Genomic DNA, 140,141 nt, shown 5'->3' with positions numbered 1-140,141 from the left:
TTATACCCTGATTTCCCATTTTTAATGGGATCAGGGTATAATAAAAATATCATTGCACGCTTCTACTTTACCAAACAATAGAGGCACAGCCATCGCAGCCGAGAGCGCGGAGCACAGACCACGCGATTTCGCTTCCGCCACGAGCCAAAGACCTTGACAATCACCGAATGCAAGGTGAGATCTGGATGCTGCAACTGCCACTGGCACTGGCAGTAACAGTGGCAGTGCCAGTGCCACTCATTGTGCGTGTGCAACAATTATGAGAATTAAAACTGTATCAATAGAAAAAAAGCCCCGTTACTTTCACTGGCTTACCTTACGCGAGTACTTGTAATACAATATAACTGCTATAAAGTTGCATTTCCTATTCATGTTTATTTATTGTTATTGTAATTGTTATTGTTTTTCGCTGATGTGTTTCTTTGGTTTATCAATAAATGTTTTGCAGCCTGCTGAACGGCGATAGCGAAGAATCAGTACGCTGCTCATACTGCTCCGTATTGAATGTGAATGAGAACGACTTGCGAATTTCATTCGAGAACACCTGCACCGACTCGCTGGTCACCGCTTTCGATGATGAGGCGCTGCTAATATGCGACCAAGGAACCGAAATGGCAAGAGCTAAGGTTTTTCCTATACAGCTAGAGCAGGCATTAGCTAGCTAACTACTCACACACACACACACACATACACATCTAACTCCTCACAATATCAAACATTACAAGAGAACAGTGAAAGGGATATAGACTCTAATGATATGACTTCAGCTATTTTGTGCATCGTTGAGAATTAATCGACTCGTATCTTGCAGGTGCACTTTGATGATGTGTCGTTGTACGGCACTCCGAAAGAGGAGCCAATGCCCAACATACCGATAGTGTCGGAAAAAGTCTCGGCCAATTTCCTAAAAAGTCAATTGCAATCATGGTTCCAGCCGACCGACAATCGTCTGGCCATGAAATTATTTGGCAGCCGCAAGGCTTTGGTCAAAGAACGCATACGTCAGAAAACTTCCGGGCATTGGGTAATACACCCGTGCAGTTCATTCAGGTGAGTTACCCAAATAAGGGCTCTCTCTCTCACTCTGTCTTATTTCTAATCAATTTCCTTTCTAGGTTTTACTGGGACCTTTGCATGCTTTTATTATTAGTAGCAAATCTTATTATCCTGCCAGTCGCAATATCATTCTTCAACGATGATCTGAGCACACGATGGATTGCCTTCAACTGCCTAAGTGATACTATTTTTTTAATAGATATTGTAGTCAATTTTAGAACAGGTAATGTGCACACGTCAATTATATGGAGCGGAATTATTAGCCGATGAGTCGTCACTTAATCGTTTTGCACTTGCAGGAATTATGCAACAAGACAACGCTGAACAAGTAATATTGGATCCAAAGCTTATAGCTAAACACTATTTAAGAACCTGGTTTTTTCTCGATTTGATTTCGTCGATACCCCTAGATTATATATTTTTAATTTTCAATCAAGTAAGTTAATGTATTTGAAGAAACAGTACGCAACATTTTGATTAAGATTATGAAATTGCAGGATTTCTCTGATTCTTTTCAAATCTTGCATGCCGGACGCGCTCTGCGCATCCTTCGTCTAGCTAAATTACTTTCTCTAGTTCGCCTGCTCCGTCTCTCCCGCCTCGTCCGCTACGTCTCGCAATGGGAGGAGGTCTATGTAAGTAAACAATTTCGAACTTTCTCAATTATTGTTTCTGCAATTTGTTTGACTTTTGGTTTGCATAACAATAAAAAAATATGTATAAATATATATATATATATTTGTTTAAGTCATACTTAATGATATATTATATATATATATATTTCGATTTCGATTTCGTTTCCGAATTCGACCTCGACTTGATTTGTTTAGTTAATCAAATTAGTTTTTCAGTTCGCAACACAGTTTTTCTTTACCGACCCTCAAAATATATATTCAAACTACACAAAAAAAAAAAAAAAAAAAAGAAATGAAAAGAAAGTGAAAACCTAGCTCTGGGTTTTTAGGCTTTAGTACAGTCAATTGCAAGTCAAACAGTTAACAGTGATCAAAGTTGTCTATATATGTAGTCCAAAGTGCTCAGTCTTCTCTGATTCTGTTTTAGGCTTAAACATTCTATATATTCCCTAGGAGTTATTCGAACAATACATTTTCAGTTGTTAAATGTCTTAGAATATACTCGATGTCTTTGATTTCAGTTGATTTCAGTTCTTTCCTTACCTTAAGTATATATATATATGTCCAAACTTTCCCAAAAAATTCTGTGCCTTAAAAAAACCAACGCTGTACAAAAGCCCAAAAAAAAAACAAAAAAATAAATAAAAAACTTAATCTAAAGTTTTGTAATCTTAAAATGTATTTAACTGCCAATACTTGTGCTCCAAGCCCAGTTAGTCCAAGTCCAAGTCCAAGTCCATGTCCAAGTCCAATACTCCCCATCAAGTTCTGCAACAACAACAACAGCAACTACAACTACTACTCACAACAACAACCAGCTCGCGAGCCGTCTCTCTCTTTCTCTCTAACGCTCTCTCTCTCTCTCCACAACATTCTCACCAAAGACGCTTTAAACTTCGCTCTGTCGCAGGGGGAAATTTAATTTTTTTGTTTATTTTTTCTGTTTTTCAATATGTTTTTTTCTCTTTCATTTTGTTGTTGGCTTCAATTCATATTTATTGTGACTTTTCTTCATTTTGATGTTTCATTTCTTGCTGACTTTTTAAAGCACTGAAAATTCAACAAATTCTTCATTGCACAATGTACAAAGAAAAAGAAGAAGACGTCGAAGAAAATATATGAAAATCTTCGAAGACTTTTTTCGGAGTCGCAACTGAGAAACATTTCAAATAATTTTCAAGTGTTGAAAAATGCTTTTTTATTTCCTCAACACTTACTTTGCGCAACGTCACCAAAAAAAAGAGAAAGAACAACAGAAACTTGAACTCAATTTATTGTTTTATGATTATATATACATATGTATTTATTTAAAAAAAATAACTGTCAACTTTAGACAAATCAAATAAATATATATATCTGTAATAATATATATATATATATAAGTTTCCAAGAAATTCTCAAAAAAAAAAACAATTTGCTTATCGAAATCAGACAAAACTATTTAAAAACCCCAGCCAATCCAGGGCCTATAATACCTGTGTATATATATGGTTTTAGATTCTGCAGAATCTACAGAAAAAAAGTGCTGATCGCAGAGGGAGAATGCATAGAAAAGACAAAGATGGCTTGACTAAAAGCAACCTAATTCTCAAGGTAACAACCAAAAACAAAACAAAACAAAAAACAAAACAAAAAAAAAACAACTTTAAGATTTTTTATCAAATAAAAATCAAACACTATCAAACAAACAAAAAAAGATTAATTTTGGTAAACAAAAAAAAAAAAAACAAAAAGCCTTGATTGATTGACATTATAATTACGTATTATTGGTGCAACATAGATCACATTTTTTTGAGATATGATTGAACCAAAATTGAGTTTTAGTGCATATTTCGTTCGTTCGTTCGTTCGTTCGATTGTTCGATTGTTCGTTGATCATGTTTGCTTGAATTTTAATGTTCGTTCGTACATTCTGTAAATTTACTAAGACTGCCTTTTTATATACATATAACTAAATATTGATTGATTGATTGATATACATATATTTTCTTGATTTGATGCATAAAAAAACAAAAACAAAAATAATAATAATAATTGAATAGAACTTTGCGCCATATTCAATGTATTGAAACTTCGGTTAAATCGAGGTTTGTTTTTATGCACTTCACGAAAAGACGATAGCAATGAGCCGAGCTGCCGAAAAAGCTGTCCGATTTGCTTATAGACAAAGCTAAACTCTCTTTAGTTCAGTTCTAACTAGTTTTCCTTTCCGATTCAACTATCTAGTCTAGCAGTAGACTCCATGCATGAGCATGTCTTTAGCCACAGATTAAGCTTAAGACTTACGCTTTAGTTTCCTCACTCTTCTTTTTCAACATTATTTCCTTTCTTAGTTAGTACAGTGTAAATATAGTAGCTACAGAACGCCTGTGAATTGCATCTAGACACAATACTTGCGAAAGGTAATCGAATACCTCAGATGTTGAATCAATGCGAATTTCAATGTAAAACGGAAGAAGAAGAAAAGAGTTTCTATATATATGATTTGTTCAATGCTTTTTGCTTTAACACTTCGGCAAATACTTACGGTAAACAAAAACAAAGATATATAATACTCTCGTAGTCATTTGATGATTTGTATATATCGCAGCAGCAACAGCAGCAGCAGCAACAACAAAGTTTCAAGTTTGTTGCCTACACACACACACACATATATAGAAACACGCTCAGTAACAGCCAGCAATATTTATAATAAAAATAATAATAATAATGAAATGAAACAGCAGCTGCAGACGTTTTGCTCTCCGATTGCTGTCGAACAGCTGTTGAACAACGAACACGAACACTGTACTACAATACATATGTACATATCTCTAGTAGTTACTTGCATACATATATACACATATATACACACATAAAGTCTTATACGTATTGTGTAGCATACATTTGTGGGCAAACAAACGCTTTCTATCGCAAAAACTTACACTCTCTAGTGCATAATCTAATATACTATGAGTAAGAATAACGCTACAACAACAATGAACAAGATAAAACAAACAGCAACAGCAACAACAACAACACTAAAACACGTTTTGATATCGTAATCAATGCTTTTGCTTTTGTTTGGCGCCCAATTGCGACGCGCGCTTTATTGCTGCAACTCTACGCTCTTATGCTCTTATACTCTGTACTTCTACTCTACTACTACAGCTACAACTCTACTACTACTACTACTAATCAAACTCTGCAACTGTTGCCAATTACAAATATGTTTACCGTTACGTTTGTTTCTATTTTTGTTCTTGTTTTTGTTTTCTCTTGTTTTCTGTTTTTTTTTTTTTTGCAATTGGTTTTGGTTATGGGCTTACGTTGCGTTACGTTTTTTCTGTTCTCTCTCTCTCTATCTCTCTCTTGTGTTTTTCTGTTGTACAAAAGATTTCAGCAAAAGACTCGCGTGGCGACTCCTCGTTCCGTAAGTCTGTGTAAATAAAATCGAAGAAGATTGCTAAAGCCTGGCATAATGAATACCCTGTAATATTTAATACAAATAATACACGAAACAACAATAACAACAACAACAACAACCAGAAAAAAAAACTTGAATGCAACACACTTTTTTTGCTACTCTGTCCATGGGTTAAATATGTTATTTAGTTTATGTTTCTGTTACTGGTTTACGTTAATTTTCTTGTTGATTTTCGTTCTAAACTTCTGTACAGAAAACGTAGCACTAACAAATGAGATAAGAAAACGCTTTTGATTGTAAAATACTGTTGGAATAGTGAGCATAACTAAATATATATATATATATAGATGCCATTTATATATCTATATATAATTAGTTATTCTTCATATATATATATATACATATATATAATACTCGTTTTTACTTAAGCATCAATTTATTTTTGAAACTCTGAGCAAAAGTTAAGATGAGCACTTGTACCATAATAGCAGCTGAATTGCACTAAAAACAAAACTACGTAGAAATGGTTTGATTCATTGCGCTCAGGATGTATTACACTTGCCTAATATTAGCCTCACAATTACTTAATAATTTATTGGTTAATTATGCCTAATTTGTATTTGGATTGATAGCGCTCTTCCACTGTCTGCATCTACTACTACTACTACTACTACAACTAGAGCCAGCTGTGTGTGTGTGTCTATTGTGAATGGCCAAGCGCCGCGCAGCACACAAAATTCTGTTCGAATCTTGAGTTTATCTTCAGTTTCTCTTCTGGCTGTGGCTTGGTCTATTTATTATTTTGCTTTGGCTCAAAGTAATTGGCAGCTGGAAGTCCGAAAAGCCTACTAAAAAAACGTTCAAAAATTTCATTTTATTATTTTACTTGGAGTATTTGATTTGGTTTGTTGTAATTTTAAATGTGGAACTCACAATTGTAACACACACACACATACATATATACACTCGACACACACACACTCAAAACACACACACACACACATACATGTATAGACAAAGCGGTGCTGGGCTTAAGTTGATGTGCACTCTTATTGATAAATCTGGTTGCAGTTCCTCAATATGGCCTCGGTTTTTATGAGGATCTTCAATTTAATTTGCATGATGCTCTTGATCGGACACTGGAGCGGCTGCTTGCAGTTCTTGGTGCCAATGTTACAGGGTTTTCCATCTAATTCCTGGGTATCCATCAACGAGTTACAGGTATGACAAACACCTGTAAATGCATTTCTATTCAGCGAGAAGCCAGCGGAATTAACTCTTGACTCACTTTTCTCAACTGCAGGAATCATATTGGCTGGAGCAGTACTCATGGGCATTATTCAAAGCCATGTCACATATGCTGTGCATAGGATACGGCAGGTAAGCAAGCATTAAGGGCTAGAATAAAGAAAACTGGAATTGAAGTCTTTGAGCTTCGTCTTTGTTGCTTCAATTATTATAAAATAATATTAGTTTTTATACGCTTGAATGGGAGTTCTGAAAATGTATGTAGCAGATAGCAGAAGGCGTGGCAAAACCCATAAAGTATATACATTCTTTGTCAGTATGACGAGCTAAGTCGAGCTAGCCTCCGTCCGTCTGTCCTTCCGTTCGTCCGCCTCTTCTGCTATCCGTTTGTCTGCTAACTAAACTTCAAATATTAAGCTTAAAGCTGCGCACTTTATAGCTTTGAACAGCTTGAATATATAATTCATAAAAACTGAAAAAGTATTTTAATGATGGAAATTCTAGTTTGATCCGCACCAAATGTGATCAATGAAGTAGGCCTACCTAAAACTCGATGAGCTCAATGCTTAAAGAAGACGTTAGAAGAACAAGTTGTAGCAGAGTAGTTGAGCTTATATATAAGGTAGAGTAGCTGACTTGAGCTGTATAAGAAATAAATTATATAACTGAAATATTATAAGAGATAGAAGTCAGATTGCATTAAGGCAACTTGAATAAGTTTGCCCTTATTTATATAGTTCAATATTGTATTTATTGTTAATTGGACTTTGCAGATTTCCACCACAATCACTGACGGACATGTGGCTGACGATGCTATCGATGATATCGGGCGCCACGTGTTATGCATTGTTCCTTGGTCATGCGACCAATCTAATACAGAGCTTGGACTCCAGCAGGCGGCAGTATCGCGAGAAGGTCAAACAGGTGGAGGAGTATATGGCCTATCGCAAGTTGCCGCGCGATATGCGACAGCGTATAACGGAATATTTCGAGCATCGGTACCAGGGTAAATTCTTCGATGAAGAGTTAATACTGGGCGAGTTGAGCGAGAAGCTGCGCGAGGATGTTATCAACTATAATTGCAGGTGGGCGATCTATGAACACCAACAAATAACTGGCTGAGTGTGTGACTGAAGAAAACAAAATTGACATATATATATATATATTTATCCATATGCTGATCTATCTATGTTTGCTTCACAGATCCCTCGTGGCGTCAGTGCCTTTTTTTGCTAATGCCGATTCGAATTTTGTTTCCGATGTAGTTACCAAACTGAAATACGAAGTTTTCCAACCAGGTAAGCCTCTGAAGACTTGCCAGCTTAGAGCCAACTGTAACTGCTTCTCCAATTCAGGTGATATTATCATAAAGGAGGGCACGATCGGTACAAAGATGTACTTCATACAGGAGGGCGTTGTGGACATTGTCATGGCCAACGGCGAGGTATGCATCGAGTATGGCATGCTTCAGCATGCACATGTTTACAGGGTATCTATGTGTTCAACAGGTTGCCACCTCACTATCGGATGGATCTTATTTCGGTGAGATCTGTTTGCTGACCAATGCGCGTCGTGTGGCCAGCGTGCGAGCCGAAACCTATTGCAATCTATTCTCGTTGAGCGTGGATCATTTCAACTGCGTTCTGGATCAATATCCGCTAATGCGCAAGACCATGGAGACCGTGGCTGCCGAGCGGCTAAACAAGATTGGCAAAAATCCAAACATAATGCAACAAAAGGATGAGCAACTAAGCAATCCAGAATCGAATCAAATTACGGCGGTGGTCAATGCATTGGCCGCCGAAGCCGATGACTGCAAAGATGAGTAAGCAGTGCAGAAATTCTCTTATACAAGACTTATACACTACAGTATTATATTAGACTCTTATTTAAATATACTTATATGATGCTCTTATACACTTTATACTTAAATAAGACTCACATATAAATACTGTTATATTCTTACACTGTTATACACCATAATCATATATAAGAGTCTTACATAATACTCTTATACAACAGTCTTATACAATCTTATAGTGATATCTTATATCTCTTATAGTGATATAATATTAGTTTTTAGAGTAAATATTATTTACTCTTATACATCACTCTTATACAATTAATCTTATACAATATACTCTTATATCTCTTACAGTGACATGGATCTCAAGGAGAATTTACTGCATGGGTCAGAGTCGAGCATTGCTGAGCCGGTGCAAACAATACGCGAGGGTCTGCCCAGACCACGTAGCGGCGAGTTTCGAGCTCTATTCGAGGGCAATACTCCATGACACTGAGGCATCACGATTAGCCCAACCGGCACGCAACGAGCAACCATCTGAGTAGCGGTTCGCAAAACCCAAACAACAAAGCAAACAACAACAACAAGAACAACAACAAATAGTAATACACCCATAGACACAACAAACTTCACACACACACAGACAGACACACACACACATGCGTATATAATAATTAGTAAAAAAATGAAAAAACCCAAAAAAAAAACTACACAAAAATGATGAATCAATTTACAGTAGTCTACATATATATGCAATTGCGATTTAGTAGAAGAAAAAATGAAGACAACAACAACAACAAAAGAAAACAAAATGAGATAGAGAAAACGTATTACACAACAATGTCCTCAATAATTATTCATAATTTCAGCTCCGCTAACTGTGATGAACTTTAATATAAGAATCGAAAAAAATGAAAAACTAAAAAAAAAGATGAGTACATAAATAACTTATACGATAAAAAGAAAAGAAAAACAACAAACAAACAAAATTCAGCAGCCAGTTAAAGCATTCACACAGATATGAAACACGGCCATAGAGAAAAACACACACACAAACACACACACCTACACCTACAGTTACAGTTACATACATATAAGTATATAAGTTTTATGCCCACGATATTGTAACGATAACGAAGTGAATAGACTTTTGAATTTGCTACATAGGTGTTAGTCCTATGGACCTACTACTAACACACAGACAAACACACACACTCACACACACACACCTGTAGTTAAACATACACCCACATCCACACCCACACAGATACACGTGCATAAACTTATGATATAATGAAAACTTGTTACGTTATGCATACAACACCAAAAAAGAGAAGAAAAAGTAAATTAAAAAATTATAAATGCGCGTAGCTATTATGTACTCAAGAGCAACCAACAAACAAACAACAATTATGTATTATTGCGATTATATAGCATATTTAAATACGCATTGCAAAAATGAAAAAAGAAAACACTCAGCAATACGAGTAAACACGACAACAATATTATGATAAAGATAAAAAGAAGCAAAAAGCAAATTTAACGAAATGCATTAGTAGTTGACTATTAGTTTTTCACTCACTACAAAACAAAAATAAAGAGGAAGATAAAACACTGACACAACGTAGTAGAGCAGCCTCAAACAAAACAAAAAATTAATTAAATTAAAAAAACACACAAAAAAAGAAGAAAACCTCAGGTTGCCGTCAACGACAACAGCAGCAGCAGCAACAACAACAAGCAACATACATAAGCATTGACTATATACACAACATACAAACATACAAAACATACAAAACATACATACATACATATATATACAAAAGAAAATGAACTACATTAATAGATAATGTTGTCTTTTATAGGGAATTGTTATGACGATTCAGTTAAACAAACAAAAACAAATAATGTATTTATTGCAAAACTATAATTTAAATTGAGCATTATGTTTCAACAAATACTATTTAGTTGCGAGCGAGATCTTTTTGCGTAGTTTGTGCGTCTTTGTTTGTCTTATTTTCAAGCATAAATCAAGCGATAAGACAACAACTTGTTTCAAGATTTATGTAACTTAGTATTTTATTATACGTAAACTAATAAATGAAAAGCAGAAGGACAGCGTTTGCCTTAACATAAAACTTAAGCAAAGTCTTTCATTCAACACTACTCTACACTAAGTCTAAGGTCTTTTGTCTTAAAACTAATCAAAAACAAAATGTGAAACAGTTCCAATAACAGTTTCATAACTTCATCTGCAGTTATAAAATTTTCTTTAAGGCTTGTAACAGCGACGCACCCAACCAGCCTCGATGAGTGCCATGTAAATGCTCTTTGTGTGCAAGGCAATATTTGGATCTACCAGCATCATAGTGCAGGTATTATCCTAAAATATAAAGAATATCAATTTAGTTTCTAATCGACTACATCATTGTTAGCGCAAGTCCTACTGCATCGTTTATCTTCTCAATTTTCGCATAGAGTCTACGATAGCACACAATATCGTAGAAGTAGTTGCTTGCCTCCATAGAAAAGCATGTACCCTGCCTGGGCGTAATGTAGGCCAGTCTGCCGGGCCAGCATTGTGGCGGCAATGTGGCAAAGTCTTTGCACAAATACTTCAGCTCGGTATGACATATCCACATTCGATCGCCCGTATCGATAAGTACCACCTGTTAAGCAAAATCAATGGATTTTATATAAGTATCAGAAGGACTTCAAGTACTTGCCTCTATATTCTTTCTGCTACCAGCTTTGATATTTAAGACTTGTGCGCGCTGCCAACCTGCGCCCCTTAGTTGAACAGCGCCCAAGTGGCCTACCATTATTAAAAATAATGGCATTGTATAGTTTATCTCATTAATATTGCAGTAAAACCGCCTGAAAGGGGCAAGTTGATTTTATGATTTAAACATGGAAAATATACGTACTGCATGTTATAGGACATGTTTCTGTACTGCTCGTATTCCTCGTCATATAGCCAAAAATTGAAGCTATGCGGACTTGCTACCTATTTATAGATAGTATTTATTATATTAAGTATATATGGCATAACCCGAATTAGCTACCGTCACAAGCTGCACTTCGATGCGTTGCTCCAATTTAAATTTCTTGTGCACGTCTTGCGCAGGCAATTGAAAATCAAAGCGAACTGCATCTTTGGGATATTCCACACTCAAGACCCTTGCGTCCTGCAATAAATAATTACAATTTGTGAAGAATATGAAATATATATGAAACTATAATAGGTAGGCTACTTCAGCTAGGCGCGCCTAAATTAATAAGCAATTTAATTTGCGACAATAAATATTTACCACTGCAAAAACGGGAATGGCATCCGATTCACTGCCTTCATCTGAGGAGCTACAATCAATATGTGGCTCTCTCCACTTTGTTTGAATATTGGTTTCAACATTATCTAAATGGGAACATGAGGCATCCTCAGTATATTTGTAGTCCAGTATTTCTTTATCCTAAATAAATATATAATTTAATAAGTATGTAAATAAGCTAACATAAAGAACTTTTGGTACCATGGCATATGTCGGAATAGCATCTTCATCGCAACCCTCATCAGATGAAATATATTCCATGCGAGAATTCTGATTATTGATTATTTGATTGTTATTTGAACGAGATTGATTATCTAAATGTTTGGCCAACTGTGCCTCATCTGGATTCATATCAATTTCGTCTTTTGCAACATAAATTTCTAAATTGGTTTGTTCTGCCGAAGAGGAGCTCTTATCAAAATTGGCCATAGGAAATTTTGCAAACGATTTAATCAATGAATTGGTTTCTTTTGTTAATTTTTGTTGTGAAACAACTGAAGCTTGTTGTTTCTTGATATAATTGTCAGCAGATATATTGGAAGTCCAAACAGTTCGGTGACACCTATTATATTGATTATTATTATTCAGTCGCACATTGTTCGATCTGTGTTGCTCGTTGACAAACACGAGATCAGATTGTTCCGAGGGATAAATGAATTTAGGCTTAGCATGTTTTCTATTTCTGGACCTGTTGCTTGGTTTCTTCTGGCACTGCACCAAAGTTTGTATGTGGGCGGTCTTGGCGTGTCTCTTTGCCACGACATGGGCCATCGGTCCGCTGCCCAGTAACTATAAGATAAATAAAATATATCCCTTTAAGTACATAAGCAATTCATTGAATTACAAAGTTACCTTAACGGTGTCGGGAATTGAGAGCAAAAAGGTTTCGATGTCTTTGAAGCCGAGCTTACTGTAGGGCACTGGGCACCCTTCTTCGCTTGCATAGTCTCGCTTTAATCTTTCTATTGTAACACACTCTGGTGTCGACACTATTAATGAGTGAATTACTTTCTTAACGTCACTTAATAAGCCATGCTCGGTCATTTTTCCGATTTGATTTATACGAATTAACAAAATAAATTGGAATCTTAGCGCGTGATTGAAGTTGGCTGCGGCTAAAAGCATAGTTGAACTGTGGAACTAGTCTTAAAATAGTTCATTTGTAAATTTAAATTAAAATACATATTAAATAATGGTTTTATAAATAATTACAAATACTGGCAATAAGAATATTTAAATTTTAATATTATTTAAGTTTTGAAATAAATATTAATTAGAATCATAAAAAGTATATTATAATTAATGATATTATGCATTTATAAAAATATTTAAATAGTTTAACTACAATAACAATCATGACATTTATATCTATCACATGAATCGACCAATAATATATTTGCTTTCCATAAGGTGGCAACGCTTGCATTGTGGAACCTGTAGAACCAGTTTATTTATTCGCTTGTAGTGGCAGCGTTATCGATTCCGATTACGATTCCAGCTAAGTTGGCTGTGGTTCGGTAGCCGAACTAGCTCTTTCTTTTTACTTCCTTTTGGTTCCGAACAAGCAGCAAAATGTCGAAGAGAGGTATTTTCCAACAAAATAAATCCGAATAAATAGTGAAAAATATGACCAATCAATGCAAAATATCGGCGTTATAATGAAGTGTTTAATGCAATACGAGTGTTTAACTAATTATTTGTGTTTTTCGTCAAATAGGACGTGGTGGTACCGCGGGAGGCAAATTCCGCATCTCCCTAGGTTTGCCCGTAGGCGCTGTTATGAACTGCGCTGACAACACAGGTAATGTACAAAACAAGCAAACTATATGCAAATACAGTAAATTCAATAAAATGTATTGTGTTTCAGGTGCCAAGAACCTGTACGTTATTGCTGTGCACGGCATTCGCGGTCGCTTGAACCGTCTGCCCGCTGCTGGCGTCGGTGACATGTTTGTTGCCACCGTCAAGAAGGGCAAGCCTGAATTGAGAAAGAAGGTAAGTCTGCGAAGTCTATAAAAAATAAAGTGAAATGTGCAAAATATACTGCGTGTCGCATGCTGCAGCAGTAAAACTACATACTGAGTGTGTATGTGTGCGTGTGTGTTAGCATGCTCGAAAAGCGCTTATAATTTGCTCAGTTCACAATTTGAATTTATGGTTTATTAATGTTTGTTTGTTTCTTTTTCGCAACGCGTGTTTATTTTTAGGTTATGCCTGCCGTGGTCATTCGGCAGCGCAAGCCGTTCAGGAGGAGGGATGGTGTTTTTATATACTTTGAAGATAATGCGGGGGTCATTGTAAACAATAAAGGCGAAATGAAAGGCTCGGCTATAACCGGGCCGGTTGCCAAGGAATGCGCTGATCTGTGGCCCCGTATCGCATCGAACGCAAGCTCTATAGCATAAGCAGTTTCCAAACGTGAAATAAACCCAATAACGGAACACAATATGTTATTAAATTAGAACTGATTCTAGATTGTTTTATTTCATGGCACTAACGCATCTACAGTGGATGAATTTCGTTCGCTCGTCTTCTGTTTATGGCTTATGGTTTGGGTGCTTCCGTTCGCAGCGTGGGCTTTGGCCGTGTCACCTCCATCGATATCTTGCCGTTGGCGCCCTTGAACAACGCATAGCACACTTGGAATGGAAGACCCTCCAGCGCATCGCCGTTAAATTTGGTTATGATGTCGCCGCGTTGCAGCTTGTTATCGATTTCCGGATATTGTCCTTGTATCTGCAAACGAATCCTCTTATCAGGTGCAACGCACACGTGTTATCCCGGTTATACATACGATTTCGGAAATAGTGCAGCCGCGTTCATTGGGCGACAGCGATAGACCCAATTCTTTGCCGCTCTTCTTCATGAAGTCCACATTGAACTTCTCCAGTTCCGGCGGATCGGCGCGGTAAACTGTAAAGTTGACATTCTTCTCGTAGGTCATGTGAAACAGTTGATGCACCTTCAGCGTGGTCATGCTCTCGCAGTGCACCGGTCTGCCATTGATGTCGCAAATGTGATCAAAGATCTTCAGACGATTGTCAGCCGCCAAGGCGCCTTCCGGATAAATGTGTGTAATGACACAACCAGTCTGCAAAGGACATTCACGTACAGCAACATCGTGGGTGGGCCTGCGTGTGTACTTACCTTGACGAAGTTGTTCTTGCCACCAGATACTATGACGCCCAACGGTTTCTTTTCCACCTTCACCTCAATGAGTATCTTTTTGTTTGGCTTTATTTCAGCTGTAGCTGGCTCTTGTGGCTTTTCCGCCTCCTTCTTGGCCTCTGTCAATTGAAAGGCAATTTAATTAATCGCAATTCATAGTGGGAATAGATGAAAGTTAAGTTTTTTTTTAGCTAAATGGAGCACTTACCTTCTTTTTTCTTTTCCTCTGCCTCGCGTTCACTCTTGATGGACTCCTCGCTCTTGAGCGTAAGCAGAATCATGGTGACCACGCCTTCGGCGCGTTTTAATAATCCAGTCGCCTGGAGGGACAAATATTAGTGTTACCGTTAGCTGGAAAGTGTGGTTAACTGTAGGCACATACTTCATCGTAGTTGGACTCCAGTGTCACATCCTGATTGACAGCCAGCAGCATGTCACCAACTTTGACGCCCGCCTGGTGGGAACAGAGCATGACAATGAGCAGCTGAGCGTTTGGTGTCGAAGGTGACAGTTAGGACTTACCAACTCTGCATTGGAACCTTCACGCAAATCGGAGACAAATATGCCGTTGCCCACCTCGACGTGCTTGCCATAGATGACCATGATGCCCAGGAAGCCCTCCTTGCGCACCTGAACCGAGCGCGCCTTGGGGAACTGATCAAAGATGAATTTTGTCTGCAAATGTGGGAAAAGTTAAAAGCTGAACAGGCGCAGGAATGGCTTGCATTGGCTCGCCTCGTCTGTGGATGCTGGGAACTTCTTGATGGGCTTGACGCACATGCCCTCATCGTTGGGCTTGCGGCGTGAGGTAATCATCACGATCTTCTCGCCTTCGACGTTCTTAAACACGGCGCTGGCGTTCAAGTGACAGCGATTCTTCAGCACGTTGCCATTGACCTCGACGATCTCGTCGCCGGGCTTCACGTCCACATTCGCTAGCAGGCCATTCGGATCGACGCCAGCCACAAAGCAGGCCATTTTCTGTCTGTCCTTGTGGCCAGCAAGGGCAATGCCGAGCGGCACGTTGCCCTGGCGCTGAAACTCGACGCGACGCAGATCCTTCATCATGTTATAGCGCTTGTTGATCTTCGCCATGGTGTAGCCAAACTCATCCTCCTGCTCCTTGTCGCGATCTTTTTCCTGCTTGTTTAGCTTGCAGTTACCCGCAGAAGCGCGGTCGATCTGCGTAGAGGGAATCATTTGATGAGAGAGATGAAGTGGAATAGACAGTGAAATTTCCCAGCTGTCCGTTATCGGGGATTTTACTGTATACATACCTCGAAGCCCGCCTCGGTACGTATGCGTCCAGTCATATCGCGCGTATCCTCGTCGTCTTCATCATAGTTGAGCGGCACGTGCTTGACCCGACTGGATGCTGTGAAGTTTCCACTGCGTTTCGGATCGTTGCGCACTGTGGGCTGCCTGGCCATGCCCATGCCGCCCATATTATTGCTGGATGTTTGCTCTAGTGAGAAGGACCTAGAGTAACGACTTCATTATGAATAGAAGAGCTGCTCACCTTGATTGAATTTGTTCTTGGCCTGCATATAGCCATTGCTGCGCGGATCGTTGCTTTTGCTGGCCTCGTCGCTCTTGTCAAATGTTTGTATTTCCAGCTCGATCTTGAAGTCCGCATCCTTGATCAAGTCAATGACCGCCTGCTCCGTGGCATGCCGCACGTCCTTGCCATTGAGCGATAAAATGCGATCGCCCACCTGCAAATGGATCGCTCGAGTAATCCAACTATATCTTATGAGCTCATCTACAGACCTTTAGCTTGCCACAAAGATGCGCAGGACTATCGGGCACAATACCCTTTATGAATATGCCAGTCGTTTTCGTATTCGGCGAGTCCTTCACCTCGCCCCGCACTATACAAATGCCAAACGACTTTTTGCCCGTCTTGTCCAAAGTGACCATGTGAATGTGTTCTAGCAGACGGCGAGGTGGTTAGAAAGAGACGAAACGAGAGAGTATTAGTTTGAGACAGCCTGAGATATGGGGTCAGTTAGAGAGGGAGGTAGAGGCGAGGTGAGCGGAGGAGGAGAAACTATTAGACAAAGAGAGAGACAGAAAGTGAGAGTGATAAGGGAAGAAAGGGAAGAGGAGAGGAAGCAAAGGCAGACGTTTGTCTGGCGAAGAGAAAGAGAGAGGGAGACAGAAAGAAAGGTAAAAGAGAGAGAGAGAGAGAGATAAAGTGAGAAGTGAAGTGAGAATGATAGAGGAAGAAAAAAGAGACACAAACAAAGAAAGAAAAATATGTGAAGGAAGAGATGAGGTGAGTGAGGGAGGCAGGAAGAAGAACAGAGAAGGAATCAAACTGAAACGCAGATTTGTATAAATATAGACACATCTATAAAAGGAAGGAACGAGAAATCTATATGTATATCTATAGAAATATTGTCATACAAACTGTTATAAATCTATATACATTTTATAAGCACATAAATTGCAATCCTAACAATTGTAATATTTTTTAGAGAAATAAGTAAATTGGAAAGCAATTTTTCTTTTTCCCAATCAATCTAATCAGTCTTATATTCCTTTACATATATTTCCTTTTCTTTCTGCACTTCATGAGTATATACAACTCCTTCATTGCTTCTTGTTATTAGCGAATTTGTTAATACATTTAGAAACATATACTGCTAATACTATACTGAACAGAGTTTTAATTGTGAACCTTATGAATGCCTGACAACGGCTTTTGGCAAAGACATTTCTAGACCTGAGTCTAGAAGCTCTTGTGCTAGCTTCATTACTCTATGAGATTCTCAAGAATACTTTTAACATACTGATATACTACAAACAGTTAGCTCTGTACCCATTAAAGTGAGAGTATAAAGGTATGGGTAGCTTCTAGTCGTGCACTCCCGATTAACGCACTCTGACTTGCTTTGCTATACTTTTCAACTAATTATTGTGGCATATATTTTAAACTCTCTCTCGTTAAATTTTTTAGGCATTTTTTATTTATACAAATATTAGAAGATTTTTATTATATTAAAATTATATATATATTAATGTAGAATAACTTTTAAGTTAATTAAGTTAGAGTAGAAATAAGAGAGATTCACGTAATGCAAATATCAGCCATAAAAGTTGAATTTGATATATAGAAAAATATATTTAATGAATTTCACATGTATTAATTGATAGACACATTAACTTGTCAGCTCAGTTGGCTTCTCACTTGCAGTTCATGCAACCATTTTCAGCTGTTGTGTAACTGGTTTTGGACTAAATTAAATAAGTCAATGTCATGTTCGCAGCATTCGTTGCTTATATAAAAATGGAAATTAGATTTCATTGTTGATTGCTGGGGAATACTAACCACTGCCGCCGCCGGCACCGGAATTCCCTTGAAATTGAACCATATTCAATTAATTTATGTATATATATTTTATTTATTTACAGTGATGATTTGGTTTAGTTTTTTATTTATTTTTAGTTGTGAGCTTTTTGCAGTGAGCCCATTGAAAATCGCGCCTAAACTGATTTTACAATTAGCTGTCTGGCATTCTTGCTAACTGACTTAGTGGCCATTCTATTTTGAGTCTAAATTTCGTATCGATTACACTGCGCAACACGAGTGAGCCGTGCTGAGAGGTGTGTCAGCTAGCGAGTGTAAAACGAATGTGATTAAGAGCAGCAGTAATTTAAAGCATGAGCTTCACTTAACTTTATCTAAATTTTAATTAAATTCAGAAACTTGTAGCACAGTGTTATTGATTTGCCAGCGCATTTGCACATTGGCTTCAATTGCATTGAGTAACTTTCGCTGCTTTGCTGCGATAACTTTGCAGATATGACGCAAGACCCACACACACACACACACACAACCATCTCAGTCATAATATTTAGAACAAATCAAGGTGTGCGTCTTTATTGGCCATATTACAATATTAATTTGTAGTTGCCATTTGCAGAGTGGAAAAAGTCAACACTCCGCAAATGGAAGCCCATCAAATGCTTGCCATATGCCAAATGCCCATCGATTTTAGCTGCTTCAATGCACTCAACATGCGCTTAAGTACGTTGAAGACCAAAAGAAAATATTCACATGCAGCGCAGTGCGGAGCGACGGAGTTTCGGCATAGCTAATGGACTCGATTAATGAATGCTCGACGCAAATGAATTTAATTTGTCTGCAGAACTTAAATGCATAATCAAGATTTGCATTTTAATATCAAGAGCAGACGGAGAGTTGAGGTGGGCAACTGGGCTACAAAGCTACGCAAACATTTCCATTAAATGCTCCAAGGGAACAGAAATATGAATATTGTGTGTGCGAGGCAAGGCAAAGCGTTAAGTTGAGTCAACAGAGACGCACAAAGAGCGGGAATTACTTATATATATATATACATACATATGTATGTATGACGATATATATGTAGAAAAAGGGCCAGCAACGACGACGACGTCGACGACGAAACGATGTTGAAAATTAATTTCATAATAAAAAGCGTAAGGAAACCCATTTGATAAAACAATTTCCTTTTTGCCTCCCAACAGTCATGTTTTGTTAGTAAAGTAAATTGAAAAGAGAGAACAGCGCCCGACCAGAGCAGAAAACAGAAAGCAGAAAGCAGACAGCAAAAACAGTTAAAAAAGCAAAAATATGGCAATGAGCTTAACTTTCAGCGCTGCACGCATCTGCAGCGGCAAATGGCGGCCGCAGCCACTGCCTCTGCCTCAGCCTCTGGCTCTGTTTCTTTGCATTTGCCGTTGACTCTCCCTCTGCGCTCACACCAGTAGCTGCGCTGCTGGCGTCGCTGTTGCGTTGCGGCTGCTGTCGCTGCTGTCACATAGCGCTGCTGAGCGCTGATTGGCTATTGTATTGTAGCTGGCACGCCTTTCGCAATGGCCGCTATCAACAGTGTGCGTGTGTGTGTGTGAGAGCGCCTGTCCCTTTAATGCTGTTGCTGTCTCTCACTTTGGCAGCATCGTGCTGTGTGCGCTGCTGCGTCGCAGTCGGCGCATGGTTGTTGCGACGATTTAGTTAACTGAAGTGATTTTCTACTGTTTACTGTCACACACATACACACACACACACCTATAGAGACAACAGCATCGCGCTAAGCTCTTATGTAAGTAGCTACACGTGTACATACATATGCACGCTGTGTGTGTGTGTGTGTGAATTCGTTGTTGACTTGTTCTCGTGTTGTACTTACATGCAGTTATATCAAATTGCTAATAATCGTTTAGCAGGCACTTCTGAGTGCGTCCTGGAAATGAATAAAAATTACAGTTTTTGCGCAAAAACACTTCAGATGGTAGAAACTCGTTATGAGTTTGGTTTTTGGCACGGCATATAGCCACTTTAGCTTGGCTTTAACTAATCCGATTAATGCTGACAAATCATTAAAGACAAGTTATGTGTGCACTGTTTAACAACATATTTTCTATTTTATATTAAAAATTAGAGTATAATTTTGAAATAATAATTTTCTATAGCTAATATAATAAAAGCTGAAAGGAAGGAAGCTTTTTAACTTATGTATGGAATTCTATTCCATATAAAAATATATATAAAATCAGTAAGTGTATATTTAGAGATTATTATCTTTAAGTAGGAATACCTAACATTCCTAAGCGGAGCTTAAATACACTAAAGATAAGACAAGTTAAAATATTTGTCGTGCAAACTGCCTTGTTCATAAAAATAGTAGTGCGACAAACAGCACTACTATTTTTATGAACAATGCTGTTTATCGCACTACAATTTTATGAGCACAACTGTACATAAAGATTGGATGAATTGCAGATTGAATAGGCCCATGAATTAGTATATTCTGTCCATTTTATGTCTATTTAAAACTGTAGTTAGCTTATGCTTGAGTTTTCATTCCATGCCTAAATTATAACTAAAAGATATATCATATCTATACCAGCATCATGATATATAGCCATATGAATACTGCAATCTCTATCAATATGGACAGCTCAAACAGCTAACAGCTGCTGCGGAAGTGCTGCATCTGTGTCTAGCATTCCGTTTGAAGCGAGTGCCTCACGCAACAGGCGCTCGCCGTGCACATGAAACGCAGTAAAGCAAAACAAAGCGCATGGGGACTTGGCATGGGGCGGATAAGAGGCAAAAGTGAATATTCTCACGACAGTTGAGGACATCGACAAACAATTACGCGTACATGTGTCGCACGGGGGCATGGCATGCCCCGTGGTATGGATTATGGATATATGTGTTTACTACGAATATAATGGGCTCATAACTTTTAAATGTGAACGTGCCAGAGCAAATAATGGTGCCCACATAAATGCCACTGCCGCCCACTACGCAGCTCTATCTGTGCATGTGTGTATCTGTGTGCTTCTTTTGCTATAGCTGTATCGGCAACTGTAGCTGTAGCTGTATCTGTATCTGTATCTGTGCATTGTTTGTAAGCACAACGGCACACAAACAGTCGAGGCGGGCTCAATCGGTTTTTTTTTGGTCAATGTTGTATGTTGTCAACATTAAAACTCAATTTAAATGACAACGCATAAACAAATAATTGTCCTTTTGCGCACGGGAAGCACGGGCATAGCCGGACTCGCCGTAGCTGCTGTCGCTGCCCTAAGCCCTTGGCTCGAGTACGCCTCAAAGTTCACTCGCACGGTAGTAAGTTATTCAAATATTGAGTTTTTAACTCTCAACCACCACCACCACTGATGGCACTAGCAGCACCAAGGAGCAGCACCGCCCGCCACCCTGCAGCCAGGACGCTGGCTGTAGCATGTGCGCAGGGTCGCAGATGCAGATCCTGGTCCTTGGCCCGGGCCCATCGTTTATATCAAGTGCCGAAATAAAAGAAGTAAATTTCATTTGGCTGCCGACATCAGTCGAAGCTGCTGCTGCTGCTGCTGCTGCTGCGTCGCATCCCTTTGTTTGAGTTGCTGCTCCTAAATATATTTGATTTGTTTACCCTGCCCTGAAGCTCAAATCTTAAGCCGCATGTAAATGCGTTAAATTAAATTTCAAACGCTTGTACTCTTCACAGCAGCAGCGACAGGACAATTGAATGGCTGCGACCAGGACGAATAGATTCCATTTTATTTACTCTGCTCAAGGCAGAGTCTAAATACCTAATGCGATTATGGCACTGAAGCTTTCGATAGAGCCCAGCTGCATTTAGGCTGTATTTTAACTAATGCTGGAGTTCTCTCTCCTAACCCGGAGTCTTCTTCGATCCCTGCTTTATATTGCGCTCGATATTGTTGATTTTGGACATTGATAGCGAACGCACGTGTTCACACTTCAGAGCTCGCGGTTCGCGGCACGTGCTGCTGTTTTGTAATTTGCTCATCAATGGCGATGTCAAATATTTGCAGCACAAATTGATAATATCATCATCATTGTCAACGGGCTGCACATATTTTCTTTTCATTTCTCGGCTCGGTTCTCTGCTCTCTGCTCCCTTCACTTTGATCTAACAAATTGATTTACACTAACGATTATTTAATGAAATTCCAGCAACGCACAACATATCCGGCCGTTGTCCTGGCAGGAAGTGTGAATTACCTAACACCCGTTAAACGACGTCCGCCCGCCACGTGCCCCAGTACACGTTATTAGGTGTCTCCATAGCACTGCATAGCTCGACCAGATCCTTTGTTAACATTGTTTGCATTCAATTTTAACACTTTTTGCAGCCGTTGCATTTGAAGTGTGTAAACAAAAAGATTTTCGCTTTTTTTATATAGTTCTCTTTATATTAAAAATATATAATAATATATTAATTTCATTTTAAACATTCAACTATCATTTTTATACAATTTAAGCTTTTATTAAAAATTTAACAAAATTTAAAGAATATTAATATTGAAAAACAAATGAAACTGTAATTTTTTATTACAGTCTTGATTGATAAATATAAATATAAATTTCTATATATGCATTATATAATAATAAATAATAATAATGAATACACAAATAAATAAATAAAATAATAAATAGTATATAATAAATGTTAAATTATAAATAATAAATAATAAAAATAAATCTTAAACTTAATATTTGTATTCATTGTGCAAAGAGAGATGAAAGCGACATAATTAAAAAATAAACTTTCTCAATATCTATTTGCACAATGAATACAAATAATAATTTTACGATTTATTTGTATTATTTATTATTGATTGAGTATTATTATTATTAGTATTATAAGCATAATTACTAACTGCTCAGTATTTGCAGCCTCGTACCTAACAACCAGTCGGAACCTTCAAGTTGAAGTCGTTCTATGCCCTGTGCTCAGTGTTTCTCCCACTCTTTGCGTCGCAATATCTTTACTGCGAATTCAGTGACTATTTTCGAAGCATCATATATATATATATATATATATATATAAAATATCTATGCCCAGCGAAAATAGGACGTTTCCTCAGTAAACTGTTCTAGATCGGACATACTTTTTGCTGTGCATTTCCCGTACCTCTTCATTGACTTCTAGTAGGCTGTTGTCGCAAATCCTTTGAGTATTCCGCTTGCCCGCCTTTTCGTCTGTTTTATTCTTCATATTAGCATTAAAACTTACATTCACAGTCCACAGCCTGTCCATGCGAACTCAGTTCTTCTATGTGCAATTGCCCCAAGCAACTGAGCTCGATAGCTCAACTCAATAGATTTAGTTATATACGCCCAATGGACCATAATTGTTAATGGGTTGGCTTGTTGACTTTGGCTTTATTATCTCTGGCAGCAGTCAAAACAAATAGACGATTATCGGCGTCTGTTCTGTGTGCGTGCCGCAGTCAGCCAGGCAAAAGATCAGTGCCAACTATTAACAACTGGCCAAATAAGCACGCCCCACAAATTAGAGGCCAGAAATCGAAGCTGAAGACAAGACGAGCCGAGCAGTGCGAGTTGATGCCGGTTTTTATGGCATACGGACAAGTGACAATCATCCTACTTAATTGAATTCTTGGCTGCATAATAAATCAACTTAATGCGATCCAAGTGTGCCTGCGAGCATGCAAAGCAATCCAGAGCTCGAGCATGCTTACCCCATTCAGACGCGCAAATCCTTTGGCTTTTTGTAGGGCAGAGAGAGCGAGAGAGAGAGAGAGAGGAAATATGTGGTTTAGGCGGCGGCGGCAAATAAACAACAATAACACAGTGCAGTCGAACCCACCACGCCCACACATACACATACATCTGTGTGCGTGTGTGTGCGCGCCTCTCCAATCATGCCCATGCCCATCCATGGGAATGGTTGTAATTTCCACACTTGTGCTGACACATTCAAAGGGCTTTGGGTTTTATTTATGAATTGAGAAATTGACATCCTGCACGGGCGACGGCGGCGGGGGTTGGTCTTTGGCTCACGGCTCGATTTTTATTGCCGGCAAACAAGGAGGCTTAAGCGCACCAGAATCATCGTCATCAAATGAACAAATGAATGAAATGAGCCTCGAAACAGCGCCAGGCACTTGCCGCTGCATGTTGCCGCCCCTTCGATCCTGCCTGAAAAGCGAATAAATCGAGCGTAAAATATTTCAGCTCGGACTCCTTTGTTATACTTTGCCACTTGTTTGTGCCGTGCAGGCAGGTTGAAGCGATTTGTTTTGCCCAGAGCTGAGCTGAGTTGAGCCGAGCCGAGCACAGACCCGGGCCAGCTTTGCCCGCGCTTGCGGTTGAGATTGAGGTCCTGGCTGCTGTTGCTGCAGTTGTGCAATTTGCTCGCTGCTCGCTGCTCGCTGCTCGTATGCTGCCTGCTGTGATTTTTCCCATTGAGGGTTGATTCCTGATGCTTGTCCATCAAATTGAGCGTCACTCAAGTATTCAAGTGTGTGTTGCTGTTTTTTATCCTGCAGATACTTCAAAGATTTAATAATGACATAAGAAGAGCTGCCATTAAACCTGCCCAGCCGCAGCAGCCATTGAATTGTGTGTGTTTGCCTTTGCGATTCCGTGCCGCAGACAGGTGCAGCAGGTATCAATGGCTGAGGCAAAGCACTCCACTCACACAAATTAGTGGAGCCCAAGCAAAACCTCGTTTCATTGTCTCATATTGTGTCCTGCGCTCTGCGTCCTGTCAAAGCAATTCGAGTGTCAAATCTTTTATTTGCCTTTTGCAGATTTCGCAATAAAAATTGTGTGTGCGCCCATCCACGTCTATATATATATACGTATCCTTGGCACATCCTTTTGGGCGGCCTGTTTGTTTGCTAGCAATAAATTTGCTGACAAAAGAAGGATTATTGCTGGCTCATACCGCTGTCCCCTGCTCCCTGCCCCTGCCCCTGCCCGTGGCTGGTTCCTGTCAGCGTGCATTCTTCGGCGTTATTGTTTGCGCATAAGTTAATTGTTCCCCTTCAAAGCTTAAACGCATCGCATCCTTACGCTCAACTTGAGCACGCCCCGTACCCGGCCCAAGCCCATGCTGCGCTTAAGCGATGATTAACCGTGGATTGACAGGGGCTGCCGCAGCGGATTCGGCATGGATATGGGTCGGCATACTTAGCCCAAGCCCGGGCTGCCATCGCAAACTCTAAGGCAGAGTCGCTATGGCTACACTCGAAGTGTGGATCAAGCACTTACTCAACTGGAAATAGACTATGGGCAAATCCCTAACTAGTTACACTAATCACTGACTATCCTTAAATATTTATGTCTGTGTTGTTTATGTCAGCGAGTGGAAAGAAGTGAGTTTAGCCTAAGGCTTATATATATTTTCTTTAGTATATCATATCAAACTATCTAATAGATAAATAGTTAAACTAATGTGGCTTGAGTTGCTTGAGAATCCCAAGTTTGCCTAAGGAATACTATATTATTGGCTTAATGAATATATTGATATACAAATTATGTTTAATAATTAAATTTAGATTAAGCTGAAGTAATTATTACCATCCAGAATATTTGTCTCTGAATCTGAGTATTTCTCGCCATACACTTATTATTTTAAACTATATATAATATTTATATATATATATATATACATATATATATATATTTATATATTTTATTTTTATTCCAGTTCAGAGTCAGCTTAGCAGTTGCGAGTTTTGAAGCTTTGATCCTTGATCCATTGTACAGACAATTTTATATCTTATATCTAATATTATTATATATCTATATATTATTATTATTATTATTATATATATATATATATTTATTATATATATATATATATATATATATATATATATATATATATATATATATATATATATATATATATATATATATATATTATATATCGCATATAGTTTTCCATTGCGTTCTTTCCCCATTCTATTTATTTATCAATTTGTGTCAAATGGCAAATTATATTAAAATAGTCTCTTCTAATGAAATACGTCCATGGGAAATATTTTTACGTATTTATACTTTTAGTGTGAATAGTTCGTTCAGCTAAGAGCTACTAATACTTACAACTACTGGTTTAATTACTTAAGCATAATATTTATTGTAATTAATTGTGGCAAGTTTTAAGTCTTTCATTTCTTGTGCTCCATGCGCAATCTTCCCCTTTTCCTTCCTTCTCTTGCTCTCTATATGTCTCTCTCTCTACACCTCTCGCTCTGTCCCTATCCCTCTCGCTCTATCAAGAACTATTTTATTTTTTTCATATTAAGTTACAAATAATATTCAGAATATGATTAATGAATAAAATATTTCGTTCCCGATAGATGAATAAAAATTCCTGAATATAAAAAAAGTTATACATATATATATATATAGAGAAATCAGGAATATATAAACTTATGATTTTGTGTTCAGTTCAGAAGGAAATCATAAAAATATATTGTGCCTATAAAATAAAAATTTTACTTTTTTTTCATAGCAATTACGATATATTTCATCAGTTTCCTCATCAGTTTTAATTGACTTTTCCAAATAAAATGGAAATCTGATTTTTCTCAGATTCATTTATAGCGCGCGCATTCCTTGAATTCCGTTTAGTCATCGCATTGGCTTTAGAAAATCACATTTATAATAATTGCCATTAAGGATGCATCGAAATCAATGGCTTTCGAAAACGCTCGTTTATTACTTCTTTTGGAATTGAAGCGCTCCGTTTGCTTGGATGTCCATCTGAGCTCGTAAAAAGACAAAGGAAATCCGCAATAAATTTACCACAAATAAAATTGCACAACCAGAAGCAGCGCCACAGCCAGAGCCCCAAACCCCCAATAAAACCGAATACATATAGATATAGAGATATATATATAGAGGGTGGGCGTTACCACGCCCACAATGTTGACTAGAAATCAGTGATTTGTAAGTGTAGCCAAGTGATTTTTGTATAGCGATGATTGGAATGGGCTCCGGCTGGGATAAGCAACGAAAATAGAATAATGAAAATCATGCAAGGAGAAAGAAACGATATCAATATTGTCCTGCCAAGGGAGCTTCTATATATATATATGTGTGTGTGTGTGTGAGTGTGAGTGTGTGTGCTAGCAACTTCCGCAAAACTGAAAACTAATTTGAACGAAGTACAACAAATAAAACTGACTACTGAATGTTTAATTTGAAAAGGGAAGAAAGCGAACGACAACAGCAACAATAATGTCTAACAACTAGAGAACAAAAACAGCGAAAATGAAAAAGAGAAATAATACACACACACACACACACACACAGGCACACGCATACAGCCATACACACAATAGACATACATATGTATACCAAATATCCCCCCAATTGTGTTAAGGATGTTGCAAAAATGGCGCATTGGCTGTGAGAGAGAGAGAGAGAGTGAGAGGGAGAGGCAGAGGCGAAGGCAGAGTGAGGGAGTTAGCTAGGTGCTGTGGGCAGAGTAGGTAGCGGAACGAACTGAACTGAGCTGAAACGAGAACGAGAACGAGAATGCCCGACATACGGTTAGAAAAACATTCGCACATAAAAATGCTAACATTTGAACGAGAGCGCATACTAGCACAGCACACACACACACACACACACACACACAGCATAGCTCACTTTGTGTGCCTGTGTGTGTGTGTGTGTGCGTGCGGCTGACATAATGAAACATTATTAAGAGCCACGACGTCAACGCAGCAAAAGGTATCTAAATTTGAGAAAATGTTGCCCGCCAGCCCTGCGGCTGCTCGGAGCAGGGGGGATTGGGGGCGTTAGCGCGCCAAGAGTTTTGGCTTCTGCAGTCGCTGGCGTCGACGTCGCCTGCCAATTTGCGTCCGCGCCCGCGTTACACAATAGATGGAGAGGAAAACACAAATATCACATTTACAGCGAGCAGCACTCCACCATTTTATGTTATTACGTTGTCTCTGTGTGCGTGTGTGTGTGTGTGTGCGAGAGTGCGACGAGCGGCTGCTGCTGCCCCTTGCCCAGCCCCTGTCTCGTGATTGGGGGTGCACTTGGTCGTAGATTGGTTTACAATCTCAGTCATCCCCTGCTGAGAGCAGAGACGCAAAAGACTAGCTCCATCTCTTTCTGGCATAAACGGGGATGCTGATGCGCTGACGCTGACGTCGGCAGCGCTGCGCGACAACGACAACGGCAACGACAACGACAACGACGACGTCGACAGTAGAATCACAGTTATTCGAGATACGAAAACATAGCAGCGCCGACAAAAGCTCATGGAAGCGAGAGCGGCAGCGGTTTTGATAAATAAATGTTTGAGTTATGTAGAAAAACATTTCGGGCGAGAAGATTTTCGTTTTCGTTGCGATTCAGTTAACATTTGGCAAAAGGATTCCGCCTAAAACAGACAAGCCGACGGATGACGCATCAGAGCCAAGCCACAAGCTCGTAAGATCTAAGCAGTGTTCCACGTAGTTCAATAAAAACGGAAGCGGTAACGGTAAACGGTTAACGGTAAACGGCAACGGAATCGGAAATAACATTGCAAACTTGAAATTAGTGTTGAAAATATTGAAAAAAAATCGAGTGAAAAGCAAAAGCAAAAGAAGAAAGAATAAAACATAAATCAGTTCCTGAAAAATAGTCAAACAAGTGTTACGTCCTCTTCATAAGTTAAGCATTTGATTAGCATATAGACAGATCCTTACGATTAGAATAGTTAAGCGCTAAAGCAACAATAACAATGCACACCAGCACAGATCCTATGCACGCCCTGCACGACTGCTCCTCCCAGTCGCCGCCACTGCACAAGGTACAGCGCGGCGGCGGCCTCACATCCTCGCGAGCCTCCATTGCCGCCGCCGCCGCCGCTGCGGATGAAATGTCCCTGATCTGCGACGACAGCGACTTTGAGTCAACGGCCGCCGGCGGCAGCAGCAGCGGCGGCGGCGGCGGCGGCGGTGATAATAACAACGGCAACGCCAGCGGCACTATCAACGGCAACGGCAGCACCGGCGGGCCTCTGGTGAAGCCGCCCTACTCCTACATAGCTCTGATCACCATGGCCATATTGCAGTCGCCGCACAAGAAACTCACACTCAGTGGAATATGTGATTTCATAATGTCCCGGTAAGTGGCGCAGAGTCACATCTTTAGTTATTAATTAGAATAAGTTAGATAAGACTATTAGACTCTAGTTAAGGCTAATTTCAATGGATCTTAATATAAGTTCTTATTAAATTCTAAATTATTAAACAACTATTAAAGCACAGCAGTCAATAGTGTTTTTATATACTCAAACGAACTGTTAAACTAGTTCTTCATTCGACAAGGTAACGTCAGATAGTATTAATTTATTATATAATTAGACTGGCTAATAGAAAATTATATTTCTCTTGAATTCCTATTTGTAATTTTAATGTTATACTATTTTTATATGTTTAATTTTTTTTTGGTTTTTTTATTTCAATTTAATTATATATTTATCTTTATTTTATTTCATTTATTTGTTAAAATTTAATTTGTATATAAGTTTAATGCAATTTTTATTTCATTATTTTTTAGCTTAAATTATTTTTATTTTAATTTTTATATTTATTTTATTTGAAATTTTTTCTTATGTTCTTCTTTTGATGGAATTGAATTTTTTTATTGTAATTTTTTTATTCTTTCGTAATTTTTATTTATATTAATATTAATATTAAAAAGTTTCTTAAGTGAAAAATTATTCCATAAGATCTATATGGATTTATTTTAATTCTTAAGAAATTTTTTAATAATCTAAAACTAAAAAGTATTTAAAAATATTTTCTTTTCATTCAAAGAAATTTATATACCTTAGCTCAGAGAAACTCTATTGTTGAATAGAACAAAGAACGATCTTGAAGCAAATTGTTTTTCTATAGAGTATTCTTATAGATGACATATAAGATTTTATAGTAAAAGATTTGATATCCTTGCAGTTTCCCATATTATAAGGATAAGTTTCCCGCTTGGCAGAACTCGATTCGGCACAATCTGAGCCTGAACGATTGCTTCATTAAAGTTCCACGCGAGCCGGGCAATCCGGGCAAAGGCAATTTCTGGACACTGGATCCGCTGGCCGAGGACATGTTCGACAATGGCAGCTTCCTGCGCCGACGGAAGCGCTACAAGCGGGCGCCGGCCATGCAGCGTTTCTCGTTTCCGGCCGTCTTCGGCACCTTGTCGCCGTTCTGGATACGGAAGCCGGTGCCGCTGGTGCCGGTGCACTTCAATGTGCCCAACTTCAATGGGAGTCGCGACTTCGATGTGATGCACACGCCCAGCGATGTGTTCGACACGGCGCTGCGCGTCGACAAGAAATTCAACTTCTTTGCCAATGCCGAGGCTTCGTTCTATCAGAACAACAACGACAAGTTCGACCGGCTGTCGTTCATCAATCGCCGCATGGATGCAGTCGACGCACTGCCGCACAGCAGCAGCACCGGCGGCGATGCCAGCAGAGCCAACAAGTACAAAAATCCATATGCGTTCGATGTGTCCGCAGCTGCGGCCGGCCTCGGCGCAGCCGACTACGCGGACCGAGGCAGCAACTATACCGATCTCAATGTGTACAACGATGATGTGGATGCCGACGATACCTCGTGCGACAAGATCGACGTGGAGAGCGCCAACGAGCACGAGCAGGACTCGCACATATCGGACTCCGTCGACTCGGTGTGCACGAATCCAACACGATTAGAGGTCGCCTCAGAGGCCACCACACGCGACCCCGATCCCGAGCCGGAACGCAACTCGCCCTATGCGCTGCTCTTCGAGCAGACCGAGGCGTCCAACAGCTCACTCGCGATAACGTCCAGTCCCAAGACGCCCGCCAGGTCACTGACCAGATCCACTCTACTACACATCGACACGGAGCCCGCCAACCTGAGATGCGCCAGGCAGACAATAGCCAAAGACTTTCGCATAGAGACGCTGATTGGACACGGGCACAGCGATGGGGCGGCCAGTGATTAGAGAACTGAGATGGGATCTCCCTCTCCCTCTGTCTCTCTCTCCCTCTGTCTCACGCTCTCTGCATATGCTTGGGCATATTTTAACACTTCTGTACGTTGTAAACTTTAGCTGTAGTAGAACACGGACCCATTGACGTATCCCCAGCTCCGACAGCATCCCGTTTAGCACCCACGCATCTCCCAGTTACCTTTCTGCCAATGCACGAACATTTTAATGCGACCAAAGAAACGCGCCAGCTGCGAGTCCACATCAATTGTATAAAATATATAGAAGACGCACATAAATAAATATTTATGCCCGATTGTAAGCAGAATATACATATATAAAGAAATTACATATTTATAGCATACTTTTAAACGATTGCATATGGCATACGCGTGCACCTGTATGTGTGTGCGTCTACTACTACTGCATATGTAGATGCACGTCTGTCTCTCTATCTATGTGTGTGTGTTTGTGTGTATTTACATGCATGTATGCATATAGTGTATGTCGATGCGCCCAGCACATGCAAACACTATTAACTATAGACGTAGTCACTAAGAGATTTGCTGATGTTATTGAAAATTTAATAAAAACTATAATTAGAAGATGAGCATCCCTTGAATAATGCATACAAAACGTAAGTAGGACTGAGCAGGTGAGTTCGTGGGATAAGCTATTAAGAATTTGGAATAATATGGAATATATTCTATATGATTTACTATATTATATACTTATATATATTTTATATATTTATATTTTATATTTATATATTATTTATTAACTTTACTATATTATACTATTTACTATATTATTTATTTACTATATTATATACTTATATATATTTTATATATTTATATTTTATATTTATATATTATATATTAAATATTGCTTAGTTACATATTTCTGTTTTTAATGCAAAATTAGATTATATTTCTTATAATATTTTTTATTATTATATATAATATTTTATATTTATTTGTATTCTTTTTTAATTTATATAATATTTTCAAATTGTTTTTTATTATTATTTTATTATTTATTTATTGTATATACTATTTTGTATGTATTATTTTTATTATAATTTTTAATTATTTATTAATTTATTTAATACTTTATTTTTTATTTTTATTTGCTTACAATTTTACGCCTACAGCACGCTTAACTTAGATTAGTTTTTTGTTAATCTAATTGGAAATTTTACTTAGATTTATTAGCTAAGCTCTTCTATACAAATGTACAGTTGTGTTCATGAAAGTAGTAGCGGTGCTCCACACAAAACAGAAGCCAAATGAAATGGTATTATTTCTGTAGCAAAATTAAAATATGCCAATAGAATGCAAAGAAGACAGCTACGAAAAATACAGAATTCATATGATTTTGGCCATTTTATAGAAACGCATTGAATATTGGTTGTACATAGAAATAGTAGTGCTGAGTGTAAGCAGCTGAAAATTGAATGTCAAAAGAAACTAATTTTCCTGGCCTTCAAGTCACTTATTTCTATTCATCATAAAGATGACTTGGCAGCTAGAAACAATCTGTAATTATTTTATTATGTGTGCTACAGTTTCTTCATTAAGTTGGCAAATAAAATATCTATAAGATTTAAAGAATATTTAAATGATATATTTGCTGTTGAGCTTAAGATGGACTTTGAGCTACTTTTTAGTCCAACAAGTATATAGTTTTTGATTTCATTTATGTTAAGATAATATTTTTATTTAATTTAAGCTTAATTTCTTTCAGCATAGTATTTTATTTTATTTTACTAAAAGGCAGAAATAAAACTAACAAAATCAAATTTTCTTATCATTTCAATAAATTTCAGTTTATTTTATTTTTACAAATTATTTAGAAATTTTTATAATGATTATTATGCTTTACTATCAAGATGGCAATTTAAGAGTTAACATAAAAATAAAGATATTTGGCATTAACTATAATTTACTTTATTGACACGCTTAAAAATGTTAATGACCCCCAAAAGTAGGCAACACTTTTTCATAGTAAAGTTGTCTAATTGAAGAAAGTTGGAGTCTTAATTGAAGAAACAATTAACTGCCAACTGTATGGCTTGACACTTGCAACAAGTTCAATGCAAACACAACTCTCTCTCGCGCTCTCTCTCTTCCATACTCTCTCGATTGTCTGATAACTTTTTGCCAACTGTCAAACCGGAATTTCAGCTGTCAAAAGGCTGGAGCATGCGCCGTTGCAATGGCGCTCAGCTGTTCGTGAGGCTCGTGCAGGACGAAGAGTGAAACAGGGACGACGCGCGTTGAGTATGCGTCAGTGGAGGAAAGCTTTGCGGCTCTTGGCGAAAGCTCTGCGCGGACAGTGCTCTGAAGTATTTGTAGCGTGGTATTCCAGTGTTAAAACATTAAAAGCTAGGCTGGAAAAAGGACAACAGTTAAATAGAAGATACCAACACTATTGGTATCCAGCGGTACGGAGCTGCAAACTCCATTTGGCATAATTCCCCACACACTCACACACACACGCACACACAGGCACACACAGCAAAAAGTCGATTTTTCACCAACATAAAGTTGTATATGTGCAAAACTTTCGAATCGCTGGATATAGTCGCTGCAAACGCGAATTAATTTAGCTAAAAAAACTGCCATAAATACGCATAGGAATACATATATTAAGAATGTGTGTGATATAGAAGTGTAAAGCATTTAACTTTTCATACCAAAATGCTGAGCTCATCATAGAGCGTAGAAAAGTTCTGCCAGCAGCAGCAGCAGCAGCGAAAGGAGCCTTTGCCCCCCCCCACCAAACTGCGCCCGTGTCGAGTGTTGGCCTGTTGTTTGTGATGTTATGTTTATGGTAATGAGAAAGGTGATAATTTGTGTGACCAAGCGCCTTAAAGGCTGTTGAGCAATGCGCAGCGGCCGGAGGCAGACGACAACAGCCTTACCCTAAGCCAGAGCCAAAATTCAAATAGGAATTGCGACCGCAGGCAGCAGCAGCAGCAGCTGAAAGCACTTTACGTCCGGGTTAAGATAACGTTAAGCAAAAGCTACGGCTGCACAACGACAACAACAACGACGAGGACGACGACCAGGACCAGGTCGACGACTAGAAAGCGCACATGGCGAGCTGGAGCTGGAGCATCTTGTGCGCAACGCTGTTGGCCGGCCTCACGTTACTCACGGGTAAGTCGGGGCGTACAGACAGTGGTGGAGAGACGGACAGTGCGAGAGGGAGAGGCAGCTTATTCTAATCCTAATCCTATATATAGTGACCCATACGGTGCGCATTACCAATCTCCGGGTGCCGCACACTTACACACTCGAACGTGATAATGAGCCCGATCCTTTGGTGTTGGACTGCGAGTACGAGATGGGGCCAAGGGAGAAGGGCTTTGTGCTCAAGTGGCTGTTCAATAATCACTCCATCTATCAATGGATACCATCCGTAAAGGGTTTTGCCATGGTGAGTCATCGTCACCCCATTTCAGCTCAAAACGTCAAATACAAAGGGCGAAGACGAGAGAAAAAACAAAAAATTAATTAACATAAAATTTGCTTTCTTCTTGTTCTTCTCACATTTGTTGTCGTTGTTGTTGGGATTTGTAGGGCTTCATGAAGGCAAAGATAGACACCAAAATATTCACCATGGAGGGCAGTCCCGGTGTTATATCGATAAAGAATCCCGACTGGAACATGACGGGGGAATACACCTGTGCCGTGCAAACCTTTGAGTCCACGGATAAGCGAAGTGCCCGCTTACAAATAATCGGTATGTGAATGTGACTGCGACTGCCACTGTGGATGGGTTTGCAATTTACATATGTGTATATAAAGCTATTGTTTCCCTTCGGTTATCCCAATACACTATGAAGCGTACGGCTATATTGATGTGTGCTTCAGGATGAATCAATTTGTTGAGTAGGCCACGTTTTGTTAGGCATAGAGCGAGAGCTTAGTGCAGTTGCAGTTCTGATTAGAATTGTATTTATAGGAAGTGGGTGATATTATAGCAAAGCTAATTGTATGTTTGCTAATTTTCTTATTGGAATGTATATGGGCACCGTGTTGAGCTCTTGCTGTGTATTTGTTATTGGAATTAATCTTATAGGAATTTTAAATAGGTTTATGAATTCTTATTGAAATGCTATTGTGAGTAGCATATTGAATTAATTGGTTTTTATAGGAAATCAAATACGTGCACATATATGGTAGCTTATATTTCCAATTGGACGTGCTGCTATAAGAAATATATTTAGCTCTTGAGTGTGTATTTGTTATTGAAATTGGTTTAATAGGAAACTATTATGCATATATATGAATATACATATATATCAGATTTGTATGAGTTGGAGCTTAAGCTATATATCTTTAATTATTTGAATATATAATTCCATTTATTATTAAAATACATTAAATAAAAAAAAAATGTATACATAAATATATGTTATTTTAGAATATTATGAAGTTAAAAAGTTAGCTTTGATAATTTTCCTGATTGAAGTATAATATATAGATATATATAGATAAACTATTATGAAAGTTAACAAATTTTTAATTTCTGTAATTTGATGAATTCAATATATGCCAAAATATCTTAAATCCTCTTCAAGCTGAACATCATTGAGCATCTATAGAGTACCGCAAAAGTCGGCTCTATTGAGCTCTATTTTACTCACCTGTTTATGGCGTGAACTTGTTTGCATAGGTGTTGGCTAGGTGTGTTGCCACATGTGGGTGTGCGACTGTGTGTGTGTGTGTGTTTGTGGCACGTGCGACTCATATTTGCATGCGTGTCATGTGGCAGTCGCTGCGGTTATAAAGCGCCCAGCCAGCAGCCAAGCGCCGCCTCTTGTTTTTGTTTGTTTTGTTTTCTTCTTTTTTTTTGTGTTTTATATCAAAAGTTTTTTGTTGGTTTTTTTGTGTTTTTTTGTTTAGTTTGACACTTGATTAATTCTCACGGACTTTTTTCGCTACATGTCCTGTGACCAATCTACCCACGCCCCCTTTGAACACCAACTCGATTGGCGAACAGTTCCTGAGTCGGATTTCATGCTGGAGGCACGCATGGGTGGCGAGCAGACAGACGTGGACATAATGTGTGCCGTGCAGAATGTTTTCCCCCAGCCGGTGCTATCCGTCATGTAAGTAAGGATCAGCTTTCGCCAGCGATATCTAAAGTCTGTTCCTATTCAGTTTTGATACACATATACTGGACTCGGTGCTGACGCAATTGGATCAGAATCCCAGTGGCCTGTACAGCATGACAGTGCGGACGCGCATTCCTAGAGATCAACTCGAATCACCCACACCGATCACATGTGCGTTTTTCCTGCTCGGCACTAACTATACCAAGCGCAGGGAAACTATTTTCTATGGTAAGTAGAGGTAAGCTGGCAGGCAGGCGGGCCCCCCATCCACTCAAGCAGATCTTAATTAAGTTTTCCTCTCGCTCTTCCTCAACTTCATCTTCGCCTGGACGCCCATTGCCATGCAGATAAAGCCACAAATATACAACGCAAATGGACAACAGTCGCCGTAGTTATGTCGATCGCATCTTTAGCTTTAAGCAGTTAGTTTGGTAGTGTTTTTTGTAGGCTATGTACGTATTTGTTTTTATGTTCGTATAGAATGTTTAAAAAGAATTTCATTTTTAAATAGAATTTTAAAACGATAAACGTAATTTTTTGCGGTATTTTTAAAAAAGCGCTTATTTTGTAAATGCATGTAAATGTAAGAGAAACGAATGATACACACACACGCATACAGTAATACACACATATACACACACATACACTCAAATACATACAAAAGTAAGAAAGAAAACTGAACACAAAAACATACATTAAACATTCAAAAACACAGAACAAAAAACAGTAAACAAGCAGAAACAAACAAACAACAAACAAGAACAAAAACTAAAACAAATTATTGTATTCATATATTTACCATATAAATTAAAAAAAAAATATATATATAAATAGTTATGTATGATGTATAGGTCTAATTGAGTACAGAAACGCTAATAAAAAACGAAAACATTAAAAGTGCATTAAAATAAATGTGTGGTCAAATGTTTTTATAACAAGTTAAATGAATAATATAAGTTGGTAATATTTTAAAACTTTTCAAATTTATGTAAATTCTAAATAACCATTCAAATGTAACGCTTATAAGCTATTTGGTATTTTTTGGTGCATTTCGCTTGTGGCACTGTACAATGCAGCCCTGCGCAAATGGTGTCTCTTTTTTATGCAGCCCTGGCGCGCATGTTCGTACCAGCGCTTCCAGTGTGCCTTCCCGTGCGCCTATGAGTATGCAGTGAAAATGACAGCACTGGCAGCAGCAGCAGCAGCAGAGAAATCAACATCATTGTGAACTTAAATAGCAAAAAGTTGACGCCATAGGCCAGACGATAGGCAGAGCCAAGGTTTCTGCTCCCTTGGCACATTGATTGGATAATCTGCGAGCCATATTAACAACACTTTAGCTGTCACAAAAGAGATATAACAATTTTTACTCAGCAGCATGTCCTAGTAATAGTAGCTGGAAGCGTGGAAACTCTCAACCAAATTGTTGGCAGAGCAACAGTAGCAACAGTAGTAGCAGCAGCAGGAGCAGCTAATGCGGAAGCATGGCGTCCGCCGATGGCGACACTATCAACACCATTGACCTGGACAGCTCCTCAACATCGCAGGCTAAACTAGCTGAGCCAAGTAATGGTAATTAATCAAAAAAAAAAAATTGCCATAAATAAAAGCATTTTTGCTATTGCAAAAAAGTTCACAACGAAATTGTGGAAAACAAAGACGAATTCGCTACGAGCGCAGACAAAAAATCAATGAATGGCAAATGGAAGTGGCCGTGGCGCATGTGTCTCGAAACTAGGTGGGTGGCAGGGGGCGCGCCCCATTTGACTGACTGGCTGACTGGCTGACTGCCTGACTGACAGAGATACTTGTGTGAGCCAATGCCAACACATTTCCAATTGATATTTATATTTCAAGAAGGACCTATATAAAAATCAAACGAAAACAAAAGAAACTTTCAAACGGGCAACAACCTGTCAACTATTTATGGATACTAAGCGTGTGTGTGTGCGTCTAAAAAGTTTGCGTGTGCGTATGTGTATGCGTGTGTGCTTGTGTGTGCGTGAATGTACCTAACACAAGTTCAAGCTCAAGTTGAATTGTTTCCCACTTGGGTCATTCGCTATTCATGTCCAGCACATTATAAATTATATATGCATTCAGCACGTTAAGTAGGCAACTAATAATATACTTTCTCAACTTGTAGTTTCCACCGACCATGTGGGCAACTCATCGCCCGACGTAAGTAAAGCCATTGGATACACACATGTTTAAGTTTATATATAGCATTGAGCTTCAATATTCTATATTACTCTCAGCTGGGCAGTCGGCCTTTGCGCTCGGCCAACAAAGCGGACAAGGAGCGAAAAATTGGACACAGGCGTGTTGGCGAGGGCGGCGAGATTACCTACAAGAAGATACAGACGTCGCAAATTATGGGCTCCATACAGCTGGGCATACAACACACAGTGAGTTGCAGCAATATAAAGATATTCATTCATATTGAAAACGTCTGTAATTTTTCGCACAGGTCGGCAGCCTGGCATCAAAGCCTAAACGTGATCTACTTATGATGGACTTCTGGGAAATCGAGAGCATTACGTTTCCGCCAGAGGGTTCTAGCCTTACACCTGCCCACCATTATAGCGAGTTCAGATATAAGATCTATGCGCCCATAGCATTTCGTTACTTTCGTGATCTGTTTGGCATACAGCCCGATGATTTTATGGTCCGTTGCTAAACCACATTCAATGATTGTTATAAAAATGTATCTTTTAGATGTCTATGTGCACTTCGCCGCTGCGCGAACTATCGAATCCAGGTGCTTCCGGCTCTATATTCTATTTAACGGACGATGATGAGTTCATTATCAAAACGGTGCAACACAAAGAGGGTGAATTTTTACAAAAACTACTGCCTGGGTAAGGGAAACACCTAGATGGATATATGTCTAAAGAAGAGAGGCAGAGAGAGTGAGGTTATTAATGGCTTCATTTCCAACAGTTATTATATGAATCTCAATCAAAATCCGCGCACTCTATTGCCGAAATTCTTCGGCCTCTACTGCCTGCAAACGAGCAATGCCAAAAATATTCGCCTGGTGGTGATGAACAATCTGCTGCCATCGTCGGTGCGAATGCATCTGAAATATGATCTCAAGGGTTCGACGTTTAAGCGTAAGGCATCGAAGGCGGAACGGGCCAAGAAATCGCCCACGTACAAGGATCTCGACTTCATGGAACAGCATCCGAATGGCATTTTTCTGGAGGCGGAAACCTATTCGGCTCTGATCAAGACCATTCAAAGGGATTGCACAGTGCTGGAGTCATTCAAGATTATGGACTACTCGCTGCTGCTGGGCGTTCACAACTTGGACGTGGCTCTCAAGGAGAAGCTGAGTGAACAGCGAAAGCCATTGAGAGCTCCGCTGGCCGAGGATTCCGATGTCGATGAGCCGCTGGAAGCTGCCGAGGGCGATGGCAAGGATCGTGATGCGGCCACGGGCATCAGCAGAAATAAGTGAGTATTCAAGGGGGCAAACGATGTGGAGAAGCCAATGATAAAATGCTAATCCAGTGTGGCATACAGATCGGTGAATAGGCAGCGTCTGGTGGCGCATTCCACGGCCATGGAGAGCATCCAGGCGGAGAGCGAACCCATCGACGATGAGGAGGATGTGCCGTAAGTGCAACAATTGCCAAACAATTTCTTGCTCTAAAATATATATATATATATATATCTTAAACAATCAGACCTGGCGGCATTCCGGCACGCAGCGAGAAGGGCGAACGCCTGTTGCTTTATATTGGCATCATCGATATACTGCAATCTTATAGGCTAAAGAAGAAGCTGGAGCACACATTCAAAAGCATTATACACGACGGGGTAAGCGCCTGAGATAAGTTGAGCTCGGATAGGAGAATCGAACTATATATATATATATTTTGCTTTGTAGGAGACCGTGTCTGTTTGTCGGCCCTCGTTCTATGCTCAAAGATTTCAAAACTTTATGGCTAAGACCGTATTCCGCAAGATACCATCGCGTAAGTCAGCTGGCTGCCGCAACTGGGCTAAGTACACGTACTATAAGGCATTTTTGTGCAATTGGCAAAAAGAAACTACTTAAACATGTCCGTGTTGACATTTGACCTTTTGGCGTCGTTTGTTGCGTAGCTGCCACCCACCCACACACACACACGAACACACACACACACACATATATATTGGTATATCTGACTAATTGATATACTTATTAAACACATTGTAAATCGCTAATTTAGTTTGATTCAGTTTTTGTGCAGCAAAAATGCAATATGGTACACACTTTGCCCCATTCGGTAGTCGGCTAATTATTATCTATTATCTCGAGTCGTTAATCCGTAATTTGAATTTGTGTATTCTTTCTTTCTGAAATCGCTGTTCTCTGCTTTCTTTTCGATATTACTTTGGCGCATTACTCTCACTTGTACGCATAGTGGATCTCCCAGAGATCAAAGGAAATCACAGAAAATTTCGTACCTTGGTAACCAGTTATATAGGTAAAGAACCAACAATAATCACAAGGTGTATCTGTTATGATTTGATTGCTAAGTAACTAACTAAGATATATACATATATTTATATACATCTATATATATTTATTAAGTTCTTACACTTTGGTTTTATTTTATATACTTAATGCACTTGGTTGGTTGATGAAACCGGACGCAAAGCATGCCTCTCGATCACACGTTAGTGTTCATCTCTCTAACCCACATATCTAACTAATCCAAATGCAATGAGCTTCTGCTTTAAGTGCTGCGCCTACTCGATCACACCTTTTCCACGTTTCCCGCTTGTCTCGTTTTTAAACTAATTCATCAACTTTGTGGAATCTTACAGCGCTAAAGCACTCGCCGTCGAAGAGAAAAAGCCTCTCCAAGGCCATACAGCGATCCATAGACAGCGACAATGAGCCCATACGAGGTGAGTGAGCATTGCTCAATTGAGCCGAGCCACTTTTCTAATCCTTTCCATCCATCTCAGCTGTGCACGCGTCGCACTCGCACAGCAGCGGCAAAATACATCAGCCATCCAAGCCGTCTAACTCAGAGCCCACGTCTGCAGCAGCAGGTGGCGATAGGGAGAGGGACAGAGATCGGGATAGGGATAGGGATAGGGATAGGGAAAGTGGGCGTCACTCCAGTGCAGCTGGCCAGAGCTCAAACTCAAGCAATGTGCCACCGCCCGTGCGACAGCGCGCGTCGACCTCGTCGACAGGCGGCGCTGCTGCTGGCAGCAATCTGAAGGCGCGTGTTCCTCCGCCAGTGCCACCGCGTGGCTCGCCACGTCGCAAGGATGCACAGGACAGTCGGGCGCACTCGACCACGCCAGGTACAGCAACACACGATATCAATTCACCCACAGACACAGCTCAAGTCAGCGCGAGCAACACGTTGCAGCTGCCCAGTGAGGCGAATCCTCGCTTTGGGGAGCGTCGCTCGCCCAGCAATGTGCAAGATTGGCTGGAGCTACATGATCTGTTCGATGTGGCGGACAACTTGAGTCCGGCTCCCGTGCCAGTGCAACGCAGTCGTTCGACGCGCCGTCGTGAGTCGATGCAGTCGGCCTACTCCACGGCGCGCTCAGAGAGCAGCCATCGGCGGCTGCAGCAGCAACAGCAGCAGTCGCGTCTGCTCAGCCATGTGGACATCTTTCAGCGCCAGAATAGCTTCATTGCGCGCAGCGAACGCTCCTCGGTGGGCTCGATAGTGCGCAACTTTCCGCCCATACGCGCCGAGAGCTATCGCACCGCCCAAACCACAGTTTCCGCCAGCACGGAGTGCTCTCCCAGACGGAGCAAGCAACAGCTGCAGCGCCAGCACAAACGCCAGCGCTATCTGCACTATGTGGACCTGGCGTTGGGCGACGACAATTGCGAATCGCAGGAGGAGAATCTGCTGCAGTCGGTGAGCACGTTTCTCGAGGTGAAGCGCGAGTTCGAAGGCGCTAACCGACGACCGAGAGCCTTGCCCGTGCTGCAGCTGTCGCCGGACACGGTGGATGAAGTCGATCCGGATGCGCAGCTGGCTGTGCCCGCACCACCAGAGCGCCCCAAGCGCAAAAGACGTGCACCCAAAGCGGCGCCTTCCACCATCCCGGAGAGCACGGACACCCTGTCCAATGGCGCAACGTTCCGGGACTCGCTTGAATTCAGACGCAACAGTTGTGCCTAGACTGCAGCATGCTTACATTTCGCTTGCCTCATACGCACCCAACCACATCTTACATATCTCTATTTGATTTGTTGACTCAACTTTGTCGCTCATTGCATCTTTGTTCTCATTGTATTGCTAGGCACAACTCCATCATGCAGTTCAACACCTCCCCCTGCCTTTGACGACATCTCCGAGGACAGTTCGAACAAGAACAGCACCTCCTCGATGGGGCGCAGGTCACATCATCATCATCACCATCACCAGCCGCAGCAGCAGTCACAGCAGCAGCCACAGCAGCAGCAGTCACAGCAGCAGCATTCCTATTATCAGCAACAGCCACAGTATTTGGAGCGTAAGATGAACATTGGCCCAGCATATCGAGGCTCCTACAAGGAGGACATTGTTAGGTATTGTTAGATATGGGTTTATCTGAATGCCCAACTGATAGCTTGATTTGTATCGCAGCGTCTCTGAGGTTCATCTGGATACATTTCTAGCGGTGGACACGTCATCGAGCAGTCACTATGGATCACGTGGTGGCCTGGCCTGGACGCCACCGGCTTCAGGTGAGGGCTCAACACCCACTTGGACAGAGGGCACACCCAGTTTTACGGACTCCAGTTCGAGTGGTGATCTCGGTAATTGGCACTTGACATTTCTTTTTGCAATCCGCCTTTTCTGTTCACTTGGTTTATATATTCACTCATTCGCTTACAATCGCAGACAACTTCTCGCCCATAAACTCATCTAAACTCGACCGACACAAGCCGACAGTGGAGGACGCCATCAACTCTCTGTCATCGGGAATGGTAAATATTTGTGCTGATGACAACTTGCAATAGACTTGCTTCGTACCCAGCTCGATTCTGAGTCACTATAGAAATACAATCCAATCCAAGTCAAGACACACAAAACCCGATCGACAAAACCATTCCAACTGCACACACACCAACACGCACACTCACACTCACACACATACACCTCTATATATATATTATAATGCTTATACGAATGTTACATACTTATAGATCAACTAACATAACATGTGATGATGGGATGATATACAACACACAACAACAGCCACAACAACAACAGCAACAACAACAACTACTTCTCGTATACATGGTGCAAACAGAATTGGAATAAAATTATAAAGAAACATTTGATAAAGGAAATGCTTGAGTGTTCAGGTGCAGAGGTGTGTGCACATGCCGTTATATATACATATACATATATTACCAGTATATACCGCTATATACTGTCGTATGTACATATGTACATATTTGTGTGTGCGTGCACTTGTATAGCTAGGATATAATCAAAAGGCGCCCTCGTAGAACTCCATTAGTAAACAAAAAGGAAAACAGAAACACAGCAATATCTAGATGCATTCGTATATACAGGATACCAGCAACAGATATCGTTCAAGTAATATATATATATATTCTATATATACAAAGTACATATATATATACATTATACGAATACAATAAATTTATCTAATTGCATAACAAGCTACAATAATTATAATTGATATTATATACATACATACAAACATCAAAAATACATAAGATCAAAGAAAGTTGAGAACATGAAAAAAAAATGCAATGCAATTACGTTTCCCGTTCCTTGATCCTCGTTCCATATATAAGATGATATTTGATGAGACGAATGAATATATCGAATTATACAATACCTTAAAATTAAAGTTACAAATTAAAAATTATAGTTATATTTAACAAACGTTTTTGCGATACTTTCGAATCTCCGATATATCCACGATACGTATTATGTACTTATGTATAATCAGCAATCGCGATATTACAATATTGTTGTAAAATATATTAAAATTTATGAACGGGACAGAGAAAACCAAAAAGCAAAATTCTATGCATATTATTCATTTGTATTTATTATAATATGGTAATTGTAAACATGTTTAGGTTTAAAGGACGCGCACGACACCACACGACACACGGCCACGACATGCGACACTTACGACAAACGGACTCTCACAGATCGGATAGGGCTAGGACTTGTACTCCAAAAGCAAATACGAATGAATTGATTATTTATTAATTAGTTGAATGTTATTTAACTTATATGCATTATTCTAAAGATTACTGAAATCCAATTGTAATTACATACAATAAATTAAATTGCAAGGTTGAAAATCCGGCTCTGGTCTCTCAGTTTGAAATGCACAATTTGCTAATAGTTTTAACACACTTAGATAACGGATAACTTTCGGGCTAGTACAACTTTTGCAGGTCCTTCAGTGACTGATTTAAGAACTGATTGGTCCAGTCGTTCTCGGGATTGTCCAGATGATTGTCGAAATCGATCACATCCCGCATGGCACCTCGCTTCAGCAGCAGCGACACTCCCTCCAGCGTTTGAGACGTGTGCACCAGTGAGTATTTGGCCTTTGACCAGCGGTTCGAATCGGTCGCATACCCGTACACCTGCAGCGCAGCTCGATTGTGCTCCAGTGACACCAGCTTGTTGTCGACGATGGCAAAGCAGGCGTTCTTGAAGTTCTCCTGTATCTTGTCCGCTATTTTGGCAGCTGGCGCCTTGTCGATTTGGTTGTCGTAAAAGTTCTCCGGCGCAGCATAGTAACCGGCGATTACCAGTCCCTCGCTATCGGCGTAAGCATCGATCTGCGAGTGCAACAATTTCCGATCACAGCTTTTAATTGTTTAGTGTATCGTTTATAGACTAACCTGCATTAGTGCTATTTCTGCCATAGGTGTAACACCCAGGCATTGATGGAAAAGAGGGATTGCATCTGTGATTTGGACTATAGAACCTTTTGCTTTTTTATCGGCCAGCAGCAAGCCGTTCACAGCTTGATGTGGGTATTTGGCCGCATGAAATATAATTTTTGTGTATGCGGTTTCAGAAAACTCATATTCGCACATTTTAACTTATTATTTTTGTGAATTTTCCTAGACGAAAAGTTGACTTGTAAGTTTTTTACAATTAATTAACTTTTGGTAAGACCGTAAACGCCCGATGCGAAAATACTTAAATGTTATCCCTAAAAATACTAAAATACGCCTACAAGCATAATGTACACCAGCATGATGATTACCTTTTGTGGCAGATTTCTTTGTTATGAGCACTTAGGCCGGATTTATTGAAGCAATATGCTCATTTTCCTAAATTATTTATTTTTTTCCTATATCATTTTAATTATTCTTCTCTAAAATGATAAATTGAAATCTGCACTAGTATTTTATCGATAACATAATTTTCCGCGCCGCTTACTAGCAGTGCAACTGCTGTTCGTTTTTAGCCATCGTATTTGAGGCTTACGTGTTGTTACCTGAGAAGCCAAAACAACAGAATATATGATTCGATTCAAATGCAAAGACGAACGAAGAACTTCGCGCGTTCAGTATTGTTATTCCGTTTATATGAATAAGAATACATAAAAAATATGTATAACATTTTATTACTTAACTGCTCGTCTGCGTCCCGATCTCTAATGGATTTCTGTTTAGAGTGTTTACGTTTATAATAATATTGTAACTAAAATATATGTAATTATATGTATATGCAGTGTACGCCCATCTGAAGCCAATCTGGAAAAATACTACTGGTTGTCATTCAAAATAGCTTTGATATCATCAGCATCCAGAGTTTCGTATTTTAGCAGCGCTTCCGCAAGCGCTTTGTGTTCCTTCGCATGCTTCTTGAGAATGGCCTTCGCACGTTCGTAACTATCACTCAGAATACGCTTGATCTCAGCATCTACGGCTTCAATAGTGTTCGGTCCTAGGGAATCACCGGTGCCTAAACCTTTGGGCGACTCAATTGTCCGAAGACCGACCTTTTCTGACATACCCCAATCCTTAACCATATGCGTGGCGATCGATGTTGCCTGCTTTAGATCACTGCTAGCTCCTGACGTAATTTTTTCTGCACCAAAGATTATCTCCTCCGCGGCACGTCCGCCCATCATTGTGTCCATCATTGCCAGCAATTGCGCCTTTGTCACATGATACCTTTCTTTCTCTGGTATATAGGCGGTATGGCCCAAAGAGGGACCACGTGGCATAATTGTTACCTTATGCAGAGGATGCGACTCTTTTGTATAGAAGGCCACAATAGCATGCCCTCCCTCATGATAGGCTGTTATTGTATTTGCCTCTTCGTCGGGTAGGCGGGCTTTACGCTCTGGCCCCATTAGTACTTTGTCTCTTGCTGTTTCCAAATGTTTCATATTTACAGTCTCGGCTCCGTCAATGGCAGCTCTGAAAGCGAATAAGATGATGACAATTAGATATTAGTCAATAACATTACTGGTAAACTCACCTCAGAGCCGCCTGATTGATCATATTCTCCAAATCTGCGCCCGTAAATCCTGAGGTGCCACGAGCCAACATATCTAGATCCACGTCATCGTGCAGAATCTTTTCCAAATACAGAGAAAGGATTTCTTTGCGACCCGTGAAATCGGGAGTGGAGACTACAACTTCAACATCAAAACGACCTGGACGGAGCAATGCTTGATCCAAGTCATCTCGACGATTCGTCGCACCCAGTACTATGACACCAGCGTTCTGATGGAAGCCATCCATTTCGGAGAGCAGCTGATTTATCGTCTGATTCGCATACGGATGGAGAACAGAATTCGTGCGCTTTGCGCCAACCGAATCAATTTCATCGATGAAGATAACGCAGGGAGCACGAGCCTTCGCAGCCTCTGTTGATGATTCATATAACAAATAATACAGTAATAATTAGTTGGGAAACAATCTCAAATACTTACTGAATAGATCTCGAACACGTCTGGCGCCCTGTCCTACCAGGACTTCGTCAAATTCAGGACCTGCAGCGTGGAAGAATGGAACATTTGCCTCGCCAGCAACAGCGCGAGCAAGCAAAGTCTTTCCAGTGCCCGGCGGGCCAACGAGGAGCACGCCCTTCGGCAGCTTACCACCTAAATTTGAGAATTTATCGGGATTCTTGAGAAATTCCACCACCTCTTTAAGCTCTTGTTTTGCCTCATCACAGCCTTTGACATCATCGAATGTGACGTGAATTTCCTCTGGATCAACTTCAACCTGATTCCCTAGTTGTATGCTGCTAAAAGACATGTTTTTATAATTATTTGGCACAGAGACAGGGAGAAGACGAGGCTTGAATACTCACCGGAATACAGATCCATTTGATGAGGTAAAGAAACTCATGAAGATCCCAATGAAAACAACGATAACAATGAGTGTCTGGAAAATCTGCGTGACAATTACTGAGCATTATTCACAACACTAAGGAGCGGATGGGCGACACAATATTACAAGCCAGAAGTAAAGCACTCTGTGGCGAAACCCACAGACAATTCGGTTTGAATTGTTCGCCCTTGCAGAGGCTTTCTTCGGCGCATAACAAACAAGGCTCATCACACAGGAAGCTAGGCTAAATATTTGGGTGTTGAACCTACCTTCAGGTACTTCATTGTTTTTCCTGATTTCTGCGAATCCTCCGCGTTCGATGCGGCTAAGTATCCTTCAGCAAAAGCAATTTTTATACTCTCCTGCAAGCAGAGTTATACAGGGTTAAGAAATAAATACAGGCATGAATTATATACCGCATTGTTTACATTGCCCTGTTCCTCTGATTTGGACAGCAATTTTTTAAGCTTCTCTGCTTGAATGTTAAGCTCGCCATCAGTTTTCTGTGGCGTTCCTTGTAGCGCTGACTTCAGTCTGGTTGTCATTGTGGGATTACGCTTCTGCTCCGCCTCAATGGAACGATCTGTCTTGAAGCCGCGGAACTGTCTACTGAGGACAAGATAAAAAGTCTTCAAAGCATTCCACTCCAGCAATTGACAATCCTACTTACAAATGATGGCTTCCAAACATGGGGCTCAACAGACCTTTCATCAACTTTGAATGAAAGTTACTGCAATTGAGACGTTTCAGTTAGTGAATGAGTAAGAGTTGATGCAGTTTATACGCACACAAGCTCAGCATTTTTCATGGCGTCCAGTGACAGTTTAAACTTGTAATTTACATGCTGCTTGCCAAGATCAGCTGTTTGTGCTGCTGGCTCCTCCAGTGTGACATGGACATTGCGCATCGAGGGCAACATGCTGGTAACCCTGATCAGAGCATTATTGACGAGCTCCTTGTCCAATATACCATTCAGACGCGCTGCCTTCTCTACAATGCTTTGTAAACTGATCCCCGACTTGATGAGCAGATTCTTGAAGTCCAACACGAGGTCGTAGCTTCTAGCTTGGGCCGGTATACTTCTGTTGCTGTTAATGCTGGAGCTGGAGGACCGTGATTTGTCAGCAAAGAAACGTGGAACACCACCATTTGTTTGCAGTTTGGTGCGCTTCACTGTGTAATAGTGCGGTTTTCGACTAAAATTACCCAGATAAAGGTAGGGCTGACATTGAATAAAAACCAAAAAATGTCAGTGGATGTTGGAGCGAAAGCAATTCAGAATCGGGATCGTAGTTGGCCTACACTTACCACTGAGTGTGTGTTGGCAGAAAACATTCTCAGAATATACAAAAATTTTATTAATTACAATAACAGGCTTAGATCGGGCGAGCGGACGACAAAAATTTTTGACAGGCGAAAATGTCATAATCTTGTTGCGTCCGTGTTGCATCCCTGTTTGTTTTGTGGTAGCCCTCGATTTTGGTAGCCCGCCTAGACAACTATTTAAAATACTGCAATTTTGGATTAGATTTTTTGTCCAAACTGTATTGATTATAAACACTTGGAGTGCTTTCGTTGCGTGTTGTTTAAGCCAAAATGTTATTACTAAAAGTCAACTTTGTTCTAAATCTGTTTTTGCCAACGCCATACTGTTGCGGTCACACTTTGTAGAGATATTTCCAAATTTTTTGAAAAAATGTATGGCAAACAAAAAGTTAGGTAATAAGTAATTATTTATGTTTTATATTATTTATTTCACAGCATGCTGTATTTCTTACGTTTTAATTGTGCATATTGGGTAAAATGTCGATAACTAATTTGTTGCCACGAAACCGTTTAGAACTGTCAGTAGACACATTGCATACTCTTACGTTTTACAAAAAGTATAAAATGAAGAACGCAGAAAATTATGCCATAAAATAAATATATCTTTTAGGTATAAGTGCTGATTTAACTTGAACTGGTTATTCGGTGCATACCAAATACTCAATAGATGGCGTCAGCTGGCGGGCTTCATAAAATCATCGACTTTTTGTGTTGTCATCGATATGCTTAACAGTGAATTCACAGCACAGAGCTGCAACAACAGATCTTCGGAATATTCAACTGCCGCAGCGCAACGATCAGTCGAGTTTGAACTTCAACAGGTGTTAAAACGCATTCGTTACGAGAGAAACGGTACTTCTACCGCACACGAGATATCGGTAACATAAGGAGCAACTGCTTCACTTAACTAACAAAAAGCCAAAGTATAATACACAAATTAGCCATATACTCAGCTTGTTGAGAACGTGACAAATAATTTAAATTATAATAAATAAGCAAAAAAATTTCCATTCACATTCATGCATACGTATTAATCTGCAGTGCTAGAAAAAACCTTCAGATAAAGTTTGTGTTTGTTTTCGTTTTTGGATAACGTTTGTGTGTTTATTTTAGAGATCATTATCAAAGTTTGGATTACTTCGCTTCATTCGAGAGCAACGTATTTTACGCAGCCCACAAACGCACGGTGAGTCTAAATTGTAACAAATTCATATGAATATTCATTTGTCCGACCAAGATGCAAAATTGCTGCTTGCAAGTGCAGTTCAAGCCAGAGCCAGAGCAAGAGCCACAGCCAGAGCCAGAGACATTGAATTTGAATGAAAATGAGGGATGAGATTTCGTCATTTGCGAGTAAGCATATGGAGCACAAGTGCGAGAGCAACAACATGTGAACAGAGATCAAACAACAAGAGTTTACTCGCTCTATCGCACATGTTTTCCCAAGTACGACGAGTCGCTCAAAGCGCTACGTGAACGCGAGTGCATTAGTGTGTGTGTGAGCGAGTGTGTGTATGAGTTTGTAGTTGTTTGTCGTCTACCTACCTGTGGCTTCATTACCTGCACGCTGCTGCCTTTGCTGTGCCATATCTAAAATACACTAAAACACATGCATGCAGTAGTGTTTATGTGTGTGTGCGTTCGAACTAGTGAACGTATTAATGACATAAATTTTCAGCTTAAGTCGGCATTATCTAATCATTCGCTGGCCCAATTCTCTTCGCCGATTCGGTAGCTTTACCAGAGCAAGAGGCCAACTGCAAACTCTCACAGCCAGCACTTACTTTCCTAAGCTCACCTACACAGACAAAATGGCATAAAAGAAGTGCAACAGTCGCACGTCGTGTCCAGGTGAGATATGCGATTTAGCTTGCTCTGGCGCTGAGTCCGGCGCTGGCTCTGGCTCTGACTCTTGCTAGCCGTAGTAGACAAACACTATTTAAAAAAAAATAACAAATTAATAGATTCCGTTTTTACTTATACGAATTTGACATACTCTATTCTATTTAATTTATTTTTTGTTGTCGAGGCATTTCAAATAATAAGAGTAAATAATTGAATTTACTTAAAATAAACAAAACTTAATGCTTACAGTCCCAAATAACAAATAGATATTATATATACACTCTATGAAAGGGTATGTAAAGGTAGATTACACCTGTGAGTGTGTTTGTGTTTGTGTTTTGTGCATATATTGCATTACTCTTTTCCTCAAGAGTGCGATCAGTTGCACAGACAGAGAGAGAGAGGGAGAGAGGGGGGAGAGAGAGGGAAGAAAAACCGGTAATGCATTCGAAAAGAAGTCACCTTCATATAAAACTCAACTCGTTGCCAAGTCTCGCCAGAAGCATTGTAAACTCGGCTAAAATCGTAAGACCCGAGTGTCTCGAGACTCGAGACTCGAGACCCGAGACTTGAGACCTGAGACTCGATGCCCTGAACCCCAAGTGAAGATTGTCTTTAGCATTTCGCTGACATTCACCGGGGAAGCGACAGTAGCTGCAGCTGTCCCAGTATCAGCCATGGAATGCTATCTATCTGATAGATGCGTACTTATCGGAGCAACTCTGAAAGCTTTCTTTGTTGATGTGAGGGAATGCATTGAGCACTGAAAGGAATGTGGATAATTTATTTGGTAGAAAAACCTCTATCGATCACAATATCAAATTCTGTCTACATCAATAATTCCAAACAAGTTTTATTTTCCTCGCCACAGCCACAACTACAACTATTACAAATGCGTCTAGAATTTTTTATCAATTTCATGGCTGAGTGAAATATAACAATAGTTTTGTTCATGCTCGTAAAGTAATGGGCTATATATCTTTAAATATGTATTAGTATGACGTGAAGAGATATGAATTTATGTGACTATAGCAATATACATAAATACGTCATTTGGACACTTAAATGCGGAGGTGCGACATGATTACGTTAGCTAGTTAACAAGGTTTACATAGGTGTGTTGCAATTCCACGAATAGTTCGAGTATTTCTTATGCAAATTGGCACGCTGCATGCGGCGGGCGGGCGCAGAAAGTCCTCGCTGATGGCGATATCTCTGTGAAATGCTTGGTCCCAAACTGAGGTCTTTCCATTACATGGAGCGAGAGATCGCCCAGGCTAGTGGCGAGCCTTATCTTATCGCGACGTATTGCCATTAGCCGGCCACAAATAAATGATAGCACAAGAGCTCCGTCTTCGAGTCTCGTGTGTGCCGAACTAATGGGGTCAGAGCACTCGGCTCTACGACGCTCGGGCTCCATGGCCTCTCAATTACAGCGGTAATTGAGTAGATGCCTGGGCTGTACTTGTGCCAACAGCTCTCATAAAGTAGTTAACAGCAAACATTGTGACTGGGGTGGGGGACCAGGCCAGTTGAACTCCGCTTTTTTGGAGATGGGCAACCAAATGGTGAGCACTCTGCCTCAGCTCCATGAGCAGCCTAACGAATTCGTCAAAGTGCCAGACAAACATTTGGCTAAAAATTAAATGTTGTTCAACGAGCTTTGCCACTAACAACAGCAATTACAACAACGGCAACAGCTGGCAGTTTGTGTGTAGGCAAACTCGGTTAGAGGTTTTCGCATTCAAGAAAAAAACAGGGAAAAAAAGCTGAAACTTAAGTGTCGGCACATGCGGCGTATGCGTAATGCCAACTACATATACCCTGTAGCAGCAACAGCAGCAGCTAAATCGTAGCTGAGCTGCTTATAAAAAACAAACGTCTTAACAGCTTTTATATTTTAACACGCAAATCACGACTTTTGGCCAAAGCGAGCAAAGAAAAATAAACGCTTTAAAAACATCTATTTGAAATGCAAACGAGCTGGACTTTAATTGAGTTATATTTAGAACTTTTGGGGTGCTGTGTATTATATAAGACTTTTTTACTTGTCTATTACATATGCAAGCTAAGATTTATTGAAGCTTAGCTTGTATATAGAATTTATATATATTTATATAGCTGCAGGGAATTGCTTTGAAATTTTAAAAAATGTATATTTTATGTAATTATAAATATATATTATAAATATATAAAAATTGGAATTACATATTATATCTTATGCAGTTGTGCCAACGTGCTCAGCTGCTGCTTCACTGCAGCCATTATATGTCCTCCTATCAAGGACCTCTTTCGTTGAGGATACAAGAAAAAAGACAGGAAACCAGGGACTTTAGTGTCTTGTTTATAGACCAAATTTTGTTAGAGATTATTTGCTGCTTATTTTTGGCATAGGCAAAAATCAAAGACGAGTCCAAGCAGAGTTTAACTGAGCTGTACAAATAATCAAACTTCTTGGCATAAGTGAGGCATCTGAGTGCCTACGCAATGCTAGAAAAAGATCGGTAAGTGCGCATACGTAATCCAAACAAAGCAATCAGCTCTGGAAGTAACTGCAGCTCAGAATATGGCTTCATTATTGTTTTAGTCCAGTTTATACAATTTATTATGGAAAAAACTCGAAGCATATCTCATAGTTGATCAGCCAAGTGTATATTATTAACCAATTTGCCTATTGTTGCTCTTGCCTAGTTAGCGAATCGTCAAGCCAAAAACAAACTGCGATTCTTTAAATAACGAACAAAACAAAATTTTCGAGTGTTTTTCGAGTGTTTGGCAAATGATGTCATGTTTCATGTCAGGAGCAGAGCGAAGTGTGTAAACGTATAAGAGCTAAATGCATTATAGAGATCAGTTTATTGGTCTAGCTATGCTTAAGCGTGTTGGTTTGTCAAATTGAGCGTGAAATTTCGTAGAGAACGCATTTTGCTGTGACATTTACCTTAACCCTGACTCGAATCAATCAAGCCTGACTGCCGCCTGACTGAAGAGAGCGCGTTCGACAGAGATCATTGATTGATCAGCTACAGCTATCTGGACTTGGCTCTCTCAAACCAGATGCCATTCTCCACTTCGCTGGCTACGGATCGGATCAAGGCAAGTGACAAAGTTTGACGCTGCATATTGCATGCCGAATGCCAAGTGCCGCACGCCACATGCCGCAGTCTTAACACACTTTAGAGCTGGCTATTGGTGCCAGCATAATTGAATTTCAATTGCAACGGATCTTAACTTTCACTGTCTAACTATGTACGCAGGGCAAGCAGACACACATACGCATCTCTTATAGGGTATAGAGGGTATGCCAGCACTCTGTGAGCTCACATTGGGTCCCTCGATCATAAGCTCGGCTTAAGCTCAAGCCACAGCCTCAATAAATCTTTACTCTATCAACTGTGTCTGCTCTATGATAGCGCTGCTCTTATATAAATGCATTTCTAATCTCTTCTACACCTTGCTTCAGCTAAGGTATGATACCTGGAAAGAGTTGTTTTACCTTGTTGAAGATCTGCTGCAGATGATAAAAAACAGTTCGAATTGAAATGTCAATTTATGTAAATGCTTTCACGGCACAGATCATGACAAATGCATAGGCCAATATATTTGATTTGGTGTGTGCGTGTGTGTATTAGTCGCAATCATAAATTACGTATTAGGCCCGGCCCGCTCTTATGGCCAAAAACAGAGGCGGCACGGCATATGGCTGGCTACGTTTGTGGTCTGTGTTTGCTGGCTGATGGCTAATGAAATGCAACGATTTTGATTTGCCCAGCGCAGATCCAGACTCAGCCCAAAAAGTGAGTCAGAGTGAAGCGAGCGAGGGGCCAGCAGCGGGCGCGGGCGTCAAGGGAAGCCACCTCCTCCGCCCCCCGGGCCTACGCTCGTCTGTCGAGCCGGCAAGCAGCTACGTGGTTGGTACGAGGAATGTGGACGTGGCTAGCGTTTTGTGTTGGCTTTTTTGTTGTTGTCGGAGTACGAATGTGGTTGGGGCTGTGGCTGTTGCCGTGGCTGTGGCTGTGGCTGTGGCTGTTGGTTCTGCCTCGATTTGTTTTGGCTGCGGCGCACGCCTGCGCTTGCAGCTACAAAATCACATTTCAGATTCCATTTTCTGCACTTAATTAATTCAGAGATCGACGAATTTGTGCCTCATGTTCGGCATTCAACTTCACAGCATGCCAATGCGGCCAAGATATGGCAATACGGCAAGGTAAGGTAAGGGCAGGGCCCATTTGAATTTCAAGACCGCACTGCGATAATGTCAGCAATTTGACAAGCGCAAAGTTAATGCTAGTCAATTGCTTCAACATTTTAAGATTTGTGGCCGATGGCGTCAATAGCCGTAAATATTGAGTGCACTGAGTGCGAGTATTAGCACGTTGACAGTTTCATGAACTCGACGGCGTTAAAGCCCCCCTGGAATCTCATAGAAACACTACGTGCCGACAGCTCAGTCAAGTGTTGTCAGCTGTCTGTCTGTCTCGCTGTCCCGTCTGTAGACAAAGGCAGTAACAATTTCATATGGAAAATCGGATATGAGTCGAGTCGAGTCAAGTCGAGTACAAAGTTGAATTTGTGTCACTGAAAATTCACACTCAGGTGTGGAAAAGCCAACAATAAAAACTATTTTTATGCAGGGCAAGCTGAGAAACTTCAAAGCCCAGCGCACTGCCAGAGAGTTCCAGGTGGGCGGCAAGAGGCGTGGCGCAATGCCAAGTACACGCTAATGAACCGCTGATCTGAGCCGTAAGGAACCGAGAGCCGGTTATTTTTTTGGCAGTGTCTTAATTTATGCTCTGCTTCCTGCCAATAATCGTTCTGGGCATTGCTATATACGCATAAGGCTGAAATGAAATTAAAAAACAAAGCACATTCGTGTCATATGGCTCGCTTAATATGGCTAAATGGATCGGTAACTCGTTGCCTGTCTTGTCGGCAATTAAGGCCCACGGCAGGGCAACAAACATAAATTGTGCATTAAGCTTACGAGCATTGGAATAAACTTTCTGATAACAAGCCAAATAAACACAAAAAATTAAAAACGTCAGATAAAATGTACACCTGAGTTGACCAGCTCCTGCGCAGCTCCGATAACAGAACCCAGCCAGAACAGAACAGAACAGAACACAACTCTCTTTATCAGCACAAAAAATAAAGAGTTTCCAAGCACAAAATGCTGGGCAATTGAAATTTTAAGCTCGATTAATCACATGTCTAGCGGGCCATGGCACGGGATCATTCAACGATAAGCAAAGCCTCTGTGTTGACAGCTGCCAGTGTCTTTGTCTCATAAGCAGATACTCGCGATACACACACATATATTTATTTACCTTACAATGCTCTCGTATATATATATATATATCCCCTTCTTCATAAGCAATGCACTCAAAGTTGTTTTGTCAACAAAAAAAAAAAATACGAAGCAATTTTCTTGTTCTTCGGTTGCAGTTCTTGCCTAAAGACAATGCAATTTATAAATATATATATATTTATATATATACACATATATATACATATACATATCCTGTTAAATTGCACAAGTTTCTTTAATTTCAACAACTGCATCCACTCGCTATGCCGCAACCCCCAAATTCCGTTTTAGCTTGACCTAAAAAAACATTTTTTAAGCAATTTTCCAGCTTTTATCCACGCAACGAGAAAGCGTATTCCGAAGTCTTATGAGTGTTATAATAGTTCCAGATAGCCAAGAATGTTTTTAAAGCAAAATAATGTAAAATTCACGTATTATTGAATTATAATTAACAGATTCCTATTGCATCATTCGTTTTATAACAATTTTATGCATAAAACGTAATTTTATTAAATTGATTTTTGTGTTTTATTTTTTTTCTTGAATTTTAATTGAATTTCATTTTTAATATATTTTATTTTGTATAGGAATTCGTATTTATATAATAAAATCCAATTCATATTCGTCTTCAGTAACTCCGAATTCTGCTGCCATAAAATAAATTACAAAATATATTTTTAAAAATATAAAAGTAATTTAAAAATAAGTTTATATTTTATTGCTCAAAGGGCTTTGAACTCGCGCTGCAAAAAAATTTTAATTATATTTTTCGACCTTGCCAGACTACTAAAGCTAAAGGGTTTTTATGTTTTATAAACATTTATTCTAAATTATAAATATTTTCATAACTATCAAGAATAATTGAATAAATTAAGATTTTATTTTATATAAATTTATAAAACTTGTTCAATGTTTTGTAAATGTTTCAGCTTCTGTTCAGAAGGAAGTGGAAGAGAATTAGAGAGAGAGAGATGGAGAGACTTAAAGAAAAAGAGACAGAGAGATAGAGTAACTGGGAGAGAGCGAGTCTAAAGAGAGACAGAGAGAGAGAGAGAGAGAGTGAAGGACAACAGGCAGACAGACAGAGAGAGCTGGTGTCTAAGACAGAGAGAGAGGGCGTCTCTAAAAGAGACAGTGATAGAGAATGAGAAAGGGTCTGAGAGCGAGAGAAACAGAGATTGAAATGCAATCACGCACGTGCGATTATTATTAAATAATTTTTGTTCATTAGCTTTGCTTAGCACTTTGCTAGCTCAGCTAGCTCTGGCATATGACTGTAAAATGTCGTTCCAACGAAATCCGATTGCGAAGCAACTTTTTATGGCACTTTTTAAATTCAGCACATGACTGCTAATCATGAAGATCATCAACAGAGTGCTGAGGGGAAGCCAGCAGCAAATGTCGCCAGCTCGCAGAGACGAGCTTAGAGTTCAGCTTCAAAGAAAAAAGCTGTGTCTGAGAGGAGTTTTTTGGTTCGGTGTTTCACTGTTTGCAAAGTAAATGGAAATTGTTTTACTCAGAATTTAAAAACTTGAAAAAATCATCTGTCTGGCTTGTTCTCTGGGCCTGGCTTCAGCTTGACTTCACTTCGCTTGACTTCGACGCTGGCTTGGAAGGTCTGTGACGTTTATTTTTTTTTGGCATCGACAGCAGCTGCCCGAGAGTTGACTGCGGTCATCGCTGCTGCTGCTGCTGCTGTTTGAAGTCGCAATTTCCAGTCGAAAACCAGTCTGGCCATCTCTTAAAGCCGCTTTTGTTGTTATTGCTGCGGCTACTTAACAGTTTCCCCCTTTTTCTCTGTGTGTACTCGCCATGTGTGTGTGTGTGAGTGTGTGTTTGCTCATGTGTGTGGTCAAATGTCGGCATTTTTTATGTGCACGCCTTGAGCAATTTTTCCATTGTACGCGCATGTTGTCGTTTTACGCTTCTGCAGCTCTCGTATAAAACATTTTTAGTGCAAAACTTAACGTCGCAGAAATGATGAGCAGCAGTCGAAATAATGCATAAACACACACACATAGCTATATAAGGTATCTATATACTAAGCATAATATCAGTCAAAAGTCATTCGGGTACATTCCCAATATCTGAAGGCATTGCATCTGGCATTACAAACAGAACTGATCTATATACCTAAGGTATCTATTGCTATTGCTCGCATTCAGCTTGATATTAAATTGCAATCAGCCCCGTTTTAATAACAAATAACCACTGAAATATCACGCAGCCTGCGGCTGCTAATGAACTGTCAATAAACGGGATTAAGTCGTGATCGAGGTGCGCCAAAAACCAGATAGCTAAGCTCCACAGTTGCGTATATAGAATAAAAACACTCGTTATATACCCTAATGTAATGTATAATGATTTTGTTACCAAATATGTACTACCTAACAGGGAGACTACGCTCTGAAAGCTGATGAACTGATTGATCACATAATGTGCTTAAAGTCTGATCAGTATGAATATATAATATTTGGGAGACTACTCTCTGACAGCTGATGAACTGATTGATCATATAATTTGCTTAAAGTCTGATCAGTATAAATATATAATTCCTGCATAGGAAACATCCCTCTGGCAGCTGAACAAGTGATCATGTGCTGTGCTTTAAGTCTGATCAGTTTTAATATATATTACATGGGAGACTACGTTCTTAAAGCTGATGAACTGATTGATCATATAATGTGCTTAAAGTCTGATCAGTATAAATATATAATATTTGGGAGACTACTCTCTGACAGCTGATGAACTGATTGATCATATAATGTGCTTAAAGTCTGATCAGTATTCTTTGGCAGTTACAGAAGCTGAAGCGATATCATTTTGGCTGTTGCTAAGCCAGATATATAAAGTAGATTGAAGCAATTCTCATGAAATGTTCTCTTTTTCAAGCAGTAAAGATCTGAAGATATGAAACTAATCAATCTTTACAAATAACTAGATTTTGCCCGACATTTAGCAGCTCTACTATGCTGCTTCTTTAGTCTGAACTGAATTTATTCAACATCAGCTTACATCACATATGATGCAGAAGTCGAAAATGGCTGATGAAAATAAAAAAGAAATAAAAATATTGATGAAAATTAATAATGAATTTCATATCATAAGCTAAACATTTCTTCTTCACCTCAATACATCACAATGATGTAGAGGCGATGTACTGATAAAAAGTTGGCATGGATTAGCTCACTCAAAAGTGTAATTAATTTTCGACAAAAATTTCAGTCTTGTTTCAATTAATTCTCGTGAGACGCTTGAAATTTGTGTCTTACATAAAATCACCCTCGGCTTAACAACATTTGCGAAATTACTTCCGCTGCTGTTTTTTCCTTGCTGTTTTTATTTTTTGTACAATCTCAAAGGAAGAACATAACATATTTTGTCCTTTGCAGTGTCTACCTGCTGTGTTCGCCGGGGCGCACACATGCTGCAAAAGGTGACTCGAATCTCATTTCACTTCCTGCTCGAAAGCAAATACAGTGCGTACCCTGGTTATTTTTAACGTGACAACAGCTCAATCGAGATCTCTACGCACACAAGGCACCCACGCACGCATGTGTGTGTGTGTGTGTTTTTCGACTGAATTTTGTTTGGGTTCAAATGCTAAAAGTTTTGAAATTTTAAGCCACTGTCAAGGTGAAACTACCTAGAGTTAAGCTGTTGGCTGCTGGCTCTGTTCACAGTTCGAGTCGCAGAGACCTTGTGAGTCATGCGCAGATCGCTGAACGCTGATCTCGTAGAGAGTCGACTGTGCAGCGGCAACTGTTACCAATTTCAAATTTTACCATTTCTTTAGCCATTTATCATATCGTCACTGGCTGGCTTCAGGGCGCACCCAGCGGCGACTGCGCCCAATGCTTATTTTGATAACTTTCATGGGGCAGTCACCAGCAGCTGGTGCTCCACATGCCAGCCGTCGCCAGATGACATTTTGTTATTGTCTCCGCTCGGCTGTTTGTAATATGAAACGGTTTTTTTACACGGCCACGAATGCGGGTGCCAGCCGTAGCCACATGGGAAAAGTCTATCGGTCAGAGCGATCGTCCGACCGCAGTCAGACGCCAAATGCCTGATCAAATAAATAACTGAAAATTCGAACCCATCGATTTTCTCTACACCAAAACCCGCCACGAACAAACTGCAGTTTTGTCAATAGCTTTCGGTAATGCGATACTTTTTGGCCATAGCTGTGATCTATGCATTTCCGGATACCCTTAAATGCTATATAAATATTTATGTACATGTTTAAAAGGTTCAAGCTGTGTTTTGGCCCAGTAAATAAACAAATATTCGAAGCTTCCAGAAGATATTAGAGAAACTGGGCTCAAAGAGATATAGAAAATCGACGATTATTAGCGTAGGAACGGCGCCGTTCTCAATATGGGAAATGTTGCCATTCAGGAAATATATATATCAAGTATTTGTTGTTCAGCTTGAGTGTTCCATATCTCTGAGTTAGAAGTGCTTCAATGAAAGAAAGTTAAAATAAAAAGCTTGTTTGCTTTGTTGACTTCCGTGCCTGGCGTTTGTTTGTCTATTAAATAAATATTAACCGGCTCGAAGTTAGCTAAATGTGTAGCAGGCCAAGTTAATTAGATGCGAAACACAAAAATCCACTCGGATCTATTTATGCATATCATCCATCCATATAACTCGCGAGTAAACAAATGCGACGGACGACAGCAACAGGTTCCACAGATAACATCGAACTGTGTAGAGTGATAGGGAGAGGGGATGGGGAGGGCGGTCAGGGTTCGTAGGTTGACAGATATCGGCGATGATGTAGCTAGACTACATAGCCACACAGCATGCTTTAATACAATCGAACACATATGGAGTAGATGATGAATTGGTTGACTCATGGTTTCCGACTCGCTGCTGATTTGCATACACGTACCTCGTCTGGCCAGCGGCCGTACCGGTTTTATTTTCTAAACTTGAACACAAACCAACAGCGACTTCATTGCAATGGCAAATGGAATTAATTATGGTATCGTGTCGACGTGTACGGCGCCTATGATCAACTACAGCTCCTCCAGCGGAAAGCCAGGCGCAGGCGCAGGCGCAGCTCGTGACTCGACGAAAAGCTGGCAATAGGCCCGCCTTAGACCTAAAAACCTAAACACGTTTACTGCCATTGCAGCCAGTCATATATGTATCTGTAACTGCATCTGCATCAGCATCTGCATCTGCATCTGCATCTGTATCTGTCAGTGTGTAACTGTATCTGTGACTGCACACAGCCGCTTTGACACCCACGCAGCCTCTCTCAGATAACTATCCGCAGCCAGAGCGAGGTGTGTGTCTAATTAAACGACTTACAGTCGAGTATACACACAGACATATCGCATAGCCACCCAGTATGGTCATGCATTATAGATAAATGCCATTTTTGTTTTGTTTAGCTTTTTCGCTAGCAATTTAACTGCGCATTTGCATTGCAACAACAGCAACAGAAAAAAAAGTAAAAATATTCTGTCTGCCCTAGTGAACAAAAAGTTTAACTTAAAAGCTGTTTGTTTACCACATTACTCGACTCTGATATATATATAAAAACTGTCCGAAAACAAACTCATACAAAGACCATTGGGAATTAGGTTCATGTGGCTTGTTGAAAGAGAGAGCGAGACAGAGAGAGAGAGGGAGCGAGAGAGAGAGAGTGAGAGGGCGCATGCTCACAAAATACGATCCCCACTTGGGTCGATTGTGCTTGGCTTAGTATTGGCTGGACTTACACATACATAGACACGCGCACACACACACACACACACACACACACACACATATGTGCACAAATGTCATTCGGAGTAATGTTTATGCATATTTATTCATATGTTTATGGCTCTGGTCTGCGTGCCAAGCGCCTTTTGCTATACGAGAAACTAGAAATCTAACACGAGTTTCCCAATAATCGTTAACAGTTTTTGGCCTGTGGCTGGAACACGTCTCGATAATTGACAATCTATATGCATACATCTCTCTCTATCCCTCCCTATATATATATATATATATAATGCTGTTGCCCTTTGGCTGCATTTTAATCTAGATAAGTTATCATTTATTTGTTTCGCCTTGAAGTTATATAACTGAGCTGAAAATAGAAAAAAGTAATGATTGAAACATTGCAAACACCTTTCATTGCTGACTTTCTTTAAACGAAATTTATGCATTATCGGACGACTGAGTCAAGGCGTAAAGCAGTCGAGTTGCAGTTGTGAAAGGAAAGTTATTGTTCGATAAATGTTCGGCAAGTGACTGAGTAACAAATTGAAAATATCTAAAGATTCATGCGTTGTTTATCAACAACAATTGCCATTCGCTGATAAGTAAATAGTTCCAAAAAATAAGCTCAGAAAAATTCCCCCGAAAACTGGTCGTCCAGGCGTGATCGTGGCAGTTGCTGAAGCATTCGCGTTTAACTGCCGTGATGTCAACGGTTTGCATCGGCGGATGCTAATTGAGTTTATCAACAGAAAACATACCAAGTACCTACCTCGCTCGCTGCACGTCATCAGTGCCATATTAGCCGGATGCCGAGATCAATATAGCTCATACAGAGATCGCCTGCCTGACTGTTAAGCAGATCGGTCCGTACTGCTCGTTGCCATCCATTTAACTGTGCGTACTCATATCGTACTTTAGAGTCGAGTTGTTGATTAAATAACGTACTCTTATCTCCTGGCGCAGCCTTAGATAAGATAAGCTTTCATATTTCTGGCATTCTTGGTATCAGAATGTGTTCGGCGCTTCACATTATGTGCAGCAACAGGAACACCAAAACACTTACCTGTTATTAAATTTGTCAACTCTTGAATTTTTCTTGCCTTGCAGTTAACGATCTATAAAAATGGGTCGCCAGTCGAGACTGGTGTTGCTGCTGGTCATCTCCCTGGGTGTACTGCATGTCAGTTACTCGAGCGAGTCGATTACGCCAGCTAAAGCAGCCAAGGTGCTGTCCGATGACCAGCTAAGCAATGAGCTGTTCTCCGAGGAGGAGTTGGACTCCAAAAAGGCTGCCATCAAAATATCCACGCCCAAGGTGAAGGAGGCGCCGCTGGATACGACCACAGCGAAGACACAGAAATCGGAGGTCAGCGAGGAGACTCTGAAAGACCTGATGGAGGCAGCCAAGCACAGTGTGGCCCTAGCTGAGGATCCGCGCTTCAACAAAATGCTGCCGGATCGCCTCAAGCCAGAAAATACCACAGTCAGCAAGAACAGCACCGAGGAGAGCTACGAGTATGATGACAACTATGAGTACGATGCGTATAGCTACGACAGCTCTGAGAACGAGCAGGACGATGAGGATGTCAAGGACACGACTAGCGCGCGGCCCAAAAAGCTCAAGCCGACCAAGACGACCACACCCAAGCTGCGTCCCATTGAAGAAAGCACCTCCAGCAAGCCCAAGGTACGATCTGGAATTGCCCTTTTCGAATGTTTCATAATTTGAATGCCCTTTCAGGCCAAGAGCAGCAAGGACCTTAAGGAAAATGCAAATGAGAACGCCATTGACAGCGAATATGATTATGATGAAGACGATGATGATGACGACGACGGCGACGACGATGAGTAAGTTAGAGATAGCAAATGAGCTCATGAGCTGCATTATCTATATGATAATGGCGACGAGCGGAGACTTTTCCATGTTCTGTACAAATTCAATTACGCTTCTAGTTCCGACGATGACGACGAGGTGGACAAGCTGACGGATGAGGAACAGGTCGTCTTCAGTGAGAACGTGCCCTGCCCCAGATATTGCGCCTGCTCGCGTAACATCAACAGCTACCTGGTGGCCACCTGCAGCAGGTGTGTAGATCCATTTCAAGCTTCATTTTCATATCGAGTGACTTTTTGATTTCTTAGACTGGACTTGGGTACACAAAAGTTCGGCTCGGACATCACCGATTTGGTGGTTACCAATGTGGGTCCGAAGTATCCAATCCTGCTGGGTCCCAAGTTCTTCCAGCAGCTGGGTCTGAAGTTCGTGGCCTCAATCAAGATCGCCAACTGCACCATTGAGTATGTGGACGCAGAGGCCTTCCATGGCTTGGACGATCTCTATGCCGTCAATATGACTGACGTTGGCCTCGGCATTATTAGCCCTGATACCTTCGCTCAGAATAAGAAGCTGCGCATGGTGACCATTTCTGGCAATGATCTGAGCCTCATGTCCACGTTCCATTACTTGCTGAAGGTATGTTGTGTAGAGTCCAAGGATCTTTATCTTTTTCACATTAACCATTCATTTTCCATGCTTTAGTCCTCCAGCATTGAGGAGCTGGACTTTTCGCGCAATAACCTAATGGAATTGAACCCGAGCGCCTTTTCGATGCTCTCCAACATTGTCTACATTAATCTGTCGCAGAACAATTTGCAGAAGATACCCGAGAAGGTGTTCGCCTCGGTTGAAACCATCGAGGAACTTGATCTGTCCTATAACTCGCTCAAGGAGCTCCCAGCCACCGTCTTTAACGGCACATCGCTATCGATTCTGCATCTGAAATACAACACATTCGCGGGCGATCTGCACTTCGGAGTGCCCGAGCTGCAGCAATTGGACCTGAGCTTCAATTCCATTGTCCATGTGCATCACAGCATGTTCGAAAAAATGCCTGGCCTGACGAACCTGAACCTTAAGGGCAATGGCATTACCAAGATCCAGCCAGATTCTTTCCTTACGCTGAGGAGTCTGCGCCACATTGATTTGTCCATGAACGAACTAGACCAGGTCTCCAGTATGCTGTTCTTTAAGAACTCCGAGCTGGATGTCATCCGCCTGAACGATAATCCCCAGCTGAGCCAATTGCCCACTGATGGCTTCATCAGCTCCAATGGCTACTTCACAGTCTACTATTTGGACCTTTCAAACTGCGCCATTGGTGCCATGGGCCACAAGACCTTCTCGACCATGCCGCATCTGACGACACTGAAGATGGCGTGGAACAATATCAACAACTTGCCCCGTGACACGTTCGCCAGCCTCACGAAGCTCATCGACTTGGACTTGAGCAACAATCTGATTTCGCACTTGGACGAGCTGGTCTTTATGGAAAACAATGAGCTAACGAAGCTGAACCTGGCCGGAAACCCTATTACCAAGCTGTCCGTGCGCCTCTTCCTGCCACTCCGCCAGCTGCGATCCTTGGACGTGAATGACTGTGAGCTGACATCGTTGCTCACAGACAAGGAGTTCGGCGTCGGCTATAAGTTCTTTGAGACGCTGCGTACCTTCAATGCATCTGGCAATTTGATTAAGCGCATTGCCACCTCCGACATCAAGAGCTTCAAGGATCTCCGCTCATTGGACATCACCCACAACCCACTGAAGTGCGATGGGGACTTCCAGGACTTCATCAGCTATGTTTCACTGCATACAGAGACGATGCCCAAGAAAATGCCCGTGCTGGCCAATCTGGAGGACATCGCCTCACTCATTGAAATCGAGACTCAAGTTGGCTGGGCGCAGCTGGCGCAGGAGGTGTGCAAGCATAGTAACAGCTCATCGAGCGATGGCGAAGAAGATCTTGAGAAGCGCATAGAGGAGAGCGAAAAGAGATTGGATGATGATGAAAAGAAACTGCTCAGTGTTTTGGACAAGAGTGTTCTGGATAAGACCAAGCTAAGTAACATGCAGAAAATCATGAAGGGCTCGGCCAACGCTGAAGATGACAAGGACAAGGACAAGGACTCGGACAGTGACGAGGAGGAAGACTTGAACAATGGCGGCGAGGAGAAGGAAGATGTAGACAAGGAATACGACGACGACAATGAAAGCGAATATGACGATGACAGCGACAGCGACGACGATGACGAGCCCATTGTCAAGAAGAGCGATAAGAAAAAGGCCGAGAATGCTGTCAAGAAATATATCGAAACCGAACTGAAGCCCAAGGTCAAGGATCATGGTCTGAAGGTCGAGGAAGTGGACATGTCCAAGGAAACCAAGGATAAATTCTTGATTGGTGAGTGCTAAGCTAGCATATTTGAGATTTATTTCTAATTTTGAGCAATTCCAGGTAAATTCGGCCTTGACAGCGATGAGCTCAACAGCGACGAGGAGGAGATCATTATTGAGCGCGGTCGCATCTACTACAACAGCTCCAACTTCCTAATACCAACCATATTGACGGTCACCTGCCTGTTGGTCATCGTGATGGGCCTGGTCAAGCTGGTCAGCTTGGTGCTGCGCAAGCGCGGCGAGCGCTATCGCATGGCAATAATGGCATCGAAGAACTCCTTCGTGTATCAGAAGCTCAGCGAGGATATTGTGAAGCCGACTACCAGCAAGGAGCCAAAGCAACCAAAGGTGCACCGATACGCGCCAATCAATCAGGTCTAAGTCCGTATCGCACAGCAAGCAGCTCCCAAGGCTTCGCTTCGATGGGCGGAGTAGAGTGGAGTGCGGTAGTCGAGTGTGTTGCGCTGTTTTTTTAATTTATAAGTTAATTCATAGTTGAACACGTGGAAAATTGCAAAAACAAAACAGAAGAAAAAAAAACAAAAACAAAAAGAAAACAACAACAGGACTTCAAATACAAATAACCAAAACCCATTTCAACTGCAGCTCAAATACCAACTCGAGTCAGGTTGAAACGTTTCGTCCAGGCAGCAGGCGAAACGCGTGAAAAGTATTAGCTAAAACGAAACAAACAAAACAAAACAAAGTTAAGAAAACTGAATGAAATACTGAGAAATTCCCCACTATAATATCTAACTATCTATTCGATATAGCAAATAGTTGTTGTTGCACTGCAGCCACCGATGGCAAAGGGCAAAGATCGAAAGGGGCGTTACCGAGAACCGTTTCCAGAACAACGGGCATTTAGCTGTTTGAGTCGCCGTATTCTATATATATATTTCCATAACTTGTTGACAGATGAATCAAGTCAGATTTTTCGCATACTTTTCTGGAACAGTTTTGAAGATTTAGTGCCATTTTGCCGAAATTCATATGCATAGTAAAGTCACCAAGAAAGAGAGACAGATAGAGAGGGAGAGAGAGATAAAATAAAAAGAAATTAAAATATTGGATACAGTTGGGCAAAATATGGATAGATATCTGTAGATCTGAACCTGTTACAACTCCTTAAAAATAACTTTTGATTTGAAATCTGGGCAAGATAAGTGAACGCAGAGAATATTAATTACTACGTTAAGTCTTTTATGATTATGATACAACAATCAAATCAATTTCAATGTTGAACTTGCAAACATATTTTGAAATCAATAAATTATTTTAACTAAAACGAACTTAATCTTTACATTATAGTAATACCCAAATACGACTAAATATAATACAAATATTTACTTATTTATGAATTGGACGTGGATTGAGCAATTGTATATCAAATAAACATTTTCTTCATTTAATAAATTTCAAATCAAATCTTCATTTTATTATTGTAAAAAAAAACTGAGCTCTCGTCTGATATTCATTCTGTATATAGGGTATACTGTGCAGACACTCACTGCATCGTGACTGTTTACATTTAAAATTTAACTTTTTTACTTTCGTAAATATGCTTGCATAACTAACAAATGCCAATCGTCAACTGCCGGTTCAAATACGAAGTCCAGTGAACCGAATTACATCTCCTTCATAAGCAGAAATTATGCTGCCTCGGCAAATGCTCAAGTGGAAGTTCAAGAGAAGTATGAGTGGATATGCTCTGCGCGGAGTTTGTTTACTCAAGGCTATTTCAAAATAATATGGAAAGAGTTTGCTGAGCTCAGACGAAATTATTCTTATGTAACAAATACTTGAGCTATCGCAAATACATCAAACTTTTACTTATATAATTAAGTCCTTAGGTGGATTTTCAGAAGTCTTACTCGAAGTCTAATGCCGAAAATGCTTTTAAAATTATGTCTGTCTCATATATTCAATATTCTATATTTTTAAATGCATCCTCAACTCCTTCGTCATGTAAAATTACGAAATTTAAATTTTGTAATAATTCAAATACATGGTGATATTAGTGTATATTTATAGTTGACATTAGGTCGAAAACATTATGCAATTTAATAATCGATATCCTTTGACGATTGTTCGTAAGCTAGTTCAGTTTCGATTCCATGTTAGCTCACAAGTTATCGAAATCCCTATGACAGTGCAGCTAACTTCATTAAAAAGATCCGTTAGTTCGTATTGCATTGGTGTCCAGTGAAAATTTTTGGAGGTATGTGAATATTGAAAATTAATACACCTGCATTGAGTTCTCAAAGAGTAGGGCTAAATCTTCTTGGGTTTGCGCACGTGGAGCCATTTTTGTAATGCGCTCCTGGGGCAGAGCGCCGTCGACAAGAGCTGGAATGTCGCTGCTGGAGAAGCCAAGCTCGTGGAGGCCATTTTCTATGCCCGCTCGCTGCATGTAGCCGCGCACTGTGTCTGCTAACAGGCGCCCAGCATCAGCAGCTTTTACGCCAGTTACGTCGGCTCCAAGTATCTGTGCTGCCTCCAAGTGACGTTCAGGACATGCGGAGGCGGTAAATTCAAAGACAGCTGGTGCACTGACCACAACCGAGAGACCGTGTGGAATTAGGGCATGGTCAGCAGAGTAGCCAGCGGGCTTGTAATCGCGCACATGCCCCGATATGGGGTAAGATAGACCGTGACAGAGATGAACTCCTGCGTTGCCAAAGCCAACGCCTGCCATAGTCGATGCCAGGTGCATGCTGGAACGGGCCTTCTGGTTATCGGGCTGGTATATGGCATCTATGAAGTTTGTGCGTATTATGTCCAGAGCAAATCGTGCCCACACATCTGAAATAGGATTTCTTCCCTGATACGTAGGGCGTAGACTCGGATCGGTAGGCGCTGGACCGCGCTCGCGGTAGTCGACTGCCGTAAAGCTCTCCAGGGCATGGCAAAATACATCGAATCCAGCAAAGGCCATAACCCGTTCCGGCTGCGAAAGAGTGTGCAGTGGATCAACAATAGCTGCAAACCAGAAACGAAAATTAGCTCAACAAATTGGCAAATCAAATGTGCAACTCTCACCCAATGTTGGCTTCAGGAGTTTGCTGGAGATACCCGTTTTAGCGTGCAGCCGTTTATAGTCGAATATTGCTACTCCAGTGGTCTCTGAGCCTGTTCCGGACGTAGTAGGCAGCGCAATGAGTGGCTTTAGCTTAACAGATATCTACCAGAAAACGGAAATCAAAGAAAATCTAGATGTAAACCAATGTCACTTGCCTCTTTCGCTCGTCCAATAGGCGCATTGACGTAGTCAAGCAGCTCAGCCTCGCGATCACAGCAAAAGAGATTTGCCACTTTGGCTGTGTCCATGGTTGAGCCTCCCCCAATGGCTACGAATGCATCGAACTCATGACGACGCGCGAATTGGGCAGCATGCCAGAAACTTTCATCAGTAGGTTCTACACGCGTCTCGTCGTACACCTGGTAGTTGATGCCATACCGTGCCAGTGAGTCCAGGGCAACCCGAACTGAGGGTAGCTTCGCCACATTCTTATCTGTCACCAGGCAAACATTGTTGGCGCCCCAGTTGCGCAAATCAGCCCCCACCTCTGCGCTTACACCTGGACCAAAGCGTACTGTGGACGCAGACATCTGTGCATAGAAAACTGCGTTAAGTGTTTGTAAGCATTGGACTTTGCCCATTCCGAAATCACCTCAAATGCGTACTCTTTTGGACCCGTTTGGGATGTGGCTGCTGCAGCTGATCCATAATTTTGCGAATGGGCTGGACACTTGCAGCTAAAATGGATCAAATGAGCTGATTGCGGATAAACTATATATATGTATAGTTATTTACGAGTTGGCAACGATTGTGTTGATCAAATTCAAGACGTTTTTTCGCGACATCTTTGGAAGTTATTCTAATTTCAATCAGCTGTGCTCTTTAACTTATAACAGCTCCAGCGGGGCTGTCCACTTCGATTGGTACTGAAAATGATAATGAAATAATCGAAATCATTTCCCTATCGATATTTATAACAGTTCCTTTCTTTCTGTTGCAGTTCAAACAAAAGAGAAAAATGTGTGACTACGAGCACGAATACTCCTTCACCTTTGATGAGAGCACAATTGAAAATGACCTCGGCAGTTGCCCGTGGGACTGCGGATTTGAAAGTATGTGGCAGCGCATCGGTGAGGAGCTGCGGCGGGAGCAAGAGTCCAACGAATTGGATCTTATATTTCAGGAAAAGTTGATTCTGCAGTGCCGTTCGCAAATGGAATCCTGAATATAATTAACGTTTACAATAGTATTTTTTGTTATTATCGTTTAGTCAACAGCATTTTTGATAAATGCGGTGTTAATTTAAGAAAATTGTTTGTACAGTCGTCGCAATCTCATCAAATAATACTCGTTAGATGGTTAGTTAATTAACTGGAGTATACACTCCGCTCGAAATTTTGTTCAGATATTGTAATCTATTCGGAACGAGCATATAAATCTCAATTCGCGTTAGTCATAAAGCTAAACAAAATCGATCGCATTAGACCAAGTTAACAAGCACTTCGAAATGCTGTCAATTAGATACATTCATATATAAATTTATTATTAATTTTGTTATTTATGTAATTTCGTTTGAACAGTATTTGTGCTTCCAGTGATTCAGTAATGATCAGTTTAATTTAAAAAAATCTCCTATGTTTTGTACATAGCATATACACAGCATATATGTATTTATATATAAATTGGGAATAATTGTCAATAAGTCAAATGTTATTGTCAAGTTTGACATTTAGATAGATTAGGCATGTCAACATTGATCCCACGTCGCGACGTAAAACAATTTTCGCTTGTTTGTGAGTGGGAACAATTGCTGTTGGGGCTAATTACCTAAATGTATGTCCGCCCATATTTAACGCAAGATTTACAACTCAATTCTAAAAATCGGACATCTTGATCTAAGAACATAAACAACACTAAACGATGTTGATAGACTTTCCCAGCGTCGTTCGCATAAGCCCGACCATAAAAGGGGCACTACATTGAATCAGAGATCAGTTTACAGCCAGCTTAGCTACGAATTACAAACTGATTTCACTATGAAGTGGTTCAATTTGTTTCTACTTTTCGGAGTTTTGGCTTTGATCGGCAGCGTTGGCACCTTGACAGCCGCCGAGCCTGTACCGGAGCCCAAGGGACGACCCCACACAACTCGCCGACCGAGGAATGAGAACGATGAGGATCGCCGCTAGCAGCCCAAGCCCATAAGCTGCATTAAACAAAAAACTATTCGAGACGCACAAACACAAAAAATTCTGGTTACGGTGAAATGTTTCGGTTTGGAAGGAATGCAATTCGTTGAAGTTTTAGTTCTGTAACATCGCAAGCTTGAGCAAAAATATTATTAAACACGTTTTAAATCATTCGTTTATTCGTTTATATTACCTGTTTGTAGTTGTAATGCTAGAGTTAAATTGGTCTGCTTAAAAATAAACATCTCATATTATTGATACAATATATGTTTTAGTTGTATAGGTAGGAAGGATATCAGATATATATATAATCTTTCACTATTGCGGATCAAGTTTTATGTTTTTTGTCTCAATTGATTTGCTGGAAATTTTACATACAATTACGGGCATTAAGTGTTTGTTTTCTAAACTTAGATTTATAGCCATTTACAATTTGCACAACACGAATCGAATTGGGTTTCACAATTGCTTAGCTACGTTAGTTAGTTGGGCGCCTAACAAAATAATTTGAATTTATCTAAATTGCAATTATGGTTAGTTAGGGTTATTAATTCAAATCCAATGTCAGGGGACTTTAATTTATAGCCACTCGCATTTGCATTTTCCGTTTTGTTTTTTGTTTTCCGCGTTGCTTTTATAATTAAATTTAATTTCAAAATGAATTTACAATTAATACAGATTTGATTAGGCTAATAAAGTTAAATTGTTTGTAGTTGGAGCTGGTTTACGGCAAATAACCAACGTGCTCTGTGGTTAATTAATTCAATTAATTAAATGTTTACTATTTTGTCTTATAATTGCGTGCATAGAACTTACATCTCTTAAATATATTTAATAAATTATGAACTTATTCTGTTCTGCTGTAGTTTCAAATCTGATTTTATCAATTATGTTTAGTGTTTTGTTTGTTGCTGATATATGTATCGTGCCGTACCTATTGTGTTCACCTTAACGCCTTTACAGGTGGGTCTGGTATATGCCATAATCGAATCCATCAATGCATGACGAGTTGCTGAACTCGAAACTCTGTCTTGACTCTTAAACCTATCACTTTGGAACATACATGAAATGAACTTGAAGCAGAAACATCAAATTAAATATTTGAGACCCTCTCTCATTCAGGTGAGTCCGACGACGCGGATATGCCACCTAGACTGCCGCTGGCTGCCACGCCAATGTCGCTGATGCTCTTCACCCGTCGACTGTTCTGCTCATAGAGCAGATGCGAGTCCAGCCCGTGGGGGTCTAGAATGCTGGCGAGGGGTGGGGCGCTTACTCGATGACCAGGTGGCGGCGGGCCATAGTTGGAGCCAGGTGGCGGTGGCGGCGGTGCGGTTGTGGGTGGCGGCAGATAATGATGCGGCTGATGCGGATGATGATGCGATTGCATTTGCATTTGCTGCGGACCTATGGTAGCGTATATTCCTCCGCCGCCCTCGCTGCTGCTGTACGATGGCGTTGGGGAGGTGGAGTTACCGAAGGAGCTGCGATCGCCGGCGCGATGGGGTTTGCTGTTGAAGCGAAAGGCTTTTGAAAGAGAACTCTGAAAGCAAAACGTCAATTAGCAGCTAAACTCGTACACCTGCGCTAGCCGTTTACCTGAGATCCTTTCCATGCCGAAATCTGTCAAGCGAAAAGGAGCAACAAAAGAGAACAAAATTCAAGATTAGTTACAGTTATTGATAACCAGCTGACCGAAACCCCTGCCCCGCACTCCCACCTGAATGCCAATTAGCATTTATCTGCGATTTGTCGTGAAACTTCTGATGCCGTGAATAATTAATGAATTAGTCAAAAATCAAATAAAAAATCACAATTTAAACAGTTTATATTTATTTTAATTAACTTCCATATTGGGTGCATTTCACAAAATGCTCATCAATTAATTGTTACTTACTTGCAATAACTACGGTTTGTGTATGGGATTATAGTATATTTATACATATATATTTATAAATAAATATATATATATTTTTTATTTTTTATTATAAATGCTTTTTAGCTATCTTAAGCTGCTCAAATGTTATTATTTATTTTATATATATCATTTTTGATTAAAGACTTTTTTAAATACTAAATGTGCGCTTTACAACACTGTTGAATCATACAATGTACCGTTAAATAATGGACCCTAAACAATTGAACTAGCTAATTGCAATAATTTCCATTTAGTATTTTTTTAATACCAAAAAAGCACATGCAAATTTTCGATTTACTTTCCAGCTGCTTCTTCTTCTAATTTATTTTTAAATCATTTCTTTTAGCTTATCTATAAACGTTTAATGATGTGATTTGCTCTGGGACGTTATCTCTTGTGGTCCACACAATTATTAGCTTCACTTAAACATGCCAAAGTATAAGAAATTTTTAGGAAAATAATGAAATACTTAACCTTAGCTAAATATATATATATATAATATGTATATTTATGTGATTTGGTATATGCTGAACAATTTGTTCGATGGCTTATTAATACTAAGTACTCTTAAGTGTCGAAACATTGTTGTACTGTGTGCTCAAAGTACTTTTGAGAAGTGGGCAAATGTCTGTCTGTTTTGTTTATGTAAAATAAATAAGAAAAACTAAATACTACTATGATCCTTTGACATTCTACACAAGTACTTAAAGCGATAGACACATATACAGAGAGAGAGAGAGAGAAACAGAGACAGATACAGATAGAGAGAGAGAGAGACAAAGAGTAGACAACAAAAGCTTCACGTCAAATCAGGCTAAGATAAATATATAGGCAGAAAGAAACTTGAGTTCTTTTTGTTTTCTTTAGTTTTCTTTTTTTTCATTTTTCAATTGTAGAAATCGCAATTTTTATGTGTGCAGACAATATAGCGATAGTTATATATAGAGATATATTTATATATGTATTGTATGCATGTTTGAGGTTTGATGATATATTGGAGTGGAACTTACCCGCAAGCTGCCGCTCGATCGCCGATCTGTTGTGGCATAGTGCTGCAGTCCGCCGGGTCCAGTTAGGGGCACTATGCCGCAACCGGAACGAATGCCTTGACCCAAAGTTGCTCTACACAACAAACATTGCAATACAACCGGATTGTTTTCGTTTAGGTGTGTGTGTGTGGGAGTGTGTGTGTGTGTGTATGGGTGGGTGTTTATTTGTGTTTGTGCATGTGGACAATTTTGATGCATTTTGGCACAAATGAATATTAGACACAGATAACGGGGCATTCAGAGACAGTGACAGAGACAGAGGCAGAGGCAGAGGCAGTGACAGAGGCGGAGGCAGAGGCAGGCGGGCGCAGGCAGACGTAAAAGGCAAGCACACACATACACACACACGCGCAAACGCACACGCACGCACGCACAGCAATGTTGTAGTAGTAGTAGTATTGGTGGTGGTCGTAGTAGTTGTAGGCATACATCGTGTAGTTGTTGTTGTTGTTGTAGTAGTGTTGTATAATGCATTATTGTAAACAATCAAGACAAGGATAGCAACAACAAGCCGTTGAGTTACAATTGAATTGAAAGAAAGATATGGAAAATATGGAAAGTAGAAAAGAAACGGGACAAAGACAAAAAGAAAGGAAAACGATTAATAAATTGGAGAGAATCTGTGTATATTGATAAATAGTTTCGTATTTAGCATAATTGACTACTTGTAGCGTAAACAACAAATACATGTATATATATATATATATATAGAGGTATATGTATGTAGAAAATTGAGATGATATGGGGTCAGGTGTTGGACTTATTTGAAATCAAATGGAGAGCATAGATGGTTAGATGACAACGAGTAGGCTAAGTTCTACAAAAAAAAATATAGACATATTAGACAAAATATTTCTAGTTTTTACCCAAAAATTGAATTGAAATTTTACTTACAATTGACATTGCATTTTGTCTCATTATTGTTAACAAATGACTCAATAAAGAGACTTGAGGATACATGGAAGGGAAATTTTGGAGTGGGCATATTGAAGAAAATAAAATTCTAACAGATTTTGTACTACGAGTATTATCTAGTTTGCGCACAAAAGTAGGCAACATCGAGAGGAAAACAAGCTAATGTTTGTATATATATGTATATGTATATATATGTATGTATATGTTTATGTATATGTATGTACGTTTGTATGTATTTGGTTTTCTTATTGTTTACTTAAGCAAAAAAAGAAAATCTTCGGTTCGGAATTGAGTTTTTCGTATACCTATTCGCAGATAATTCAATTTGAATATGTATATATATCTATATATATATAGATAGGCATGTATGTATGTATGTGAGTACAATGTATTCCAGTTTCATGTGTTCTGTATCACAGTGGACGGCTGTCCACATCAGTTACAAAGCCAGTTGTAAGTGTGTGTGTGTGTTTGAGTGTGCTTTCACGATGATATCGTTAGTTATATCTATGTATATATGTCTAACATATAGAGTTTTATTTTGTCGCACATCCAAATGTCTGTTGAATACACATATATGTATATATATAAAACTATAAACAAATCGCATTTGCTACTACTTAAAAAGTCTCTACCCAAGTATACGCTGGCCCACTAAACCTAAACATATTTCTAAGGATCTGTGCGTGATCTGTAAATCCAATCAAATACTATTTCTCTCTATTGGCTTAAATGCAAAAAGTTCAGTTGTGTAATACGTATATATCCATATATTCATATATTCATATATAGTATGTGTATGTGGTAAATGCGATCTTAAGTTAGCTGCAAAGCATACATCGATTCTGGAGACTCGTTTGTATAATATACATATATAATATGGACATATCGATAGATAGTGCAAAGCTCCTCAGATTTGTTCGATATGTGCTATTTATTTATTAGCTATAGTATTTCACTCGATTTTACTTCGTTTTTACTTATTTCAGTTTTTCTCTTTTTGATTAGGTCTGGGTTATCATCAGGGTGGGTTTTTCTGATTAAGTTGCCCTACGAGTATCTTTTTGATTTTGTTTTTTTTTTGTTTTGTTGGTAATTGTTTAGCTAGACTAAGAGTAAGTTGAGTTAATTATGTTGATTTGATTAGCGCTGTGCTCCAATTATTGTTCTCTTTCTAGAAATACCAATCAGCTTAGCTAAATACAATTAAATATTGAATCGAGTTGAATCCCATCGAGTTACAATTGATTACAAATACACACCGCGATTACGAGCATTGGTTTTTGTGATTGTGATTGTGATTTTTGATTTTCAATTTTCAATTTTCAATTAGATTTGGTATTTTTGATTTAATGGCCCTGCAATTTGGCCAATTGCCGGGAGTTTTCCATTTGAAATTCTTCCATTTGACAGTAAATTATGTATCTGCATTGTTGGGGTTGAGCAAAATAGAAAATATGTTCATATATATATCCAGATGTTGGAAGAGAAAAGATATAGAGAGAGAGAGAGGGAGAGAGAAAAATAAGGCACAAGCCAATTAGTGCGTTATTTGACGGCATTTCAGACATGCTCTAAAACACGCACACAAACACGCCAGGTATGTGATTACTACATATATACGAGTGTGTTTATGCCTACACACACATACATATATACATATAACACTTTTCGATTATATAATACATACATACATACACACAGAGAGAGCTACGGAGACGGAGACGGAGACGGAGACGGAGACAGCAGTTAGTTAACATAATGCAGCTAGTTTAGTATATGGATACGTATGACGGCGCATGAATATATATGCATGTATGTATGTATATATATATAAATATGTGTGAATTGTCTTCACTCAACAACTACAACAGCAATCTCTGGACTAGCTCCACACTGGTTTACTGCAACTGGATGATGACTACGAGGCGCACAGACTGAGCTTTGAGTTGATGAAATGTACGAGAATATGCAAATCAGTTCGAAATCAAGAAAAGCGTATTACACTCTAATGCTGGTGTCCATATGTGTGTGTGTGTGTGTGTGTGTGTGTGTGTGGATGAAGTGAATGATGTAGGAAGCGGCACACAAATTGTAAACATAGCCTGGCCCCTTAAATACTTCCTGAAAAACACAAAGCTGTTTCCCCAACTTCTGCTGTTTCTACAATCAAATGTGCATCGAATATATTATATATAAATTAGATACTCTAGCTATATACTATGATTGGCTAAAGTGGTATTTGCACCTTGCTTAAGTGCTTCAAAATAAATGATCTTAAATTATTGATGCTTTGTTTGGAGGACTGAGCAGCTCTGTCTGAGGTTAGCTTAAGAACTGTACCCACAAAGCTGATCTATAAATTCATGGCATGATCTATAAATCCCATCAGCCCACTCTCAATGCCTATAGCCCTTATATACGTATCGCAATGTGATGAACGATGTTGGTGATGATGAGGCTGATGTTGTTTATGATGGAGCATGCGGAAATAATGAAATGATATAACTCAAATCAACGAAATCATGAGCACAATAGCAGTAAACAATTCGAATTACGAGCATGTACGATGACAATGGGAATAATATGCAAAGTACAAAAAAAAAAGAAAAAAAAAACAAAACCCAATCAAATGTGAACGAAACAATAGAAATTCCAATCGAATGGGGTAAAAGGAATCAAAACGCTGTTTAACGCTACATACTTATGTATAGTAGATGGGGTAGAGAGTGGTTCCCGGCAACACAATCGAAGCCGAAACCAAAAACAGGGGACACACACGCATGATGTGAATGTGATGGGTGATGATGGGACGCACACTCACCTTGCGGGCAGGATGAGCGCATCGAATTCCGTGTTTAGATGGCGTCGTATTATGTTCTTCGACGGCGGGATGCCCAGAGCCGTAGCCATGGTATCGCCCGAAAACGATGGCTCCAACACCACCAGACCCCCGTGAACGCCGCTGTCTGTAAATGGAACAGGATACATGAATTCAGTGGGATTAAATGGAAACCTAATACTGAAGTGCCCAATCCAATGGCACCTTCATTACTATTATTCAACATGCAATAGATATATCTATTGATTCAACTGGCAACTGGCAACTGGCAACTGGCAACTGGCAACTGGCAACTGGTCTGCAACTCACCCTTCAGATTCTCCGCATACTCGCCCAGGTCGATGGAACGCACCCAGCGTATGAAGCGCTGGTTAGTCCACACAATGGGATCGGTGTCCACAGTCTCCGACTGCACTCGCCGCATGGCCAGCGTTTGGCGGTCGTATTTAACAATACGCAGCACGTGAATGCCTAGGTGTGACAGGGATACATTAGTCTGATTGGGCAAAGTCGCAGCTAAGAGCTTACCATGTACTATGCTGGCCTGATGGAATTTTCGCGTCACACCCAGAAACTTTTCCAGCTCCTTCTTCGAGAGCGTGTCCAGCATGCGCGCATCAACCAGGGACTGCAGGAAGGGCTCAGCGTATTGGGGCAGTCCAATGTCCGGCAGCCATTCGGAGGCCACCCAGGTGTGGCCCAGCTGTGTGATCAGCGGATAGCGCACCAGTTCCGGGCGCCGCTGCTCCTCGATGGCCAGTCGCAACTTTTTACGGTGCATGGGGTGCGCCAGACCCAAGCCTGCCTCCAGCTCCACGTCGTTCAGCTCGAGCAGCACCTTGCCGCTTTTTACGTTCTCCGCACAGCGTGAGCTGTATTGGGGCATGCCCAGAGCCACCTCCAGCCATGCGAGCACTTGAGTGGCCCGCCAGCGCTCTATGGGCAGCTGGGAGGCTTCTCGCAGCAGTCGCAGCTTCTCGGCATAGCCCTCCTCGGACAGCGGGTTCCACGAGTAGTCGCTGTATTCGGTCACCCCATCAGCGGACATTGCCTTGCTCTTATTGCGAGAGCGTGCGAACACGCGTGAAATGCTGCCCCAGGTGCCACCACGTCCGTTACGTGCGCCCAGTGGTCCGCTTTTGTTGCCGAACTTTCGGGTTATGGCACCAGCGCCTCCCGGTCCCTCAGCATCCGGCGAGAGCTGCTCCACAGATCTGATGGGAAGGTATCGGCTAAGTAGGCATACTGAAAAGTCTGTCAAATACAACTACCTGGAATAGGCGCCAGAGTTCAGAGGCGAGAGTGTTGGGCTGCGTTCCTTGGGTGTGCCAACTGCGATATGAGAGAAGCAAAAAGTGAGCTGAGCCGGAGGCAAGGGTAGGGAAATGATGGACTACTCACATTGGTACATGTTTTGGCTGGAGACTAGAGAAATGCTGTCGGGATCGACGGTGATGCAGGGTCCGTTGTCGCAAGTGCCGTCGCTGAAGTTGAGCTCGCCGCCGGTGCTCTCTCGATCGCTGCTGTTGCGTAGGCCCGAGTCGTTCGAGCAGGAGTTGCGATCGCCGACTGTGGCGCCGGAGCCACCGCTCAGGCTGCCGCTAAAGGCTGACAATGAGTTGGAGTTGCCGCGTCCGCTGTCCTCGGTTGTGCGCAGGCCGCTTAGATTGCCAGCCAGACCAGATCCGCCAGCCAACTGGCTGAGCATGCCGGAGGCGGCCGATGGCGGCGTTAGCGGTGCAAATGAATGGAGACTCTCCTGATCGGAGAGGCAGCCCGTTAGCTGACGACGCGCCTCCTGCAGCTGCTCCTGCAGGCGCTGCAGCTGCAGATCCCTCGCCGACAGCTGCTGAGCCAGGGCCAGCGAGCGCTCAGCCTCGTCCCGTGCCTGCTTCAGCAGCTGGAAGCGTTCCCGGTCGCGGTCCCCCGAGATCTTGGCATTTGTTGACTCAGTCTCGCGCACACGCTCCTGGTAGTTGCGTATAAAGTCGCGCAGCTCCTGCTCCTTCTCCTGCAGCGAGGCGCACAACTGCTTCACCTGTCCCAATAAATCCGATTTGTCTGTGCGCAGCTTCTTGCGCTCCAGCCGCATAGTGAGCAGCTGATTCTTGACGCTGCGCAGCTCGGTTTCCAGTCGTTCCACGCGCTCCTGCGACGCCGCCATGCTGTGGCCCTCATGAGGCTGTGCAGCTGCCAAGTCGGCACCGGGATCAGCGCCGCCCACAGCACCGTCCGTCGAGTGCTCGAGCAGCCGACGCAGACGCAGCAGCTCCGCATTCAATCGTTCGTTCTCCTCGCGTAGCTTCATAGCCGCCTCTGCAAGAGATCAACAGAGTTAAGTCGTTTGAGCAGCTAGCAACTGGCCAGCTGGCCCAGTTGAGTGCCGCGCTAAGCTCAAGCCGTGGAAAAGCGAGGACGGTGTCGATGTCGCGATACTACGCGCAGTTAGCAGCTAGCCCCTTGGCTACTTTTCACCCACATATGATTATTCAGGCGTTCTACTGCCCGCCCAAGAGCCTTTGGACTGGTGCCCCTCGCCCCTGCAACAACATACTCGACTGACATGTCCCAAGTCAGCTGCCCTTTATGCATGCCAATTTCTAACACAGAGAGCTACGAACGAGCAGAAACTGAAAAGTGCAACGTGAAAGGCTTTGGGGCAGCAAAAGTTTTTGGGGAGGAAACAGAGGAAACAGAAAATAACTTAAATAGGCTATGTGTCAAGGAGCAATCCGGACAGATTCAAGTGCAACTGGGGGTTGAGTGTGAGGGCATGCGGGTTAAATGTTAATGCGAGTGCTGATAGAGCTGCTGTGCTGAGCTGTGCTCCAATTAAAAATACTGAGCGGAAATGGTAGATGAAAAGTAAGGAAAAGGCAAGATTGAAATGGCAAATGGCTTAAGTAAGACTAGGACTAGGAGCTGGAGCGGGAGCTGGAGCAGTGGTGCGGGTGCTGGTGCTGGTGCGGATGCGGATGCGGACAAGAATATGAGTCTCAATCGACTTACCTGAGCGAAATGTGAACTTTGACTCGTCATTGCGATTGCCATCATGAGCGCTGTTGGTCGTGGTCGCCTCTAGCATCAGCAGCGCGGCGGATGCAGCGGATGTTGGGGAATGCGCTGTGGGGGATGCCACTGGCTTGGGCATGGGCATGGGCATGGCCACTGCGGATTTAACTTTCATTGTCTTCGCTTTCGTAGTAGTTGTAGTAGGTAATGAGGCTGCGCCGACCGCTGCCAGCTCCGGTTCCATTAATTTTGCAATCGAGCAAACATCATTCGCATTTCTCTTGTCGACTGTAGTTATATTGTTTTATATATATATATACATTGTTCGATTGTTGTTGGCGTGATGTGTTTTCCCCAAACACAAACACACACATACACACGCGCGCACACACATGTCGAGGGTATTCAATCGTGATTTTCGTCGATAACGGGATGAGTGTCCGAGTTGAGAGGAGTTGGAGAGGGATGTTAACAAAATAAACAACAACAGCAACAACAACAACAACGACAACAACAATAACAGTAGTAATAACAACAACGATTTAAGCACATCATCATGAAATTGTTAATGTTAATAATAATGATAATAAGATAATGATGATAATGTAGGGCAGACACAAGTAAATGTATGTGAGTGGGGCAAGGCATGATTGGATCATGAAATCCAATTGCAACACAGAGAAAGAGAGTGAGAGAGGAGGAAGGGCGGGCGGGCAGAGAGTCAGGCAAATGGAGCGTGCAGGAGTTTTGATTGATTTTGTTAAGCTAAATATGAAACAGTAGAACTGAAAACGTGTTTACACTTAAAATTTATATAAATACAACAATAATTGATTGATTTTTCCCATAAATAAGCTCTCGTGTACATAATAATTTATATAAATGCATAAACTCTCCATGGGATTGATTTGTCTGCTTAACGTGGCATATTCAATCAAATGAAATTGAAGCTCAGTCATGTGCACATATTTTTGTTTAAATAGATTATCCGCGTATCTATTTATTAAGCTTTTCTTTTTATGGTAAATTTGTTATTTAAGCCCACTTCTGCATGAGCGAATTTAAACGAATGTTAAAAATATATTCATATTATTTTAAACTGCGCACAGTGGGCGTGAAAAGGCATAAACTGGACACAAATGTAGCTAGAGATGGAGAAAATCGCTTGAAATATGATAACTGTCCCTGACTTTTCATCAATTTGTCTTTAACTGAAGTCAAAACATATTCAAAAACTATTTGCATTTACTTTTTTCAAAATTCTTGTTTTATTTTTGCCCAAGCTCAGGCATTTGTGTCCCATTGTACTACGCTTAAATTCATTTAAAATATATTAGTTTGCCCTTTTAGCTATTTTGAACACAAATTTAATGAAAAATAATTTTAAAACGATTCTATTTTGTTGTTGTTTCAGCCAAGTTAGCAATAAAAAATAAAAGAAAATTTAAAGAATTTTCATTCTTTAAGTCTGAGGCAAGCACAGCATTTTCATAACCCATAAACAGATCGGAAGTGTGAATAAAAATTCTTAACCTAGTATACTTTAAGGCTGAGGCTTTCTCTCAATTTCTAACTCAAATCGAATATTGCATTTCTAATACTCTAATAAAATAGCAAGTGAATCTGCAGCTTTAAATAGCTGAGAGCCGACTTGAGGAAATCGAGAAAAGATATGTAAATGTGAGTCGATAGCAGCAGCAGCATGAGCTGGTTGCATGATTTGCGAGACAGCAATTGCATTGCTTTGGGGCAACAGCTGCCGCAGCTCGCATCTAATCCTGATGACGGCTACGACGACAGGTTGGGCAAGAGCCCAATCCATCAAGGCGGCTGGAGGCGGCGGTTCGTTAGTTTTTGCCAGCGCCATTAAAAGGGCGGACAGAGCGAGCCACGTTAAATGCCAGCCCGTTGCTATCTTTTTCGAGACTTTCTCTTTGGCATTCGGAAATTATTCGATGCGCCGGACCCAACTGCACTTTGGATCCCATTCGCTTGTGGCCGGCAGGCGCATTTTGCATCATTCCAAAAAGTACGTGTAAGCAAGAGATTTGTGTATGTCATCTAACCATGCGGTTGCTTGTTGCCCCGAGTTTTCCCATTTGTTTCCTGCACTCGTGCCGACTCAGCCAACACATTGCAGTCTGATTTTCATTTTAATTTTTAGGACTTGCAACTGTTTTCCGTTTTAACTACACTCCAATCTGCCTTCAGGTGCGTTACACATAAGTAAAATCGAAAAACAACACCAGAGAGCGAGCTTTTCGTAAAGGTAACTAAGGCGGCTTTGCTGTTCAATGTTTGTGACAGGCCGAAATATGTGAGGTCTGATTTTGGTCTTGAAGCCGGAAAACAGAGCAAAGTCCATATCACCCAGTCCAACTGCAATTCATATGCGCTCTTTCATGTATTCATGTAATGCAAAAGGCATTTCATATTGCGTCTGCTGCATCAAAAGGCGCTCAAAGCAAACTGAACAGATTTTACTGCAGAAGTAAGCTTTAGCTGCCAAGCAGAAATCTAGAAGAGATTGCTAGGTACTCTCAAAGCAGAGACATGCCAAGCTGCACTACATAAATTAATAAGATTCCTAGTATTAACTCGAGTTATGCCCAACAAAATTTCACTCGAAATCTAACTATAAATGGGCAAAGTTATTGAAGAAACAGTTTAAATATTTTCTGCTTAGAGAGATGAATTTGACTAGAGTCGGATCGCAGAGTCTGCCTTTAAGTTCAGCTTCAATTTGGTTACATTAATAAACTACAAATATATGCGAAGTATAAAATGTCATTTGAGTGGAAGATAGTGTAACAAAGGGGCATAATTTGTGGCCATGGCAGCACACAGTAGAGAGAAGATAAAAAATATAACACATACATATAGACATATATGTATCTGCACACTTATGCCTGTGTGTATACGCAGCAATTGCTTTAAGCCCCATCCAGCTGCTGGTGCTGGTGCTGCTGCTGAGCTAATTGCGCCCACTCACATACCCACTCGACCAGCTGAAATGTTATAGAAATGCATTTGGGTGCAGCGGGTTGGCACTTACCGGCGTTGAGCTGGCTGCTGGTTGGGTTGACCTGCGCCAAGTGACCTGCGGCAATCAAATTTGAGTTATTCGCATGGATCATGGCTGCCGTGGATATGCTGCTGCTGATGGAGTTGGCGCTGCTGCCATTCACTAATTGCGACTGCGGTTGACCAATCGCCTGCGCTTGTGCTTGTGCTTGTCCCAATGTGTCGCCCTTGGCGGCCAAGCGATTCTGGTTGTCGATGGTCATGGGTGGCGTGAGCGTCTGATTGCTCCCATTCGAGCTAGCCGGGGAGCTGCTGTCGGAGGCGGAGGCGTTGGGCGTTAGGTCCCGTTTGCTTGCCAGCAGGCTCGGCTGCTTTAATGTGGGCGCTGCTGCTGCTGCTGCCGACGAGGTCGAGGAGGCCCCGAGCTGTTGGCTGCTGGTGTTGTTGTCCAGGGAGAGCACTGGCTTCACAGGCTTGTTGTTGTTGACGGACTTCTCTTTGAGCGCGCCCACACTCGAGTCCAGCGACTTGACAATTTTCTGCAAAGTTGGACAAACATTTAATGGATGCACTTCAATTAGGACGCTCTATGCATAAGTAGGATGTTAGAAATGTTCAAAAACTAGTATGAGAAACAGCAAAACAGACAGATAAAGAGAGAGAGAGAGAGATAGAGAGAGCGCGCGAGTCGCTGGGTATCCAAGTCAATTAGTCAATGAGCATGTGTGAGCGAGAAAGATATACATACGTACAGATAAGGTAATGGAAATGTGCCGAAACTTTTGTAAGCATAAGTATAAGCATGTGAAAGTGGAACAGCGCTGAATGGCGAGTGGCATGCAAATTGTATGTTGACCCCTTCCTTTGGTTAACCCTCCAAGTCCCCTCCCCTGCCCAAAGCCACCCAGCGGCGCTAACAAGCAAATGAATGAGGCCCAATTAGGTTAAACATCAAGTGAATGGAGGGTTCTTTTTTCTTGTTTTTTTTAGTACTAGTAGTGGTTGTTGTAGCGGGGCTGGGGCATGCAGGGTTGGCACTTTGGGTGGTGGGGGTTGGATTGGGTTGTACTTGGTGTACTTACGGATTCGCCCAGCTTGTGCAGAGAGGCATTTATGCGATCCGGATTGCGTGGCGGCGGCTCTGGTGGCTCTGATGCGGCCATGGTTGGTCCGGCAGCAAGACCGTTTATTTGCATACCTCCTCACACAACTGAAGCGCTCCCAGTGCCTGTGCCAGTGACTGAGCTGAGCTTGTGTGTGTCTGTCCCAAAACGTTCGTTCTATGCTAGTTGCCCAGATATAGATATATATTGGAATACGAATACAAGTGCTGCTGCTGCTGCTGCGCCCGACCGACCACAAGTATTTCAACTGCCACAATTTGCACCATGCGCAGCCCGCTCTAACATTCTGACTACCTTACAAAGGGACCGAAGAAATACGTACACAGAGACAGCGAGAGGGAGAGACACGCCCGATAAGCCGCAGATGCTGTTGGCGCTGATTCCCCAAATTTTTTCCAGCCCCTCAGTCGAGGTCCTGTTCACGTCCTCGCTTAATCCTTTAATTGCCCAACGTTTCGTTTGCTCTCACTTGACAAAGATTTCCCATGCATCTGTAAATAAATGAAGAAGCTTTATGAAACGATGCCTTGTTATAGTTATTTATATAACAGGAAAATATATCCAGATGATGGCATTTTGCAATATACGTTGCTTAAATCTTCGAAATCAAAGAGAACTAAAGAAATCTCCAAAGCTTCACACTGCACGTGAAAAGCATCGATATATTGCTGTTTCGATATAACGCTTTTCTTTCTAGACTACAAAACTCTCCAAAAACAAATGTGTCAAGCATCGATATATCGTATTTTCAATATATCGTTGTAAGTTCGAGTACAACGTAACGTTAAGGCAATTTTAACTAAATTACGTAAGTTACTGAAAATCTAATTAATGATAAAAGTTTTCTTAACAACTTTCAAGTGCTTTTCAGTTAGAGTATTTGAACTAGGTTTTACTTAAACGCTTTCGAGACCTCATGACTTGCTTTTTACTACTGCTGTAAACTCTTTATCGCTATCGGACAGGAGATCCTACGTATACAGGCCACAAATTCTATTTTGAATTGTTTCCACGTTTCTATGCATCTAGTTGCGTGTTTGGATTCGGTTTTACTGCATTGCGTCCGGAAGGCAGTAAATGTGAAACCCGAAAGCTCGTAATAGAAATGGCAATGGCGCCACCTAAAACAGGTTTTCGGCAGGAGTAAATTAAAGCCATGTTTTATTACATATATGAAGTTTATTTTCCCCAGAAATAATTTACGGTTTTATGTATTTACAAGCGCGCCAAGTGGTTTTCTCTTGAGCTTTAACTATTAGTTTTTGCAACCAGTTTGCAACGCTGACTGCGGACCTTATGAAAATCATGGAAAATATTTTCAATTCATTCTGTGCTTTTTGATTGGATTGTACGATTTTCAACTCTAGGCCATACAATATTAACTTAACTTTTAGCCATACAAATTGAATTTCCACAGTCGATTGAATGGGAACATAAAAGTTGAATACGAATTTTTCCTGAATGGAATATTTGAAAAACCCGCGAAGCGTTTTCTTAGTTCAATTTTAAAGGCTTGGCTTGGTTTAATGGATGAATTTTCAATATGAATATGAATATGAATTGGCGGACAAAAGAATCGGAATCTCGATGGTATTATATGGAATGTATGCGAAAAAGTTTCAGTTAACTCTTTCGGTCGAAACTCTTTTCAGAATAAAAACTGAGATTTTGTTTGAACTGTTGGTAATTAAGCAAAGTTATTTATTTTTTACTACTCGTCAGCTAAAACTGACTAACAGCTAGTTAAAGTAAAGTTGCATAAAGCTTTGATTATTTTTCGTCCTTTGGATTTTAATCCGATTTGCCGAAGGGGTACAAAACGCTGACCATAAATGGTGTTGCGGGTTATTTTTTACGCTTGATTTTTTTTGTTTGCCAGTGTTCGTGTTGCAGACAAAAAATTGTACAAATACCAGGCTTAAGTAGCGCTTCAGTCGCAGTGGCCAAAGTCTGTTTTTTTTTTTTTTTTTTTTTTTGTAGAGCTAACTCAAACTGCACCTTGACTCACAGACCAAACCACAAACATATGGGCAGGATTTGAGAATAACATGACCGCAGCCACACACGCAGAGCAGAGCTGAGAAGAGCAGCGCAGCTGCACCTGAAGCTAAGCTGGGGCAGCCCACTCCCATGAATGGGTCTAATACTAATGTGTTTTATGCTGGCAGGCGTGGGTGAGCTGTGTGTGAGCTGTGCATGTGTGTGGTTGGCTGAGTGTGGCGTCTGCATGTGGCAAAAACAAAAACACAAAAACCGAAACTTTAATCATAATAATAACACACAACTTTTGTGTTAAATCCGAGCAGATAGTTACATAGCTATAGTATAGTATATATATATAATTACATATGTATATATGTATACGCTTAGGTCAGTGCACGTGTTGCGTTGTTCACTTCAACTAGGAAAAATTATGTTTGCAATTTGTGCAGAGTTTTGTGTTCCATAAGGCAGGCTTATGAATTGGCTTGGAAATTAGAGAGCTCTTTGCACATCTTGTTACTCAATCTATCATTTGAGAGGAAATTTCATAGGTATTATAGTTATATATATATATAGCTTGCAGTGATGCAGTTTGGAGTAGTTGAAGTCTGAGCATTTTTATTTTCAAGTTTTTAATTATTATTTTAAGTAAGCATAGAAAAGTAATGTTTTTTTTTTAAATATTTTTATTTACTTAAGCCATGTTTGCCTCTCCTCTTGGATTAAAACTACCATAAACTACGCCTGCTTTCATATTGTATCTCCAACTAACATGATTAGCTAAATAATTTCAACCAACATTTCTAGCACTCAATATGCCAACAGAAAGAATGCGTGGACTTTGCGAACTCGGCTTTAGCCATGGCCTCTCCTTTTTGTAGTGGAAAACGAATCAAAGCAAAAGAATTTATAATAAAACAAAACCTAATTCATTGAAATTTATGCAGCTTGAAAAGCGTTTTCTCATAAAATAAAAGCTCAAATATTTTTAAAAATTTCTTTCAAATTTCTGTAAGAGTTTCTTTATTTCTGCTTAAATATGTGTATTTGAAAGCTATTTAATAGTTCTACAATCCTTTAGCTACACTCTACTATAAAATACTGCGCTTTTCCCAGGCACAAGTCGTTCTTACTTACACCAATTTGAATACTAATTATTCGATTCTCGCTATTAAGTTGCCTGAATAACATCGCCAAGTCATCAACCTCCATTACTTGTATAACCTGCTCAAATATAAAGTTTCTGGTAAAGAAATACTTTCACTATCTTTGTATATCACATTAATTAAGAACAGTCTACGACTGAGAGTAATTAATTTTAATAGTAAATTAATTTAATATTCTTGTCAATATATTTCGACGGCGTTCTGCTTTCATTATTAAATTTTTTAAAAATATATTTAAACAGGTTTACCCTGTTTTTGTATTTAAAATATTTTGGAAAATCTATTGAAATTAAATGTTGAAATGAACTATGAGCCGCTGTCTGACGATGCGGAAGAGTTTTACATCTGCTCGCATCCGTTTGGTTACATGCAATACAAGCAGCCTGAGCCAGTAGCTGAACCGATTGCAAGAAAGCCCAATGAAGCCTTCTATGTGCACCTTCAGGATGCGCCGAAGGATTATTACCCAGCTTTTATTCTCAACTTCCGTCGAAAGTTCAGTGTCAAGTCCATGGAGCAGAGTCAACAAAGAGCAGCAGAGCTGAAGCAGCAGATGCTCAAAGAGCGCGTCGATCGACTCGCGCTGCGATCAGCGAATGTGGCCAAGCTTATTGCTGCTGCGGATGCCAGGAAAGGCAGTGATGGGCTGGCGCTGCTGAATCACACAGTCAAGGACATGCAGGATCATCTGCAGAGATACGAGCGCAGCAGGGCACGGCGCGTTGATCAGCTAAGGTGCCACAATGAACTGGTGAAGAGACGCAGCGATCTGCTGCGCTTCGGACTCTACCTGACGAGCATTGCGAAGCAGTATGAAGAGAATCGCAAGCGTATTGGAATATTTTAGTGGGAAATACATTCAGTTCGCTGGCCACAGATGCCAACTAAATATATTGCCCACTGAGAATGTGCCCAGTACGATGCCTTGCCGTGTGGCCTGCCAAGCCTTTCATGTGTCAAAAGTTTGTAAATAAACTAGTTTGGGCAGCAGCTGGAGCTCGTCTTTTGTAATAACCATAAATTAATCAGGCGCAGCGTAAACGTCACTTCATTGAATGCGGGTCAGGGCAATTTGCTCGATTCAAAAGGTTTTTCACTGCACTTTTTTGTGAGCCAAAGTTTTTGAAGTTTATGTCAAAGCTTCAAGTAAACCATAATTAGCCCGGGCTGCGCTTTGATTCAATGGAATTAATTACGTTCGCCCACATGCGGCAGGAGGGAGTGAGGGAGACAGACGATTATGTGCTTTGGCCAACCACGAAGCTGTCCGCTCTGTTCTACAGGCACAGGCAACCTCAACTCAACTTGGGTGTCTGAGGAAGTCTCTTTGCTTCCTTTCAGTTTAGCCTTTGGCACATGCCAAGTTCAACTGAAATACTTGACCTGCCTGAAACATATACAAACTATGACCTGCCCATGTTATTCCATTAAACTCCAAACTCTCGAGCAGCGCAAACAATTTTCGCTTTTATAAAATACATTTTTAATTTATTTTTATTCTGCTATTGCATGTTTGCCCCAATCTAAAATGTACAGTTTCAATGAATACTTGAAAATGTGAAAAAAGGTAAAATATTAAAATCTCGAAATGTGGAGCAAACATAGCAAATGCAGCCCACTTTAATTGATATTCTATATGCACATATAGAAACTTAAATATCAATTAAAATATTATGTTTCATAAGTGCTTGCGTCAGTGAAAGAATAAATATTTATGCTCAAATTGATGAGTGTAGAAATCTCTATTAATAAATTAGTTATTCGTTTATATATTGTTAATAATTATTATAATATTTTGCTTAATATTTTTTAAGTATTTCTTAAAGAATCATTTAAACTTGTAATGGATCAAAAGTTAACTTCATATTCTAATGCTCTCAGCTTGAAACGGACTTTCAAATGATTTCCTTTGAGTCGATATCAAACTTCACAAAGTTCACTAAAAGTGTCAAATATTCTAGAGAGTTTCTTTTTAAGTAAATAAATTTGTAAGTTTATAAAGTAGACGTGCATTTTTTGACTACTTCCCCTTCTACTTTCTCTAAAAATATATCATAGAAGCTCATTACAAAGCACATGCTACGATATCTAGGGTATCTTCCAGTCGAGCACTCCCTGCTAAGGCAGTTTTACTTGTTATTTATTGAAATATCTAGAAACATATTAATAAATCTCGAAATATTTGCGCATCTTCCCATTTGACTTAGCCAGCTTTCACTGACTCTATTCATATATATTTCCCATTATCTTTGTCAATTATTAATCTCACTCTAAGCTCAAGCCAATTCCATCTAAATATTGTTTATACTCAAGTACAAATATTACTTTTATATTAGAAATAACAAGCTTAAGTAAACTGTGCAAACTATCCAATTAGCTGCAAATGTATCTGTATCTTTTGTTCATATGCAAAGATACTCAGATACATATAGCAATTGCAGCCTTGACGGAACTGTTCGCCTTCGCTATCTGTTTGCTTAACGAACTTTAGAGCAAATTGCAAGCTGAAATTTTGTGAAGAGCTGCAAATGAGAAAGTTATTATATAACTAACCTGCCTCGCTCCCTCTCCCCCTCTCCCCCCCTTTCTCTCATCATTGTTTGCTCTCTCGGCGCGCTGACAGATGACAGGCAACATTAATTGGAAATTAATAAGCTAAGTAAACTCATTCCAAGCAGCTGCAATTACAGCGCCATGGCAATAGTAGGAGCTGCTGCTGTCGATTCTACAGCTGACAGCAGCTCCGGCTTATCACAAATGAAATTTGTAATCGTGGCCATCCACTCCTTTAGTCAAATGACTCATAAATATGACTCATTTTACACACACATACAGAGGCACACACCTATAGAGTTTTAGTATTAATTTCCTGTTGGGCCCGACTCGATTCGATTATCCCCATGGCCAGGCAAAAACTTTAGTTAGTCTGATTAGCTGTCCGTAACACGTCAAAGCTAATGCCAGGCACATCATCAACACACTGATTTTATGTCGGCGCCACGGGCGCCAACATCATTCATATGCAAATTATAGTGCAGCCCTTGGCCCATGCCACGATTCAGGCCCAATTGTATTCAACACATTCAACATTTGACCTGAAGAAGTTGGCTTCGCTCTGCTATAATCGGCCATAACTTTCCAATGAGCTCAAAACTTTTGCTAGTCGTCTCATAAAGTAGCTGAAATAAGTGACTCTTGGCTGTCCAGTGTTGCAAAACGTATATTATTACTTCTATTCCAGCAGCTGCCACAATTTCAATTGTTTTTCATTTTGCACCTTTGTGCGTAGATTTTCTTTGTAATCATTTTCTCTTCCGCGAGTTTATTAACTTTGGCATTCTAATTAAGTTTATTTTCTTTTGACTTATAAATGTAAATAAGTTTTCAACTTTGACGGTTTAGTGCTGTAAAACGTACTTTGCATACCTCAGTTGTCGTCCACTTTTCTATTGTTTCTATGCTCGTTTAGAGGGAGCAATAAGAGTATATAGGCTTTTCGAGAACGGACTATTTGCTTGAATGCGAGAGGCTTGGCCTCTTGGCGAGTGCTAAGGGGGTTCTACTGAAGTGGGAAAATTGAAATTTTCGAATATATATATGACTGTATCTATATGCTATAGCTAGATAGATATCAATATATCGATCTGTAGCTCTATCGATATTCGTATCTATATAACTACCTATCTATATATATGCAGAGAAACACATCAACATATCGATAGATATACCAATATATCGATCTATAGATCTATCGATATATCTATCTATATATCTACCTATCTCTATGTCTATATCTATATATCGACAGATAAATACATATAGATGCAGTCCTTAGATCTAGGCAACTAGATTTAAAGATCGATAAGTTTAATCTGATTTCTGATTCCTTGCTCTCACGCCCTGAACCTACGCCCACACACTCAACCTAGTGCTGTAAAAGATTCTAGATTGAATTTCAAGAATTAAACAAAAGTTGGTTTCTTTTAAGTGTCGGTAGCTAAGCAATGCCAAAGTTCGAAGCGTTATTTGATAGATGAGAGTTGAAAAGAGTTCAGCTGCCCAAAGTGGGGGCAAACACCTTGTGGAAAGTCAGGGTTATACACAGCGCATGACTTCGTGACGCGCATTAACTGTGATTCATGCATTGACTGCGATATCTGTGAATGGAGCTGCCTTTGCCTGCCAGCAGCTAGGACTATCTGCAGTCTGCTAACTGTTTGTTTTTCGCTGATTTGTTCAAGCGAGCAGAAGGTAAAGTTTGCGTTGAGCAACTCATTTAGTTTGCAATTAATTAGTGGCAACAGGGTGGCAGTTGCTGTTGCCATTGCCATTGCAGCCAGCACAGGGTGGAGTTAGTGTTTTTCATTAAACTAAACAGATGCGGCTTCAACTTGTTTGCTGCTCCTGCTGTTGTTGGACCGGCAAGTTTGGAAAGCGGTTTCCGGCAAAAACAAAAAACAAAAAATAAAAAAAAAAAATAAAAAAATAAGAGCAGAAAAAGCGCTTACTGAATATATTTGTGAGGGGCGCGAAATGGAAATGCTTGAAATACTTGAAATGCTTGACCCAATTGGCAGCCTCAGCCTGGCGAAAAACATGCAAAACATTTTCCGCTCAGCTCACGGTGCTGAGCAGGGCGGAGGCATAACTCTGTGTAATCTAGGGTCAGTAAATGATTTTGCCATTAAAATGCATGAGTGTGTGTGCGAAAGAGATAGAGCAGGACAGAGGACGGAGGCTGTTTGAGATAAGTAAAAGTTTGTTGCTTCTTGTGGCAGCTGGGCGAGAGGATTCAGTGCAACAACTTGGCGGCAGGCCCCGGAGACCTAACCCTGTACTTACACAATTTGATAACCTACTTTTGCTCTAATGCTGTTGTTGTTATTGTTGCCATTGTTGGGCTGCAACGTGTTTTGGGTTGGCAACATTAAAAATTTACACATAATGACATTGACGCACACTTTGAGCAGCTGGCAGAGCATGTAGATGACGAGAGAGGGGGGAGGGAGGAAGACACAGTCGCACTCATGTCCTTGAGCTTATGTTTTTGTTCGGCATTAAGAGCATGTCGAGTCACCAAGTGCGTGGGCACACACAGAGACACAGACATAGACACAGATACACAGAGGGACGGCAGCTATAGGAAGGTGCGTGGCTTCACACTGAGTTGCCTACAAACAGAGTCGAGGTTTGCGGCAGGATTGGGTAGCGGAACTTGGCACGGATGTGTTAGCCCTTGCCTTTGCCTTTGCCATTGCCATGCTGGCTATCTGCTAGTGGGCGTGGCTGGGCGACAGTAGAGCAAAAAGTGAAGCAGGGGCGCAGCGCTCACAGCTTGCCACTTGGGAAATACTTTAAGTCCTTTGCCTTAATAGCCCTGCCTTTTTCAGTCTTCGTTTCTGTTCGGTTCGGTTCTGTGCAGTTCAGTTCAGTTCAGTCCGTTGATGGCATTTTCATTCCTTTGCTTCCTTTTGCCGCTCGGGTGAATTATTGTCAAGCGATTTATTACGCGCAACGGGCTGCTGCTGCTCCACATGGCGTATGCGTAACAATAATTGTAATAAAATGCACGTAATATTTCGCTATTGCTCTGCTTGGGGCAGCCCCGCGTAATGTAGTGCCAACCGAGCAAACATGCAACATTTTTAACATGGCTATGAAATTATTTAAGAACTAGCAAAACAAATTCGATGTGTATTTTGTGGCTTGCTCTTTAAACGCAAACACAATCGTTCCACTTCATTTGACGCTAACTTTATTAGCTGATCTGTCAGCTGTCATGTTGTCAGGTGGCAACAACATGTCAGCTGATTAGCATCAGGTGAGACAATAAATAAATAAATTATTCCTATTGCCCACTTAAAGGCCAACTCATATAATTGGGCAAAATTGCCGCATTGATTGTCAGCGAAAAGTTTTACCTTTTACACCTGCCGTTGGCGAAGCCAAAGCGAGCGTATTGGCTTTTATGAGTTGTCTAAGTTAAATATGGGCAAATTAATCTTCACGTTTTTGGCTTTATAGTTTATTTGGTAGTTTAATTGGTAATAAGTTAATAATGATAGAAATAATTTTTTTTATAATATACAAATTCATATTGTATTAAAATCATAAAATAATTTTGCTAAAAAGTATATAAATTGTTGTAATTTTCATTCACAATTATTGCCATATTACTGTAAATAGATAAAAGAGGGAAAGAGAGGGACAGAGAGACAGAGAGAGAGAGGGAGTTGCAAAATGTTATTTATGAAATTTTGGAAATAATTGAAAGTAATTCAAATTATTTATAGGAATAAATCAGCTTCTGTTGCTGAATGCCTGAGTCTGAGTGAGGTATTCGTTGGCTCGAAAGGTTAACAAATTATTGATAGACTCCTTAAATATCTAGCTCTATTACGTCTAGCTTGCCGTGAAAGTATTACAACTTGACATTTATGGCAGAATCTGTGCAGCATATGATTAGCCATTGCATTAATGTAAGCACTTGGTAAAAGGCTAAAAAGGTTGCGGTAAAGGTTAAAGGTAAAGGTGAAGGTTATGATAAAGGTCTTAGCTAACTTAAGGCTTAACTTTCATTTTTTCTTAAACAAATTTTTGTGTTTAAAATATGTTTGTCTTTTTGACAAACGACGAATTGATACTCATATATATGTAATATTATAATGTAAATATTAATATATATATATATATATATATATATATATATATATATATAAATATATAAATATATATAAAATATATAATAAATAACTTGATGAAAAATTTCATTACTTAAATTTTTATATATATTTTTAATAATTTTTTTATATTTTATTATATTATATTGTATATATTATATTATATTATTTTATTTAATTTTATAAATTTATAATAAAATTCTTTTTTTTTTATTTATTTACAGAAAAATCTGAGCTTAAGCCTTAAGCCAGGTAACTCAGTTATATCTTGTACGACACATCTGTTAGTTCTTTTTCTATCTTTCTCAACTGCTCTATATACCCTGTTTCTTTGTGTGTTTTCAAGTCGAAGCGAATGCGTCGCAATTTATGCTGACACAGATTTGGTTGCCATCAGTTCTCGCTGTCAATGCTCAAGACTGTTGGAAATTTCCCTTTTTTAAGCAGACACACACACATGCACAGACGCACACAGACAGCGACAAATATTGACCGAATTTCGGCGAATTTGGCCATGTTTTCGTGTTTGGCCGCTTTTCTCATGCGGTTTTGGTGGCCATGTTTTGTGTATGTGTGTGTGTGGCTTTTGTCGCTGTTTTCATTGTCTGCCTAAAAGCGAATGCGTAAATAACGCATGAGCATATATGTATGTCTCTATGTGTGTGTGTGTGTACACTTAAAGAAATAATATTTGGCATTTACCTTTGAGTTGTCAACTGCAATTGAAATGACTTCGAGCGTTCGCTGATGCCGCAGCAATTGCAATTTGAATTGTGGGCAGAAACTTTTGGTGGTCTTGTCAAACTTGTTTGTGTTATTGATACTCAAGAGCATCCACTTACACACACACACACACGCGCGCGCGTCTACACTACACGCACGCCTACACACGTGTGTAAGCAGTCGAGTATGTGTACAAATATATATATATATATATAGATGTGTATATATGTGTAAATATATTTATGGATTTGTATTTTTGAACTGAGGACACATCCTATTCGGCGTAAGTTTCGTATGCCACTGAGCGCCAGCATTGGGCATCCGAAGAGTCCTTGGCATTTGTGCGAGAGCTGACGTCACTCAGAAAGCTCCGAATGCAGCCGAGTGCAATAGAGAGCCTAACGCAAGGCGCCTGCGCCTCGAGTCGAAGCTTTTTATCGAGATAGCAGCTCGGTGCGGGTCCCTCTCCCTCTCTCCCTCTCTCTCTCTCTCTTTCTCTGTCTTTCTGAACGTACACAAGTGTTTGTTTACGTTTTTGGTGATTTTGTTGGCCGGGCGGGCTACTCCAGCCATCCGCAGTCTGAGCCCTGTCCGTATGCCTCGTATAAGCCGAAGGTCAGCTCGTCGGCCGTACAGCCAGCATCCTTATCGCAGCAGACTGTAAATGCCAATGCAAAATAAATTGAGGCTTTACTCATCCAGTGGCATGCGCCTTCTGCCAGCTGCCCAATTAACCAAGACAGAAATATTTTACTTGCCGCATTGCCCTGACAACAAATTGATATGGAGAGGTCGAGAGAGAGAGAGAGGTGGCGAGGCAGGGAGGCTGTAAGCAATTGCAACACATTCTTGCAGCAAACAATTTTCAATTGAAACTCATGAAATGTTTCGGCTTCATAAGAGAAGTTTTCTGTGGCCACAAGCACTACAAATATGGACTCCATTATACTACAGACTCTCAATTTGCGAGCCAAGTCAAGCTCTAAGCAGATTAACAATGTTTTCTTTCACTACGAAACAAACAACTTATCCAACGGCTATATTTGATGTCTCCAGCTGTCAGTTTGGACATTGTTTGCCTTGTGCCCGTCCATTATCCATTATGTGGGCTATACCACTCGATGACTCTGTTGCCATTGTTGGCACTCCTTTATCCACTCACTTGGCAGCCACAAGTGACTGTGGGCCACGGATTGAATAACAATGCCATTGACACTATTCAAGCTCTGGCCACTCGGTTGACATCTTCACATATTCCACATATTATATATTCTAAATATTTATGCTTTACACAAAGCATATTATTTTTGAATTATAAATTGAACTTGCTTATGATAAAGCAGCATTTTTTTAACATTTATTTCAGTTTATATACAAAATAAAAATGTGGATAAAATATGCCTTAAAGCTTAAGATTGAAAATGTGAATTCAGTTTGTGATGCTCTTATTTAAGATTAATTTTTATTAATTTTGTAGACTTTTTTAGATAAATAATTGGAATAGAATATGCTGAATTCCATTTAAGCAATTCTAAAGAGCTTTAATAGCTCAACAATTGAGTAGAAGTTTTGATTTACTTTGTGTATCTTCTGAAGATGCTTCAGATTTCTAATTATATTTATAACAACAAACTCTTTTATTTAGCTAATTTTAACTAATTATTTTTTAAGGCTATCAGAATTATCTGTTGTCATTAAGTTAAGAATTCCTCTAAGTACATTTTCATTTTATAATATTTTCATAAAAATAAATGCAAATATTTCATTCACATGCTCCCATTAATTGATTTAAATTTTGTAGAATTTTCTCTTAATAAAATAATTTGAATACAGAAAACTTTTGGTATTTGCACTAATTGATTGCAATTTGCAGCACATTCCGTGAGCAGAACTAAAGAGCGAAAAGTTTTCATATTAAGCAAGTGGCATTATTTCACATGTGTTGGGCGGGCATATGAAAGTCGAGCTGTTTGCTTGTGTGTTTTCGTGCAAGCCATTTAACTTGCACTGAAATTGAACAAACTAATTTGATTTGTTTGCCGAGATGCGAAAGCGACTCAGTAATTAGTTGGTTTGGTCTGCACAAATAGGTACGCACAATCGAGCTCGTTTGTCTGTGCAAATATGTTGAGTATCTGAGCAGAGAATGGATATATATATATTTATATATATGGATATATATATATATATATAATATATATATATATATATCCATATATATATATATATATCCATGGGGTTGAGTGTGCCCATTGTGCGATGCTCTGATTAAGCATGTTGCCGGCTGCTGCTGCTGTTGCATGTTGTAGTTAGTTTATGTTTGATTTGCCTCCATAATCCCAGTCTACCTGCCTGGCCGCATACATATATCAATCTATATATGTGTGCTGAGTGACATTCATTGTGCTGCCAGATCATATCAGCAGAGCTGCATTCAACTTAAATGCTGATAAAATGCTATCAACTGAATGTCAAAACTTATTTTGTCCTTTGTCGTCGTGGTTTTCAGTTGCGGCTAATAAAACTTTATCAGCCTGGTCAGCCAACGTCCTGCTGTGGCAAAAAGAAGAAAGAACAGATATGAGCACACACATTTTGTGTTGCATATTTGAATTTTATTTTTATCAGCTTTGAGCAGGAAGCGACAGACTGAACAACAGCAGCGGGAGTAACAGAGTATGAACTCCATATCAACTAGATACACATACACGTACATTGTGTGTGCATGTGTGTATTAACAATCGATTGAAGGCGGGTTCATTCATCTCGCCAGGCTACGCCTATATGTATAGTTATATATATATTTATATATGTATGTAAGCTGTAAATATGCAACTATTCGTCACAGTTGGCCCATGAAAAGGTCTTCAAGCACTCGAGCAACATTTTCGCAATGCAATTTACGGCTTTGTTGTTGCTCAAATGTGACTGAGGCAACAATTGTTGCTGCAAGTGTAAAAACTGACAAAGAGAGAGCGAGAGGGAGGTAGGTAGTTGAGGGCGCCATTCGATTGCTTCAAGAGTAAAATTGATAAGATTAACCTGAACAGCCAATACACACTCTGTTTGCGGTTTCATTGAAATGGGCTGGGCTCCGGCAATATATATAAAAATTAACTATGAAAAGGAAAATATAAATTTAATTTCAATTTATAACTTAATATTTCTCTTTATTATAGCTATAAATAAAACAAATGAAAACAGAAAATATTGAACTATTATTATTTGATTTATTGCACTATAAAAATGATAAAATATAGTACACATATTTTAAAAAATAGGCATAAATTGCCAAATTTAGACAATTTTTTTAAATGTCAAATAATCAAAAAATTTAATATAAATTTTAGTTTTCACTCTTGAGTTTTCTGAATTTTAGTATTAGCTCTATTAAAAAAGATTTGTGACTAGGTTTAATAATTGATATATATTAATTGAGGCTATCTATGTAAGAGCTGCTTGACGCACCTACTTATAGGGTACAGAGAAAGCTGACAAAAGCAGCAAAACGTGGCAGGAGCAAGAAGAAGAGCGAATGCCTCACTCCATTTCCATTTCCATTTCCATTTTCATTTCCACTGCGATTGTCGTTTGCAACTCCTCAACTTAAATGGATGTGGATGCAATTGTGTACTCTGTTGTCTCTCAGTGTGTGTGTGTGCGTGTGTGTGTGAGTGTGCTTTGTCAACGATCTGATGTGTTGTCAGGCAACCGCATCATTCTGCTTGCAACTCCAACTCCAACTGAGTCTTCGCTTAGGGAAACTATGAGCGACCTGCCTGTGCCTCGTGCTGTGCAGCCCGGGCATGTTTATCAATGTTCTGCGCTTATCGCCGACAGCCGACAGCCGACAGCCGCCATTTTGCCAAGGCGGAAACGGGCAGTGGCCGAGGGGTGGCGAGGGTGCGGCCGTGGCTGGCGTTAGCTTGACAACTTATTTCAACATCTTGTTTTTATCCGTCCTCCGCTTCCTATTTTCATTTATTGGCAAAACTTTTTGCACACATCTGTGCGAAAGCAAGCACAAGGTATTGTGTGTGTGTGTGTGCGTGTGCGTGTGTTTAGCTGTCGGCAAAGTTTGTGCCATTGTTCAAGTAACCCATACATAAATAAGTATGAATACAAAATACGCATTCACAAAATAAAATATTCGTATGTGCTTTGCGAAATATTCTCACAATTTATTTTTATTAAATTCCATAGCTGATGCATTCAAGTTCTCGAATGCTCTCCAGCCCGAGCCCGATGAGGACAAACTTAAATAAGCTGCGACCAGGCAGTCGTCGAGCTGTTTTGAGTCAGTGAGTCAAAGGATGTCACAAGTTGCCTTCCAAGAGAAGTTGATTTCCCTCTGCCTCTCCCTCTCATATGTCATACAACAATTTAGTAAAAGGATTATGTTCTTAGCTTAAAACTTACCAAAAATTTAGTGTCAAACTTATGGGCCAACAACAAGAGATAATCTCTTGGATCGATCTGTGTGTAAATTGCGTAAATCAATTTCAATAAATTTATGCAATTTTAATAAACTCTGTCTCTGGGGCATCAGCATCTATTTATACACTGAATTCATTGTAAATGGGCATACGAATGGGAATGTTTATCAACCTTCAGCAGGCAGAAGGAGCTGTGGCGCAGTCAGCTCTTTGCTGGGTTCAGGGTATTTGCTAGTGTGGCACTCCCGACTAGCGCACTTTGACTTGTGTATGTTTTGCTATAGCAAAACTTAAGCTGAGCCCTATTTGCATTTACCTTCAAATATTAAAAACTAGTACGAAACGTCAGCTACTCGACGAGTCAACCAGGCATGGCTGCAAAACCTTCCCAACAGAATGACTCGAATTCAGCACAAATTTAAAGATACTATCTCTTTTAAAGAGCAAGTTGTGAGCTTATAAATACACCAGCTTTGAGGTGCAGAAGAAAGGCATTGCCTGTGAGTTAGCCAAAATAACTGCAAGTCTCATTTGAGCAGCTTGCGATTCGCTTTTTGAGCATCTCAAGGTCAGCATATAGACAAAAGCTGTTCATATTGAGCTCGAATCTATTGATTCTAAATTCAAGATAATTTTAACAAAAATTGTTACTTATTAAAAAATAAAAATCATTTACCAAACCGAATTTATGGCCATTTGAATAGGCTATACTGCGAGCATAATTTCACATTTATCTACAATTTTGCCATTTATCTAACTATATTTGAATGAACCAAACTTTGTCAGCAATATTTTCAACAATTATATAAAGCTTAACTGAAATAGTTTTAGTTTTCCTTATCAGCCCTCTTGTCTCTATAGATTCCCACCAAGCTTCACATGCCAATGCTACCCCAGCGCAGTTGAGAAAAGAAATACATTGGCTTTTAATGTGACAGCATTGAATGAGGGGAAAAAAAAACAAAAGAAAAGCAAACTAGCAGAACGAGCTAGCAGTTACAAGTGCAATTATTTGTATTACGTATACGTAATATGGTCGTGCGTTGTTTAGTTGGCCCTCTTGTGCTCTGCCGGATATTGCTAAACGGTTTATCGCACTTGGTTGCCGAGGGCGCCGACGACCGGAAGCAGCGATATATTATTAATGACTACACATAAGGCACTGGGCACCGCACAGCGACCACTCGAAGCAGCGCACGATGCGGCGTATGCGCAATATATATATATATATATATATATAGATATATGTACGCTTTTATATATTTTATTACCAACGCCCAGCCGAAAAATATAAACATTCACCCCGACTCGCTTGTTGTTGGCGCCACATTTGTAAAAACGCGTTATACTCGGAGCGTCTTGCCTGCTGGTTGAGGACTGAGAGCTGAGGACTGAGAATTGAGGATTGAGGGTTTTGGGTTTTGTGTTGCCTTCAGCTACCCGCCAGGCTTGTGGGCACGCTATTCGCATTCCCCTTTGAGTGCTTATTGTAAAGCGCCTTAATAAGATTTTATTGCGCCGAGTCACGGCCTGCGAGGCTGTGCGGCTGGGAGGCTGTGCCGAGTCGAACGTACGTGTTTGTGTACAACTGACGCAGATAATAAGTTCCATTCATGGCACTGTTCGGCCGTTGCTGGGCTTCCTTCTCAGTCTGCAGCTCCGCCCTGGCCATCAGGCGTGTCTCCACTGCCCGCCCTCCAAGCCAACGGATAATGACTGACCATTTTGAGCACCTACCCCAATTTGGGGCAGACGGAGCGCAGAATTGGCTATTTGGGATTCGTTTTCGTTACGTTTTCATTTTCATCTGTGGTTATGTTTGCGGCTATTAGTGTCAAGTAATTAATAAGCGACGGGCCGGGCGTGAAAGCATTTAAAATGCCTCAATAACTTTTTTGCAGCTAAAACTTTAATTACTCTGGATTACTAAAATAAATGTTTATATTTTTCGCCACAAGCAAAAACACACAAATTCGAATCCCTTAAGCCCCCTCGCTCCAACCCTGCACACCCTTTTATATCATTTGGCTCGCTCACTGTGCCCTTCAAAGCATTGACAACATAAAATATCATGATAAAAATGCATAAAAAATAAAATATCCTCTATACGCAATGTCGTGAATTCTTTATGGTGGCATTTTTCAAATATTATTGCGGAAACTTTTGCCTTTTTTTCGTCTGTGTGGGAGTAGGGCAGATGCTTATAAGCTGTTATGTATGTACATACACACAAATACATACATATACATACATACATATATATATATATATGTTTAAGCAATAAATCGACTTTGTTTCGTAGGTTGGCAATACGCAACTGACGCAGTCAGTAGCCTTTAAGCTACTTAGCCATATTTCAAAGCGAACCAGTAAAAATATTGCAGTCGGGCGCAATCAACTGCATAATACTCGTTCACAGTCCAAAAAACAGTTGAATCACTTCTCAAGAGACACTCTGCAGCAACTTCACTGATCAATTGTGGAGTTCTAGCTGCAAAACCTTGCCTGATTTACTTTGATGAACTCAAAATTTTAACTATTGAGCAGAGACTTTATAGGCGCATCTTAACACTGTATAAGACGAGGCTCAAATCTCTAGGACGAACGACCAGCTAGGCTTACCTTACTCCAAGCCAATATGCTCTCTTCACTTTGTGAACGAGTAGAGCAACTATTTTGCGATAGCAGCAGACTAACAAATACAAGCGAATGCCCATTGAAAACTTTGTGCAGATAACAAAGGCCACATAGCGAGTGGGAGGCGGGAGTAGAAAGAGCTCAATATATAGCTATAAATCAATCATATGTGAAAACAAAAATATAAGAACGAACAAAAATAAATGAAAAGCAGAAAATCTTATTTTTTTATCATAATTTGATTGTCATATGAGAAAAATCTCCGAGCGACTCTCAGAAATGAAAACGAGTCGTGAGTTTATTAAAAACATTTGCGAGTTTCTGTTCAAGTGCGGGAGTGGCTTAAGCTTTGCGGTAGTTTTTGACACGGTCTCGACATAAAAAAATATACTTAAAATTAATGTACAGCCTGCTCCGGTATGCATAAAAGCTTTGCGGATATAGTTTTTTCATAAATCTGTGCGGGATTTCCGCCCTTTTTTCGCCCTCCTTTGGCGCATAAAAACCACAATGTGAGCTTTTAGTCGTGTGGTTCGTCGACTCACCAAATTAATAAAAAAAGCGTCACTAAAAGGCAAAACTTTGCGAGACAACAGTGTTTCTGTTTGACATTGTCTGTCTCGAAAAATGCGATCATAAATGCGGCAGCCAAAGCACCGGCTGCCCGCCTGGGCCTGGGCCAATGCACTTAAGATGTCACACAAATGCAGCCACAGCCCTGCTCCCCCGGGCACATGTGGCACGCTCAACCTGTGCGCGTTGCCTTCCACTAGTTTTACTAGCCAATAACTTGGTTCGTTGCGGCAGTTTTGCTTTTATGGCAGCCACCGATTAGTTCTTGGGCAGCGACACTTTATGGCCAACGCCGAAGGAACTAGCCGAGTGCAGCCATAAAGAGCGCAAACGCATGGCCAGGGATCCCTGCTGCACATAAAAATGGGCAAAACAGGATCGCTGCGCCCTCTGCCTAAACAGTTGATCGCTCAACAGAAGTTGGTCTGATCTAAACTCGGTCAACAGCTGAGTTAAGTGGACCAAAGCACAGCAGAAGTGGAGCAAGTGCGTGAGCGTGTGCCACATAAATCTAAAGTGTTCATATAAAAAGGCAGAGTCGAGTCACTTAGCCACTCCGAATGCCGCTCCACTGTGCCACAAACGAGTTCTTTGACTTTGAGTTCGCTTGAGTTTGCCTAATCCTTTTGCCAACACCCAACACCCAACACCCAACGCCCAGGCCCAGCACTGACTACACATTTATTTTGCATGCTGATTTCGTGTTTGACTGGCTTAATGCCTACCCTTTGAGCTACGACGACTTTGTTGTGGCACAGCTGTAACCGCATTGTGAAAAACTCACAAGTAGCATAAACCACACAGCACAACAACAACAACAACAACAAAAACGAGCTCATTAGCAGCGCCCACACAGCTGAAGACGATTGGATTTGGCTTTTGCTTAAATTCTAGCTAAAAACACATACATTAGTCAGCCCCTAGTGACTAAGTGCTATTCATTCAACATCTAATGGAAAAGGTAACCATGACAAGTGTGCGGAGTGAGTGGCAGGTGAAAGCCTGAGTCAATTGTGAATCTGCACATTTTTAATTAGAAAATATATTTTTGTTATCTAATTTATCTTCCACTTTGTCTGTCTGTTTTGAGTCTGTTGATCAGAGTTTCCCAGTCTTTGTGCTCATCTTTTTGGCATTAATTGGCGAATCTGTGAGCTATGGAAACTGTTGAGCTGCACGCGTGAAAATGAGTTTTCATGCTTCTTGTCTTGGGGTTTGTATTATCTAAAGCTGAAATCTTAAGCCTGGACGATGCTCTACAAGAGCCTAAATGAACTGTAGGTAGAAGTCTTTATGCTGAAAGATGCTCTAGACTGTGGCTTAGAGCGCTCAAAGAAAGAAGTCTTTAAACTGAATGTGTCTTAATGAACTCTAGATTATTGTAGAATGCCCCTTCATTCTGAGCAATTCAAGACAGGAGTCTTCAACTTAGCTGATTCTCTAGACTGTTCCTTTTAACGATCCTCTGGAATATGCATATGAAGGAATATGGAATATGCAGTGAGCTCAGCACAAAGTCTTTAGTCTTCATCTAGAGTTTGGCCTAATGAACTCTAGGCATAACTCTGAAGCTTGAATGATCTTCTAGAATGTCCCATTATACTTTAGCTATATTGAGTTCAAGTCAGAGCTCTCTAGAATGTGCCTTAGTGAACTCTAAGCAGCAGTCTTAGTTCTGAAGCATGCTTTAGAATGTGTTCAGGCAGCAGTCTTAAGGCTGCCAAGACAGAGTTCATGTAATTCCTTAACCCTAGCCAATTTTAAAAAACTTCTCTTCAAGCAAACTTGCTTAAAATACAGGGTATTCCGGAGGCAGTCAAACTTATTTGCCATTTCGAAAGTTCAAGGTTTATGTGAGTAGTTAGAGAAATTGTAAAAAATACGTGAAGTAACATATATACTACGTATAAAATGACTCGGAAATAGTCTCACGTATTTCTGTTGTAATAGTGACGATTGCCATAAAAATGCGCTGAGCTGTATTTGTGTGGCGTTGACTCGTTTCCTTAGCTTCTTCTTCTTTTTTGGCAACCAGCGCAAGTGTCGTGACTGAAATACGAAATGTGCCCAATGGCTGGACAAATTCAATTCTCCAACTTACCTCACATGGGCAGCCGGCGTCCTGCAGTGGCTCGCAACTGTGGCAGCTGCAAGAGAAAGAATTAAATGAATTTCCACAACAATTAGAAATGAGAGCCAAACTAGCTTTATTTCGTGTCATATTTCAGTGCGGCATTCAAATTTGTATAGCTTCAGTTTGGCGCGCCTGGCAAATCCAATCAAATGTGAACGCGCTGCGCTTTTTCCTAGCCTAACCCCAGGCGCTGCGGAGTCCTGTCTCAGCTGGCGCGCTGTGCGCAGAAGAAAAGATTTAACTTGTCTCGGGCTGAGCGTAAACAGAATTATTTCCAGCTGCCTTGTGCTTGCTTTGTGCAGCATTTAATTGGGTTTTCTAGCATATTAGATTTTCATTTTCATCTTTGGCCGACGCCGACGCCGACGCCGACGTCGACCCCCGCTGCCCGCCTGCATAAATTTGAATACAAACACACGAAACCAAAGACTCTCTCGAGTGCAGAACTTAAAGCACAGAGCACAGAGCACGCAGCTGCTGTATTGTTATTCCTATTGAAATTTAAGATACATACAAGTGCAGCCTCTTGGCTCCACGCTCCAAGCTCCACACAACTGTGATGAATCTGTGTGCAACATGCAGATTTTTGTGCAACTCCAGAGTCAGATGTGAAATTCAAGAGCTTTTTCCAACTATTAACAAAAGACGGCAAGGCGTGCGAGCAGCAGAGGAAAAGCAAATACCGAACAAATTCTCTGAATGCAAATCTTATGACCCATGCGAATAGAAAGAGAACCCAAAGTGAGGCACACAAAGTATTGAATGGCCATCGAATACTCTATAGGAAATGAGTGTGCTTACTATATTCTGGGCAACTGATGTCAATTATCAATTAACAGCAACTCAACTCAACACGTTTTAAATGCATTGCCAAAACATGAACACTGCAGCACAGGGTATGGCATAGCCAAAACACATCTGCTTCATCGATCTGTTTTCCTTTGGTTACCTGTACTCGCACATTCATGTGGCATGAAGCACGTAGCTGAGATTTTTCATGCATTCAGCCAGGCAATAGCAAAAACTTCATCAGCTGGGAGTCTGGGAGGCTGGGAGGCTGAGAGGCTGTCAGTGTGGCTGTCAAGTTGCCTTGTGCAATTGTCATGCTCGGCTCTGCTCAGCCAGGTTTTTGGGCAGAAGGGAGCGTGCTGACTGTCAGCGGTTGTAACTCTACTTGCAAGCATCCGTTGCAGAATTTAATAAGTTGCCCGCATCATCATTATCATTATCACCATCAGCATTACGTTTACCGTTTACCGGTTACGGTTTACGGTTTGCCGTACGCATTTGCCAGCTAGCTAGCTAGCTACCTTCTTAATCATCATCATCTTCCTCTACTGCTTCAGCTGCTGCTGCTGCTGCTGCTCATTTTGTCATTGAGCCATCCTGTTCGTTTTTCATGTGCGCCGCTTTTGTAAGTGGGTTATTTAGCGTAAGTAATGCAATAAGTCTGTTAGTTTTCATATTTCCTGTCGTCTGCCGCTACAGCTGCATCTGCGTGTAATCCACGGAGTGCCGAAAAAATAAAGAGGGAAAAGGCAAACTTTTTGCGCGGCACACGAACTTCAAGATGATACGGCAAACTGAATTAGCGCTCTACAAATGTGTCCTGCCTCTCCGAGGACCGCTGGACTGCTCATAGATGGCTAGCTGGCTCTTAAGTCTCGTGCTTTAATTCATTGCAAGGAATTTTAATTCATTTTGTAAAACTTACTCAAAGCTGATTACCAAAGTTAAAGTTAATGCAGCACGCGAACAGCGAGCGGCAAAGTGTTTCTAATTCTCAATTAACTAAGTGCAGCTGCTCCTCTAGCTCAGCTCGAGTAAATTCCTCCTTTAGCCCTGAGCACGCATACTCCTCTATTTTTACAAATTGACTGCGGTCGCCTCTTCTTCGGCTTGCTGACTTTTTATCATCAGCATTTCTGCTTTCCATTTGACATTTATCAGGTTTTTCTTAGCTTCTATTCTCGTCCGTCTGCCTGTCCGATTTAATTGCATCGCAACTGCGAATGTGCTGAGCTATGCAGATGCAGCTTCCCAGTGAGATGCTAACAGATTTCGAGTTACAGATGTCAATTTACGAATTACAAACACAGCGATTTCTGATTGACTGACTGATCGATTGACTGACTGATTAACTCTTTAAGCTGCCTGGCCAAGAGCAGACCACAGATGTGGTGTATGATATTGAATAAAATGTTAAAAGGAATTGTTTTATTTATAAATAATTTAAAGCACTTTAAAGTATATTTTTATTTAATATTATTGTAAATAAAAAAATAAAATAAAAAATAAATAAAAATTTTCCATTGATATAAGTTTAGGCTTAAATTATTTATTATATTTTGGGGTGGAAAAATATCTAAATTATTATCTGTTTAACTTTTGTTAATGCCAATAAATTATTGGTGGATTAAAGACATTCAGACGAGAGTTTGCTTCTATAATTTGCTGCTAATAATGCAAATATATTAAAATAATAATGAAAACTGCTTTATTCTGTTTCAAAGTAATCTGCTCTCTCCAGTCAATCCGCTTTTGCATTGATTTGCATCAATTTAAAATCAATTTTGCCACTCGAAAGTGGATTGCTGCAATAGAAGCTGCTTAGAGACTTCTGTAGGGCTTGCAAAGTGGAGGAAGAAAGGAGGCTTAAGGTAGGCGAATGAGCCTCGCATTGCATAGCAATTATTTTACAACTTTAATATATATATTATATATACACACACTCATACCCATTCCCAAAGCAGTCTATTAATTAAACTAATGTATTAAAAACAAACTATTAGAATCACAATTGTTTTGTTTTTCGCCATGTAATTTAAGCTTGACAAAGAACACAAAATAAAAGCGCAAAAAGCAACGATAATAAATCATGTTGAGCCAAATAAACACTATTTTACTGTTTGGCAAACATAAACAAAAAATATTAAATATATTTTAGATTTATTTATTATTTATGTTCAAGATTAATTATATATTATATTGTCAGCTATAATTAATTGTTAGTCAATATTAAATTTAAAGCGTGGCACTCTTGCAGCATGGATGAAGTAAGCGCGCTCTAGTTGATAGTGCTCGACTAGAAAATACCCAACATAGACCAGCTTAAGGCAAAGCACACGCAGTAAGTCGACTTCATGGACTACAACTTTAGGACACGCCCACTGCTAACTGCTGCAAAAATTGCAGCTAAAACATTATACAGGAAATTGCAATTTTCAAAGCTGAGCATTTCGAAGAAAAGTAACAAAATAACTGTACTTATTTAGTTTGACATGAAACAGTTTTCCAATCGCTTTGCTACTTAACTTCAATTCAATGCAATTGCACAAGTTTGTAGTTAAGAGGTTCTCTAGAAATATATATATATATATATAAACGAACAAGTGTCTATATATTTGCTTGTAATTTCTTTGAAGTAAGTAAAACGCCCTTTTGAAATGAAGCATTTATTTGCGACAAGCTGATTATTATAGCTTCTTAATTGCTTACTTGAGCCACCCTGTATGTAAATGAAGCTCAACATAAAACAAGAAGCAGAAGAAGCAGAGACTTATGAACAAGTACAAGTGAAGTGAAATACGACATCTGGGCATGGCCTTACAAGGCGGACTGTCTGGCAATAGAAATAATTTTTGGTGGAAAACCAGCACCGACCTACCATAAAGAGAAACTACGAAATGAACGCGTACGTGACAATAAAATGAAATGTGTAAGAGCTGTCAGTGGCTGGGTGGCAGTGGTGCTGGCGCTGGTGGTGGAGTGGAGCACGTGAGGACGTGGCACAGAGACAGACCAAAGCGACATGCGGAGCGACACATTGCTGTGTCGCTTGTTTGCGGCTGCTTCAGCTTCAGCTTCAGTTGCAACATGCAGCCGCCGCACCAACCACCGCACCACCCACTGAACACCGCACAGTTTCATAAGCGAGAGCAAAGAAAAACAGCGAATTGTGAATGCAATTTGACAAATTTATTTGCAACGGCAGCAGCAAACGCGACTTGAGTGCAGATACAGATGCCACACACACACACACACAGACGCACGTTTGTGTTTGTGTAACAAAATGAAACTTCTTTAATATTGTAGAATGCCACGTCGCAACGTGCAACATATATGAAAAATGATAGAAATTTGCCAAGTTCCAGTTTGGCGACAATATGCAAATGCCAACGGAAATCGAGTTACTTTGACAGGTAGCACGATTTTAATAAAAGAAACGAGAGCAACGGCTATAACTGGCAGTTGCTCAGCTGCTCACCTGCTCACCTACTCACCTGTTGCTTGTCTACACACGACTCTGAAAAATTCTATTAAAATGTGCGCCATAAGCACGCATTAGACACGCTCAATTTCCTATTCCATTTTCCTGCTTTTCAGCCACACACACATACAGAGAGGGAAACTAACTCCTTCCGGAATCGACACCAAGTTTCACAGCATGTGCTTCCCTCTCAGAATTCCCATTACTTCATACTTCTAAGCGCCAGCTTCGTCGGCATTTCATATATGGCTCAGGCGTTCCATTCCAGCCCATTCCATTCCATCCCCTTCCAAACGCTGCCACATTCCAGCTGCTGCATCTGCATCTGTAGTCGCGGCTGCCGGAATTAATGCCTCGCCCGGGGCAGCTGTCGCCTATTTACCTGGCAGCCATGTGGCAGGTGTGCATTACATACAGCATTCCATTGCAGCGCCTCTGCTCTGTGGCATGCCGCCCACCCGCCCGCCTCTAAGTAGTTAAAGCGAAACCCATAAAGTTTTGCCTAACTCGCTCGCTCGCTCGCTCGCTCCTCAGCAACAAATTAAAGATGCATTTAAATTGAATGCCTAAGTTAATATTTACATATCTCTCTCTATCTCTCTCCATCAAGTGTTGCCTCTATGCATTCAGTCAGTCAGTTGGTTCTATTTAGATTTCCGGGTCTTCTTAATGGAGCAGCCCCTATAACCGATTCTAGTTTAGAATTCTGCGCCCTGGCGCCCAGTAGTGCATGCTGCCTGCTGCTTGGATAAGGGTAATAGGATTTTCGGGTCACTCGCAGTCCATTTCAATTAGTGGGCACATGTCCAGGGACTGCCGCCATCATTTAATTTGTGCGTGTGTGTGTGCGTGTGTGTGTAGCGAGTTCCATTAGAAATGCAGCGTGTGATTTGTCCCACTGAGGTAAATAATAACAAAACAGCTCCATTAGCAACGCAACTGAATCTGACTTAAATGAATTATGCAATCCCCAAGCCCCGAGCCCCAGCCTCCATGCCATGCCCCAAAATACTATTCATAATCATAATTTAGCAGAAGCCCTGCTATTTTTAGACTTAGTTACGTCCTATTGAATACTGTGAGTTGAATGTTAAAACTAATGATAATGAGAATGTAATGATAAGAAAAGAAGAGAAGGAGAAGGGAGAGAAGAAGAGGGAGGGGGAGAAGAAACAAGGAAAAGGAAGGAAAAGGGGGAGGAGAAGAAGGAGAGGAAGAAGAGGAACACGAAGACGAAGACGAAGACGAAGACGAAGACGAAGACGAAGAGGAAGACGAAGACGAAGACGAAGACTGAAGACGAAGACGAAGACGAAGGACGAAGACGAATACTAATACTAATACTAATACTAATACTAATACTAATACTAATACTAATACTAATACTAATACTAATACTAATACTAATACTAATACTAATACTAATACTAATACTAATACTAATACTAATACTAATACTAATACTAATACTAATACTAATACTAATACTAATACTAATACTAATACTAATACTAATACTAATACTAATACTAATACTAATACTAATACTAATACTAATACTAATACTAATACTAATACTAATACTAATACTAATACTAATACTAATACTAATACTAATACTAATACTAATACTAATACTAATACTAATACTAATACTAATACTAATACTAATACTAATACTAATACTAATACTAATACTAATACTAATACTAATACTAATACTAATACTAATACTAATACTAATACTAATACTAATACTAATACTAATACTAATACTAATACTAATACTAATACTAATACTAATACTAATACTAATACTAATACTAATACTAATACTAATACTAATACTAATACTAATACTAATACTAATACTAATACTAATACTAATACTAATACTAATACTAATACTAATACTAATACTAATACTAATACTAATACTAATACTAATACTAATACTAATACTAATACTAATACTAATACTAATACTAATACTAATACTAATACTAATACTAATACTAATACTAATACTAATACTAATACTAATACTAATACTAATACTAATACTAATACTAATACTAATACTAATATAACATATTGCTCTCATAGTAACATTTCTGGATCTTTTATATGGGGCACTAAGCAAACATAAATCAACAGAAGATTTGCAAAAAAATGTCTTTAAAGCTTGCTTTTTATGCTAGGTGCGCTGCTTTAGCTGGCTTTCGTCTAGTGTCGAATGCTCTAAGCTCTGAGTGGCTCAGCTTTCAGTGTGCACATAAAAAATTGTCTGCGAGCTGAAGTAAAAGCAAAAGCAAAAGCAAAAGCAGAAGCAGAAGCAGCAGCAGAAGCTAAAGCTAACAGCGAGCGACGCTGCACAGTTCAATGCGCGTTTATGGCTTTCCAATTGCGATTGCTTCGTGTTGTTTGCCCAGTCGATGTCCCTTTGAACGCTTGACACTACAGAGATAACGGAGCGCATCAAATCATTTCGTGCTAATGGAATTGCATTGATGTTGATGGAGTTTTTAGACTCGCCAACAATGGCTACAAGCACTATGCCATCAAGTTTGCCATGAGCCAAGAATATTTATAAAAAAATATAGCTGATTGAGAGTTTCATATGAGGCATGCTCTATATACCTTTGAGGCTACATATAGGTACAGCCCTGTCACAATCAGCCCAACTAAGCTGGTAAGAGTATTAGCGCGTCGTTTGCCACCTTTTGTTAGCGCTTCAACTCTGTGTCTGTGGCTGGCTTTTTAAGAGTTCATCCAATGTACACTCGAACGCAATTTTGGTGGCTGGCCTTCTTTTAGCTTTTTATGGCTTTTCGGTAGAATCGAAGGCAGGATTTTGGGCCCGGCTAAGAGCCCACGGCAGACAATGATGATGCTGACGATGACGATGATGATGGTGAACCGGTTTATTGAATTTGTGTGCGGAAATTGCTGTTTGCTCGGCGCGTAATACCAAATGGAAATCAGAGAAATCTGCATAGTAATGTCAGTTGACATCTAAATATGTTTCTCATACGAACAGTGTGAACCAAGCTACCCCACGCAAAGTTCATTTGCTGTGCTGCTTTTTGGGTAATACATCAAACAAAATTAAAACGCACTGCGGCTGAAGGGTTGGCACAACATTTGCCACTGGCTAAAATAATGATGTAGCTGCCAGAGGGCGACAGACCGGGACAGACACGGGCCACGTGTCTGCTGCGCCGCGGGGTTACAGATGCGATGTCACTCAGCGACAAACGGAAAGCTAGAAAGGCTAAAGCTTGCTCCAACAGACTGTTGCTTCTTTGTTGCCGTTGTTGTTGCTGCTCAATTGAGTCCATTGGCTCATGGCCAGCTCACGCCCCAACTCCATCTCCTACCATTAACTGTAGCTGGCAGTCCAGAACTGAGCTCCAGACATGACGGCGCTGGGGTTGAAAGTGCATGACACACAATTGTTTCCCTGACACCCACCCGGCATACAACCATTAACATGCACACCCGTACACGAACCCACAGCCCAGCCCAGCTCAGCGACGCCCATGCCCCTCACCTCACCTCAACGCTCAACCATCAAATTGTTTTTGTGGTTACCAGCTGGTTTATGGTTACACATTTTCTGCTTTTACCTTTAAACCTTGGGTTCCTTTTATATTGACATCGTTTCTGCATGCAATCTAATAAATGAGTCGTGTGCGAGGGGTGTCTACACACACACATGTGTGTGTGTGTGTTATTTGGAACAACTGCAGGTGCTCAAAAATAATGTTTTCGCATTCTCCTGCCCAGCCGCCCCTGAGCCAATGCTTGTCATGCTGAGCTTCCTGGATGAATTGCTGCTATCGCTTGCTCATAATTTATTACCTGTATTAAATACACTATACACCTATAAAATATGCCGTTGTCTTGGAGCAATACATCAATGGGAAACCCGCACTAATTGACCAATTCACTTGTTATTGCGACAAGATCTATAAGCATAAACGTCATGAATATATGTAAGCAAAGTGCAATATACATTATTTATTTTTACATATATATATATATATTTGTTTGTGGTGCAACGTTACTGATTTATAGTTGCTTTTATTTATTATTAAGCCTCGGTAATTGGCAAGACCCGATTGTGTCCCATTCAATCGTAATCTGATCCATAAATTGTTTTCATTTGTTTGGCTTTTCATTTTAAATACTTCGATTAAGGTGGAAATAAGTTGGTCTTTCATGGAAAAATGTGGATTTCTTTAATCTGAATACGTGAATATTGCAAAATTGTCAGTACAGCATAAGAAATGCTTGCAGTAAATGTTTAATAATTAATAGTTAAGTAGTCTGTGGCCTAGCGTCTCAGAAACTCAGGCTAATATATATGGACTTATATGAGAACTGGATGCTGATAAAAATATTTAAATTAAGGATAGATATATGGGTAATATAAATAATATATAATTGTTTTTATTTAATAAATTTAAATTGTGGAATTTAATATGAAATCAAATACAAATTTTTAATTTTTTTTTTAATATCTTATATTTACTTTTGTCTTTACCTAAAAGGGACTATATGACCTCAGACTTTATCTCAAAAATTAAGTTTTCTTATGAAGTGTAAAGAGCTAAACGGATTATTTCATATCATCATATGCACTCTTATCTTCTTATATATATATATATATATATATATATATATATATATATATATTTATATTTATATGTACTATATATATTTTCCTTTATTACTTCATAGTTCTAAGAAATTATGTCAATGCGGATTGTATTTGAATTCTATTTTTAAGATTAAAAACTTTTAATTGTTTCTCTTTCTCTACATTTCTCTCACTTTCTTCCCCACTGTCGCGCTCTCTCTCTCTCTCGCTCTCTGCATCTCCCGCTCCCTTTCCTCTCTCTGTGAGACTTTTCCATTCTCTCTCTCGCCCCCCTTTCACTCTCTTCATTTCAATCTATCTCCCTTTCACCTTCTTGCTCTCTCCCTCCTTTACGCTCTCTTGCTATCTTACTTTGTTCTCATTGTCTCTTAGACACCTCTTCCTTAGAGTTTCATTGCTCAAATATGCCTTCAGCCTCATAGCAGAATTAGGCCCATTTGTGAGCCAAGCTTAAAATTATAATTTTCCGACAATTAATCGCAGCGCCACGTAAATTATATGAAATAAGAAGATTCGCTTGGCAAAAGGTTGGCTAATTTCGTGTTCCCTGGCAATGGCTGCTATGATTTTAATTAAAAGTTTAATTACACATTTTTCCGGTCAGCTGCTGTGACCTTTCGCCAACACAGAGAGCCCAGAGAGCACAGAGAGAAAAGTCAGCTGGCGAGCCTATTACAGCCACTCGAAAGAAGTCTCGAAAAATCTGAGTGCCCAGCGAATCGGAGCAATCAAATCTGATTTAATATTTACGACTGTGCTACGGCATCGTTTTGAATTTAATTTGCTGCTATTTCTGGGTTCATTTTGTCTAATGGCATTTGGAGACAATTTAATTAATTTGAAGACAACAAATATTTTCGTCCACTGACATGTTCCAGCGGCGCAGAGAATTCAAGCTCAAATGCCAACAATTGCAGAAATACAAATTATTTAATTTGCTCAGTGTGTGTGTGTGTGTGTGTGTGGGTGTGCGTGTGTGTGCACAGCGTGGTATTGTATTGAGGCTGAGGCATTGACCAGTTGCTGTTACGGTTGGGCAGTCAGCGACCATTCACTGCCCATCACACACCGCCCACCGCCCACCGCCCACTGCCCACCGCACACTCGGCACTTGTCAGTCTCACCCGTCGTCCAAGTCATTTAATGTCAGTCGACTGTTTGGCATGCGGATCACGTAGTTTCTGTGCCACCAGCACTTTTTCATTTCCATTCATTCACTTACGCGCTGTGGCTGCGGCCTGAAGAAACATCAAGCAACACACACACACATCACACTCACTTACGCACGCCATAGTCAAATGGGTGGCTTGACTTGAAATGCTGCTGCTGCTGCTGCTTCTGATTTGTTTGGCGGCGCAGCTGACAGACGGACAGACTGGAGCTGGCATTGAAATTGAATTGTGAAAACTTCGTGGGCGTACGCAGCTTTTTTTATAATATAATTTGCACTTAATTGGCCAGAAACAAGCTTTGCAATTACGCATCCCACACTCAGCTGTGTGCCTCATCTATTTCATATATGTGCCAGGCACACGAGTCGTATACGCAATATATGGCATACTAGAGTTTGCATAATAATCATTTCATAATTGTGATAATTTCCAAAGATTCTTTGCCTAATTTGGTATTTGAGTTGAGTTGTGGGGATTAAGCTGAAATAATTAATATGTTATAATTACAATGCCTTTAGATGTCTCACAATTTAATTTTTACATAATTTGTTTTCTTTTTTTGTGTAGTCTACAGAAATCCCTTTAAGGCCTGACAACAGCAAAAAGTTGCAGCTTATCTTGTTCTAGCTGCTTTCTGCTTGCAACTTATGCAATAATAAGTTTAGCCTTCAGTTTGGGTGAAGTTCAGTCTCTGAGTTTTATATCAGAAGTCAACGCTGACATTTTTCATCTTCAGACTCAGCTGGTGCTGTGCTCTTATGAAAATTTCTATTACTAAGCAAACTCGATTGCAAGAGTTTAATATTTTTAGTTCTTAAATATAACGAGCACGAGTAAAATTCAGCTTCATTCCTTCAATCTCTTTGCTCCATATTCATAACTAAATTTGATAATTCTAGTAAATTAATTAATATATTAATATTATTAATATTATTCCAAGTTTGATCTACCTAACTTCTACATAAATATTAGAACTCATCTTGCAATCAATCGAAGTCTATCATAACCCATTAAATTTAAAGTAAAACCAGCTTTTTATAGTGTATTTCGCCTACTCATACAAGTGTATTCGACATTCCTACTCCTACACACACACACATACACATAGTATGCACATTTGTTTTTTATTTTGTTCGGATAAAAGTGCTAATACAAACAGCTGAGCCGGGAACAAAGTTCTTGGAACCGCTTCGTTGTGGTGCGAGGCGTTGAGTAATCTGGAAGCATGCAGAAGTTGCGTGAAGCGTTCGCCTTTGTGGCTGGCTCGCTGGCTGGCTTATCAGGGCCGCTAGAAGGATAAAGTTTAACGGAACAGCGAAACAATGGCTCGGTGTAAGAGTGAGCGCGGCTTTGGAAACGCATATTCAGGCTTTGGTTGCGCGTTGCCCTGGTTAACAAAATGGCGTCGGGGCACATAATTAATAGCACTAAGGAGATTAGTTGCCCTGCATAGCACGAACCACAGCCCAACCCCACGGTGCCCTGTCAATAGTTGCACACGCAACGGCCCACTGTATGTATGTGTCTGTGTGTGTGACTCGCTGTCAGTCAGAACACCGTTTGCACCTGTCCGGCAATTCGCCCACAGTCTGCACGCAATCTAATTTAGCTAGGAAAAGCGAAACGTGCCCGTGGCGTGGAAATAGCCAAAGCTAAAGTCGCACCTCCTGCCACGCCCGCCCATCAACACAAGGACCTCACTCGCCAATGCCGTTAAGGAGCTCAGGATGCGGCCCAAGCTCTGCTCTGATATCTTTATATTGAGCACTGGCTCAATACTTCTCATTAGACAGCGTAAAGTCAACACAGAAATTGCAGCACTCAATACCTGAGAACAGGCAGCCACAGTTGCAGTTGAGCATACACGACTGCTGCACACCCTGTTAGCAGCTGAAATGGTATTCAAATGAGTTGAAAACATGTTTTCTTGACCTATGAACAATATTGATTTGTGCTCTTTATGGGTCACATATAACTTTAGTTCGTTGACGAGGGAAGCTAATGAGACAATAATTGGTGGGGCATATCATTTATTTTAATTGTCTGTCATCTTGTAGGCGTGGCTAGTGCATACTTTAAATAATTTGTGGAGAAGTTTGTGAGTTGTAAAACAAATCGTCGTTAGTTAAACGGCGATTGTTGGAACTGATTTTGCGAGTGTATAAAGTAAGTTAGGAAGTCTTAAGGGCAAATAAGGCAAACATAATTTTTTATGTATTTTTTCAAAATATTTTCAAAATTTTTTTCAAAATATTTTTAGAAATTTTCTTAAAATGTTTTTAAATTTTTTTTATTATTTTTTTATTATTTTAATATTTATTCTTATGTTTCAAGAAAAATATAAACTTCAGTTTTATTTTTAATATATGTTTAATAACTAAGACATACAAACTATGCCCATGAATTAAAAAAATTATGTTATTGTTACTTAAATAAATAAAGTGCAAAATGATTTCAAGCAAATTGCTTTTGATATGTTTTCTTTAAATTAAAAGTGAAATATATGAAATTCCGCGTGAGTTCATGAGGAAAGAAAACAAACAGCTCAGGCGGAGCATCCCTTGATGATTGATCACAGCAGGTGCACGGACCAAAGGTGGTGTAAGACGTGGTTAGGTGGTTGGGGCTTTTGGCGGGGCGAATTCATGCGAGTCAAGGACCCGCCGAGGCCTCGAACAGCATTGAGGGAACTTGGTTTTGGGCGCAAGCTCCAAGATTTGAGCAATTATTTTGGTGGGACGGTTGGAGGTCGGGGGTTGAGCGGCGAACGGGCTCAAGGATAATGCACTTAAGCCCCGGTTACCTGCTACGTATTGTGCAAGTTACCGTTACTCAGCTGGTCTTGACTGCTTTTATATGCACATGCATACGAGATGCGTCTGAATTTGAATTATTCATCATTGCTGCAGTTGCAGTCGTGATGCTGCTGCTGCTGCTGCTGCTTGAAGACGAGGGTTGTTTGTCGTCCTTGAGGGTTGGCGGCAACAGGCGGCGCGATGCGGCAACACTTTGTGCATTTTCCAGTTTCCAGCTCACAAAGTCCGCACAGCATCTAGCATTGTAGCTGCTGTTGCTGCTGTTGTGTTGGCGGCAATTCGAAAGCAATTTTAGCAGCATTAATCATTCCCCTTATCCACACATGACACGTAACCCCCAACCCCCAACCCCCAACCCCCTCACACAGAGTCAACTGGCCTTTTGTCTAATGTTGACAAAACGCATTTTAAGCTCTTCAGAATTGCCTTCTTTTGTTTAGTTAGTTGACTGCCCACTGTGCATACATATGTGGATTTGGATGGCTGCGCCTGTGAGCTTGAATTTGGATTTGAATTTGGCTCTGCGAACTGGTTTCTGGGACAGCTGGGCTGCTGGCTGACCCTTAATATGAATTGACTTTGGTCACTTTTGTTTGCGTAAGCCCTTAACTACCTTATTGTATTGGCTGTTGACTAAATCACTTCAGTGCATCAGTTGCGCATTTTTTAACTGACTACACTGAGCGAAAGTGGCAAGCCTTTAGAAATTTAGAAAATTTAAGAAATATTCGATTTTATACTAATTTTCATTTAATTAACTAATTTTAATTTTATAATATAGTCGAACTCGAAATATTTGCCACCCTGTGATAAAAAAGTTCCTTTAAAAAACTTCGATTTTTGTCCTTTTTTTATATAATAAAAAGTTTTTAATACAACAAATATTTTTTAACTTCATAGAGTTTTTATGTGTGTTATAATAGTTAGTTTATAGAGCAGCAATAAATCCAATTTATCATACAAAAAAATGCCAAATATATGATCTGCCATCAACTATATTCGCACTCACCTAAAAAACTCTTTTCCTCTTTTGCGAGTTGAAGTTTTCGCAGTTATTTTTCACAGTTGCTGCAAATGCACGACAAATTAACACAGCCAGAACAAAATGTGAAATAGTCCCGTTGCAACGGCTGCTGCTGCGGCTGCCGCTGTCTCTGTGTCCCTGGCCGTGTCCGTGTCCGTGGACGCCACGCCCGCGGCTTTGCTGTGGCACTAAGCAAATGGCTGTTGCGAATAAAAACTAAAACTCTGCTCTTGTTTTTCTGTGTGATTTTCACACAGCACACGATTGGGATGGAAAGTTTATTCAAGGAGGGTGGAACGATTCCGTTCACCCTTGGGTGAAGGCGCAACACGGCGTGTACAATTTACAGTTACAGTTAGCCCGGCACGGCAGAGCAAATCCCACTTTAATGCTTTGTCCTTTAAGTTGCAGTTAACAATAAATATATATATTTATATATATATTTTTTTTTCGACTCTTTTTAAATATATATTGTATTTATTATTTTTGTTATCAATAATGTATATTCGAAATATGCTTTTTAATTGCGCCTTTTGCTGATGCAATGTTAGATTTCAACCCCCGCGCCTCTCTCTCACTTCAGCCAGCGACATTTGTTTTTGTTTACCAATTGTGTTGGATTTACCGTTACCGCACACGCGAACGTCTTTCGTAAAACTGGCCAAAAAGTCGCACACGCTCGTCGGGCAGAATTTCTCAATTGAACTTTGGAAAGTAGAATGGCAGTTGAAAGCTTCGCAAAGAGCACACGCTCAATTGCAATCGCTGTCTCTCTCCCTCTCTCTCTCTCTCTCTCTCACACACACACACATTCACTTTGCCTCGCTTGGTCAGTCGCAAGCGGCAATGGCTTTGCACAATAAATGCGACGCAACAGCGCGTCGAGCTTTGAACGACAACCACCCAAAAATGGCCAAACGACTCGGCGAATCGTTTAAAAGCTCCAAACACCCCGTTAGCTAAGCGCATGCGTCAACATAGTTCAAAAGTCGCGCTCAAAGCTCTCGCAAACACTCTCTCTCTCTCTCTTACTCTTTCGTTCTCGCTGTGTTATGTGTGGGTGGTGGTTGCCCAGCGTGGGGTTGCGGTCTATTTGAGTTGTGTCCAAGTGTGGGTGGATGATTTTTCTCTACCGCACGTTATTATTGTTATTGTTGTTGTAGTTGTAATAATGCAGCAGCAGTGGCAGCAGCAGCAACAGCAGCAGGCGGCGTTTTAGCGGCAGGAATGTGCACTTTGTTCATGTTGTTTGTGCTTTGTTGCTGTTTCTGTTGTTGTTGCCGTTGTTGTTGCTTGCTACTGCAAATTGCCTCGTAGCATTTAAGTCGAATTATGAAACTCGGCGCAGGCAGCCGCCGCAACGAATCCGCGCGCCCCGCAACAGAAGCGAAGCACCCATGCAAAAGCCAGGAATGGGAATGTGAATGCGCCTAAGGGAGAATACCTGTATTTTAATTAATATTGATTGAACATATTGAGCAGTGCAGGTGAGCCTTAATTTAATTGTGTTTATTTTATTAACAAACAAACAACTTTCATAGCTTATCAAATTTTAAATGTGTACGCATAACTGAATTAAGACCAAAAAATTGAGTTTTTATAATATATTTTTTTTTTGCAATTATGGACATATGTGATTTTCTATAAAGAAATATTTTACTTAAAAAGCTTAATTAAGGTTGAAATTGAGTTTTATTAAACATTAATTATTAATTAGGTAGCCTAGTTATATAATCAGAGTATACGGGTATATATGTATATGCATGCAACATTTAACATATTTATTGTTTTCACCTGTTGAAAATGAGAAAATATTAAGAAAGGGAACCCTTCATAGTACACACATCAAATTTAAATTAGATGCAAAAATATCTCAACCACAAATTTGAAATCACCAAAGTAGTATTTTATTAACGGCTTTGAAAAAAATACTAACAAATACTATAAGAGAAAATACTTTTGTGAAAACTACTAAATTACCATAAAAATACAGGCTACCAACAAAAAAATAATACTATTACTGTAAAAACATATTAATAACAATATACTTTAAAGCAACAAACAAGATATTTTGTTTAAGAATAATTATATTTTAATATATAATAAATATTTTAAAAGTATTTTCATTATTATTCAACTAATACTACTTTAATTTACTATTGCTTACGTCATTCTTGGTATCTTTCATATTTCACGACAATTCTCGATTGGCCACTTATCGTCCAGCCACCACAGCGATAAACAGCTGTTCAGAAAGACAGCGTAAAACAATAATCGTCCGGTCACAACAAATTCATTTTAACAAGAAAGAAAACATTAGCTTAATCGTAAAGCAATTACGTTAGAGCATCGTAACGCATCGATTTTGGAAATTAATTAGAATAGCGTTGCCATAAAATATGCCTGTATTCGCATTGTGACGACAGTAAGAGCAGCAAGGCGCAATACAATCTTTTACGACAAGCCAAATCTCATTTGGATCGCAAGATGTCCACTGAGGAGTGCCTGTGGCGCGAGCACGTTGTTCAAAGATTGCGTGAACGGGACCGCAAGGAGTGTGAGAACTTCAAGGAGATAATAGTGCAAAGTGAGTAACTTAGGTATACATATATATTTATATATGTATGATTTAGCTGCAGACAAAGTTTGACTGCGACACAGTTCGATTGACTGCGAACTAACTAAAAACTTGTTCTCTTCCAACGAGCACCATCACAGACAATCGCCTCATAGATCATGTTGCGCAACTAAAGTCGGACAATCTGAAACTGTCTGTGGAGAATGAGCAACTGCGCAATGCTGTGTCAACAGGTGGCACCGGTCCCAATGTTGCTATGGCTACTCTGGAAAAGAAGCTGCTGGCGCAACAAGAGGAACTCACGGACCTGCACAAAAGAAAGGGTGAACACTCGCAAATGATTGTCGATCTAAATCTCAAAGTTGAGCAGCAAAAGGAGCTCATTTCCGAAAAGGAGCACAGGTATTTGCCAAGGACTACTCTAACTAGGCCTGGTAAACTTTATATTGCGCTCCTTTCAGTCTTTACGAACAACAAACTGCCAACAATCGCTTAAGGGCTGAGGTGCAGTTGTTGCACTCCAGCTTGGAGGAGCTCAAAAAGCTGAACACGACCTTGCTGGATGAGCACACAGCACTGCAGCTGGCATTCAGTTCCCTGGAAGAGAAGATGCGCAATGTACAGGTTAGTTGCTGTTTGATCAGATGTGCCTCATGGATATTGTCATCGTTGTAGCATTGCCTTACAAATTCTAAACACTTCACCCCCTCAATATTATTCCCTTAAAGTAAAAGTATTGCCAATTTGTTTTTTGTATTAGTTTGTCCAAATTGTCTTGTTTATGTTATAAATGTATTTGGATAGTGTATAGCATAGTCGCTATTGAAGAAATTTGGTAAGTAGCTAATGAACGTGCGTAGAGTAAACTAAGGTAAAGCATCTACTTAAGGGTAGTCTATTTTATAAAGAGTGTATTGCATGGATCCATAAACTCCATTCATATTTCAGAGTCTATTCAGAATGGTTTTCTATTCTTATATATTGCATATTCATTTGTCACCTTAACAAATGAGTTTCTTTTAAAATTAGTTAGAATGCATGCGGTCAGACGCTGATCTCGAAAATGAATATTTAATCAGCTCAGCTACGAAACAAACGAGCAGACACGAATGAGGCTTATTTTATCTGTCTGTTACTTCCAATGACGGCAAACTTGTTTCTTTGTCGCGACGTACAAGTTTTTATGAGCCAAAGCAAATGAATTTGAATAAAAATAAATGCATTTATAATGCCTTATTAATTATAATTATTGTAATTAAAATAAATTTAAATATTTGTTAACATTTTTTATCGTCCCTTTCGCCTTGCAGGACGAGAATCGCTACTTGCTGGAACGTTTAATGCGCTACAGGGCAAAAGATGCCGATAAACTGAATGAAGAAAACGAAAGTTTGATAAGGTAACAAAAAGTGAAAAGAAAAAGGAAGAATGACTTTTTATTAAACGTGCACTGCATTCATTTATAAGTTATCGGTTCATATAAAGATATTGTATATTCATATACATATAATATTTATAGAAATGTTGATAAGTATTGGCTAAAACTAGCAATGGGTATGACTAAAATATATATTCAAAAACAAAAATCGTTGTCACAGTAGAATTGAAGGAATTGCATGATTCATCTATTATTTATTATTTATTATTATTTTTGCATAAGAGTTCAGCTTTCAAATGATACAAAGACCAATTTGAAGTTTTAGGAAACTCTTCAATTAGAAATGTTTCCCAAGAACTCGCGCAAGACTTTTTATGTTTTCAGCTAAATAATTTGGAAAAGTTGTATTCCATTTAATTTTATTTTTAATTTGCAATTTACATAACTCGCAACTCATTGTGTCATTAAATTAATTAAATACATTGTTATTCAACTAAATTGCTTTTGCTAAAGGTAAATAATCTTGATTCGTTTATTTATAGTCGGGCTTTTTCGAATTTAATATTTTTCGTTTTCTTGTTTTGCTTTTATATGGTTCAACATTAAATATGTAACCGATTTCGAAAATATCTAGAAAAAGACTGCCGTCACTTTTCAGAAAACGTTCGGCTAAACTGAAACGTGACTTGGAAGACGCCGTGCGCGAGCCCAATTCGCCGGGTAACCCGGTTGTTCCTGCACCCGGCAGCACCCCACTGCATCGCAACTCGAGTCCAGCTCAATTTGGTGGCACCGCTGGAAGCGACGACGAAATTGATGACGCGTCGGTAAACGGCGCTATGGAAGCTTTGAGTCTCAACGACGAGGAATATATCAATGCAAGATTTATGGCCGGCGAAAACTCCCACGACATACAACGCGCTAACGCAAATAACTCAATTGAGGGTCTCAAAGCCGCTGGCTATCTTGGCCAGCCGAATCCGACAAAGATCCTAATGAAATTCGAGGCCCATGAGAACGAGTCGCATGCAGTACGTTGGAGTCCGGTGGAGCGCATGGTAGCTACGGGCGGGGCCGATAGAAAGGTCAAACTGTGGGACGTTGGCAAAGGTAATTATCAGTTATGCAGCTGCCAAAGAGATTTTTTTTATTAACTGCATTCAATGCTCATTAGCCTCGACGGAACCCCGTGCTGTGCTTAGTGGGAGCAGTGCCGGCATCAACTCTGTCGATTTCGACTCAACCGGAGCGTATATACTAGGTACTTCAAATGATTATGGCGCCCGAGTGTGGACAGTAATGGACAATCGGCTGAGGGTGAGTTGTGTTAAGTTGAACAGAATTCTAGGTTGTATAAAATGCGTATTTAGACAGCTTTACTTGTTATCTTCATAAGTATCAAAACAAAGACGAAATGAGATATGAATGAAAGAATGTTTAACTATGTAGATATAGTTAAAATTATAAGAATATATATTTATATCTTGCGAAATCAAACAAAGACTATAACATATACAGTAGGGAGCAAAAGTGTTTCCATAGTTGACACTTTCAACTTTGTGAGTCGATAATTTCTAAACGAATGAAGCAAATCAAAAAAACTTTTTTTTCCAATAATATGTATTTAATTCTTAACAAATTGCCGTATATAACAAAAACAAAAAATAATTAGTAAAATATTCAAACAAAGAAAACTGAAACAAAACGCATGTGTACAATTTTGCACCTTCAGTGAAAAAAATTTAATATGATTATAAATCAATATTTTGTCCACAAGCCCTTATTAGCTATTACATTTTTTATTCAGTTTGGCATACTCTCGACCAACTTTTCTATGGTTTCCTTTGGAACTCGGTTCCACTTCAGTTCTACACGCTTCCAAAGATCGTCTAGGTTGGATGGCATTGATTGATATTGCCCGAGCCGTCGCTTCACGATTGACCACAGGTTCTCAATCGGATTGAGTTCGGGACTTTTAGCTGGCCACTCCATCAACATAAAATCTTGGTTTTGTAACCATTCGCGGACAGTTTTGGCAGTGTGCGTCGGATCCCCATCTTGATGAAAAATGATTTCCTTTACGGGGTATGCACACTTGTCCAAAAAATTGGGTAGACAGGTTTTCAAAATATTGAGATGGTCTTCTTTTAACATTATACCATCAATTTTATGCAATGGTAACCAAGTAAAGCATCCCCAAACTTTGACATTGCCTCCTCCATGCTAAACGGTTTGCTTCACATGGTGTTTTTGAAGCTTTTCCCCGGACCTGTGCCAATAGTATTGCGTGCCATTTGATTGAAAACGGTTGAACTTGGATTCATCCGACCAGATAAAACGTTTCCAATCATGTACAGTCCAGTTCTTGTGTTCCCGGGCGAATTTCAATCGACCCTTGACATTCTTCTCGGATAGAGCTGGTTTATTTTGTTTCATACTTGCCACATATCCAACCTTAGCTAGTGCTCTTCTAGCCACCCGCCGACTCACGTCTTTCCCTATGTCCATAGATGCTTTCTTCGGTGTTAGGAACTTATCAGTTCCCATTAGTCTGGCGTCAGAGTCCTTTAAGAGTCGTTTGCGGCCTTTAATAGTGTTTTTGGATGTACCATTGCGTCTTTTCTGGACTTCGGACACCGCTGAATGAAAAATATTAAGCTGATCTGAAGTACTACGAGTCGAACAGCCACTTTCAGTTAGGCTAATAATACTATTTTCAACATCTGACGAACGCTTCTTCATTTTTTCGCGGTACTTTGTAGACTAATTGCTAAAATTAACAAATCTACTTCAAATAATAAGAAACACGTGGATTTCTGGATCATAAAAGTGTAGAATGCATAAATAAAACATATAAAGGTAAAACTGCATGTCTATTGCCGATAAGAGAATTAAGAAATCAAACCAAAGTAAGAATATCGGAAGGTGCAAAATTGTACACATGCGTTTTGTTTCAGTTTTCCTCGTTTGAATATTTTACTGATTAACTTTTGTTTTTGTTATATACGGCAATTTGTTAAGAATTAAATACATATTATTGGAAAAAAAAGTTTTTTTGATTTGCTTCATTCGTTTAGAAATTATCGACTCACAAAGTTGAAAGTGTCAACTATGGAAACACTTTTGCTCCCTACTGTATATATTTATTCATGCTAGACATATACGCTACAAAATACTTCCGTAATCAGAATCAAATAATAAGCTAGACTCGCCCGACTAAGACATACCCTTTCCAATGAAACACAGAAACCAAAAAATGTATATAAAAGATATTAATCAATTATTATCTTTGTATGCATCTGTTCTATGACAACATTTGTTTATTTATTTTATTTAATATTCTTATCATATTTATTTTGTTTATTTTGATATTTCCTTGCTCTAAATGAGTATTTAAAATATTATTTTTTTAATTTTCAACTTTCATGTTTTTAATTTTATTTAAACACTCATTAAAAAATCAGAAAAAAAGACAAGTGAGAGAGAACAGTCGTCTTTTTTTCCAAATTGAAAGATTATTATAATTATTATTGCTATTATTATTAATGTTATATTTATCTAATGCAAAATTTTACACTTAAGAATTTCGAAATATCACTTTTTTAAATATTTTTTAATCTGAATTCTCTTAAAGTAAACTAAGCTTTTCCTAAAATTTGTCATATATCAAATATTGCATTATTTTGCACCGATTCCAATCGAAACAAAAAAAACCCCAGTATATAATCGAATGTATATACTACCTACATAATTGTCGCTCACACCTTGGGCCCTGCTTATCAGATTATTTAGCGAACGCGATATTGTTGCTGCCGTTGCCCCTGTAGTCCGTAGCGCCATTGAGAAATTGATTAACATATGGCTGTTGGATCTGTCGTCGCCTATACAAATACGACCAAATGGCGATAACAATGAATTGTGCCACGAAAAACACGGTCGCAGCAACAATGAAACCTGCAACAGAAGCTTGTTTAGACTCGAATCGGAATGTAAATCAACGGCCTAACAGAAATTGATTAAGCGATTAGCAGATTAGATGCCTCCGCCTCCGTTACTCACCAATGCCATCGAAACACAAACCAGGCACGCCCTCATTCACAAAGAGCACATTGTCATATGAATCGTAGTCCTTTATCTTGTTTGTCTGTTGTTTCTGTTGCTGTTGCTGTTGCTGCTGCTGCTTTTTAACGAAGCCAAATTTATCAGTTATTTGTATCGACTGTACGAGCAGCAAATCCTCTTGACTTGTTTTGTTCTGCACCAGGCCAGCTCTTGCCTCACGGCTTGTGCGCCATAACTTATGCTGATGATGGCCTACAACATTTGCTAGAAGGTTGAGAATCGGAACACTTTACTATTATTATATGCCTAATGCAAGATATCAAGTTATACGCACATTGAGCATACGTCTCGCGCCTTCGCCTGCGTCCGTAGGACAGCTGTGTTCTGAACTCCGCCGTAATATCGTCCTGTTGGCAGTTGACTGGCTCACAGCTGGGCATGCAGGGCGTGACCAGAGCACGGAACTGCACAACGTCGCTTGAGGGGAATTTGAAGGCATCGAAATTGGAAAATAATATTTTGCCAGACTGTCCGCTTTTGAGAATAGGTCCCATAATCAGATGATCTGTGGGACAGCCCTGTGCGTCTATCAGCGTTATCTCCGCATTATCAGCGCCGTCCATTGCAACCAATTCGCGTACGAATATTTCATACGGACTCTGCTGATCGACTATTTCGAAATGAAGGGCCAGGGGATCGCCCACTTCGGCAGAGCGCATCATATCAGAGCCATCTCTGGAGGAGATCCTCATCAGCACATTGGGCGAGTCGACAATAACCTCCTCAGAGAGCGCTGTCTCCACGTCGCCCTTGACGCCCAGATCAACATCGTTGGTCACCGACTTGTTGGTCAGATCGTACTGGCAGGTCACGGCCAGACCCAAGTCTGACGAGGTGACAATTGTGTCGTGGTGCTGAATCACAACGTCATTCATGTAGCGACCCGCGCCGCTCTGGCGAACATTGCACTCCAGATTCTGGTAGCCCATGCGAATCTCAAAGTCCAGCGCACTGCTGACGTCCACAGAACAAGACTTGGGCGAGCCCTTGGCATAGACCTTGCCATCGAACAGCTTAGAGGTGCGTATGCGAGCGACCATGTCCCCTGCTCCGCATTCGATGGTCACATTATAGCACGAGGACAGCTCATAGGTAGCCGCTTCTGGTACCTCCAAATAGGGATCCTGCACATCCGACAGCGTTGCCCGACTGTGATGCGAGAGTCGGCAGACCATGTCGCCCGTGTCCCCATAGTCATATGAATGGCATCTGAGGGGAAGAGAGAGATGGAGTTCAATAACTTTGTTTATCTGAATTTCTTTGATTCCCTACCTATAAGGTGAGTTGAGACACAGTTCTCGGCACTCGTCCACGCTGCCAATGTCTTGATACACCGAGTCCACAGTTTTTAGTATGCGACCCGGCAAACGCTTGAATTCACACAACTTATTCGGCTCCTCGGCACAGTTATTTTCCAAATACTCTGTGCCGGCATGTGCCTGAAAGGCATTCGAACCCGCCAACGTAAAACGATCCATTTCGGCCAGTTCACATGTGTTTGAGTCGCGATAGTAGTTGGCAGATCTGCAAGAAGAGGGTTGGAAATATAATGGAACGAAAAGTTTTATTTGATATTTAATTCGAACTTTAACTTTATACCGATTAAAGCCATCTGCCACTTTTGATTTCAAAATATCTTTTACGACTTTCAGCTACTGCCACTTGGCTTAGTTTGAAGTCCATAAATTACATCAAATGCAATTGGAAGTAATTTCACATTAATTTTTGTTGAAGCTCAAATGTTCGTAAAATTCTGAATTTCTTCGGAATCAACGGAAAACATTCTCTCAATCATATCAGAAAACACATCAATAGCTCACCTGCATATGAATTCCGTTTCCCCAAGGCACAGCTCGAGGCAATCACGACGCGATGTCACTGATACGACCCGTTTTGCATGTCCATCCAGTCTGTAGTTTTGGACTCGATCGATGCACCAGGCTCTGGCACAGGGACGTACGCCCAAGCAGGTTTTCTGCGCATAAATCGTGAAAACAGGAAACTGCGATTTAGTGAGGGCACCTGAAATTAAATTTAGAAGCATTTGAAAATCAACTCGAGTTGTTAACACTAGAAATGTGGCTGCTCATAATAGGAGAATCACTTACCTGGCAAAATATCTGCGTTAGATGAAAATAGAACGCATAATCCAGTTTCGTAGTTAACGGACTGACAAGTTTCGTTAGTCTGACAAGATTCAAGGCAATCCGTGAGCATCAGTGTGCCCGGCAATGAGTCCAGTAGTCTGCCAGGTGCGGAGAAAACGTAGCTGTAAATTATATAATAGAAGTTCCAAGAATTTTAATGATTATTTCGAACATTATAATTTGATTATGTATCAAATGTATGAGCTGAAAGCAGTTATAATATATATATATATATATATATATATATATATATATTTATATATATAGTATGTATATAGTATACAATATATTCTGATCCTTAGTAATTCATTTCCTGTTTATTTATCTTTATCTTCTCCCTTCAGTTCTCTCGTTCCGTTGTTTATTCAAATCTTACCCTGTAATAATTTCGAAGCCCAGCAAATCTGGGTCACATTCCTCGACCGAATTGTGATTATGATAATTTGGCTGGCCAGCCAGAGGCAAAGGAATGCCCACTTCCTCCTGTCCCAGCCCCTGCCCCAACCCCAGCCCCAGCCCCTGCTCCTGCCCCTGCCCCTGCTCGGGGTAACTCAATAAGGGCATTGATGCGTCAGAGTCTGCGTGGCTGGCATCTATAAGTGAAATGAAAATGATGGCACTCATGGTTAATCGCAGCATTAACAGGTAGCGGGTTCACGTTGCCAGCTACTGTTTGCCAGGTATTTACCGTCAGCCAATTTGGTCTTTGTTGTTGCCCCTCGCAGCCCATTGGCATTGGCATTGGCCACGTACAATGATTGATCATTCTTCTGGCTGGGATCGGCAGGGCCGCTGCCAATGCTGTCGGTGCTCTTTGTTTTGTCACTTTCAGGCATTGATGCTGGTGCCAGCTGAATGACGACGGGTACCAGGTCCGCCAAATTGTCCCTTGCAGCTGCCTCCAGCTCGATGCGCGACCGACGTGCATCTCCCGACGAGCAGAGCATCAGCATCAGCAGCAGCAGCAACAGCAGTAGCTGCAAGTGCGTTGGCCTCATGCTGCGTAATGGTCGTATGCTGCTTTTCATTGGAAATATTTTCCTTGATATGCGTAGACTGTCGACTGTGGATCGTCGACGGTGGACTGTGGACCGTGCACGTTGCCTCGATTTGTACGATCTGTGAGCTCTCGCACTCGGCACGCTAAACAACAACGTTAAGAAAAACAATAGCAGAGGTATTAATTTAATTATCTTTTCATGCCTGCGGTCTGAGGTGTCGTTTAGTCCGTTCAATTGCTCTGGCGCCCAGCCAGGGGACCACCATTACCCATAATTGTATGTTAGTAGTTGTTGTGTTAATAAGCCTTAATAGGCTTATTACAGTATAATGACCTTTCCGCATCTATTCACAATGCTGCTGCTTCTTCGACACTCTTGAATCTATAGAACAACTATTTTTATTTATTTTCAATTAGAGATTGCTCAGCCCCAGCTCCAGCTCCAGCCTCACTCTATAATTCTGCAGACGTTTCTTGATTGGGAATTACAAAGAAAATGGAATAGTTTGTACTCTGCTATAGATCAATAAAACTGATTATGAATAAGTCTTTGACTAACTGTGGAGACATATGAGTGGCGCATATCAGCTACATTTTGTTACTTTTTCATTTAAAAGTTCAATTTCTAAGATATTTTTCTAGATCATAAAGATGATAGATCATAATTTGTATGAGAAAAATATCAAGAAATTTAAAAACTTTGTCAGAATTTAATTTTTTTCTTGAGAGAGCTTATGTAGGCTGTATATATCGTCTAGAAATATATTTATATTTATATCATATATATTTTAAAACAATTCGAAATTTAATATGAATGAATAATTCCTTTCCCCATAAGGTATCTAAATTGTCTCAACTATGTCATTTAAGCTTAACTTCTTAATCAATAACTTTGCCTTTATTTCTTGTAATTTTCTTCTCATATATTTCTTCATTTTCTATAAAATCTTTTTTTAAATAACTTCAATCTTTATCCATTGTTTGCTTGACTACACTAAAAAAACAACTAAAAATACGAAATCAACTAACGAACTGAACTCTGGCTGACATCTATGGAATGACACGAGCAACTCGAAACTCGAAAGCAACATTGACGAGTGACATCTGCTGATTGACAGTTATCGACGTAGACCAAGTTGAGGGTTATGGGATAAGTTTTTAATATGTGACTAAAATCACAGACGGAACTCTCAGTCAAATCGCAGAAAAGAGAGCAATAAATATATATAAACTTGATCTTGATTAGCATTAAGAGCTGAGCTGAATTGTAGAAGAATATTGAAGCTTTTACCTATATAAGAATTATCGATAAATATCGATTCTCTTATTAAGAAACTCCCTCAGTAAAGTAGTTGCAGCACACATTATAGCTCACACTTCATCCAATTAACTTCATCTATTTAGTACAACTAACTAGATACATTTTTATAAGCAGTGCTTTAATTGTATTCTAAACCTGTTTGAGCTTAAAAATTATATAAACATGAGATGAAAGCAGACTAACTTAATATGTTAGTGGGCTTTTGTTGCTGCTGTTGTAGTTGTTGTTGTGCCTACTTTGAATGTACTTCTTCTCATAGCAGATATTAGCATTTTGATTCATTTGCTCGCTCCTACACACGACCCTATGTAAATGAGTTACAGATTGTAAACAAAGGTAACAGACAGACGCCTTTTGCATTATAACCCATTTTCAGTCGTTGCACTAACCAGAGAAACCACAAAGCATGCTTCGATGCCTAAGTATTCATTGGCTTTGATCTCTTAAGCTGGGAAGATGATATAGCCTGTCTGTATCAAGAATTCGAGCGAGATAAGCCAACTTTACTGTTGGTAGTTGGCATGGGCATGGCCAATGCTTGGCTAGTAGCTAGCCATGGCTTAAATGTGCCCTTGTCATGGAAGAAGCAACAGAAGAAAGAGAAGAAAGTTGTGCACAGTTTTTGACGTGAAAGTGCAATTTGGACTAGCCCAACTTTAAGCTAGTTGCTATTCATACTATAAACCAATCATACTTTGTCGTGCCTTTGCCCTGTCGTTGAAATTGCTTTGCTAATTGCAGCTGCGCAGAATTAATGCACCTGGTGCATGGTTCTTTGAATGCCAACGTCCTTCTATTGCAATGCATGTGCGCATTGCGAGAAATCAAATAAATTGTTAAATATGACAACAGGCTGAGAACCCGCATTGACTTGGCCTAAATAGCATGAAGGCAGCGGCAGCAGCAGCAGCAGCGGCAGCAACAGCATTTGGTGCTACACATTGCGGCATGTGACTAAACATATAAGTGCGATTTCTTCCTCGTCTTTCTATGCATCTACGTAGTTGCAGCCGCCGCTGCTGTTGCCGCTGCTGCTGCTGCTGCTGCACCACCTTTTCTAACTGGTATTTCTGGATTGACATTTAAACGGTTCTTTTTGCGCACATCTCGAGATATAGAGTCCCGCTGTCCGCGGCCATTGAAATGAGCACATTGACTTAAGCTGCCTCCTTATCACGCCGCGTTGCCCCCACGACAACTCGCCTGCACTTCTTACCTGAATTATTTGCCATTGAATTAATGACAGCCACGGACGAGATCACTCGAAACGGTTTCCAATACACACAATGCGCACAATTTCCAGCTGCCTACCTAATTGCCCAAAAATATGCCCGATTGCGCTTCGACCCCATTTCTATAGTAAGACTCTTGCGGCTCCTAATTGTCAGCTGGCGTTTAAGTGGGCCAATTTTGGGAACGACCTTGTTCGCATATTCGGCTGAGCTTGCACTTGTTTGAGTAGGAAAAATATTACGACATCGAGTACTCGAACGAGGCCAGTCAAATATTGTTCAAAATTAATTGGAATATTGAGAAAATTCAGGCAACTTTAAGCTCTAGGCTGCAACATATGGAATATGAATATTTAACTAAAGATTGAATACTATATATATGTATATATGCTATTCTTAATATATAATTATATTTACATATGCTGTGGACAGTTATCTCAAAAAGCTACCAGCTTAAGCTAAAGCTGCAGGCTGATCAAAGAAGAGCTTGGGGCAACGCAATTGCAATAAATAATTTTATATTTTGCATTGCTTCCGGTTTGATTTTGAAGCTGCTTATAAAGATTAAAAAATTAAACTATATTTTAGACTCGATTAATTCAATTTGAACTAATTTTGTGAACTAAACTCGCGCTTAAACATTCTTATGTTATACTATATTCTTAATAGAAAATGGGCATATATAATATTTATATATGTTTATAATATAAGATGATTATATATATTTTAAAATAATCTAGCACAGATCTGTTGTGATATGATTGCATCATGCAGTCTCTACAACATCAAATAGTCTATGCATATGTCTGAGGCTACTCAGTATTAATTTGAATTGATATAATTACTTAATTACATATATATAATTCAATCATATATGTGTATCATATCACATCATATATCTGATAATATACTATATATGTCATATGAAAACTGTTTCACTGTTTTTTTAGCAGCTTGAAATATAAAACATATATTTAGAAACATTTTAAATATATATCAATTTATATATATAGATATATCAAAACTGATGAAGTTCCACAAATTTATAGTTATCAGTTTAGCTTATAGTTATAATTGCCTTCAATCAAATAATAAACTTATTAACACAACTTTGATTGTGGCTAGTGTTGTTGTGCCCAAAGTTCTGTGGCCACATAAATCGAGTCTTAACCACATCAAAAGCCTGCCCGTTATATTATTATTATAGTTACATTTAAGAAAAACGAATTGCTTTATTTTAGATTTAACTGCCTTTTGCGAACACTCAACGAACACTTGTACACTTGAGCAGAGATTAGTTTTAGCATGAGGCTTGGTATTCACCTTGCAGACGTACTTGATTACTTGAGTAAGGTTGCCGCAGAACTGAAGTCATTTGACCAATGTTATGTTCTTATATTTATAAGTTAAGACGCCTCTTCCGACTGCACTTAGACCTCGCAACTACTGTTCCATGCTCTATTCAGCATTCCATTCAAGATTGAAGCAGCCAGCTCTGCAGCATACGCACTAGGCTTGCTTTGAATCCGAGGAACGTAAGAGAGTCATGCTCAAATTCTGACAATACGTCAACCGGTGGCACTGTCGAAAGTGCTATTATTCTAAGCAAAAGCTACAGTCTACACAGCCAACTCAGAGAGACAGCCACAGAGAGAGAGAGAGAGAGTGAGTGGAGAAACCTGTTGCTTAGAGTTCTGGCCAACTTCAGGCATGCTCCAAGTCTCCAGAACGTGCATTGACCGTTCAGCTTCAGTTGCCGGGTTGATAACATTCCCCTGTGCTCTTTCGGAACTTGGCTAAGAGTAGGAGCTGCGCTTCACTTGCTATGGCTTAGAAAAACTTGGTCAGGGACATGAACAGGCTATTCTGGTTGCCAATACACACACAGCCTAAGAAAAAACTCCTGATACTCCTATTGTATTCACGTTGGCTTGTTTATGATATCAAATATATTTTATGTTATGATATGTGACATGGTATAAGCAGTCGGTTCTTAGTTTCGTAAAGTTATAAATATACATTTTTATATTACTTACCAGGAAATTGAAGCAGGAGTTTTCGCTTTGGCAGAGACCTGGCTAAAAGTATGTAAAGTTTATTTAGTAGAGATCTCAAAAGTGGCAGTAATTTTTTATATGAAACTTAAGCTATAAACCTATATATATAGACATTAAATAGTTTGAAATTTCCAGCAGATATGTCAATCAATTATGATAGTGAGCTTAGCTCTAACTATTGCATAACATAAACTGAACAGAAAATTCAGTTAAGATTTGCAAGTCTCTAAAAAGTTGAGCAGATTCCCTATCCACTACGATCTATAACTTTTAGTAAAGTCAGTAACTCGGCTGAGGTAAATGACTTTTGGGCAATGATAAGGGCATTCTGACTCATCCTCAACTGATCCTAACCGTAACTTCTAACCTTCTGGTCCAGCTAGTTGTTGTTTGTCTAGCTGAAAGCAGCCAAAACACTATTCAATAATTTGTTTCACGCAGTTGAAGCTGTGTTTACGACAACTTTAATTACGTTCTGTTCTCGAGAAAACTTGCCTGGGTGAGTAATTGCTAGTGACTGCTGTTTGGGATGCCTAACTGTTGGTAATAGACGGCGCGACGTCCCGAATTCATGGCTCATATATATATGTATTTATATTGTCAACGGGCATAGTGTGGCGTTTAGGTTTTTTTTATGGCGCCAAATTTGTTGTTTAACGGATTTACAACCCGGCTTCTTCTTTGTTTAAGCACACACTAACGGGTCACAGTGGCAAGGTGATGGCCGCCAAATATGTCCAAGAGCCAATTAAAGTGGTAACCGGAAGTCACGACCGCACTCTGAAGATCTGGGACCTACGCAGCATCGCGTGCATAGAGACAAAGTTTGCCGGCTCCAGCTGTAACGATCTGTGCACAACGGACAGCCTCGGCTCGACGATTATCAGTGGCCATTATGATAAGAAGATTCGCTTCTGGGATATACGAACAGAGAAGCAAGCGGATGATGTTTTGATGCCTGCAAAATTACCTCGCTGGACCTATCGAAGGGTGAGTGAACGGAACCAAGGCAAGATTTAAATTGAACCAATATTTAATTATCGCCAATAGATTGCAATTACCTGATATGTTCGGTGAGGGACGATACAATAAAACTATTAGACTTACGCAAGAATCAAGTTATATCCACTTTTCGTAAGTTCGAACTAACCACGCGTAAGATCTCTATATTATTATACTTTGTTTCATCTATAGAAATGAGCACTTCAGGATCAGCTGTGATTTTGCTCGTGCTTCCTTCAACTCTGGCGCCTCGAAGATCGCCTGCGGATCGGCAGACGGCACAATATATATATGGAATGTGAACGGATTTCTGGAGACAACGCTCAAAGGGCACAGGTGTGTAGCAATCGATTCCTATAGCTGCACTGGCACACACACACACACACACACACACACACACTAGAACACACCTATTTGCACTGTTCTTCTTCTCTTTTTCTTGTTTTATTGGCAACCCGTAAAAGTTCTGGTTCCGTATTCTTTCACAGCACGGCCGTCAACGCAGTCAGCTGGAGTCCGAACAGCAATTCGCTAGCCTCCGTGGGGAAGAGCAACGATGCATCATCTACTCCGACTCGTAGCCCAAAATTGGGGCTACTCTAATAACGCATAAGCATGTGCTTGACCCAGCGATAGCAGCTAATAATGATAGCTTTCTCGGATATACTTATGTTTACTAGGCACACAGTTCCAGATGTCTCTTTGCCCAATTAAGTCAGCAAGTCAACCGTGTGTCCTCGTTTACCAACTCCTTATAAAAAATATATAATATGTATTTGGATGTTATACAATATAAAGTATATATAGATATATATAAACATATGAATCAGTTCATTGAACCGACTCGCGTTTCTATGTAACCAACTTTTTTACGACATATTTTGTATGAAATTCATTAAAATTAACTCTAGATGGTTACCTAATATTATTATTACTATTACTATTATTATTATTTTTTATTATTGTGTACGTAAATCTGTCAATTAAATATTTAATTTTGACTTCTTTCACGTATTTAGGTTTCAACGAATTTAGCTATTTAACTATTGTATTTCAAAACAAAATATTTATTAACTTTTTAATTTCTACTAAAATAACAAATGTAAAAAATCAAGTTTTGTAACATGTAAATATGAAAATATAAATTATATATACAATTTTAGTTCACCACGAATTATTCATTCAGATTGAGAATTTTTTGGATGGCGAGAAATTTAGAGAAGTGGAAGATAAATGGATATAAATTGAATCTTGAATGTTTAAGACATAAAATCGTAGAATCTTTTTAGCAATATCTGAAAACTGAATTTTTAAAAAACCAAGCAATAAGTTTTAACAATAATTTATTATATTTAAAAATCAAACTTTTTAACTTCTGTGTGTTTTTATACGCTGAAATATGTTTTCCCTATGAATTGCATCTTACTAAGTGAATAGCTTTTATTTTAAAGTATTTATTATATATAGCTTACGTCTTCATACATTTAGCTTAATTTAAAACTAGACCCAGTCTTAGTCCCAATATGCGTCATCTTTTTTCGGTCTACCTTGACTTTGAAAACGTAATAAGAACCAATTTAGTTGGTCTGCCTTTGGCATGCAGCAGCACTCGAGCTGATGTAAGAATGCTGAGTCATTAAAAGATTTTTAAAATAGTTTTGCTTTCATCTGCATTAAATAAGCTCAGCTGTGAGCTAATATAGAATCAGACAGAGGCTGTAGAGTATGTGGTATGAGGCTAAGCCGAAGACGAATGAAACGTAGCACAAAATCTGAGAGGAGAGTTCAATTAAATAAACAGTTTTGTTGTAATTGTTTAATTTCTTGAATATATCTGCATCATACCATAATTAAGCTAATATATCTGATAGCTGACTCCTAAGCGCTACTTTGCTCTTCACGCATTTTATTTAATAGTTCAAAAGCTTAACTGAATCTAACTGCTATTACAAATATTCTATTATAAGAGACCTTAAAATACTTTCAACTATCAGTGAATACCCAAGGCCTACTATATACTACTATATAATTGTAAGTGTATGCCTACTTCCATAGACTACTATATCTTTGTAAGAGCATGACCTCGTCCACAAACTTTTCACATCACTTTTCGTCAATCATTATGCATGTCACCGCATTTAATGGCTTTGTCACATTTAGCACAAAGCATGTTAATTATTGGGAATCTGTTTGAGGATTATTCAAATGAGATCTAAGTAATTGAACTACTTGTCTTTTGCGATGTCATTCAACCAGCAGCAGATGGACATGCGGTGTCAATGCTCTCTGTGGCGCTGGTGACATTGAAGGTCCCAGTGTTATCGCAGAGATTAACTACCGGAGGCGAACTAGCCAACAACATGTTTTAAGCAGTTTATACAAACATTAGGCATTAAATGGAAGCAGCCACTAAGTCGGTTTATGCGCAGCCCGTGTATCGTATGCAGCTAGTTGCCTAAGATCGTTTACCTTGGTACACTTGGAAAAGTAATTTTTAATGGCACGAATGCTTTTCGTGTGGATAATGAGGTGCAGAAATCTAATTGCTTTGTTGGTACAGCCAGTCGAGAGTCGAGAGTCGAGCATTGAGAGTCGAGAGGAACACATTCGTGCAGCCCTTTTATTGAAAAATGTATTCAACTTGGCACGACAGTTGGCCACATTGCGCTCCAATCTCATGAGATCATTTTTAGCAGCCCTCCATGGACTATATCAAACACTCGTTCATCAATGCCCTTGTGCCTACACTGAGCAAATGCCACTCCTACAGCTAACTAGTACATGCTGCTGCATAAGCTAAATGTTTGCCCCTCTCTCTCTCAGTGTAATGATGTCTTCAGTCAAAGATTCGAATACTCTCTAAATGAGTAAATAGCTGTTTGGTGAGGGTATTTTAATTGTTTGCTGCAATAAAACAAAGAAATTACACTGAGAGAAATATTTTGGCAGACCTTTACATGCCCAGTGATCTGTTTATATTTATAGAATGACAGGTTTAAGCTTAAGGGAATACAAAATATTTATCTTAAGTTTTTCTTCCATAAAAAATATATTTTTCCCTTAAGATCTCTTAACTATCTCAGCAATACACCTAAAAACTTTGATCTAAAAGTAGTATTCCAGTAAAAGTTATTTCTTATATAAAAGTGTTCTATACTTTCAAAATATCTTTAAATATTTAATTTTTACGCCCGCTTAGCTATATAAAATCGAACTGCCTTACAGAAGTTCAGAAAAAGGTATCAAAGTGGGGCCGTTTTTGCTTTGATGCCTGTTTCGTTGGCGCGCTATAGAAAGTGGTAAGTGTTATTCTTATATAGTTATTCCTAGTCCATGCGCAATTAAGATTACTTTTCTACTTTCTAAAATAACGAAGCACGCAGCAACAGCAGCAACAACTGTAAATGAAAACTGAAGAGGTTCTTGGAACGCGAACGCCCACTTGAATTTAGCCAAAATAATGTGCACTCTGTGGCAACATTATCATTATTGGCGACACCATGTGGCAAAGTAAGGCCGGGTAGCCAGGCAGCCAGGCAGCCAGGCTGCCCCAGCCGCGATTCACTTTAAGATGTGGGTTGGACGTTCCACTCATTGCCATGGCGATGCTGTGCGCCATTATCCAGCGGCCAGCATTCTGATGCGCACCTGCTTCAAGCACGATATACATATAAATATATATATATATATATATATACATATATATATATTTGTGTGTATATAAGTGGAGTTGCAGCCGATGGTGTGCATCATGCAATTAATGCACCCTCGGAGCCAACAGGAACAGGCTTCGTGCAGATTTGTATCTTTATCTGCTGGTAGAGCAACACATTCAAGCAGGTAACTGCTGTCTGGCTGGTCCTCGCTCCCTCGCACACAGTTAGGTGCATTCATCTCAATTAATTCACTTACACAGCAAAAACAACAGCAACAGCAACAACAGCTATATAGTTATATAGCTATATAGTTGAGGCCTCTCAAGAATTCCGCGCCAACTAAGCACTTTGCTGAAAGGTCGTCATCGTCTTCATTGTCGTCGTCGTCGTTCAGTGTCTTTCAAATTACAAAATTAGGAAAGTTTTTAATTAGGACCAGCATGCAAGCCACATCGAAAGAATGTACTTCAGA

General features: G+C 40.0%; 16 protein-coding genes and 1 long non-coding RNA gene across 41 annotated transcripts in view; 9 read left to right on the top strand and 8 right to left on the bottom strand.

Annotated features, from left to right (window-relative positions):
- LOC111593753 overlaps positions 1–8,768 on the top strand; it is a 22,497-nt gene extending 13,729 nt beyond the window's left edge. Inside the window, exons 4-16 of one of the 4 annotated variants that reach the window (XM_030225412.1) lie at positions 449–614; positions 812–1,050; positions 1,116–1,279; positions 1,356–1,492; positions 1,554–1,691; positions 3,189–3,284; positions 6,169–6,318; positions 6,401–6,477; positions 7,119–7,430; positions 7,549–7,643; positions 7,701–7,789; positions 7,854–8,170; positions 8,504–8,768. In XM_030225412.1, coding sequence (XP_030081272.1) covers positions 449–614; positions 812–1,050; positions 1,116–1,279; positions 1,356–1,492; positions 1,554–1,691; positions 3,189–3,284; positions 6,169–6,318; positions 6,401–6,477; positions 7,119–7,430; positions 7,549–7,643; positions 7,701–7,789; positions 7,854–8,170; positions 8,504–8,639 — 2,116 coding nt within the window. In that variant the 3' untranslated portion in view covers positions 8,640–8,768. Of the gene's footprint in view, positions 1–448; positions 615–811; positions 1,051–1,115; positions 1,280–1,355; positions 1,493–1,538; positions 1,692–3,188; positions 3,285–6,168; positions 6,319–6,400; positions 6,478–7,118; positions 7,431–7,548; positions 7,644–7,700; positions 7,790–7,853; positions 8,171–8,503 lie in introns of all 4 variants that reach the window. The other 3 variants (XM_030225411.1, XM_030225414.1, XM_030225413.1) reach the window with 3 other exon arrangements.
- A 1,503-nt stretch (positions 8,769–10,271) lies between these two features.
- Positions 10,272–12,603, bottom strand: LOC111593754. Its single transcript, XM_023306756.2, has 8 exons — positions 12,331–12,603; positions 11,680–12,267; positions 11,461–11,619; positions 11,215–11,337; positions 11,077–11,156; positions 10,876–11,026; positions 10,597–10,818; positions 10,272–10,532 (listed from the first exon to the last, which is right to left on the bottom strand). The coding sequence occupies exons 1-8, from the start codon at positions 12,601–12,603 to the stop codon at positions 10,422–10,424; spliced, it is 1,707 nt and encodes a 568-aa protein (XP_023162524.2). The 3' UTR covers positions 10,272–10,421.
- A 367-nt stretch (positions 12,604–12,970) lies between these two features.
- LOC111593748 (60S ribosomal protein L23) lies at positions 12,971–13,946 on the top strand. Its single transcript, XM_023306742.1, has 4 exons — positions 12,971–13,063; positions 13,196–13,279; positions 13,346–13,473; positions 13,686–13,946. The coding sequence occupies exons 1-4, from the start codon at positions 13,051–13,053 to the stop codon at positions 13,881–13,883; spliced, it is 423 nt and encodes a 140-aa protein (XP_023162510.1). The 5' UTR covers positions 12,971–13,050; the 3' UTR covers positions 13,884–13,946.
- A 5-nt stretch (positions 13,947–13,951) lies between these two features.
- Positions 13,952–18,128, bottom strand: LOC111593747 (inactivation-no-after-potential D protein). The gene is made up of 11 exons (XM_023306741.2): positions 17,981–18,128; positions 16,417–16,577; positions 16,166–16,361; positions 15,924–16,111; positions 15,382–15,828; positions 15,169–15,321; positions 15,029–15,100; positions 14,855–14,966; positions 14,626–14,765; positions 14,273–14,569; positions 13,952–14,214 (listed from the first exon to the last, which is right to left on the bottom strand). The coding sequence occupies exons 1-11, from the start codon at positions 18,021–18,023 to the stop codon at positions 14,023–14,025; spliced, it is 2,001 nt and encodes a 666-aa protein (XP_023162509.1). The 5' UTR covers positions 18,024–18,128; the 3' UTR covers positions 13,952–14,022.
- A 10,349-nt stretch (positions 18,129–28,477) lies between these two features.
- On the top strand, positions 28,478–31,159 carry LOC111593752 (fork head domain-containing protein FD3). The gene is made up of 2 exons (XM_030225410.1): positions 28,478–29,059; positions 29,893–31,159. Exons 1-2 carry the CDS (start codon positions 28,674–28,676, stop codon positions 30,926–30,928), a joined length of 1,422 nt encoding a protein of 473 aa, XP_030081270.1. The 5' UTR covers positions 28,478–28,673; the 3' UTR covers positions 30,929–31,159.
- Positions 31,160–33,569: 2,410 nt separating this feature from the next.
- LOC111593744 lies at positions 33,570–36,717 on the top strand. 2 transcript variants are annotated; one of them, XM_023306737.2, is made up of 6 exons: positions 33,570–34,077; positions 34,164–34,357; positions 34,501–34,663; positions 35,927–36,035; positions 36,088–36,269; positions 36,389–36,717. In XM_023306737.2, the coding sequence occupies exons 1-6, from the start codon at positions 34,014–34,016 to the stop codon at positions 36,466–36,468; spliced, it is 792 nt and encodes a 263-aa protein (XP_023162505.1). In that variant the 5' UTR covers positions 33,570–34,013; the 3' UTR covers positions 36,469–36,717. The 2 variants fall into 2 exon arrangements, with proteins under 2 accessions (XP_023162505.1, XP_023162506.1); XM_023306738.2 differs by having other exon boundaries at positions 36,088–36,279; positions 36,389–36,441.
- A 480-nt stretch (positions 36,718–37,197) lies between these two features.
- On the top strand, positions 37,198–43,721 carry LOC111593749 (phosphatidylinositol 4-phosphate 5-kinase type-1 alpha). Of its 8 annotated transcripts, none has more exons than XM_023306744.2 (17): positions 37,198–37,613; positions 38,188–38,222; positions 38,300–38,449; positions 38,512–38,709; positions 38,760–38,902; positions 38,985–39,500; positions 39,558–39,662; positions 39,734–39,866; positions 39,937–40,024; positions 40,457–40,519; positions 40,694–40,711; positions 40,863–40,946; positions 41,007–41,354; positions 42,318–42,585; positions 42,644–42,816; positions 42,902–42,987; positions 43,207–43,716. In XM_023306744.2, the coding sequence occupies exons 1-17, from the start codon at positions 37,526–37,528 to the stop codon at positions 43,213–43,215; spliced, it is 2,505 nt and encodes an 834-aa protein (XP_023162512.2). In that variant the 5' UTR covers positions 37,198–37,525; the 3' UTR covers positions 43,216–43,716. The 8 variants fall into 8 exon arrangements, with proteins under 8 accessions (XP_023162512.2, XP_023162513.2, XP_023162519.2 ...); XM_023306745.2 differs by having other exon boundaries at positions 39,570–39,662; positions 43,207–43,715; XM_023306751.2 differs by lacking the exon at positions 42,902–42,987 and having other exon boundaries at positions 42,644–42,744; positions 43,207–43,721.
- Positions 43,722–44,232: 511 nt separating this feature from the next.
- On the bottom strand, positions 44,233–45,185 carry LOC111593745 (ER membrane protein complex subunit 8/9 homolog). Its single transcript, XM_023306739.2, has 2 exons — positions 44,905–45,185; positions 44,233–44,841 (listed from the first exon to the last, which is right to left on the bottom strand). The coding sequence occupies exons 1-2, from the start codon at positions 45,100–45,102 to the stop codon at positions 44,431–44,433; spliced, it is 609 nt and encodes a 202-aa protein (XP_023162507.2). The 5' UTR covers positions 45,103–45,185; the 3' UTR covers positions 44,233–44,430.
- Positions 45,186–45,574: 389 nt separating this feature from the next.
- Positions 45,575–49,090, bottom strand: LOC111593760 (ATP-dependent zinc metalloprotease YME1 homolog). 7 transcript variants are annotated; one of them, XM_023306778.2, is made up of 9 exons: positions 48,670–49,090; positions 48,150–48,583; positions 48,032–48,091; positions 47,790–47,970; positions 47,631–47,723; positions 47,342–47,424; positions 46,959–47,275; positions 46,502–46,892; positions 45,575–46,440 (listed from the first exon to the last, which is right to left on the bottom strand). In XM_023306778.2, exons 1-9 carry the CDS (start codon positions 48,694–48,696, stop codon positions 45,780–45,782), a joined length of 2,247 nt encoding a protein of 748 aa, XP_023162546.2. In that variant the 5' UTR covers positions 48,697–49,090; the 3' UTR covers positions 45,575–45,779. The 7 variants fall into 7 exon arrangements, with proteins under 7 accessions (XP_023162546.2, XP_023162539.2, XP_023162540.2 ...); XM_023306771.2 differs by having other exon boundaries at positions 45,576–46,440; positions 47,778–47,970; XM_023306772.2 differs by having other exon boundaries at positions 45,576–46,440; positions 46,959–47,272; positions 47,778–47,970.
- Positions 49,091–49,455: 365 nt separating this feature from the next.
- On the top strand, positions 49,456–66,648 carry LOC111593759. Of its 2 annotated transcripts, none has more exons than XM_023306770.2 (8): positions 49,456–49,565; positions 49,801–49,873; positions 62,672–63,251; positions 63,306–63,412; positions 63,518–63,649; positions 63,707–64,037; positions 64,104–65,805; positions 65,860–66,648. In XM_023306770.2, exons 3-8 carry the CDS (start codon positions 62,688–62,690, stop codon positions 66,180–66,182), a joined length of 3,159 nt encoding a protein of 1,052 aa, XP_023162538.2. In that variant the 5' UTR covers positions 49,456–49,565; positions 49,801–49,873; positions 62,672–62,687; the 3' UTR covers positions 66,183–66,648. The 2 variants fall into 2 exon arrangements, with proteins under 2 accessions (XP_023162538.2, XP_023162537.2); XM_023306769.2 differs by having other exon boundaries at positions 49,456–49,610.
- Positions 66,649–67,876: 1,228 nt separating this feature from the next.
- LOC111593757 lies at positions 67,877–70,385 on the top strand. The gene is made up of 2 exons (XM_023306766.2): positions 67,877–68,022; positions 69,824–70,385. The coding sequence occupies exon 2, from the start codon at positions 69,842–69,844 to the stop codon at positions 70,046–70,048; it is 207 nt and encodes a 68-aa protein (XP_023162534.1). The 5' UTR covers positions 67,877–68,022; positions 69,824–69,841; the 3' UTR covers positions 70,049–70,385.
- LOC111593756 (probable hydroxyacid-oxoacid transhydrogenase, mitochondrial) lies at positions 68,029–69,717 on the bottom strand. Its single transcript, XM_023306765.2, has 5 exons — positions 69,619–69,717; positions 69,476–69,560; positions 69,039–69,413; positions 68,844–68,985; positions 68,029–68,783 (listed from the first exon to the last, which is right to left on the bottom strand). The coding sequence occupies exons 1-5, from the start codon at positions 69,666–69,668 to the stop codon at positions 68,041–68,043; spliced, it is 1,395 nt and encodes a 464-aa protein (XP_023162533.2). The 5' UTR covers positions 69,669–69,717; the 3' UTR covers positions 68,029–68,040.
- Positions 70,386–70,481: 96 nt separating the features above from the next.
- Positions 70,482–72,022, top strand: LOC111593758. Its single transcript, XM_023306768.2, has one exon. The coding sequence runs from the start codon at positions 70,860–70,862 to the stop codon at positions 71,010–71,012; it is 153 nt and encodes a 50-aa protein (XP_023162536.1). The 5' UTR covers positions 70,482–70,859; the 3' UTR covers positions 71,013–72,022.
- Positions 72,023–72,050: 28 nt separating this feature from the next.
- On the bottom strand, positions 72,051–85,253 carry LOC111593755 (kazrin). Of its 6 annotated transcripts, none has more exons than XM_030225415.1 (11): positions 84,855–85,252; positions 83,804–84,311; positions 80,746–81,036; positions 79,138–80,052; positions 79,008–79,068; positions 78,265–78,950; positions 78,046–78,207; positions 77,719–77,863; positions 73,941–74,052; positions 72,612–72,635; positions 72,051–72,555 (listed from the first exon to the last, which is right to left on the bottom strand). In XM_030225415.1, the coding sequence occupies exons 1-11, from the start codon at positions 84,966–84,968 to the stop codon at positions 72,127–72,129; spliced, it is 3,447 nt and encodes a 1,148-aa protein (XP_030081275.1). In that variant the 5' UTR covers positions 84,969–85,252; the 3' UTR covers positions 72,051–72,126. The 6 variants fall into 6 exon arrangements, 5 of the variants coding, with proteins under 5 accessions (XP_030081275.1, XP_023162532.2, XP_023162528.2 ...); XM_023306764.2 differs by having other exon boundaries at positions 85,219–85,245; XM_023306760.2 differs by lacking the exon at positions 80,746–81,036 and having other exon boundaries at positions 84,855–85,253.
- A 6-nt stretch (positions 85,254–85,259) lies between these two features.
- LOC115483438 lies at positions 85,260–119,579 on the bottom strand. Its single transcript, XR_003944352.1, has 3 exons — positions 119,162–119,579; positions 105,196–105,241; positions 85,260–85,387 (listed from the first exon to the last, which is right to left on the bottom strand). It is a non-coding gene; the product is annotated as an uncharacterized LOC115483438 (long non-coding RNA).
- Positions 119,580–121,401: 1,822 nt separating this feature from the next.
- Positions 121,402–136,594, top strand: LOC115483437 (autophagy-related protein 16-like). The gene is given in 12 exon segments (XM_030225408.1): positions 121,402–121,763; positions 121,895–122,156; positions 122,216–122,378; positions 123,065–123,153; positions 123,767–124,242; positions 124,307–124,449; positions 135,702–135,969; positions 135,972–136,001; positions 136,062–136,149; positions 136,206–136,349; positions 136,502–136,560; positions 136,563–136,594. Coding segments are annotated over 12 exon segments (1,854 nt in total). The 5' UTR covers positions 121,402–121,663.
- Positions 126,788–134,595, bottom strand: LOC115483436. 2 transcript variants are annotated; one of them, XM_030225406.1, is made up of 9 exons: positions 134,278–134,595; positions 130,090–130,544; positions 129,778–129,994; positions 129,363–129,523; positions 129,075–129,276; positions 128,527–128,778; positions 127,529–128,463; positions 127,192–127,458; positions 126,788–127,086 (listed from the first exon to the last, which is right to left on the bottom strand). In XM_030225406.1, the coding sequence occupies exons 2-9, from the start codon at positions 130,427–130,429 to the stop codon at positions 126,917–126,919; spliced, it is 2,544 nt and encodes an 847-aa protein (XP_030081266.1). In that variant the 5' UTR covers positions 130,430–130,544; positions 134,278–134,595; the 3' UTR covers positions 126,788–126,916. The 2 variants fall into 2 exon arrangements, with proteins under 2 accessions (XP_030081266.1, XP_030081267.1); XM_030225407.1 differs by having other exon boundaries at positions 134,291–134,595.
- Positions 136,595–140,141: the final 3,547 nt, after the last annotated feature.

The sequence above is a fragment of the Drosophila hydei genome, unplaced genomic scaffold (genome assembly GCF_003285905.1).
Source record: "Drosophila hydei strain 15085-1641.00,03,60 unplaced genomic scaffold, DhydRS2 tig00008132-arrow-arrow-pilon, whole genome shotgun sequence".
In the NCBI taxonomy this organism is placed as follows: Eukaryota; Metazoa; Arthropoda; class Insecta; order Diptera; family Drosophilidae; genus Drosophila; species Drosophila hydei.
The sequence above is the reverse complement of the archived record's forward strand: the minus strand, read 5'-3'. Positions and strand labels throughout refer to the sequence as shown.

Excerpts from the sequence above, each read along its gene's own strand:
- LOC111593754 (XM_023306756.2), bottom strand. The coding sequence starts at position 12,603 with ATGCTTTTAGCCGCAGCCAACTTCAATCACGCGCTAAGATTCCAATTT. Across the intron at positions 11,157-11,214 it reads TCGAAGTGCAGCTTGTGACG|GTAGCAAGTCCGCATAGCTT; the intron begins GTAGCTAATTCG and ends ATCTATAAATAG. Across the intron at positions 10,533-10,596 it reads TTGAGAAGATAAACGATGCA|GATAATACCTGCACTATGAT; the intron begins GTAGGACTTGCG and ends TTTATATTTTAG.
- LOC111593748 (XM_023306742.1), top strand. Across the intron at positions 13,280-13,345 it reads GAACTGCGCTGACAACACAG|GTGCCAAGAACCTGTACGTT; the intron begins GTAATGTACAAA and ends ATTGTGTTTCAG. Across the intron at positions 13,474-13,685 it reads AGCCTGAATTGAGAAAGAAG|GTTATGCCTGCCGTGGTCAT; the intron begins GTAAGTCTGCGA and ends GTTTATTTTTAG.
- LOC111593747 (XM_023306741.2), bottom strand. The coding sequence starts at position 18,023 with ATGGTTCAATTTCAAGGGAATTCCGGTGCCGGCGGCGGCAGTG. Across the intron at positions 16,578-17,980 it reads CGGTGCCGGCGGCGGCAGTG|AACACATTCACATGGTCACT; the intron begins GTTAGTATTCCC and ends GCCGTCTGCTAG. Across the intron at positions 14,766-14,854 it reads AGAGGAAAAGAAAAAAGAAG|AGGCCAAGAAGGAGGCGGAA; the intron begins GTAAGTGCTCCA and ends TTCAATTGACAG.
- LOC111593752 (XM_030225410.1), top strand. The coding sequence starts at position 28,674 with ATGCACACCAGCACAGATCCTATGCACGCCCTGCACGACTGCTCCTCC. Across the intron at positions 29,060-29,892 it reads TGTGATTTCATAATGTCCCG|TTTCCCATATTATAAGGATA; the intron begins GTAAGTGGCGCA and ends ATATCCTTGCAG.
- LOC111593744 (XM_023306737.2), top strand. The coding sequence starts at position 34,014 with ATGGCGAGCTGGAGCTGGAGCATCTTGTGCGCAACGCTGTTGGCCGGC. Across the intron at positions 36,036-36,087 it reads CAGCCGGTGCTATCCGTCAT|TTTTGATACACATATACTGG; the intron begins GTAAGTAAGGAT and ends GTTCCTATTCAG. Across the intron at positions 36,270-36,388 it reads CAGGGAAACTATTTTCTATG|ATAAAGCCACAAATATACAA; the intron begins GTAAGTAGAGGT and ends ATTGCCATGCAG.
- LOC111593749 (XM_023306744.2), top strand. The coding sequence starts at position 37,526 with ATGGCGTCCGCCGATGGCGACACTATCAACACCATTGACCTGGACAGC. Across the intron at positions 40,947-41,006 it reads CGACAATGAGCCCATACGAG|CTGTGCACGCGTCGCACTCG; the intron begins GTGAGTGAGCAT and ends CATCCATCTCAG. Across the intron at positions 42,586-42,643 it reads TACAAGGAGGACATTGTTAG|CGTCTCTGAGGTTCATCTGG; the intron begins GTATTGTTAGAT and ends TTTGTATCGCAG.
- LOC111593745 (XM_023306739.2), bottom strand. The coding sequence starts at position 45,102 with ATGTGCGAATATGAGTTTTCTGAAACCGCATACACAAAAATTATATTT. Across the intron at positions 44,842-44,904 it reads CAGAAATAGCACTAATGCAG|ATCGATGCTTACGCCGATAG; the intron begins GTTAGTCTATAA and ends TTGCACTCGCAG.
- LOC111593760 (XM_023306771.2), bottom strand. The coding sequence starts at position 48,696 with ATGTTTTCTGCCAACACACACTCAGTG. Across the intron at positions 47,276-47,341 it reads TCAAATGGATCTGTATTCCG|CAGCATACAACTAGGGAATC; the intron begins GTGAGTATTCAA and ends CATGTCTTTTAG. Across the intron at positions 46,893-46,958 it reads ACGTGTTCGAGATCTATTCA|AGGCTGCGAAGGCTCGTGCT; the intron begins GTAAGTATTTGA and ends AATCATCAACAG.
- LOC111593759 (XM_023306770.2), top strand. The coding sequence starts at position 62,688 with ATGGGTCGCCAGTCGAGACTGGTGTTGCTGCTGGTCATCTCCCTGGGT. Across the intron at positions 63,413-63,517 it reads GACGACGGCGACGACGATGA|TTCCGACGATGACGACGAGG; the intron begins GTAAGTTAGAGA and ends TTACGCTTCTAG. Across the intron at positions 64,038-64,103 it reads CGTTCCATTACTTGCTGAAG|TCCTCCAGCATTGAGGAGCT; the intron begins GTATGTTGTGTA and ends TCCATGCTTTAG.
- LOC111593756 (XM_023306765.2), bottom strand. The coding sequence starts at position 69,668 with ATGTCGCGAAAAAACGTCTTGAATTTGATCAACACAATCGTTGCCAAC. Across the intron at positions 68,986-69,038 it reads CTATTGGACGAGCGAAAGAG|ATATCTGTTAAGCTAAAGCC; the intron begins GCAAGTGACATT and ends GTTTTCTGGTAG. Across the intron at positions 68,784-68,843 it reads ACTCCTGAAGCCAACATTGG|CTATTGTTGATCCACTGCAC; the intron begins GTGAGAGTTGCA and ends TCTGGTTTGCAG.
- LOC111593757 (XM_023306766.2), top strand. The coding sequence starts at position 69,842 with ATGTGTGACTACGAGCACGAATACTCCTTCACCTTTGATGAGAGCACA.
- LOC111593758 (XM_023306768.2), top strand. The coding sequence starts at position 70,860 with ATGAAGTGGTTCAATTTGTTTCTACTTTTCGGAGTTTTGGCTTTGATC.
- LOC111593755 (XM_030225415.1), bottom strand. The coding sequence starts at position 84,968 with ATGCAAATAAACGGTCTTGCTGCCGGACCAACCATGGCCGCATCAGAG. Across the intron at positions 80,053-80,745 it reads AAAGTTCACATTTCGCTCAG|AGGCGGCTATGAAGCTACGC; the intron begins GTAAGTCGATTG and ends GATCTCTTGCAG. Across the intron at positions 78,951-79,007 it reads AACTCTGGCGCCTATTCCAG|ATCTGTGGAGCAGCTCTCGC; the intron begins GTAGTTGTATTT and ends CCTTCCCATCAG.
- LOC115483436 (XM_030225406.1), bottom strand. The coding sequence starts at position 130,429 with ATGAAAAGCAGCATACGACCATTACGCAGCATGAGGCCAACGCACTTG. Across the intron at positions 129,995-130,089 it reads AAAGACCAAATTGGCTGACG|ATGCCAGCCACGCAGACTCT; the intron begins GTAAATACCTGG and ends TTTCACTTATAG. Across the intron at positions 128,779-129,074 it reads GAAACGGAATTCATATGCAG|ATCTGCCAACTACTATCGCG; the intron begins GTGAGCTATTGA and ends CTCTTCTTGCAG.